The sequence below is a fragment of the Pezoporus wallicus genome, unplaced genomic scaffold, assembly GCF_028554395.1.
Source record: "Pezoporus wallicus isolate ANWC-B61680 ecotype Strahan unplaced genomic scaffold, APGP_CSIRO_Pwel_v1 contig_8721, whole genome shotgun sequence".
Lineage (NCBI taxonomy): Eukaryota > Metazoa > Chordata > Aves > Psittaciformes > Psittacidae > Pezoporus > Pezoporus wallicus.
Genome location: NW_026635692.1, coordinates 1,755,955 through 1,883,710, shown reverse-complemented (window position 1 = coordinate 1,883,710; position 127,756 = coordinate 1,755,955). Strand labels below are relative to the sequence as shown.

The window sequence follows — 127,756 nt, the reverse complement described above, 5'->3', positions numbered from 1 at the left end:
TAGGTGTGTACATATACATGCATAAGCATGTGTACACACATATGCATTTCTTTCCATTCCAGTTCTCAGTGTCAGGCTCCCAGAGCAGCTCAGCTGTTTACATGCACAACTACTATAACGTTTATGTAAAATCTTGTCACTGTTATAATTTACTGCTTTGTCCACTCAGCAGCTTCCTTTCCCTGAGGGCAGAAAACACACTGGAGGAGAGACTGTGTTTATCTGTGGTTGCAAAGTGCCAGAGACAGAGCTAAAAATAAGCTGATAATAGGCAAGTCCTTTGTGTTCTCTCCCTGTACTAAATAAAGGTTCTGGGTTCATAGAGATGATGATAGGCAATACCTATTAAGCTCTTTTCAAGTGATCTCTTGAGAAATCATGAAGCTAAAGTATCTTTTAGTTACCTTTGTTTTCTTCAGAAGCAAGCTACCAAGCTATTCAATGGTACCTTTTCCCCCATCTCATGTTTACACATTTCCGAAAGCTGGAACACGCTAACATAGAATCATAGAATAGGGTTGGAAAGGACCTTAAGATCATCTAGTTTCAACCTCCCTGCCATCTGAACCTGCTTATGGAAGCTGATGTTCCCTCTCCCGAATCTAGAATGCAAATGCTGTGACACAGCGTTGCATTAGAAAGTGCTCACCATGAAACACTAAACAGAAGAGAGTGTAGCTAGGTTATCTCCACCAACCTCCTAGATTTCTCCTAGTGACTTTGTCATTAATTTAGGAATGCTTCTACTCTCTCACAGCTATTGACCGAGTCACATAGCAGTTAAATGATATGAAAAGACCGAACGCATTGCAGATCTTTAAATGGCCACTTGAAGTTATTTAAATCTTAACATCTGTTTCTCTTAGATAATGAAACAACTCTAAGCATTTTGAAAGCTCATCTTTCTTCTTTTGGGATATAAAAGGAGACCAGAACATAGTATTTAATGGGATCAGAGTAAAAGTTTCAATTGTGGGAAGTTCCTGCCTCCCATTACCAAACAAGAGATTGCAACAGGCTCAGAGGGGAATGTGCTGAGCCAGTAAGACTCTCCCTGCTTCAGTAGAAGGAAAAGGTGACTCAGGAATTTGTTCCCTGATTTTCATCATCAGCAGTCAATGGGAAACATTCCCATTTGAGATTGGGACTCAAGGTTTGAGATGGACTCAGGTCTTTTCAACCATTTTCCCAAAGCCGTCCTAAATCCCTTCCACATTTTTGTGGCACATTAGAATAAAAGGGTTAACAAAAGACAGTGGAGTCATAGTGAAACTTGAAGCAATGTATTGTTAAACAGCATAGGGCTGAGGGGTCTGTAGTGCTAAACTGACTGCACTTTCTTCCAGTTTCCCTGTTTTCCACATCTGAGTAGCACTGCAAAACAGTTTTGTCACACTGAAGTTTTAAGACACAACCTTAATTACGTGACATACTTCCTTTGCATCCGGGTAACAAGGACAGCAAGAGAGAACGTAGCATGATGTCCAGCATTAACATTGCTTGGGTGTGCCTTTGTTCAGATCATCAGGGTTTTGGCAAAGAAAAAGGAAACAACAAATTCAGAAGAGGGGATCTGTACGAAAAACTGGAGTAACAAGAGAGTTTGAGTTAATTCATCAAATCTGGCATTGCTTGCAACTGATCACCTCCATTTCTTCAGTACAATTTTCCTTAATTTACACCTGAGAGATGCATGTAAGAGGCATTTAAAAACATAGTTTTGATCAAAACCAGCAGCTGCTTAGTAATATTTGACTTGTTTTCTTTAGCTCAACAAAGTGCTGCTCAGGTCTACCAAGAGGGCTCAGACCCTTTGCTGTATCTCAGCCTTCACTTTTCACACTATCTGGGGCCAAAGTATGGGATGCCCATTTTGTCATGACTCCAAAGAGCTGTTGCAGGTGCTGTGCCTCAGAATTTGTGGGATCTTATGCTGGTTACGGCATGAGAAAGGAATCGCTTAAGACATTAAGCTACATATGTCCATATGCAAAAAGCCATTGCTCAAATATATTTGGGTAGGATTGCAAGTAAAAATGGTCTTCGTTAGCATAATGCTATTTTCGGGATACTGTTAGGGATTAGAAGTTTCTCTGGAGAACATGCAGACCACATGCATCACCAGAAAGAAACAGCAATTCTCACTTCAAGAAAAACGTCTCATTTATATAACTAGCCTTAAGTCATGATGCAGGTTTTATAAATGACTTTGTCAATCTAAAAGATGCTTGCTATTCAAATTATGAAGCCCCTGTGAGTACAGGCACATTACTTTGAATACAGAGGCCATAAAAACATCAGTAGCTCTGACATAAAACTGATGTATTATGTAATAACATTTCATGTAGAACCTGGAGCTTCATTTATCAGCTATGTCTGTAGCTGGGTTTTGTACAGGTTATGAATGAAACCCTGAATGCTTCAGTCATATCGCAGATGTTAATAAAATGGCATAATAGAGAGGCTGAGTGAGATGGATTCGGGATGAATGACTCTTTCAAGACAAATGCTCCCAAAGATTAGTGGAGGAGGATGGATGGGAACCTCGACTTTAGAATGATGCTGAGTGTCTTCCTACTGATGGCAAATTGAGGCATCTGCTACGGGAGCTGCTGAAGTAAATAGGTAAAAGGCAGGTTTCTTACTTAACTGTCAGCTTGCATAGTTCAGCTCATTCTAGCAGCTTTAATGTTTCACTAGTTGCTGTTCTTGACCATTAAATTTGCCTACATGTGGATCAAAATTATAATGGGGAAAGTGAGAAGTTAAAATGCAGCAGAACGCACGTTTGGAAGAAAAGGTGAAACAAGGTATAGAACTGGGTAGGAAAGAAAGGGTAGAAGAGCCAGGATTCAGAAAAGTCTAAGGAAGTTAAAGCTGAAATGCAAACTAATCCATACAACTGAAAGCTGCTCTTTTTCTCTTACAATAATCTCTGTGGGTATTAACTGATTCAGTGACTTAGAGAGTGAAGAGGTAATCCTTCTTGACCACAACCTGGAGCTGGAACCACTCTGACCAAGCACCTGAGCTTTAGTTTCACTTAAGAGCTCTTGGCCCCTGTCTGCAGCATGGGAATAACACTGCTTCCGGATAGCACGAACTTACGTCATGTGTGAGTAGTTAAGAGACTCCTGCACACAGTAGGTCAAGCCTATTTAGCTGCAAGCCAATACTGCAAGCCAGCTGAAGCCTGGCCACTATCCTAAGTAAATGTACCCTGCTTAGTACCTGGAAGCAGCTGAGGCAAAATTAAAGTAAGTAGTGCCTCCTGTGAAGCACACATGCCCTTTCCTTTATGTCTCTTTAAATATTCCTCTCCCTGCTCCTTCTTCCTTTCCAAATGCTCTGCACAGGGAAAGGATGAAGGCTTTCAGAGGTATCTGTTGTAGCAGCATGTCCCTACCTAGAACAGTATTTTATATCGGCTGTCATTTAGATTACATTCAGACACAGGAACATCAACAAGGCTGTAACAGGATTGTTAGGTAATGTACCTTTATTTCTTCAGTAGTTTGTATAAATGGATCTATGGGCTCTTTCTAGGTATGCTTCTCATTAACTAGAAGGCAGTGGGGCTTCTTATTATCTCGCTGTTCATAGAATAGTAGAATACTTAGGGTTGGAAAGGACCTAAGATCATCTAGTTCCAACCCCCTTGCCATTCAACTTGCTAGAAGCTATTTATTCTTATATTAATTAATTAATTTATTTTTTATTTATTCCCTTATCTTATTTCTTCCCTATAAAGGGAAGTAGCTACATTAACAGCGGAATTCTTGCAAATGTATCGGATACCTTTGGAATTGCTTCCGAGATAAAATGATAAATCTCAGCTGATGTTTTTGTCACTATCTAAGGAGAAAACTAGTTTTCCTTTTAACAAGAATGTAAAGAGCATACAGTTGCATTACTTCTTACATTGAAACCTGAGATTACAGTGAATCCTGTGCTGTTCAGACTTACGCTTTTGATTCCCACAGGACTACAAATCTGATCCTGAAAGCTTTTCTCTCCCGCCTCTCTCATCTAGATCCCACATGCTGTTTCTCAAGGTGACATGCTGCTCTTCAAACACAGGAGGAGGCGGGGAAGGAAGGGAGAGGGGAAATCATTCCATTATAAATTGGTGCAAAATGGAATAAGGCTTTAAAATGTTGCAAAGATAACATTTGATCTCCCAGAGGATTACAGGGGCAGTGCATCCCCACTTTCTGCATCCCCCTAATCCTATTAGATACCACCAGGAATAAGCAGCTGGCACCATAATAAATGCCAAACAAATGCTTTTGAACTGCTTGAATGTATGAGGGGGAAAAAAAGCCTTGAGGTGGATATAAAGCACTGGGAGCATGACAAGAAGCTGGGAGTATACAGCCTCTAATCTTCTTCATAATTGCCATCACTTACATGTGTCCAGTTTAGACGCGGGAAGATTGTCCCAGTGGTATTAATCCACTGGAGCCTTTTTGAACTGGGTATCATCTTGCGTGAAGGTTTTGATGAATTTCTGCTTTCTGTCGGTACTTTGATGATGTTTCTGTCTCAGCTAAGAGTGTTTATCTGGGCTTTACAATCTGAATGGGTTTTCAAATGATACGGTCATGTGAGTGCACAGCTCTGTTTTCTAACGTGCCCTGTAATTCACTAGGCAAGAATGAGGAGGTTGTTGAGGTGCTGCTGTTACCTGGTGCCCCTGTTCCTTGGAAAACACCCTTTGCAGCAGAATGCTCTGGTGAGTGTCCTGGGAATTGCTGGGATTTTGTTTTCCTTTTAAATCTAATGCCTTTCCATTCAAAGTATTTGCAGTGCTGTCATTTCTGCCTCTCGGAGGAAGCTGAGGCAGAGAAGAGAGGAATGAATTGAGACAATGCAGGAAAATGGTTTACATTTCAGTCCCTGTCTTTTCTCATCCTAGAATTGTTCCTGTCCTCCCTTCTCCAGTGGAATAGGGTTAGTCGCTCCCTAACATAGGGAAGCCTGCTGAGGCCATAAAATGTTCCTTTCAGATGCAAACTCTAAAAGGCTTTTAAGGCATCTAATCCCAACAGCTAACCTATAAGTGTAAATCACACCTCTCTTAACACAGATTAATTCGTAACACATCTGAACTTTGAAAAAGCAGATGTGACTGAAGATCTCCTACTTCCTTATTCCCTGTCTATATAGATAAAACCAGGTGTTTCACAAATTTCTCAATGAGGTCCCGCATTTAAAGGTGAGTTAAGACCTTGGATGGGGTTCTTTTTTAAGACCTTTTGGGTTTTTTGCACCCCTTTACCCCTTTCAAATAAGGAGAAAATTCACTGCAAACAGAATCTTGTTGTGTTTGCAAACAAGATGGGTATATTTCCTATGAGGAAAACAAGATTTATTGCTTCTTCCCTTTCTAATCAGTACATTTCTCCAAATAGTTGGCATCATAATTAATCTAAAAGCTGTATGGAATATCAAATGTAAACTTTTACTGCATAAATTAATTACAAATGCCATGCTTCCATTTCTTTCCATTCCTTTTTATTTATAAGGTTCTGCAAACCACTTTAATGGCTTTTCAATTATTTTTTCAATTAATTGGGTTTGGCTTCTGTGCTCCGTTATAGACGTCTGCAAATGACTTTGTGGATGAGTGAGGAGGAGTGGTACAGAAGGTTCTGCTTCCATTCCTTTTCCTGAGAGCTGCTGCAATGGAGTCAAGCACTCAGCATAAATTAAAAGCTCACACACATGAAATCTGTTAAGTATTTTGTAACTATTATTCTAGCTGTTATAATAGGACTGAATCAATGCTGTAGAAACAATATACTTGGTGAGTACTTGAAGTTCATAGGAATTGCCTTGCTGCCAGAATGGCTCAAAGTATAGGGGTTCAGATTTAGCCCAAGAATCCCACCCAGCTCCTGGACTCTCACGGTTTAAAATGGAATGTGTTCTATTCTAGCTATTAGAAGACACACAACCAAACCAAACCATACCAACAACAACGAAAACACATCACCGAAAACCAAAATAGAATGGAAAGTTTGAAGACATCTGGGGCAAAAATTCAGACGGGGTAAAATGCCTTCATTCACCCCAGCTCTCAAGTGGCTTCCCAGAAAAGGTATGGCCTGTCACAGCAGCTAGGATACAGTATGCAGTCACACAGTAGAAGTTGCTTGTGATGCCACACTGCCTTTTGAACTGCTGATTGAAGTTTTTAATTGCCGAAGTGCTGTGTCTGAAGACAGCCAATATTTGATGTTCCAAGAGCTGATAAACATTGCCTGTGACCCATAAAACTGTGGGTTTTCTCTTGCAAACAGCCTGCAAGAAAAGGAGAGGGAAAAGAAAGCTACTATTTCTTTTCTTAGGGGATGAGAAAGAATCTTGTAAATCATTTGCTTTGGTTATTTCTGGTGTTTGGCTTCCTCTATTGCACTGCATAAGTCCTACATGGCCTAACGATGCTCTTGTGAACGAAAGAGCAGTGCATGGTAGGTGGGAACCTGCTCAACACTGCAAAATGTCTATGGAAAGGATAAAAGTTCTTGAAACCCATTATTGTTTTCTGAGCTAGCTGGAGGTTCACTCAGCAGAACTACCAGCCACAAGCAGCGGCCTGAAGAAGGCACATTCAGTTTTAGCTGAGAGTGTGCTCTGCTTCAGAGGCAGGCAGACCGAAAGCTTAGCTGATTGTAATTAAGTGAACTCCAAAGGCAAGAAGAAGGCTTGTTATGGCATGTAAAACTATGGAAGGGTTACCAGGCTTCACATTTCTTCCACAAAACCAAACAGAACATGAGCTTTTTGCATAAAACCGGGACAAATGCAGGCGCCCATCAAGAGTTTCAGAAGTTTAAATGCCCTTCATCCTCAGAACATAAAAGGTATCAATATTGCAGTTGTTTTTATAAAGAAATGCCAGTATTTCATATTATAAATAGAAACTTTAATGTCTTTTCCCCTCAGATCTGGAAATGAAGCACAGACTCCTAGCGGTATAGAAGGAAAAAGGTGAAGGCTCCCTGCAGACTGAAATGCAGAGTCTCAGACTACATTTGAGGTCATAAAAGGTGTTACCAAAACCTTGGATTTTTAACAACACAAGGCTAATGCAGACATTTCCAATTCAGGTGAGATCAATTTGCTGTCATTTTGTATGCACGTTAAGTAGTAAAGCACTTGGAAGGGGAGGTAGGAACAAGCGAATTCATATTCAGTTGAAGACTAATACATCCCATGTTTCACCACAGCAAGGAGAAAAAGGGGCAAGCTGGTATGGGCTTTGCGCATTGCCTGCCTACAGCAGATAGGCAAGCTGCTCAGGGGAAGCCTTGCATGTTTCCTGCTTTGCTTATAATACTTTCATATAAACTGCTAGGAAAATATGACTTCATGACTAGAAATGGGGCCTGTCCCTGAAATCTGAAAGTGACTGAGATGGTTCAGAACCAGGCGTGGAGCTGCTATTGAGACTGGGTAAAAAGGACAGGTTGCAGTCCATGCATGCAGCGAGTCCTATGGTTTTATATACACCAAGGACTGTGTTTGGTCTCTTTCATTGCAGCATCCAGGTGTCAAAGTGCATATACAGATGTAATATTCTTATGCTACAGAGAAGAGCCAGCATCTCTGTTTTATAGATAGAAACTGAAATGCAGAATAGTTTTCTGCACACTCCACCACTAACAAATGCTTTCGGAGCCTAAGTTCAACCCTGCTGTACCTCAGACCTCAAGAGAAGCATTTCTGCGTCCGAAGGTTGAATTTTAGGTTTTTCAGGAAATACAGCAGAATTTCCAGATCTTAATAAAGTCAGTGAGATATGAGAGGATGTTTTGAGGACTGCAGTCTTAGAGTATCAACTGAAAGTAATTCCTGTGTCTAAAGATGAATGTGATACAGAGTGTGTTCCTCTACCGCAGCCCCCTGAGGATCTGATGTAATAAGTGTGTCCTGGCAGCAGTCATTCCCATGACTTCTATTACAGTTAAGCAAACCTGACATTCACCCTATCCATCAGAGCAAATGGCCAGCTGCTCTGCTATCAGTACTGTTAGCTTCTGAGATATTAAACATATGATTCCTCTAGCCTCTGTCTGTTTAGTTGACTGTTGCTTGGGCTAACATTAGTGTAGGACACCAGAAGGAAATGCTACTGATTCCATTTAAGCAGCTCCTAAATAACCATGAATACTTCCATCTTGGTAAGCCTATTGGAAGCAAACTTCAGTGGTCAGTGCTCAAGGCCTTTCACGTGCTACAGCCTGTGCTGGGTGATTCCATCAGTATAAAGTATTGAAGGGAAATAAATACCCACCTATTTACTTCATTCAGAGAGGAAAACTGTCTAAAGTAGGTGGTATGAAATCCTCTTTTCCACAGAGTACAATTTGTTTAGTTAGTGAGGAAGTGAGAACTGCTATGAAGTATTAACTGGTATGAATGCTTCGAGGTATCATCTTGTTGATTATCTCCTAGAAGCAGCAGGGTTTTAAAAAGTTAATTTCCTGGCTGGCTAGCATGCAGTTCTTGGCTGAAAGAAAGCATGCCTGGAACCAAGCAGCATGTACCCTGTTGCATCTCGCTGCTTCATTACATCTTAATTCCTGTCTCTTCCCACCAATCCCAAGATACTTCAGGCTGCTTCACCAAGTAGCTTTGGCTTTTCTTTCTCACTAGCAAACTGCTCCCATGCCCAGGAAAATATGAAAGAGAAAATTGGCAGCTGAGGTGCCAAGTCATTGCAAAAGCAAGATAAATGAATTCACTGAAACCCCAATCATGTTTCAGTAAGTGAGCAGAAAAAAAGGCTTGAGTGTTCCCATGGTAAGTTAAGCTCATTTACCAGTTTGTTCTCTCTTGCCAAAATCCCTAGATCATCTTTAACTGTGGAAGAAGGATAAAGGGAAGAACAGGGGATGTAAGGTACTGGCGGATGGAAATGTGAAGCGTTCCCTTTGCTAAGGGCATCTTTCCCCAGTTTGTCTTGCTGAGAGACTGGAAGGCCTCTAAAGCCTCTTCTCCAACATAAGTGCTATTCCACTTAGGACTCAGGATGGCCACCTCACTCAGGACAGGAGCCTGTCTCTGTGGCAGCCCAATTTGAGTGGAGCCAGACATCCTTGTTAAATGCATGATTCAGTCAAGCTACTTCTAGCTGGAAGTAAATTCTAAAGACAGAGTAGGCTGGGCTGTGGGGAGTTTAAGGCTCTGCAAAAGCTGCATCGATGAAAAGTCCCATTTATCCCTCCTCTACTTGCACTTCCTCTCTTTCCTGCCTAAAATCTTGCTCAGTCTTTTCCTACCTGCCCCAACTGATGATTTCTCTTCTGCACTCCTGCAAAAACCTGGAATTGAGAAGGAAAAGGCAGTGTACAAGCAGCAAAGGCCCTCACAGCATGTAAGGGATGGTAAAGGTATCAGAAAATGGGGGGACAGCCCGCGCCAAACAAACCTCTCCTATTTACTAGACTAACAGCAGAATCTCTGAAGGCTGCTGCTACCCTACAGCTGAATAGGAAACTATATCCTGGCTTCCACCGAGACACACAGAAGACCACAAGCAGGGCTTGTGCTAATAGAAATGGCTCTGCAAATAGTTGCACAAGTGAAAACACTTCACATCACTGAGGTAGTTGTAATCATGCTTTTTGCCTTCCAAGCTGAGCCATGAAAAGTACTACAGATTAAAGCCCACCCTGGACTGTAGCTATGGGGATTGAGTCAGTCTCACAGATTCAGAGATAGGCTGTTTGTGGGGAATTCACTTATTCCAGCTGCAGAGGAGGTGATGTGTGAGCCTGGTGAAGGTCTTGTCTTTCGCCCTATGTCTTTCATAGAATCTTAACATCCTTTTCTCTTTGGGTCACTGACCATTTCTGTCACTACTGTACTGGAAAAGTCTGAAGTGGAAGAGTCTAAAGGAGGCTGGGCAGGTTCCTACCCACTATGGCATTTTTTGCAGTTTTAAAGTTGTGAGTACCAGAAGAAGAAAGAACAGTATCCAGCTGAATGTAAAACCAATATTCTGTCTGGGCTTCCTGTTCTGTGTGTGTGTTCCCTAATAGGCAAACACGGAATATACAGTTTGACATTTCAAATCGCTTGTTTTCTTAGACTAAATTGTTGTACTTTGCATCCTGTAATAGCCTTAAAAGTGACGTTCCCATAAATATCAGCATGAGTAGTAAGGACAATGGAAATAAGCACTGTGTGATGTGATCCTGCAGGTTTTGTGCGTTCTGGTCATGATTCAGCAAAGCATGTTTTCGTCTTACATGCACATATTGAACTCAGCAGGAGTATTTGCATAGTTAAAGGTAAAGCAGTCTACTGGATTAGATCCAGGGCAATTCTCACCTGTTAAGATCCTGTTTACTGCAAGTAACAGGAGCAGACTGTGCAAGAGAGAAACACTCATTTGCACTGAAAAGCACTGCTTTACTCTTCAGAAACCACCAAAGGAACTACCTACATATAACCACAGCTCAGTTAAGAGGGTTCCTCCCAGGCTATAAATACACAACTAACTACTTAAGTTCTCAGTCAGAAACTCTTTCTGACTGTTCCCTCTTTAGGAGCGGGGAATAGTGTTTGATCAGGCAAATCAGATCTCAGAAGTCTTGAAGTAAAGGCCAGGGAGTAATAAAAGCCCTTTCAAAGGGGTTATTTGGAAGTGGGTGTTAGCTATGTCTCACAACATCTTTGTGCTTTGGTCCGAGGGTGCAAAAGAGTTGCTCTGAGCTGAGCTTTGAAAACAAAGGCAAATCTTACATGCAAATGATAGGTCAGCCAAACCTCCAGGGGATGGAGGTGCAAGCTTAGTGCTTGGGCTGGGCTGAGAGCCCAGCTCTCCTCCCACACTTGCCCTGGTTCCCATTGAACCCCCAAGGCTGAAACAGCCTGCAGAGGTTTCAAGCCTGCCCAAGCAGGGAAGTGGTATAGGTGTTGCTGTTGTCTGTCTGTCTGGGATGGAACAGAGTTTCTCTTTTGGGGGTTTAGTGGTTAGATGCCGCAGCGTATGCCTTGCAGTTAGATGTACAAATGAGAGGCAAGCTAGCTGGCAGGAATGAGTGCATACAGCTGCCTGTGCAATGGAGGTTATCATTTCTCTGTTTTCCCTTTTTTCACTTTCTAGAAAGGCAAGGTAAGATCTGAGCCACAGTACAACAGAACTGCAAGAAGGGCTCCTTACAAGCTCTGCTCACTCCATGAGAGAGTTGTCATCTAATCCAAGGGCCTGCTTCTGGTTTGGGAAATTGATTACTGAGGTCCCCTGTAAGTACAGTGAATTAAATCTCTGCCATGGCAACATGACCTGTAGTCTAGTCCCTCTTACAGGTGAAAGGATTATTCCTATATCCCACCTGGGGATTACACTTGCGATGTGATTACTGTATCTGCTAGTGTTAGGCCTGCGATGGGAAGCAGGCAGGACTCTTGTCACCCACCAGGAGTACACATACCCAGTGCAGGAAGCAAGAGCCACATCCAGCCACATGTAATCTGGATGTGGCCTTCAGTAGAGTGAAGTTCACACATGTAATACCAGAGTGTGAAGGAGCTGACATCAAACGCAGCCATGCCTGCTGTACAGCAAGACTAAAAAGTAACATTTAAGCAACAAAATGCCAGACAGCTCTAAGATAACAGCAATCAGCTGATAGAAAAGACATTATCACAGCAATTTCAAGTGGTACTAGAGCTCTAGTTTCGAGAAGCTGGACTTGCACAAACGCATTCTGATCCCGTTTTATGCTGTCCTGTGAGAAACATCACGGTGCTAATGGCTTGGGTGTTTTGTTTTTTGAAAATGAATAACTCTAAGATCTATATTAAGAAAGTAAACAAGCAAAGGTGAGCCTTGTTTCATCTGTGAACACCTGCAAAAGAGACAAAAGGATTGCTGTAAAATGAAGCACAAAACACATCAGAAGCAGGAGAGTAACATCACGGAAGCTGAAGCAGCTGCTGAAGGAGGCGTAGCAAAAGACTTTAGTGATTCAATACCACTCAATCCAGTAAGTCTGTAATTTTGTACTAGCACAGTATCTCTTACGGATAAACAAGGAGACACTTGGACAGGAAAAGAACCAAGAACAATAGCTGAGGCTCTCGGGGCATGGTAAATAGGCTGGACACCCAGAGAAGCTGTTGCTTTTCTGGGAATACCTGCACTCAACCGACCCCACCACATCCTAAGCAAAGCAAACCAGAGTTCAATTCAAGTAAAAGCCAGGAAAAGTTCCAAGTTAAAATGCTGAGAACTTGTAATGATTCCTTCAATTCAAAAGGTTTCACACAGCTCCAGCAAAGCCTAGGCCTGGGAAGGGTGTCCTGACAAAACAGAATCAAATGCGGGTTTTTCCTTCAGGGAAAAAGAAAATAATCAATTGCTTTCATTTATAGCATGTTTAGTTGTAACAAGTCTCAGTAACTGCAATCTGAACTATCAGAAAAGGGAGGAAAACATTCCGGCCCCGTGTTCAGAGGCATGGGAGTGCTTGGTTAGATGGCTGAGTCAAATGTTAACAGTCCTCCACTGCCAGTTAGGAGGGATCACTGTGCCTCTATCCAAATGCTCTCAACTGGTGCACAAGGGCTGCTCTCTGTAATGTCCCCCAGTCTCGTTTTGCATGTAGAAACCTAACTTAACTTTTCCAGGGCAGTCAGGCACAAAGAGGCATGATTTGTAATATCGGATAGATAGCAGAGGAGCTTCCCAAAGAAGGTATTCAACAATTTCCTCCTCTCTGTGCCTGGGGTGTGCGGTGGGGCAGGTGCTCTGGGAGCAGAGCCACAAGATACCTCAGCCCTGCGATATCTGCCAAAACCCACACATCACCAGCACAAGAACAAAGTGGCTGCTCGCTGCTTCTGCAGGCTGTTACACACCGGCCCTCAGTGTGCAGGCAAGCAACAGTTTCTTATGCTTCATTGAAGATGGCAGCATCCTGGTTGGTACAGGTGGTACAACCAGGGGAAGCTCTGCTTAGGAGAATGCTCACCAGAAAATGTCAGCTAGCAAGGAGGACCATAGCTAAACCAGCTGCTGAAGAATTCATAGAATCATAGAACAGTTAGGGTTGGAAAGGACCTTAAGATCACACAGTTCCAACCCCCCTGCCATGGGCAGGGACACCTCACACTAAACCATTCCACCCAAGGGTTCATCCAGCCTGGCCTTGAACACTGCCAGGGATGGAGCATTCACAGCTTCCCTGGGCAACCCATTCCAGTGCCTCACCACCCTTACAGGAAAGAATTAGTCCTGAGGATCCTGAAAAAACAGCTGACCATGGCCTCTCCAAGCTCAAAACCATGGCGTAGCTGTTCTCTGATGCGAGTTCCCGTTACACACCTCCCAGTCTTTGTTTGTTATTCCTTCACTTACTTACAGAGGGAAGTTACACCGTAACTGTGAGGTCTCTGTTGATGCTGAGTTTTTGTTCTGTCATCTACTTAACTGAAGAACACATCAGTCCTCCTTGCTTTAACTGGAGAACATTTTTCTCAGTAGAATCATAGAATAGTTAGGGTTGGAAAGGACCTTAAGATCATCTAGTTCCAACTAATTGCTTAATAAGTTCAAACAGATTTTGTTTAACCAGATGGAGGAAAATCACAGCACGTATCTGGACCCTGGCTCAATGAATTTCCAGCAAAACAAGGCTAAATGCTAAGGTCGAGGGACCTTGCTTTTTTAAAATGTTATTGCTACTTATGTGATTTAAAGCTTCTCATCCCTTAATCCCTTCAGAAATACCCTCATTATAGCATAGAGTTGGTGTATCTCTTTTTTCCCACTGCAATCTGAAACATCAAATTATGAGTTGGCAGTATTTAGTTATCATATTTGTACGGATTATCCTTATACCATAAAGGTCTCTGGTCCCTTTTGGGTATTGTGAAAAAAACCTAGCTACATGGAGAGATTTGTCTAGGACTGAATGGAATTCAGTTAGGATCATTTATTTCTCCGGTCCTCTTACTGTCTTGCTTGCCAACTGTGCTAAGAAATCACTATCACCAAGTCTGAACACAACCTGCATCCCTGCTTTGGCTGACAGACACTGAACTGACTGGCTCAGGTGTGGCACCATGGGCTTTTCTTAGGCTTCTCCTTGGTTTCATAGCACTGAAATCATCCTTGTGCAAATTGGAGACATTTGACTTGAAGTAAGCAAAGACGCATAGCCATGCAGGAGCACAGTGAGTGAGTGGCACAGCAGTTTAGGCTTGGTATGCGACCACAGAGAACTTTGTCATTTTTATGTGATGACTTTATTCCTACTGTTGTCTTCATTATGACATTTGTCTGTAGCTCCTGTTGAAGCACAGTGTGCTCACATAATGAAAAGACATACCCCTGTTTAAAAGTATCCATTAAAAATGAAAGATGGTTATATAATGCACTGGTTATCTCTGCGGGTCGGAACAGATTTAAGCTTCTCTGTAGAAAACTCTGTTCTCTCATCTTAATTCTTTAATGTTCTTAGAGCTGATATCCAACCGCAGCCCAAACACACAGAATAATTATCCAGGATGCTAAGCCTGATCTTTCATCATGACAGCTATCATGCTGCTTTCCATTAAGGAAATGTTAGAGGCTTTTATCAATATAAATCAGGAGGTGCCTAAATCCCAATCTCTCTGATAATACAGATCCCTGTGATCTTGAACTTGCCTTGGTTTCTGCATCACCCACCACCTACATTAGTGTTTCTGCAAGTATCGGTTCTGATTAGTAATGTAGATTGGAAAGTTGATTTACATTTTAACACTTAAAAGATGTTCACTTCTGCTCTGGAAGCAGAAGAAATATTACCTCTACTGACTTAAGGCACTGGATAATATAGCTGTCCGTGCCTTTAGCACAATGATGGCTAGGAATGAAACAGTGGTTGATCACAACACTGATCTATTCACACTGATTCTAATCTGACATAACAACCTGGCTATACATATTACATCCTGAGAGTACAGGGACTGAATGGTAGTCCCTAAGGAGCTAATTTACTTTACTTAGGAAAGAACATATAACTGTACCCAGCTGGCTGGATTTCAGTATTAACTGTGGAACAACTGAAGAGGGTATCTTGCAAAGTACAAGCTTGTGTTGTGACCCAAGAAGTAAAGCACCATATATACAGCTATTATTACACATCTGATATATAAAGAACTGGAAACTAGTCACTTGGCAGCTGTGAATTCTTATCCAATTGGCGACGCAAACACTTCGTTAAGGTTGCTCGCTTTAGATTAGCTGTTATACAGAGTCACAGTGCCATCTACAGACCACATACGGATTTGAACAGCTTTCAGGTCCTGGAGAACAGAGAAGTCTTTGTTGTCATACTTAACGTTTCACACATTACTCCTTGAGAACACTGCTTTTCACTGAAACAATGCCTTGCTTTGTGGTTATTATGATACAGTTTTGAACACGGGCCTATCATTTGCTTTTATGGGGTTTTTTAAAACCCGATTTTTTCTTTTTCCCCCTGAAACCTGAATATGAGAAAGCAAAGTAGGCTGGGGACTGGTGCAAGCAGGCTTAAACAAAACTAACCTGACAGTCGAATCCTATCCCTGAAGGACTTGCAACCTGAACTGCAGCTGTGATGTTACACACCAGAAGGCATGCAAGGTAATCCTGGTGAACTTCCAAGCCAATGCAGGTGGCATATCCTCTCCCTTGCTGTCTTTAGCAGGGAGGGGGGTAGGAATCAGGTAGGAAGCCCTTTGCATTTCCAGCCTTCGTAGCAGGAGTTGTGTTGGGAAGCCTGTCTGCTCAGTGCTGGCTAACGTGCTCTTTCCAAGCAGGCAGCTTCACAGCTATTACAAGGAGGGGAATGCTGCAGGCACAGTGAAGCGAGTGTCTGGGGAGTGCTGCTTCTGCTCCTCTAAGTAATCTGTGCGGAACAAATGCTTGCCCAAAAACCCTATACCAGAAGGACCAAGGTTAACAATCTGGGATGAGCAATGGAGAGAAGGAACGTGGTTTGGGGTTGGTTTGGGGGGTTTTAGTTAAATCCAAGAGGTTTCATTAATGGCTAGTCGGAATTTCTGAGACCTGTAATGTGTGCAGAGATCTGCCCCTATGAACAACCACCTGTGGCTGTCAGAAAGCTTGGAATTCCAGTGGCCTCAGGGTGAAGAGCCAGCACCAGGAGCTAGGCAACATGGTCATAGGTAGGTCATCCATGGCCATAGTTTGTGTAATTCCATCAGGCATCCAAAATCAGTTTGGTTATGTCTCTGTGGAGAAGATAGAAACATTCAATCCCCAAAAGAGCACTCGGGACCACAGAGGTGCTGTTATTTGTGCTTACACTTCATATTCTCCGTGCTTTGAAGAAGGGGAAGGAAGGTTTGGAGCCCTGGGAGGAATTATAGATTACATAGGGAAGCCCAGCAATTCCACTGTACTAGCAATCCAACATCCAGCTCTTCTCAGTGTCTGTAAAGCTACCTTAAAGTTGAGATGACGATTGTCCCCATCCCTCCCAATTTGTTACTTTACACTAGGTGCTTGAATACATGTGTCGTCTTTTCATACCATGTAAGTTTAACAGCTATTTTTTCTTCCCTTTTCAACAGTATAAATGGAGATGGGGTAACTGCATGATAACAATGACAAAGTGGGTTGAAGGAAAACCACTGGCAGGCAACACTGGGCCTATCTGGACCCTCATGTCTCTCAAAAGTAAGTCTCTACATCTTCCTGAAGAAGTTGCTCTTCTCCTGGCAAAGGGAGACCATGCGGTTTTGTTGCTCCGGGCATGAGCATGTGAAGGTGTTTAGCTATCATATCCTGCTCTCACTCTGTTGGTTTTGTCTCATGAAAGGGTTCTTTCCCTTCTGGAAATGAAGGCAGGACAGTGAGAGGAGCTTGACGACTGCCACAGCCAGCCCAGGATCACCCTTCTCCAGGAAGAGCAATTGTGCATATCTGCATCCCTGGGTTTGCCAGGTGATCACCACGCAGAGTAAGTCTCTACCCTTCCTGAAATGGCTGAGCAAATGTCTGTGTTGGGAGCATTCCAGGATCGTGGAGCCAAAGGAAATCTGTGATAAAGAGCATACCACTGCTTTTTGTTCATGCAGTTGCTGTGCAAGCCCAATGGCAGCCCTGCTCCTCCTGCACTGTCACAGTGATGGCTCTGGAGGAACCGTGCTGAGGTGGGTGTGCAAAACCCTGCTTTGCTGCCTTGTTCCTGTTCTTTCACAGGTAAGAATCTGTTTGGGGTTTCTTTTCACTTTATACAAGAATAGAATTGTTCCATGAAAATGGGACATACTGAAACTGCAGGGCTGGCCTCAGCATCCTGCTGCAGTCCTCAATCCAAGGAATAAAGTCCAAGCAAAAGGGATGCAGTGCAGTTGGGGTTATCAGTCACCACCAGACACTGAGTGCCATGTACCCAATAACTCGACTCTTTCCCATGATGATAAGAAAGAGCCTTCCTTTTTTCTCATTTAACTCAGCTGAGTGAAATGGAAAAAGGGGAAACAAAATGACAGCATGACCCAGTCAAAAGAATTTATGCAAGGGAGCCCTGAGTAAGTATCTTGAGCTCAATCTCAATTACGGATCATGTCCCTTCGTATGCCTTCATAGGGCAAGCCTTAGAATGGCAGTAAAAAACACTCTCTGCCTTTCGATAGATATGTAGAGGGATGTGCATTGCTTAATTATAATGCACTAACATAGGCAGGAGATCTGTTTTGTTGTTTTATACCAGTTACCTTGTTGGTTCCTTCTTAGTTTTTATGCATAATTTAGTCACAGTTCAAAAACAAATAAGTGGCCAAATTCCATAACATTATCCAGAGATACAGTTTCTTTCCCATTATGAAAGGAATCTCTCCTGTGTTTTGGGGGCCTAAAGTTTAGCGGTTGAGTACCTTTCTAAAGCCAAAGTCTACCTGCTGTTTGCCCAATATGAAACGTAAGCACTGAATATTTGCCTGTAAGAAGCTGAGCAAGGTGTTATTTTATGGAAGTTTTTGAGGAAAACTACCGAGCTCCTTTCAGTTTGACAGAGCAATTCAATGTGGCAAATCAGCATGAGACACCTTCTGTATTCTTCAGTAGTCAAGAAATAACTCCATGCTACAACAAAATGCCCAGCATGTAGTAAAGAGCAAGGGCTGTGGAGCAGAAGAGTCGAATTGGGCTCTCTTGGGGAGAGCACAGGAAACCAGATCTACCTGATAGTTTGCTGATAGGTCTGTTAAAAATCACTTTTCAGTTTGAGATGAATAATACTCAAATTGGGTAAAACCTGGTTTTGGTGTAAATCCAGATGTTCCCCTCGTATGGTTTTACAATGCTGTTCAAGAGTTGCTGCATGGCGATGGGGACAGGCTCGGACCAGGCAGGTCCTGCTGGGACCAGTGTGTCCTGATGGGCCTCGACTGAAAACAGCCCTGTGGTGCTGGCTGCTCTCCCCTAGGGGCACCCAGGGCCCCTGACAGCCGTGCCAGCCACACCACGTCAGGGCTGCTCTTGGGGCTCTTGCAGTTTGTAACTGGAGAGTTTCTGCAGTGCATTTCCTTTTGCTTGGTCCTTACTCCAGTTAGTGAGCATTTGGGGGATTTTGCATCTATTTTCAGTGGTGTCTTACACTTTTTTTCCTCATAGGTGAGAACCAAGGTCCTTGTGAATTCATACCCAAACAGATGTCTTCTCTACATCACAGAAGTGAGGCAGTGAGCTGCGAGTAGGACAGACTCAACAAAACACACCAGGAAGGGCTTGCCAAGCATACTACCAGCATGTCAGGTTGAAGAGCAAAGAGCTGAGACACTGGGAAACTTGCATGGTAAGATTTATTTTGCTACTTTTTAATGGAGCACATCTATATACATAGATTATAACAGTCTTTATGTGATCACATTTTCTTATCCTTCTCTCCTCTACAGGAGTTAAGTGAGCTTTGCTGATAAACTCCCTAATTTCCAAAGAAAAACTCAAGTTTTCATACTGCTAATTTTCATTCTAGCTTTGTTCTTAATGATTAATTTAAGCAGTGTGGTGGAGTTATTTTTGGAGACACCAAGTCAGAGAATCATTTCACACAGCTTTCATGCTGTGAGATGGAGCATTTGGGTTTGAATATGAATTTGATAGTAGCAACACTAGCAGTGGGAAGCTTTTTCTGCCAAAGGGAGTCAAAATGAAATAGAACTGAGAACTCCATCAGCAAGAGTTAGTCAGGTACAGCTGTGCTGCCATAGTTCAAGTCCTTTCTTCTTCCCCTCTTAATCAAGTGATGGAAAGAGTTCCTGCCTGGCTCAGCAGTTCAAATCCAAGTCTGCTGTAAAAACCTAAAGCCCTTGATAAATGTTGGCCTCTACTAATTTATGTCAAGAGAACAGAGGCTGGCTAACTAACCTGGTGATCTAGAAGAGCTAATTTTGGCTCAAGAGCTACATTCTAATCTAGTTTCTTAAATCTCAGTCTAATTCTTTGCAAAATAATGAAAACTAGTAGAAGACCAGCTAGGGGTTAGGGAGAATGTTTCTCACCGAGACAAGGGGGTGCCTTCACAGGTTAATAGTAAGCTGCCAACATGATGCTCTTAGGCTCAATAGAAGAGGTGGGCATTCTCACATGGACACCCCAGTCAGAGTCTTGTCAAATAGTAAGACAAAAACTACCAAAGACAGTTTTAGAGGGGAGTTACATTTGATGTAGCACGCAGCAGAAATATATAGATGTGATTAAGGGTAAGTGGGGTTTGTCATCTCTCACAGCTTTATTTGCACATTTCTTAATAGAAAGGCAGAATTTTGGGGATATTGTGAACTGACTTCTTACTGCATTTCATTAATTATGTGGTATTTGAGATCAGTGCTGTCACAGGAGCTGAATTATCAGGGTGTATAATGGTTTACGTGCATCGTGACTGTTAAACAGGGGTAGGGAGCTGCTTCTGTGGAAACAAATGTGCTTTCTATGTCTTGAAGACAATGTTATCACAGTAGTGTAGGCCTGTTACAAGAATGTCGAAGTGTTCTGCTCCCAAAGATCTATGCCATTTAGGATGGATTGAATGAACTTCAAGTAAATCATTTTCCTGGCGGAACTGGTGTTTCACTGAGGCCTACAGCGGGATTTCGGTGGCATCTAGCACCTGGAATGTGTTTCCAGTCAGCCTGAATTGTTCCTCTGCATCTGCACAGTAGCTAAAGAGTCCAATGCCAGTGGGATTCCACACCCCTCAAGCATCTCTTCCCCCTGGCTGATCAAAGTCTTTCAGGAGGCGCCAAGGTCTCTTTGAGGGGCCACTTTACGCCACCAGTTTCTTCAGTTTAAAAACGCTGAAAACACTTCTGAAAGCAAGGGAACCATTTTTTTTGTTCGGTTTTCAGGTTTTAGATCATTTTTTTCCCCAAGCAGTGTATTAATTTAAATACAAAATTGGAACTCCTATAAGCCCAAGGAGTGATCAAATACAGATCAGACATCCCTGACAACAGGGCTGCTGGTGAGAAGGAAAATGTTATTTTGGGACTTTTATCTTGCAAGTCAATTTTTTTAGGTAAATCCTAGGCAATTTCAAGACCAAACCCCACTATTACACATACTCATGTTTTTTATAACCTTTTGTAATTGTTTGCTTCTATGAATTTTTAATCCTGTTTTTAGCACAGAGAAGTTTACATTTGGAAGGCTCGTTTTCAATTTACCTGTATTTATAAAAGCAGACACTATGTTGAGAGGGTTACAAATCATTCTTTTCCTCTTAGGTTCACATTTGATTAGAAAGCTAACAGCAGAGCTCTGGAGCCTTGGGGAATTGTTCTGGCACTGCGCCGACAGCTCTAGCAGCAATCAGTGAGTAATAGACACGCAAAGTTTCTTCCTGCATTTACATAATGCTTTTTCTTTTAGTCTAAAGTAAATCTTGCCATCAACAAGTATCAAACCCCCTTTTCACCCAGGTACAATACGCTGCAAAAGTACAAACGGGTGTAGATATTATGCTACAGTTGTGATTCTTTCACAATTAAGCCTCTTTTGTTACTGTAACTGTACTTGTGCAAAACCCTCTGTTGGTTCCATTTGTATAGTAAGCCAAAGTATTGTAACTGCCTAGTGACACAGCTCAATGAGAACTCGAATTTTCAGGAAGGAGACTTAGCTAGTACTTGGGTTGCTTCCTGTTTTCTTATCTTGTCTATCTTGTTACATGGTCAGAACACAAATGACCCTTCAGCTTCCTATTTTATGCACTATAGTTTTCACGCACACCGGCTTTGCTTTTAGCTGCTTCTGATGACAGCTTTCAGTCGAACCCTGATCTCCCACACCCTCCTCAGTTATTCACTGAACACTTAACCCTCAGTACTGTCAAGCAACCCAGGTCTTCCTCCAAAGGGCACGCTTGAGAGCTTTGCCGTGCTACAGCTGCAGCAAGGACAGGTTATAGAACCAGAGCTCCAGATGTGCATGCTAATATGAGGTGTCGCAATGAAAAGGCCCCACAAAGTCCCTTAACAGGAGGCAAAACTGAAACTGGGTAAAGGTAGCAGTATGGCAGATACACGGTCAACCAGGGCTTGGCCCTGCTGCCAAAACGTTGCAGGTCTTCTGTAACAGCGAGAGTAACTAACCTGCTCTTCTAATCGAAAGGTTTCATTCTCTTTGAGGCAGGAGGCTATCCTAGGAACTGTGACCTCCTGCAGTGGATGAGGAGGAAAAAAACCAACCTGATCCTACTTTGGAGCAGAGTAAAATGATTTTAAGATCAGATTCACAACAGCAACAGTTTGGATTAGTGTAGCTAGGATATGCCTGGTAATTCCCAGAGGTTCAGCCTGGTGTGACTGGCTCAACATCTCAAGCCCCACTGTCTCGGGGCATCACTGCCATTCTGCCTTCCCAGGCCTCTTATCAGAAGGTGAACAGAACTTGGAGCAGTTCTTGGTCTTTTTTTGCCTCTGCAGTGAAAAGCCCCTATTGTCACAAACCATCCACAGCGTGAATCTGAGTGGGTTCAAACTCTGTCACTGCTACAAACGTAGCCAACATGAGAACAAGCTGTAGGTGAGAAACAAGACCAAGCTCGCCTGCTGTGGTTTTCACCAGGCAGGTTTACAGCAGCTTGCAGGAAAGGGCTTCTTTGCACTGACTAGAAGCCCTATCTCTATTCCAGATGCACAAATGTTATTATGCCATGCAGTATCCCTGCATGGGATAATTCACCGAGAAAGACTCTGCTCCTAGCTGTCATGTAGGCAGCAACCCTGCTAGTTCTCTTCTATTCAAACAAGAGCCTCCCTTAACATCAGGCAGTCTAGAAGTCTCTATCAGTGAACAGTGGTGAGGAAATCCAGTGTTGCTGCCTCTCTCCATCTCCCTGGCCTATAAACTGAAATATACCCAGATTTCATTGCAGTTAATACCACCACCTCCTATTTCTGACCACTCCTCAGACGCAGGCTGGGTACGCAGGTTCCTGAAAGCCAAAAATACTCGCTAAATTTGTTAAGCCAGAAATACTTGTTAGGAAATGCTTGCTCAGAGTTTACAGCTAAAACTGGCCCACAGAGATACACTGTTATGTGATCCCAGCATACATGGTGAAGATTTGATACTGAGTGGTACAAGTCATGGTGAAGCGCATGGTACAGCTTTGTGGTGGTTGAAAGGGACATCTCCCAGAGCCTTCCAGGTATTTACACAGGTATGCCAGGCTGCAATCTGCAAGTCCTGTTTTGTCTTTGCCAGAGCTTTGCGTTTTTGCCCTGAACTAGCCCATAGTGCCAGAGCAAAGCATATATATGTAAATATATGTATGCATGCAAGACACAACGTGGAGTTCCTGTGCCTGGCCACCAAATTCATGTTTGTGGTTTAGTGACAGACCAGACCATATTTACAGCCTCTTTCTTGATTCTCTATCCATTTTGTCTCGCTCCTTGTTCTGTTTCTTCCAGTCCCCCCCAGTTGTTGCTCCTGCTGCCCCACACAGAATCCCCTCTTCATGCTTTGCTTGCCACTGGCATGGTTTCACCAGAGACCCTGCTCCCTGCTTCCCCATGCTTGATGCCCTTTGCCTGGGTCTCAGTATCATCTCAAACTTCACCATATCTTTCTTTCCCAGAGCTAGTTCCAAGTTAGTGAAGAGCACTGATGAAACAGAAGCCTGCTGACTTAAGGACTGGTGCCAACACTGCAGCTGCCGTTGAAAGGAAAAGGCCAGGCAAAACCAAACCTGGTGTTGCCTGAGGAGGAAGGGGGTCAACGCTATGGATGGTGACTGCTGCAGAAAGGAGCCCCCAACCCCCATTTCTGCTCAAGCACTTTCTCCCTCTCTAGGATTTTTTGCCATCAGAGGAGCACTCTACTGAGCAATCAGTGGGCAGAATGTTGCTGCTCTCTCCCTTAAAGTAACTTCTACTTTCAGACCTGCAAGATCTACTGAAATTACTGTCTTCTGTTTCAGCAATTGCCTAATGAGGTCTTTAGGGAAAACTGTGAAGAACGTGTAGTCATTACCTTCCTGAAAGAGGAATTTGAAGTTGTTGCCTATCTGCTTTACTTTCCAGGCAGAGGAGAGAGAACCTGCCTGAAGCAGGGCAGCACTGGGGCTGAGCAGTTGCTGCTCCTCCTGCTTTGCAGGGCTGGGCTTCTGGAAGAGTCATTCACATCACAATACCTCATGGAAATCTTTTGTTCATAAGATGAGTAGACAAAACCCACAGTTTTAACCTGTAGGAAAATAAAGGTGTGTTCGATAACAAGAAGAACCTTTGCCACATGCCTCTAAGAACACTTGCATGGTGAGAGAGGAATATTTCCCCCCACTCTTACTATCCCCTTGGGGATGGGGACTTGTTTTATTGGCAGCCTGTGGTCATTGCAGTACAGACCTCAGCTTTACCTTCACTCTGTAGTTGCCATTTCTAGACTTTTCTCTTAGGGGAGCCTTTTTTTCTAGCTCTCTAAATGTCTTTGACACAAAGATAAACCTTTTTGCTTTATACCTGAACTAAGATGCCATCTGGAAATGCTCTTAGTGTCATCCGTGATTAACTTTTGCAGTTAAACATGCTAATAATATAAGATTTTCGTATGTATAAAGTTGTCAGACTAAGAAACATGAAAGTCACAGCTGCACGTACAATATTGCTGCTCTTGCCTGCTAGTGTTGTGTCAGTATTTAGCTGACTCTGTGGTCAGGATGCCAGTGCTCACTGTATCTCACACTTTGTTTCTCTACTAAAATCCTTCTGCTGTTCTACAGCTTATTTTGGTCACCTCTGTTTAAACCTATGCATGAACAGAGGATTGCCAAGGCTTTCCTGGAGCTTTCCATGGCTTCCTGACTGAGATGATCAGGGGACAACAAACACTCATTTTCTTTTCTCAAATTCACTTAGTAATTGTGAACAAAAAGGACGAGAGTTCCTACAGTTAACTTCTCCCTTCCCTATACAGTCCTGAGTTATTCCTGTAGCATAGTCCAAGGTATGGCTTTAGTGAGGTATATGACACACAGACGAAATAAGTGTCATAAGACATCACTCCTACCATCACACCTAATCCTTTATCCTACTTCCTTTGCACAAAGGGAGGAGAACTGAGATTTTGCCAGCAGCGTGCTGTAGCTTGGCCATAACCTAACTGTTGAGTACTTCGCAAGGTTCTTGGAGTGTTGTGGAATGGGGGAGGATTTGTGAAAAAGAAGCAGGAAATATCACAATGTCATTTTTGGGCATTCCCTTGTCTTCTGTGTGGATCATCAGTAAGGTGGTTCCTGGAACTGCACTGCACGGGGACAATGTCACCAGTACTAATGGAGTACGTGGCAGCAGTGGTGCCAGATCTTGAACAGAAGTGATGGGGTCATTGCCTCTGGGCACAGCTTGGCAGCAGGGAAATCATGACATATCATGATACAGCTTCATAGCTCATAAAGAGGTGGCCCTAGGTGGGAGAGCTGGGAGGTGAATGTGCAAATAGCATGTTTTGAAATGAGGAAGATTCTTGCCAGTGCCAGCACTTGTGTATCTGGGCTCCATTTTGACCTCAAGGATGGGCTGTATTGCAGGGGCCGTATTTCTCCTCTGAGGATTCTCTCTCTCCTGCCATTCTTGCCCTCTGAACCACTGCTTCCCCCACATCTTTATGTCCTCTTTCAATTTGCTTTCCCTTACAAACACTGCTCAGCCTGGTCCTTGCCTCCTGCTTCTCCAGGTATGTGTGCTCCTCCCCTGGTCCATGGCTTCCACCAGGGAATTAACAAAATGCCTGGGAGAACATGTTCCATGGAGCTGGGCAGCATTTCCTCCCTCAGGGAGCAGCAGTTCTACATGTGGCTGTATCCTGTCCTTTTTGGCTTTGAGCCACTTTAAACCTAAAAGTTAACTTAAAAATATAAATCTACTTCTTAAAAATATACGTGTCAATTTAGCTATTACACGGGTTAGAAACGTGATAGACAACTCAAACATCTGCTGATATAATGTGACAAAAGACTCTTCCCTTCTCATGTGGACTGTGACCAGTGCACACAAACGATTTCCCATTTCCTGCCTTCACTGCATTCGTGATCTGTAAGCTCAGGCCAGTAACAGATTTCACTGGTCAGTGATAACAACACAGATGAACTCATGTATGTACCTCAAATGCTGGCTGCCTGCAGTCAGCTGCTTTTAGACTAAGGCTTCTTTTAATGCCAGGCTCCTGACTTTCTCTGGAGTTGCTTTGGAAGGCAAGAGAGCTTGTTTTCTTTTGACCATGGAGCTCTCATTTTTTCATGGAAAGATAACAAGAAGAACCTGTGAAGAACTGATGAGCAAGAAGGGAAAGAATGGTAGCTACTTAGTACGAGAGAGTTAAAGCATGGAGGGAGTCTTGTGTCTCTGTGTTTTGTAAGTACTCTAATATTGGTTTTTTCATGACTTTTCAGATAGATCCAAAGACAAGTGTTCACCTTCTCTAACATTAATAGTATTAAGAGAATATATGCTTCAAAGGAATTTTATCTGATGTAAGAGCACAAGCTGAGACAGAAAGTTATAATGCCCTGTTCAAACTCATATGACAGGTCCATGAACAAGATGGGCATAGAAAATAAATACCTACTTCTAGTCCCTAACTTTAATCAAGACAATTGAAATGCTGTTATTCCCTTTTCCCACAGGGAATAGCACTTTGATTTCCCTTTCAAGAAGCTTTTCTTACACTATTGATACATAATCGATCTGTTCCTAATGTGTTAAAAGTTAATAAATCAGACTGAGTGGTTTTGTTGTTTGACCCTATGAGGTTTTACACTCTTCTTGAGGGTTTGTTTGAGTATGACATGAAAAATTGCTAACATCCCATCTAATTAATTTGAAAATACAAGAAAATGTTTTCTCAAGAACCAGAAATGCATTTCTTTTGAAACAAATCAAAGGGGAAAGGAAAATGTGAGAGGGAAATGGAGCGCTATGGGGTTGGTGGGCAGAAGAAATGAGGTCCATGAATTGACAGAATAAGAAGAGAAATGACAAGCTGGGGGCAAACAGAACCTTTGGGGGGCTTCCAGTATGGTGTAGAAGCAGACAATGTAGGGGATGCAGAGGGGGCAAGGAGCATTGGAGGGAAAGGGCATGCATCCCATGCCAGAAGGGACAAACGGGAATCCTGGCACAGAGGAACATTTGCAATATTAGTCCCTGACATGGGAGGATGGCTGTTGAGGTCTCATGCAGTAGGGGTAGATGAGAAAGTGAAGGCTACTTAGGTGTGTGCGATGAGTTACAACAGAGGGCACATCTATAGAGTACATTGTGGGTAGATGCAAGCTGACATAAAGCTTAAGCTTGGTGCCACACAAGTTGCTTTCTTTTTCTCATGGATATGGAAAAGCATGTGACTTCCAGCCTCTGTGGGGATTTAGTGTTAAAACCCGACAGCTCAATTCATGTAGCTACAGCTGAAGTCCTGAGGAACGTGTGTACCAGTAAAAAGAACTTGGTTTCGGATACTTTTTCCCCCTGCTTATTTGTGATGTATATTTCTTTGCAACTTCACTGCCTTTTTTGATCATGGTCATGATCTCCAGTTCATCTTCTGAACAGCTGCCATTGACATAGTTGATAAAGCTTTTTACTTCTGTTAACAAAATATATCCAAAGCCAGCAGTAGCCTGAGTCTTCCAACACCTGCGTGTTATTAAAAATAAGTAAAACCCAGGGAAATGCAAAGGAAGAGTAATTTTCCTACAAGTAGGACCTCTGCATCCATTTTCTGGATGCTGGTGACCGGAGGCCATTTTCTGCTACCATCTCTTCAAGAATTCAACAGCCTTCTTGTTATCAACCTGTAAAATGAAGTCTAGGGAGGTATCACACAAGAGGAAGGTTAAGAAGATAGATGAGAGGATGGGATATCTGTGGAATAAAATTGCTCCTGTATAAAGATCTCTGTTAGATTTAGTTCATAAGTTCCTCAAAGCCTCTGGTAAGAGTAACTTTATATTTCAAGATATGAAATGTTATCTCATTTTGCAAACTCTAGGCTCCCTTCAGTTTTGCTTTTCTATCTCATTCAGTTTTACTGCAAACTTCTCATGTCTTTAATACTACCTGCTGTTTGCAGGCATTTCTAATATCAGCTTGGTTAACAATGTGGTGTCCCTTCCTTCCTCCACAGCATCTATTTCGGCAGCAGAGGTCAGAGACTCAGCCCACTGTCAAGTCCCTAATATCATACATGCTCTTTAGTATATGTCCAGTACCATATACATCTCCAGCTATACTCTGCTCAAATCGAACATGTTCTAGGTTGAAGGAGCCTGGTATGTGATCCCACCTGGAATACACGAAGGCTCAGACAGCTGAAGGGGTTACTGTGTGGGGCAGCACGAGCAAACTAACAGTTTGAATTTACAGTGCCACAATTACCTAAGGGCTCCCACAAGGAAAGCAGGTTACATGAAAAACAATTGTGCAGCTTCACTCGTGTGTATTCCATGGCACCCTCCTCACCTGAGGAAGAGCACCTCACTTTTGGGTTTGTAGCTAAGGAGATCTCTGTTATAGCTCTTGTGTCTTTATGCTATTGCAGTTTTCTTTCAGATACAAGCAAAACCAAAAGCTGGCTGCCAGGATAAGCTGTAGCAGACTAAGCAAGTTGCAGTGGTCTAAGAGTTGATAAAAAGCATAATGCATGCAACAATGTTTTTTCACAGATTTGAAAAATGCATCTACACTTACCGTATCTTCAGGGCACAGCAAGGATACTTTAAAATACAGGTGAGTAACTCTTATGTTGTTTGTAAAGACTGCACTAAATGGGATTTTCTTGATTTAAAGAATCAGGATACATGAACACATTTACCTTAGCAAGTTTTCTCAAGTTTGCTTTCTTCTCTATTCAATTCTTGACTTTTTAATGTTATGCTCATGATTGCATACGAGCCTAGAAGTAGAATTCCCTTACAATCTAAGTGGATCTGTTACTTGTTGACCAGCTGCTTTCTGATTTGACCATTTCTTTTTGATAGCATTGAAGAAAAATCAATCACTTTTGGTTCTTCCTCCTGTACCTAATTAGCTTTTGCTATTTGAAAACGCTGCCATTGCACCCAGCATCTTATACGGATTTGGAATATTGCAATGATCTTTTTGATTTAGAGGGACCTATCTGTAATTCTGTGTGATGCTGAGACTCCTGAAGGGATGACCACAGAAAATGCCACTCAAATGCGTAAGAGCAGGCTGCATCCATCAATTCCCTTGGCATGGTGAGAGAACACTTAAAAAGCTGGCTTACTCCTCGGCTTGTAGTAGGACAGCCAAGAGGAGTGCCAACAATTAAGCAGCATTTAAGTGGAATGAAGAACTCGCTCCATAAAGGATACACCAAGCTCTCATATGCTGGTAATTTCTTGCTTATTAGTGGTTTTGACTGAGTATGAAAGACACAATTTCCTATGAAGAATAGGCTTTGTCAACAAACAGATCTATTTGGACTGTAGCCACTCTGCTGCAGTTTGCTGTCATGCCTATCAGCAGATTAATAACTCAAACACTTCCAGTGTTTTCAACCCAAATTTTCCTGACAAGCTTTTACAAAGAATGTGAAAGAAGAGTTCTGTTCTTCAAGTTCTTAAGTCAGATTGGTTCACCTTACTAACACCATAGACCGAAATAATGTATTGATGGTGAAGGGGATATTGGTTGGGTTTTTAAAGGGTCAGATTCAGCTGTAAACTTCCTAGAGTATGGGGGTTTGAGCTGATCAGCAGCTAAGCACCCACACAGCTGCTTGCTCCCTCCCCAGCAGGACAGGGTGCGAGGAAGAGAACTCGAACAGCAAAGGTGAGGAAACTCCTTAAAGGTGAGGATCAAGATAAAAGACAGTTTTAATTGGTGAAGCAAAGTTGTGCATACAAACAAAGCAGAGGAGGAGTTTAGTCACTACTTCCTATGGGGAGCCAGATGTTTAGCCACCTCCTGGAAAGCCTCAGCATGCATAATGGTTACTTAGAAGACAAATGCCATAACCGCAAACATCCACACTTTTCCTAAGCCAAGTCTCTGCACGGATCACTGCAGGGCTGTGCTGCGGAAGCAGTTCAGTCCAGCTCTGTGAACCCACACATCCAAAAGCAGCTTGCGAGAACACTGTTCCCCCGCTCAGGAGTGCCACCCTTTGTGTTTGGCCTCAGGAGTCTGCAATGCAAGTATCAAAGCCAGACAGATAATAAATTACTGCCTAAAAGTGAAAGCTGGTGCCACGGCTTTTGCACGCTTCCTTTGCTTGACAATGCTGATGTTTTGTGAAATGTTTGGACATTCTTCTGCTTGCCAAATAGTTGTTTAAATACAATGTTATTTTAAGGGAGAACTAAATATGTTGCCCCTGAACCTGTGTTCAGAGACCAGAGAGGAGCCTGTAATGCCATCATTCTTTGACACTGCTGTAGTAGGTTGCTGCAGCACACACTGGAGACAGTATTTTAAACTGATCTTTGTTTCCATAAAATAAGAAAAAAGATGGTGAGGGATTAGACACTTAGTACCCTACATTAATAGGTGTTCCTAGTGTTTAAAGGACAGTGCAACATTCTGTCCCCAAATCGATGTGCAAAACAGCCCTTGGTAAACCAGAAACAACCTATCTTTCCTTTCACTTAGGTGTCTCCATGTGAAAGGGCACTTGCAAACAAGCTTTATTTTCCCTCTGCAGACTTCTGAAGGTGTACCAGAGAAGGTCTTCAGAACATTAAAGGATCTCATATACAATTATGAAAAGCCAAATCAAGGCCTAGTAATAAACCTCCGCTACCCAGTGAAGAAACTAGAGGCCTCGCGCAGAAGCCAGAGGTTCAATTCAGGAAAGGATGTAGTTTATGATGGTGAGAAATTTAGCTCTGCCTTTTTTGTTGTTTTGGGGGCGGGTTTGGTTTGTTTGGGGGGGTTTATTTAAGCTTTCCAGTATCTGAAGGGGGGCTATAAGGATGCTGTGGAGGGACTCTTCATTAGGGACTGTAGTGATAGGACAAGGGGTAACGGGTTCAAACTTAAACAGGGGAAGTTTAGATTGGATATAAGGGAAAAGTTCTTTCCTGTTAGGGTGGTGAGGCACTGGAATGGGTTGCCCAGGGAAGTTGTGAATGCTCCATCCCGGGCAGTGTTCAAGGCCAGGTTGGACAGAGCCTTGGGTGGCATGGTTTAGTGTGAGGTGTCCCTGCCCATGGCAGGGAGGTTGGAACTGGATGATCTTAAGGTCCTTTCCAACCCTAACTATTCTATGATTCTAAGATGATTCCATTGACAGGTTTGGGGTGAATAGTTGCAAAGTGTCCTCTGAGACCAGCTTTCATGGACAGAGAAGTTCAACATCCTTCCTCCTCACGTTCCCTGGAAAACATTTATTCCTAGCTTACAAGGGATCCCTGGTTACCCTCATTCCAAGGACCCGATTGCAATCACGTCTTTCATTTCACTGTTGTACAGAGATCGATGAGAGCGATTACATCACGGTCTTACCCTGACGGATCTTCGACCCAGCAGTTCTGGAAGCTGTTGCTCCAGGCTGCGCTGCAGCACAGGGGATCAGCTGAGGAGAGCTCCAGGCTGGGCATTCTCCACTGTGGATCCACACCTCTCGAGTTAATCTCCTCCTTTGCAGACTGTCGGAGCAGGCACAGCTGTGTTTTTCTCCAGCAGGTCCAGTACAAGCTATTTTTGTTCAGCAATAAAAGAATTAATAAGAGACACACGTTGGGGAAGGGTATCTGTGCGCATGGACGTGTACTTTGGCTTTTGAGTTAGCAAACTGTCCAAGATGTCTGTTGCCAAAATGAACAATCCGTCAGGAAGCAGCAATATAAATGCAACAAGCAAATGTGCATAAAGCAGAAGTGATACGTGTGGATAAAAAAAAAATACATGTCAAATACTCTCTTGGCACCATATTGATACACGGCTAGACTCCACAAGTCGTTGAAGTTGTAAAGTAGGTATGCTTTTACTCAGCGCTGAGGCGCATGGGGGATCGCTCCTCCAAAAACACGCACGCCTTTCCTTTGCCACTCACTTTGTTTATATTACATATAATGATTCCATAAACATGAGATTGCTTCACGCCTCATACATATGCAAAACCTATTCCTGTCTAGTATTATAATTAGTTTTCTGGCATTTGTCCCATTGGTGCGCCTGCACAGTGCCTCCTGGTGGTGGTCATTAGGGGGTCGTGAGGATGAAGGCTTGTAGTTCCTCTTCATCACCACGAGTAACCTCTTGCTTTCACACAGACTCAATGGGGTTTCAGCTCCTGTGCAAACCTCAGGTTCGGTACAAGCTGGTTTTATGTATCTTAAAGCAGAAACTTATCAGGTTTGCAGGTTTTGTTGCTCTGCTTATCTTTTGTTCCTTTTCTTTCTCTGGATCCTATTTAAACAAGAATGTCTTCGATGTTAAGTTATGAATCTTATCTACCACAATTCTGCCTTGCAGCTGTTAACTCCTACAATTCTGCTTCACCGTTCTAGCAACTTTGACTCCTATGGTTGTGCTTCACCAAGCACAATGACTGCTGAAGCAAGCAGGCACAACGTTTATTCCCTGCTATCAATATGATGCTTAAAACCCCCTCACGTCTCTTATTTTGTGCATGACTCATGTTACCACACTGTTGGACAAGTGGGTAGTATTGAAGTGTCAGGGAATACCGCTGTTATCCTGTACTTGAAACAAACAAAATTAAAGCCAAAAGGCCACATTGAATCCCTGCCGTGAAGAATCAGCGACATCAAAATGGTCTGAAGTACTTCTGATGTTGATGAACTGTGGTAGATTGCAAGAGGGGCGGCCGTTCTACACGCCTGTCCGCATGAAGACGTTGGTTTATTCACCAGGCACTGTACACACGAGCATCCCTACCACAGTACAGAAGCTACCGCCATTACCTCTGGGCGGCGCTCCCCGTCTCCCCGGAAGCAAGATGGCAGACGCCGCGTCCTCCCGTCATGCCCCGCGGGCCCGGCGGCCTCGCCCATTCCGTGGGTGGTGCCATCAAAATGGCGGCGGCGGCGGGAAATACGAGTTGCGTTGGTCGCTTGCGCCGCTGAGAGCGGAGCTGAGGCGCCATGGATGCTTCAGGCTGCATGAAGTCCCTGCTCCTGGCAGCCACGCAGTATCGGGCTGCCAAGACGGCTCCCAACGCGGCGCTCCTGCAGCGGAGCCTGGAGGTGAGGGCGGTGCTGGTCGGGGGCCGCGGTTGGAGCGGACCGGCGGGGGGGGGGTGTGTGTGTGTGTGTGATGGTGCGGACGGGAGTATGGCGGTGGCTGTGGTGTCTCTTAGGTTATGGGGGCTGTTTCGCTCTTCTCGGCTCCCGGCCTCGCTGGTCGGCCGCAGCCCGGGCTCCGGAGCTGCCGGGGCCTTGGCCGGCTTGTGGCGGCCGCTGCCTGCGGGCGCCGGTGCTTAGCGTGTGGAGAAAGGGAAGCTCCGTGCCATTGTGAGGGGAGCTGGTGGCCGGGGGAGGCCGTCGGACAGAGGAGCCGGTTCGGTTTCTAGCAGTGTTCCTGGGCCGTTGCTGTGTTATTTTTTATAGCGTTTTGGAGTGGTTTTGTTTGTGTCAGGATGCTTACATGGGCATGAGCTAAGCGTATAGCAGGCCTAATGAGTGACTTTCCTCCCGCCATCCCCTGTTGCTGACTCCCGAGGATCATTTATTTTCACACCTTAAAAAACGAGTTTGAAGGATGTCTTGTATCCGGGGTTTGCTGGTTTAACGGAGCATGTGCTCAAAAGTGTTTGTTGCTCAGGGGAGACCTGTCCATTTCCCGGACCTCCAGGTAAAGCCTTGCATGCAACCTTGCAGTGGGCACGCTTGGTATGGTGAGACATTGGCACACTGACTGAGTTGCTTAATCTGCAAGGTATCTTTGTCAAATATAGACTTATTGGTTTAATTGCTAAAGCGCAACTGTAAGAGTTAGTGTTCAGCCTAGATTTCTTCTTTGTATCCGTTTAAGAGATTTACACATGGGATATGCAAGAACAATATTACTGTTATTATTATTATTATTATCAATTACCTGATGTGCAGGGATATAATTTTCAGCATCTTCTTATATAGGCTTCCTTGAACTGCTGTTTTTTTGTCTCGAGCACTGAGTGGTCCCAAAGCAGCACTGCCTGTTACTGCTTATCCTTCCTGCTGAGCAGCACCTTTGGGTTCCTGTCTGCATCATTAGAAAGCAGGTTGTTGGGCTGAGCTGAGGGCTGGTTACAAAATGTCTGCAATCTGTTTGGTTGTTCTTTCAAAACAAATAATCCCTGTATTCTATCTATGCTAAAACACGTGTAGGAAGAATAACCTGGCATTGATTCTGTTCAATGCGTGAAGATACACAGGTGTTGCTCTGCTACAGCTGTGAGATTGAAAAGGATGCTGTTACTATGAATGCTGTAAGCAAGCAAACAAAAGAAGCCCCAATGTGTTATGAATGATCTCAATGAAAACTTGCTATTTTCCAAAAGTAAAGGGAGCACATCCACAACAATGAAAGCCAGGTTTTTTTCGGACTTCTTCCCTCCTTCTTCGTTGTTCCGTTAGAGTGCGTTTACATTCTCAGCCTGGCAAATGGGGCAGAGTGTATTTAATACAGCTCTGTGTTTTGGCTTTTGTGTTAAATACTTTGTTGCAGTTGAGTAATTAAGGTTGGTTTTCTCCTTTCATTTCCAGGTTATCTCTGGACTGAAGCTTACACGATTGTTTGCTTCAAATCAGATTCTGCCAAGTGAATGTCTCAGTTGCCTAGTAGAACTCCTTGAGGATGCTAATATAAGCCCATCTCTAACCTTGTCTGTGGTTACTTTGCTGTCACAGCTAGGTAAGGTTTACCTCTCTCATTGGAGTGTTTGCTGGGCTTCAGTTTGGGCTCTCCAATGGCCTGGGCCTGTATGCATCAAGTTTCCCAATTACAAAATAGCTTCTGCTGCCTCTTGCTTGTTTCTGCTTAGCTTGGTAGCCAATGCACCTGTTGCTTTTGCTGTTAGATAGGTGATTTGTGTTGTTTTTAATAATTCTTAAATTCTAGCTTTAGACAATGAGACTAGAGAAACTCTTCAAGATACCTACAATCTGACCAGCGTGCTGGCAGGAGTGGTTCATCGAAGTTCTACTAGTCTTAGTGACCCAGTCTTATTACAGGTAATAAGAACTAATCCTTAATAATATTTGACTATAATTATGTAGAGTGCATTATACTGTATGCATATAAAAGCTCTTCTAAAGTGCTGTCTGAAATAATGTGTTGAGGGAGAGTTAATCTTAGCTGTGTGTTTTATTTGTTGTGTGAGGCTAGTATAACAGGATTATAATACTGCGTAGAGTTCTTTGTATTCTCTCTTTAATCCTGCTTGTGTTTCTCACCTGCTTAAATTAAAGGAAAACCAAAAACCAACAAACAAACGAAAACCAGCAACTGACCAAACAAAAGCTACCCTGTATTTTAAATTATTTCAAGAAATCACTGCTTGAGGGCTAGGAAGGTAACTTTCAGTTGAGGTATTTAGTTATTTCTCCTGATGTTCGTAACAAAAGCATGAACACTGATCATCTTTGTCATGTAATTGTGAAGGAATGAAAGAAGGTGTTCAAAGCCAGGTTGGATGGGGCCTTGAGCAAACTGATCTAGTTGAAGGTGTCCCCGCCTGTGGCGGGGGGTTAGAACTGGATGAACTTTAAGGTCCCTTCCAACCCAAGCCAGTCTACGATTCTCTATTATCTTAATGCAGTTATGGGCCCAAAGAATGCTGAAGGGAGGACTTTACTACTACTGGATCTGTTTGCAGTCTTTACAGCAAGCCTGTTTTCCTGTAAACATACTTTCTGTTAGAGGTTGCAAGGTACTTGTTGGATTTTGGTGTCACTTCTAGATCTTCCAATAGGGAAAAGCCCCTTTCTCACTGACAGAATGGAGAACTTGCTAATGAGGCAATGGGGAGAACTAAATGGATTAAAGGTAACTTCTCTGTCAAAATAAAATGGTATTAATCTGTTTGGGCTTTTACTGAGTGGATCGGTGTGGTAGGACATTACTCATTGTGCTTGCAGCAGTTTATGTAATTGTTATGTTAACATTAGAGAGTCTGAAAATTAATTTAGTGGTGGTGTCTTGTTATTTGTTCTTTCAGTTTCAGCTTTGTAACTTGTAACAGTCTTCAGTGATATGCTATAGGAAAGACATCTGTGAATATCTTTTTATTTCCTCAGAGTATTCAGTTGCTGCAGAAGCTAACCTACAATGTTCCTGTCTTTTCCGCTGGTGCCAACATTGATGAATTGATTTCATTTCTAACGCAGCATGTGTAAGCGTGTACTTGGTTGTCTTTTCTTATGGGAAATAGCTACGTTTCCAAACCTTTTTAAGGCCAGTAGCATATTACACTAACCTGGTCTCCAGAGTAAGATGTGGCTTTTTTGTTCTGAATTCTTTGAAAACCATGCTGTTACAGATTGCCAGCGGCAGTGATTATGAACCTTTGGGTGATTGAATATTAATTTGCCTCATAGGCCATCCCACACCTTTAGGAGCAGGGAGCTGACAAAGAGAAAAGCCAGAATAAAATTCATGCCTGTCATTAGGAGTAAACTTGTTAGATTAATACAAATTTTGTGCACATGTACTCATAAAAGGTCTAATGACTATTAAGCACGTGCAATAAATCATCTTTGATAGCATTGATCTTTGGTACTGGGGTTTGGGGTTTTTTTCAGATGTACTCCATTAAAAACTGCTCACGCTGTGGTGACTGCAGTTGGAGTTTTGCTTTGCTTAGTGGGATGGTATCTAATAAAAAAAACAAACAGAACCCCAAACCAAAACATCCTCCATACCCTCTGTCCCCCATGCTCCAACTTCTTGTAATTAAATTCTGGGTGCTTTAATGAAACCATACTTTCTTTTTTAAACTTCTGGACTTTGAAGTCAGCACACTGAAGATGAGTTAACGATACCGTGTTTGGGCCTCCTGGCAAATCTCTGTCGTCACAACTTGTCTATTCAAACTCGGATAAAATCTTTGGTAAGAGTTTCGCTTTTGTGGCGTGATCGTCTGGCTTGGGTGCAAAAGACTTGACTTCTTAGGCGCTATTTTTTTGTGGCAGTAATAACCCTGGCCTGCTTGTTCTGCAGTGCTGGTGTGTGATCCGCACATGTTTGAGTAAAAAACCAGTAGCTCAGGAAACTGGGTGTTCTGTTTCTTTCTCTACATTGCTGTGTTGTTGCACTAGTTTGTGTTATGCGTTGAGTGCCTGCAGCTGTTCTCTGCAAATGAAAGGTGAATTTAAAATTTGAGCATTCTTCCTTAGAAGAAATAAATGTTCTTAACATAGAAAGACTGTAGTTGGATTTTTTTTTTCCATAAGCTGGGTTGGTAATTCTGACCAAGAAAGGGATTTGCCTTTTAAAAGACATTAAAACACCACTGATCATGATAAGCAGAGATAATGAGCACTGCTCTCTGAGCAGAGGGGGGACAGGGCTCAATTTGCAGTGGTGATTTTCTATTGGAGATTTCAGTACAACTACTTAATTTCAGTAAAATTAAATTAAAATAATGTGGCATTTCTTCCTTGGATGGTTTTGTTGTTTTGCTTGGGTTTGGTTTTGGTTTGTTTTTTTGTTTGCTTATTTTCAGTATTGAAGTTCAAAAGATAATTTAGTCATTGACATCAACACCAGTATTGGGCAGTATAACGTTAAAACACATTTCATAGAGAACTGTTATGGTTCTAATATGTTTTTTGTATTGTTCATTATTTGCATGGCTTATTTGTAAGTATGTGCTATCTGCAAATTTGGTGGTTTTTATAGAACAGAATTAAGTTTGTAATGCCTGTGTTTCTCCTTCTTGCTTTAGAATAACGTGAAGAATTTTTATCGTACCTTAATAAGCTTCCTGGCCCATAGTAGTTTGACTATGGTTGTGTTTGCACTTTCACTATTATCAAGCCTTACTTTAAATGAAGAAGTAGGAGAAAAAGTAAGTAATGTTTTGAATCTGTTATATTCCCAATTTGTAGGTAAAGCTAATGCTCACTCTGGCCAAATAAACTTCTAATTCTATCTAGTTTTACTGAAAACCTAGGCAAAGTAAGTACGTACCCATAGATAACTTTCTTCTTCCTTTCAGCTCTTTCATGCTCGAAATATCCATCAGACGTTTCAGTTAATATTCAATATTGTTGTAAATGGAGATGGTACTTTAACAAGAAAATACTCTGTTGATCTATTCATGGATCTTCTGAAGAACCCTAAAGTTGCCGATTATCTTAGCAGGTATGGCTTCACTTCCTTAAAGTACAAGATACTTCTAAGTTCTTGTTCAGTTTCTTTGCTCTGTGCTATTTGTATTCTGAACCAAACACTGGAAAAAAAGTCCCTAGATGCTTTTTCAATGTTACTAGTTGATAATAATGGCTGTATATGAAACTGAAGGATTCTCGTGTTACTAGTTTCACATGCATGTGCCAATCAATGTATTTTTTTTTTAATTATCCCTTAAGGAATATTTAATAGTGTGTTCAGTAATTCTTTGTCTGGACAGTATTAGTGGTCAAATGACTTGGTGAATAGCTATTTTGCCTGTTACAGGTCTATATTATCTTGAAGTGGAATGGTATGGTTGAAGCTGTAATAATTTTACTGGAGGGTGTTAAAGCTGTAGAGAGCTTGACTAGTTTTGCAAATTCAGCTAGCAGATTTTTAAGTTACTGAATTTCAATCTAAATCTGATAGTAAAAATATCTGGAAAAATCTTGGCTTGTTTTAAGGAATTTTCTTTCATTCTTAAGTGTTTTTAAATCTATGTGTATTTTAAATAGAAGTTACATTATCAAAACTGTCACTGTAGTTTAAGTGTTTGGGAGTGAGAAGAGGAATAGGGCACTTGCATTCGTCACTTGGTACAAATGTCTGAGTGTAACAAAACTGCCTTTAATTTTTTTGCTTTCCTCCTCTATGCATGCTGTAGATATGAGCACTTTACCTCTTGCCTTGGTCAAGTATTAGATCTTCTTCATGGAAGGGATCCCAATTCATCATCTAAGGTATTTATACTTTTCCAATTTAAGGCTAAGAGGGTGCAACTCCTGATTGAGTTCCACTTCTGCCTACATAAGTAAGCTCCTTGTGTACAAGGATTGATAATGAAATATATTGACTTCAGGATTCCTAAATGACCTATAGTATACACCAGATTTCTATACTGTAGTTATTCACAAGGCTGTCAGGTTGGATTTGCAGTAGTTGGCTTTTTGCCAGTTGTGTCTGCTTTCAGGTAGCAGACCTAAAGGCAAAAAGCTAACATGAACACCTTTTGTGCTTTGGCTAGTAGGAAATCTTGGGATCTACCACAAATGCAGTGTGTACCTTACTTCACCGGCTAAAGCTTGAATTAATACTACTAGGACTCTTATCAGGGAACAGTGATGCTCACTTCCAAGACTTATTCATACATTCTCTCATATTAGTTGAACAAATTGATGCCACATTTGGTTAAACAGTTAACTGTTGTATTCAACTTTGACTCACTATCGCGTTCCATAAATGAAATATTGGCTATCTGTTGCTAAAGACTAAAATATTAAACGTTGTGAAAATATTTGGGCTAAATACATCTGTGAAACAACTCTTAAGCTTTTCCTATGAATGTGTTTCACATCATAGTAAATAATAAGTGATGAGGTTTCTATATATGTGATTTTCTTGTTGATTTAACAAGACATTGCCAAGGAGCCTTCCAGGGTGCTTTCCTCTTCATCCCCGAGTATGCACATAGAATCATAGAATAGTTAGGGTTGGAAAGGACCTTAAGATCATCCAGTTCCAACCCCCCTGCCATGGACAGGGACATCTCCCACTAAACCATGCCACCCAAGGCTCTGTCCAACCTGGCCTTGAACAGCGTCAGCGATGGAGCATTCACAGCTTCCCTGGGCAACTCATTCCAGTGCTTCACCACCCTAACAGGAAAGAATTTCTTCCTTATATCCAATCTAAACTTCCCCTGTTTAAGTTTGAACCCGTTACCCCTTGTCCTGTCACTACAGTCTCTAATGAATAGTCCCTCCCCAGCATACCTATAGACCCTCTTCAGATACTGGAAGGCTGCTATGAGGTCTCCACGCAGCCTTCTCTTCTCCAGGCTGAACAGCCCCAACTTTCTGTGCATTTGTTCATGTTTTAGAGTATTTTCACTTCCATAGTTATCTTCATTCTGAATGTATATGCATTTCTACTGCTTACTGGATACCCAGCAGTCATGCCTTTTAAAACGAAGGGAAAGCAATACCCTGAATGCTGTCACAAGCCTTCACCAGTCTAATGAGCTGTGTTTTGTTGCTGACTTGTCTTTAAGAGAAGGTGACTGTTCTTCAGGTAACTTTTAATGTGCTAAAAGGAGTTGCGTAGAATTAGTATATCTTTCTAGGCCTGTGCTATGGGAATTGCAATTTCTGTGTAAGTACTTGATTTAAAAGCGTTTGAACTCTCATTCACTTCACACAGATCTTAGAGCTCCTGCTTGCCTTCTGTTCCGTGATAGAACTGCGTCATATCCTGCGGCAGGCAATACTGGAACCATCTGGCTTGCCAGTCTCTGGAAATACCAGATTTGTGACTCGCTCAAAGACTTTTGAACCATCTGTTGCATTGGTGCACTTGTCAAACCAGCCATTGGAAGGCTTTGAAGACTCTTCTGTTCTAGCATTGCAACTATTCAAAGAGATTTTCGAGGTACCAAGACTGATAATTGAGTTTAAAGAGCTTGTTAGCAGCTATATTTTTAATTGATTTTTAAGCAACTGTTAGCATTTTACTTGAAAAATAGCATGTAAAAAAATATCCTAAATAAGATTCTTCCTGTTCTAGAATTCCATACTTGGTAAAACAACTTTTCTTTTACAGGCATGCTGTAGTTTAGAAATATGCCAGTGTTGAAAATTAAGTGGACAATGCAGTAGTTTGTGAAGTCATGAGGAAGATGCTAGCAAAGCTGTCAAACAGTTGCTTACTAAGGCTTGAAGCAGTGTGGAAGTTTCCGCTGTTTCTCACTGAAATCCCTCCTCAAGTATATTACTGATCTGCGATCATCTTATACCTGAAATAGCAAGAGGCTGGGAAAGCAAGAAGGCAGCCTGATGAAGGGGGTAGAGGAGGCTTGGCTTCCTTGCTTTGTAGTTTCAAAAAGTGCCATAAAATTTCTTTATTACAGGATGTTATTAATAGTGGGAACAGTGCCTCAGCCGAGCATTTTGTGGATCTTTTGCTGCCTGTTCTTCTTGATCATCTTCAGATGCCAGAACAGATTGTGGATGAGCTATTAGTGAAGAAGTGTGAAAGAATGGCCAAGGCTATTAATGTCCTGACAAATATCCTTTTTGTGTGCCTATTGGCTGTTAATTTATTCCTGCACCATAATCTGCTCTAAGATACTAGACAAAATGTCTATCTTGGGTGACTTTAATATCTTTTAATGACAATAACTGCCCTAATTTTACTTAGGACTGTCATCTTGAAAGACCTTAAGTAGCTTTCTAATTGCTAAGAAATTATTTTGTAATATACTGGTGCAGGATGAAATTTAGATCAGTGAAATAAGGAAAAATGATGTGAAATGACACAATTTTGCACTCCTCTTGGAGTCCTTGGTGTCACCTAGTAAGGTGAACATGACTGCATCTAATCTGAGTTGTGTGAAGAAATCTCTGCTAGTTCACTCCTAGATAACCTGTTGTCGTTTTGGGAACTGATTGCTGACTGCTTTTTGCTCATCTTTATGCCACTCATTTTACTGTTGTTTCCCTTAGCTGTTTGGGTCCAAGTGAGTGTTTTTAATTGACAGGTGGAGCTTACTTGGTTTGTCAGTTACCCAGTGGTTTATGTAGTTGGGTTATAAAAGCACTTTTGGAGGCTTTTGTGTCCTCTTTTTTATTAGGAAATATTGTCCTTTTGTGCCAATACCTAAGCATGAAATTTGTTCTTAACTCAGCCTACTGCTCTGTAGAGATGACATACTGAAAATGCATGCCTCGGAGGTACTGACTGCCAGCCAATGCACGTCTGTAATAGAACACCAGTTTACCTATAGTGGGATCGATACTGGTTTTGGGACAAAAGTAGGGGACTCTAAAATGTGGTGAGCATACAAATTTATATAAAATCTAACCTGCTAAGACTCTGTGATACTGTTTCAATGGACAGTATATTGTAGTTAGAGATACAATTTAAATGCATGTAAATCAGTACTGTTTTAAAATCCAATTTAGGATTTTTGCGGCAATAGAAATTAACGTTGCTGGTCAGTTTAATAGTTAAAAACTAATTTAAACATTCAGATATTGGTCTTTGGCGTGAGCTGGGGATCCACTTTTGTGGAACAAGACCTTAGGCCTCATGCAGTAGTTCTAAGATGAAGCTTACCAGAATTGCTTAATGCACCTAAGTTTTCATTTTGATTTTATGCAATATGGAATACACGTTCTTTCAGCTCAGTGTCATTAACCTCAATGTCAATATAACCAAAACTTATATGGCCAAAAATCAGAGAAATATAATTGGACCTACTATTAAACCCGTCTCAGTTTCAACTTGAAAGTGGTTTTTTTTTGGTCTTCACTGTTGCTAGCTTTGGCATGCTGGAGAAGCTCAGCAGCAGGTCAAAGGATTTCTCTTGATGATGGCATTGTTGCCTTGATAGACATACTTAATTTCTTTGTGAAGGTATTTATTTATCAGTGCTGATTTGACAGATCTCTCTCTTTCCCTCCTTCTTTCCCCTTTGCTTTTCCATTTGTATGTTTAAAAGCAAACTTGCTGCTGAAATTATTTTGAAAACACTTGACCTTATGAGCAGACTGAAACAGGATGTACCTGGTATGGAAGTCAGCTTCTACAAAATTTTGCAGGTATTTTGCAGTTTTAAAGTGTCACATGAAATGTATCTGTGAAGGGAAGCGTCAGTGCAGTGCTAGTTCTAGTTCTGTATGCTTATCTCTGAAGTGGTAAAACTTCAAGGACAATACAGTCCCCTGGGCACCTTTCTTAAAGGTTGTTTTGTTGTTAATTCTTCTAAAATAAGAGCAGTTGGCTTTTTACTGCAATTATTTATTTCAGTAATGCACATTTAATCATACTTCAGCTGCCTGGTAAGAATTATCCTTTTAAGTCTGCATTAAGACTGCAGTTTAAAGGTAGCAAACTAGGAAAAAAGCTATCACAACCATGTCATTATTCCTGTGGTTGGTTATTATTAAATGTACACATCTAATTTGTGTCTTTGCCTGGTCAAAACAGTTCTTGGTAACTATTTGTCAGATGGTATCTTAACAATTCACTTTGTAGATGGAAAAGTAATCGAGACGGTCAAACACTTCATGCTAGTTTTTCCTGTCAAGAATGGAAATTAAGTAATTTAATGGGTAACAATGGGAGTTTCAGTTCTCAGGAAATACTTATGAAACTTAAGCTTTGTGGTGGAAATCACTTGAAAACTTGAAGGGATTAGTCTCTTTACCTGTTGCATCAGCTTTAATGGGAAAACATGTTCCTAAATACTCTGAAGTGTAAGCTATTTTTAAAGTCGCTTCTCTTCCATAACTTCAGGCTCAGAAACTTAGAAGGGCAAACTTTAAGAAGGTAGCTTAAGTTTTGAATATAACTTTTCTGTGCTAATGGGCTGTGGGAACTGCAAGCTGTCCTGTTCCTGCTATGTGAATAACTGAAGAAGAATTGCTGATAGTGCACCTGGGTCTTGAGCAAGCCAGGGAGTGTTTGTGTGTATGGGTGCAAGGTCAGGCTCAGAAGCAGCCTGGGGAGTTTATAGAATGGAATTTATAGTGACTGAAGACAGTCGCTGTGACTGATGTTGTCTCTGTTTGGCTTCATAGCTCAGACCCGTATCTGTATACTATATATTGCCATGCTGTACCAAATAAAGACAAACAGAACACAAACTGAACTGGAACTAGTTGTGGAAGCTCTGCGTGCGTGTTTGTATGTGTGTTTAGCCTCATTCTCTACAGATGCCTCAATAGGCCTTGATACTGTGATGTCTGGGTGGTTTTGGGATTTTTTGTTGTTGACTGTTATATCTTGTTTTGACCACAGCAGTTTCTTTTTTAGGATCCACGCTTGATTACACCTTTGACGTTTGCTTTAACATCAGACCGCAGAGAGCAAGTCCAAGTGGGACTTGGAATATTGTTTGAGGCTGCACCCTTACCAGGTTTTCCTGCCATAGTGTAAGTTTCTTTTTATGACAGACTGGTAGGATTTGACATTTTTATGGGGTTAGTGATATTGATGTTTCTTGGCATGTTACTTGTCTTTATATGTAGTGAAGAAACTAGTGATCTCGGAGGGCAGAAGGGAAGAAATAGTTCAAATGCTGATGATGTTCAATTAACATGGATCCTAGAGAGAATAATGGTGTCTGACTTCTGTCCCTCAGAGTTTACTTGCTTGTAGTCCGTGCTTGGAACTTTCTACTTGGAGTGCGTCTAACATTCTGACTGTCAGATTGCTCTTTCTGCTGAACTTTGACAGGCATGTCACTCTTCAGTTCCTAAAGCTTTGTTTACTCTTTGTGTAGTAACTTCCAAGAAAGAACAGTCTAGGATAAGACACATGCAGATCAGGTAGTATTTAAGGTGGTCTAAATAGGGGGAAAAAATACTGAGAAACTCTATTTGATGGAGTCTCTCTTTGCAATCTCAAAAACCAATCTGAAACTTCTTCCCTTTTTGTTAGTCCAGCATTTAAAACAAAAAAGTAAAATAAAATAGGGATTTCTCGAAAGGACTTCCAGATCAGATTTCTTTTTGGCATTTCAGCTACTTTTTCGAGTGAAAGGTTTGTAATATAACTAAATTATCTTGGAATCGTGACTGTATTACTGCTTATATTGGAGAAAAAGAAGGTGACCTAACCTGATCATGGTGATTTGCCTCATTGTGGTTTTTTGGTTGTTTTTGAGAAAGCTTGTAAAGATAGTGGCGTTACAGGAACTTAAAAAACCCTGCTCTGCTCAGCCCAAGTGGGATCGCATCCGGAGTAGTGTGTCCAGATCTGGGCTCCCCAGTATTTGAGAGATACAGTCATACAGGGTGAGTCTAGTGAAGGGCCACTAAGATGTTGGAGGGATGAGCATATATTATTCAAGGTGAGAGTGCCGAGATTGGTTTTGAGGCGGCTTGGGGAGTATCTTATCAGTGTGTATAAATGTATGATGGAATGGAACGGAACAAAGAAGATGGAGCCAGAGCCTTTTCAGTGTGTCCATTGACAGGACAGGAGGTAGGCACAAACTGAAATACAAGGAAAAACAACTTTTAAATTTCTTTAGAAGGGCAGGGGGGAGGACACAATGAAACCAAAAAAATCCCAACAACTTTTACTGTAAGGGGAGTCAAACACTGGAAAAGGTTGTCCAGAGAAGTTATAGATATACTGACACAGTTATAGATATATTGATACAGTCAAAACTACTGGACATAGTCCTGCGCTACCTGCTTAGAGCAGGAGAGCTACGAGATGATCTGTAGAGGTCCCTTTCAATCTCAACCATTCTATTATCACATGGTTTTATGGATACAGGAAACATTTTTATAAAGGCCAGTAACAAATAGTCTGGCTGGAAGAATGAAGGATCCGTACAATACAATATGCCTGGAGTCACACAATGGAATAGCCAAATAACATGTCTATAAACGGAAGTTAAAAATAGGCTTTGTTCACTTACAAAGCAATTGAGACAGCACTTCACTGAAGTGGCTGGGATGACTTAGTAAGGAATTTATTAGTAGCAAAAGGTTTTTGACCGGTGCTTCAAAAATCAGCTCTTTTGATTTCTCTCCAATTTGAAACATGTCACGAGTAGCTGCCTCTAAAATACCAACCACGAGTTATGTGCATACACTGGAATACACTTAATGTAATTACTTCTGTCTAAGCTTTTGTGTTCTGTTCCCTGTACGGATTTTAACTGATGGCACTTTCTATTTAAATGTTTACATTTTTGCTAAAGTTTCCAAAATAAAATGTGCTGTACTCAATATCATATTGTAAAATAGCATCAGAGATAAGGAAAAACTATGATTTATCGGTAGCACTCTGCCTTTTCATGATTTGATCTTATTTTTGTGCCTAATAAGAGTTCTTGCCCTTCTCAATCTTCCTACTTACAAACAGTGGCCTAGTTAAGTTGAATAATGATATGTGAAATAACCTGTTTCTCAGGCTAATAGAGACAGGTGATCTCTTCTGCTCAAGAAGAGCTAAACACCATGCCCTTTCTGGCAGGGTACTGCATTTGTTTCTAAAGGTTACCTATGACAGGCTTTAATTTTTCTCTGCCTTACGTAGAAACAGTTTGGACATGTGTCTAATACCACATCGTAATGTGTGGTAATGCAAATGTGACTGTTGTGTAATCTCTTTTCAATGAAAGAGAAGGTAGGTTATGAAATGGTTCTCATCTTCAGTCCTTGCAATATTTGTAGCAGCTTGTTTCATTAATAGTCTTGGTGTTTATACAGGCTTGGTGAAAGCATTGCAGCAAATAATGCTTACAGAAAACAAGAAGCGGAGCATGCATCAAAAAGAATCCAGCTGCTTTCACCCGTGACCAGCGTTACTTCGGTGAGGTGTTCTTCATCCTGTCTCTCAAGTGATGAATCCACAACTTCAAATATTCAGGAATTAATACAAAAACTTCATTCTGGACTTGAGGTTAGTAGAATTGATATACCCTTTTTTAAATACTTGACACTTTTTACTGGGGGAACAGCGCAGACATCTGAGTGTTAGGCTGTAGCGCACGTATCAGTTGAGTCCAGTTTAGATTCCTGCCTGTTTGGAATGTGCTCCTTTTACTGAGCTCCTGAGCAGAATTCACTGATGATTTTTTGTGGTACATCAGAAGTAGTAGGGGCTCCTTATTGAGATCTCTTTCTCCAATAGGCTTACCCATGTGCTTCTTAGCTGTCAGATGTGGAGGCAGGTGTCGGATACAGTTGCAGCTGCCAAGGCTTGCTGCAACGCATGCAGGGAGCCTCTTCTTCCCACTTCCTAAGAAATAGCCTGTGATGAGAAAGAGATGATATGCTGCTTTAGAAGAGTATGGAGCATCTCTTCTATGCCTGAACACGGACACGAACATTTTCCTTCTTTCCTGTAGCTGACTCTTTAATGTTTCCAGTTAAATTTTTTGTGGCCTTCTTGGAAATGCACTATTATTACTTCAGAAAAAAGCTTTCTCTTCCCTCTGCAGCAACATGCATGGTGAATGAGGCACCAAAACAAGCCCCACATACAGTGTGCTGCTTTGCAGGCCGTGCTGTCAGATACTGAATGTATTTCCTCTTTCTCTTTTCTGAACAAAACAAGTTAGCAGCTTTGTAGCTACTTTAGACTGAGTGATGGATTGTTGCTTCTCTTTTCTTTTGGCTTAAAAGAACAGTATGCAGATGGGGAAAATGAACAACAGAAAGTGCCTGATAATGGCTTGATATTTGTATTAGTGGCATTGCCTCCAGCCTTAGCTTTGCAACTATCTTCTGTCTTATAATTGGTAAGAACGAAACTCAGCAATCTATTGATTCTAGTCAGAATCAGAATTAGAATAATAGTGAAAAAGATTAAGTGAGTCTTGGTTAGCTTACTTTGTACTCTGACACTGAATGCTCTCATTGATCATCCTTTTCAGGATAGCACATGACAGCCTGTAGGTACATTGCTGTGTATACATTAATGTCAGTTAAAGCAGCTGTGGGTGCCTGGCAGCACTAGTACAGCAGCTTCCAGGTGTGACAGGTTGTAAAGCTGCTTCAGTTTCTTTTAGAGGAGAAAGTTGTTGCTGAATTGTTGGGTGAATCTTTTCTTAAACCTTCTAATTAGTAGAACTTTCCTTTAAAAATCAGTATACACATTCACTTGAAATATGCACTGCTTCATCTCTGTGTGTTGTGTGAAGCTCAAATGTGTGAAAGAATGTAATTGAGAAGACTTTTAATAGTATTACTGTACAGAGTGAGGGGAGTGAAGGGAACTCACAGAAGCTTTTCTTAGAGTAGTAGTATCTAAAAGGACATAGAGATCACAAGTTTGCAAGCAGGCAAAGACACTACTTGTTTCCTACTTGAGGGCAGGAAAATGAGCTGAGAACTGGAGCTGCACGGGGCCTACTGTTAGTGTGCAAGAATCGTACTTTCTTGGTCAAGATAGTGCGAAGATAGTACCTTCTCAGTAGGTGTTTATTGTAAGAACCGCTGATGTAGCTTGCATTTGGTTATGCGTAAGCATGAGCATCTGCTCAAAACTGGTGTTATAGTAGCACTGCCTAAGAAAAAATATCTTGAAATCACCAAGTTGCTTTTTCACTTGACTTTGGGCGTATATTTTAATAAACACTTAAGACTTCTGTCATGTATGGTTAATTTCCTCTAGTAAGTGGGTAAACTTAGTTCTGTTCTGTTCTCAGAATGACTTTTCTCAGCATTTTCTGATAATCTGTATGTATTTCCACAGATGAAGGAGTCGTTCACTGATCTGAGGATATCTGACATAATGGATGTCTATGAGCAGAAGCTGTCTGCGTTAGCAGTGAGTACAGCCTGATGTGTATGGGTACATTGCTGTCTGTACATTCGGAAAACGTTAATGAAAAATGTTCTTCCTATGTACAGTCTAAAGAAACTAGGCTGCAAGACCTTTTGGAAGCAAAGGCAGTAGCTCAGGCTCAGACTGAGAGGCTGATGACTCAGTACCGATGTCAAAGAGCCCAGGCTGAGTCCGAGGTAAGTAGCATGCGACTTCCTTCTGGGACTCTGAGGTGGGACTGAGTAATAACTGTCTGGGTAGCTCTAATTGTGATCGCATGAATGGAAACTCTACAATGCTTAGTGTAGCTATGCTTGGAAGTTAAGGCAATCTTCATTTTTATTATGAACATCCCGTTTTCCTCTGGATTTTTCTTTGGAACAATTTTCTTTAATGTCCGTTTCCTTATAGGAAGGCAACAAAACTAACCTATTGTCCCGAGTATTATTCCTTAAGCATTAGCGTTAATTTAATAGTAGTAATCTTGAAAATGAGTATGGCCATGTACTAGAATTCGATGTAGAGTTTGCTGGTATACGAATAACTGTTTCTTGTTTGTGCCTTTTCATCACTTATCTGAGATGAACTTTCAAATAAAGCTTGCTTCCATGGAATATGTGTTTGAGGTGTGCATTGAAAACTTGGAATAATTTCTATTATTTAAAGGTTATAATAGAGATTGGACTGCAGATTGCTGAATATGAAGCATCATCTTCTACTTTCTTCCCTTTCTGCTCACACTATCTATAAAGGAAGCCAAAGAAAATCAGTGAGCAAATTAGCTTTTAAATAATAAGTGAGAGAAATAATTAATGTAGCTGATGGCATTTTAGTGTTAGATCTATGGTCTCAGATATGCCTAGTACAGAGTGACTTGTGAAACAGAATAGTTTGTAACTGTGGGGCTTTTTTTTGTTGGTGGGGTGTCCTTTCCACTTGAAGGCGAGAACTCTTGCTGCAATGTTGAAGGAGGCAGAACGAAAAAATGAAGAACTCGGTGATTTGCTGCAAGCTCAGCGGACCGAATCTGAAAGAGCCCAGACTGATATAGAACAGCTTTTCCAACACAACAGGAAGTTACAAACAGTTGCAGAAGAATATGAAACACTGAAAAAATCCTCTGCTGATCATCTTCAGAGGTAAGGCATGTAAGATCTCTAAGCAAATACTTGGTACTCAAAGGGTGAGGAAGCCCTTTACTGGGCTAAACACATTAGAAGGGCAAAGTACATGCTACTTAATGTTGTTTGGTGAAACATTCATTAGTTTTTCTTCTATATGCTTATCAATGAGACTAACTTGAGGCATTCAAGAAGTTACTATGTTAAATGGAATGAGAACCAAAGTTTAAGGTCCAGTTCAGGAAATAGCGTGACTTTTGTATAAAAGGGAGCATTGTTCTCTAAGAAACAAAATTAACAATGCTTAGTTTCTGTTAGTATTACACCATACTGTTGATGTCTTTCTTTGCCCTTATGCTGTCTTGACTACATGCTGTAAGTAGTCTGGAGAAGCAGCCAATAACAGTATGTCTGCATAAGGTAGAAGCTTGCATCTTTGATCACTTCTGTAGCAAATTTGATTGAACTTGGGTAAAAGTGAGGTAGAGAGGAAGGAGGCACCTTGTGTGTCCAAATTATTTATAAGCATAATTTCTTCAGGATTTTAAGCTGAAAAAAGACATGTGAAACACACAAAGTATCTAAAGATAAAAACTATTTATGAAAAGAGAGTGTGCTTTGGAAGAATAAAGGCTCAAAAGAGCTTTGGCTTTACAACTCACATGAGCCTGTCTCGTCACTAGGTGTCAGCAAGGCAAAGCAGCTGGTGAAATTGTCAGCAAGTTTCTTGCTTAGTAATGGGAGCAGCCATTATGTTTGACAGTTTTGAAGGTATATTGCTGCCAATAAGGGAGCCACTGAGGGAGGAAAAATGTATACAACTTTTGTCCATTATGGGGTGTCTTGAATAACTATCTGGTATGGCTGCTGTGGAAGTATCTCCTTCTTTGCTTGAACTGTATGCAGTCATACTCTGCAGACGTGTGCTTGACTGATTAATGTGAAATAAACCAGCCTCAATTTGGTATCTGACAGTTTTACGTTCTCCAAAGCAGGCATAAAATAACTTTCTGATCTTACAATGTGTTTATAAAGCAAAGATTTATGTTCTAAACAATCTGCACACTTTAAATATGCTGTTCCTTAAAACAAAGTGGATAACTGACATCAGGGGAGAAAATTTTCCTCTTGGTAGGAAAATGGGAAAACATTTGCTTAGAGCATGAGATCTACCTCATAAACTTGTATTAAAGGCATTCTGTATTTTTACAGTGTGTTCAGTTTTGATATCGCAAGACAACGGTCACAGACTTGACTCAAAAAGTCCTTTAGAAAGATGACTGCAAATAATTTATAGCAGTTTATGTTAGTCAGAGTTCTAAAGGCATCGGTATGTTTTGTCTGTTCTTAAGACTTTTCTGCTGGAGGAAAGTTGCTTCCTGATCCTTAATATTTAAGGATATGTAAGAGATCCAGTGTTGCTTGGCTTGTTGGGTTGGGGTATTTTAATTCCTCCAAGTATGTACATTAAAAAAAAAAACAAAATAAAAACAACATCCCAACTGCCACCAAAAAACCCTCAACTGCCACCACCCCCCCAAAACACCTTGCTTTTAGTTTGAGTGGGATGGTTGCACAGATGTTATCAAGTATTTTTATTTAATGAACTGTTATATTAAAGTAAAAGCTCTTGGAAAGCACTGAAACTCTTCAACCATAGCCCCCTAATTCATTTGTACATATGAAACCACTGAATGACAGCATAAAGACTTACAGATTATATGCTATTCACTAAATAAACAGAAGCAATGAAGAAATTAAATGAATCACTCTAGCAGCAGAATGATAGGTAAGTCAAATTTGCTCTTTTTAAAGCAAATTAAACAGTAAAACTAAGTAGCATTTTATCTCAATTTTTCAATTGAGCTTTAAGTAACGTCTGAGAAGTGGAGTTGGGGAAGCAAAAGATAATTCAGGGTTGGTTTTATATGTGTATTTTAGATGAATACACATGGTAGTGACTTTGGTTAATTTTGTTTGCTCCTGTATTGGGGTTGGGGAGGAATACCCAATATGCTGATAGGCAGGCTTCGTATTCAGTTGAGAAAGAAAATGCTGTTCTTGGCTTTCCTTTTAAAGTTCATTTCATCCTTCCAGGCTTTTGCCTTGTCACTAATCAGAGCAATCCAAATCACTGCCTTGAGTTCTGATCCATTTGGAAATATTTTCATACGGATACCTGAGTTTGCTACTGAATAAATTTGGACACTTAATTTCAGTGGTGCAATATCCAGCTCAGTGTAATTGGGAAGATATTCAGGTGACAGCTGCTCCTTTTTAAAGGCAGGCTGGGGGAGCAGTTGTTGTAGAGATACTCTTGAACTGTCATGGATAAAATGTAGACCATGGAAATTAACTCTGTACCTCTCTTGCTGCAGGCTGCAGCCTAGAAACTGGTAGATAGGAAGTGGATGAACAAGTCAGCAAGAGTGACAGCAGATGTCATCTAGGCAAAGCAAGGGGCAGATAGAGTATGCCTTAGAAATTAGGCCAACTAGTAATGGAAAAGGTAGATTAGCTTCACAAGTGACAACTGTAATGCTGATAGATGACAGTACCTTTATATTAAATTATTGTGGAAACTAAGTATTCTCCTATGTAATGAAGACTGAAATAGCCGTGTACGTGGATTTTGGCGATATGAAATCGTTGGGTTTACCTAGTGTTCTGTGACAATCTGGAATATAGTATTGGAAAATCTTTATACATAGATGTGCTTGCATGAAGCAGGCTTTATTAATGGTATTGTTGACTCAGGAGCATACTAAGGTAAAACCTCAGCATCCTTAATCACCAGTGGCAGTGAATTTTGACTTTGCTTGAATGATAATTTCAGTTCTGCCATTGTATTTTGGATGCTTTGTGGCTGTAGTCAAAAGCAACAGTTGCGGTATTTAAGCTCCAGACAGTAACTTTTTCAGTGGTTTCTACTGTGTCTCCCTGATCAGAGAAAGGAAATGACTGTTCCATGGGGGGAGAGGAAGTAAAATCTGTCTGTGCTCACACTCTGCAAATTCATAGGTTTGATTTGAAGCTCTTGACAGGAATTGGAAATGATACAAAAATCATTCTAGCTTCTTAGGATAGAGAAATGGTGGCAGATCTCCTTTTAATCATTAAAGTTTATTTCTCTGCAATTTTAGGATTGCTGCACAGTTGATAGAAAGCGAAGATCACAGAAAAGAATTACAGCAACAGCTACAGGAGAGAGATGGCAAAATAGCGAGTAAGTCACTTACCTAAACGTCACGGAGCCTAGAGAGCTAACTGGATTAACTGGATGATGTTGTTATGGGTTCTGGGTAAGAAGCTATGTCTTACTAAGTAACTTGTAAATCTTAGTTAGCCAGGGATAGCCAATTTAACAGTTGACTGAAATGAATACAGATTCATCTTGTTTAGGAAGGATACATAAACTTGATTTCCTAGACTACATGGAATTCACTGAATGCCTGCGCAGCATCATATTTCCCTTCGGGATCTTTTTACAGCATGTCCATTGAAACTGTTTTCTGCAGGGACTGCAAATTTTACAAGAGCTTAATTTAACTCTTCTGCAAGTATGACTGGAAGCAGTTACTACAGATTAGCAGTAGGTGGCACTACTCAGTAATTCAATTATTAGCAGCTGTGTTGAATCAAAAGAAAACAGGAGAAACAAGCCCCAGAACCTTGTTTCCCAGGCAATGCAGTGTATCTTTTGTAAGTTTGGCAGCCCATCTTTTAATGTGTTCGTTTTCTTAAGCTTTGCAACAGAAAATAAAAGTTCTGGAAGAAAAACTGAAAGCACATCAGAAAGAAAAAAAAGATATGGAACAAACTATAGATATCCTTAGGAAGGAATTAAGTAAAACAGAGCAAGCAAGGAAAGAGCTGAGTATCAAGGTAAGGCATTACTTGCACCTGCATTCTAGAGACCAGAATTCTAGATATCTATTTAACTGTTAGAATTGGTAAACCTGTATTTTGGTGGTAAAGTAGCTAAAGAAAGAGCAGGAAGACAGTCTCTCCACTTTAATTTTATACCTTTTGAGTTGTTGAGCTTGAATTTAAGAGAAGTCAGGATCAGGTTCTAATGGGCTATATAAGGCATGGTGTGTGACTACAGAATATGTTTGGAAGGAAGGAAAAAACCCCAAAGCAAACCTGTAGAACAGTATTAAGAGAAGGTACCGCACTCCTCTTTAATAGTTTTGACTGCTGTAAAATGTGGATTAGCTTACTTTTTCCCCTTGCTTGCATCCTGAATTAAGGTGCATGTGCTACATATGTGCACACCAAAATGCATCTGATGTTTTTTGGTCTTTGAAATTTTAATAACTGATTTTGTCTCTAAGAAAAATCCTGTCCTTTTTCAAAACAGAGACCTGTTTGGCTATACCAAGTTAACAAAATAGTATTTAAAAAAGGCAAAACTAAATCCCTCAAACTTCAGTGCAGCCTCTATGTCCTTGCCTGTAGGTAAGGCTCCCTGTAAACTCGCAAGGCAGCAATTCATTTTCATGCAAACTGATCAGCAAATGCAAAGTGTGCAGTCTGGCAAACATATTTGCTGTATTTCCGTTCCCTGGAAGCAAAGCCTAATCTCTGCAGGCAGTATTATCCAGCATATAGCAAATATTTCCCTTGTTCTTGGTAAATATTTGCTGGTGTGGGGCTTGAAATGACATGTGGATGGCTTAACTGTGAACACTTGTGCTGCTGAAACAGGACAATGATATGGGAATTGGTGGTTTCCCGTGGTATCATTGTGTGGCAGTTGCTGCAATCATTCATGTGCATCAAATATATAGCTGAGAGATTGCCAAAAGGAGCTTGTAAGTTTAAAACTACTTTTTAATTTACTTGCTTAAACTGACCACCAAGCCACTCAGCTCACACTGCATTATGCGTGCTTAGCAGTTGGTAATGGAGGAAATGATAACATTTTGTTTGCTTCTGCAGGCATCTTCTCTGGAAGTTCAAAAATCCCAGTTGGAAGGACGCTTGGAAGAAAAAGAAGCACTTGTAAAACTACAGAAGGAAGAATTGAACAAACATTCCAACATGATTGCAATGATTCACAGTCTAAGTGGTGGCAAGTTAAGTGCAGAAACAGTGAACCTCAGTTTATAGGGCTTTGTTTTTAAGACTTTAGTATTTTATACATATGTGCGAGTATATGTAAAGATGTTTAAACCTGAGGAGAGCACACTGTCTGACTTGAAAAAAAGAACCAAGCAAAAACCAGCTTTAGTATCAGTTAAAAAGAAAAAGTAGTAACTGTGGAAGCTTTGATCTGAAAAAAATGAGCTATTGTGTAGCAAATAGTTCTTGTGATGGTCTTCATAGAACTATGATCACCTGTATTGGGAGCTGCATGCACCTTTTGCTGGTGACTGTTTTTAAGTATATATAGGGAAATGAAAGCAAAATAGGAGTCACTACCAACTTTTCTACCTGTATATTCTTGTATTGGCTGCCTGGCAAGGAGAATGGTTCACAGGTTAAGCACTTCTATAACCTTATTTCAACTCTTCTGAATATCATATTTCAACTCGTCTGAGTATCATTATTTGTGCAGTGTTGCTTTCTAACGTTTAAGATAGAAACATAAAAATAAAATGGATTTTTTTTTTCAATTAGAATATGTTATGTTGAAAGCTGTATTTATCAGCGTATTGGTGCAAGTGCTTCATGCAGTAAATATAGAATCATAGAATAGTTCAGGTTGGAAAGGACTTTAAGGTCATCCAGTTTCAACCCCCCTGCCATGGGCAGGGACACCTCACACTAAACCAAGTCACCCAAGGCTCTTTCCAACCTGGCCTTGAGCACTGCCAGGGATGGAGCATTCACAACCTCCCTGGGCAACCCATTCCAGTGCCTCACCACCCTCACAGTAAAGAACTTCCTCCTTATATCCAATCTAAACTTCCCCTGTTTAAGTTTTAACCCGTTACCCCTTGTCCTGTCACTACAGTCCCTAATGAAGAGTCCCTCCCCAGCATCCCTATAGCCCCCCTTCAGATACTGGAAGGTTGCTATGAGGTCTCCATGCAGCCTTCTCTTCTCTAGGCTGAGCAGCCCCAACTTCCTCAGCCCGTCTTCATACGGGAGGTGCTCCAGTCCCCTGATCATCCTCGTGGCCCTTCTCTGGACTTGTTCCAACAGCTCCATGTCCTTTTTATGTTGAGGACACCAGAACTGCACACAATGCTCCAGGTGAGGTCTCACGAGAGCAGAGTAAAGGGGCAGGATCACCTCCTTCGACCTGCTGGTCATGCTCCTTGGGATGCAGCCCAGGATACTGTTGGTTTCTGGGCTGTGAGCTCCCACTGAAGCTGCCTCGTGTTCAGTTTCTGATTGACCAACACCCCCAAGCCCTCCACAGGGCTGCTCTGAATCTCTTCTCTGCTCAACCTGTAGCTGTGCCTGGGATTGCTCCGACCCAGGTGTGTAGGACCTTGCACTTGTCATGGCTAAACTTCATAAGGTTGGCATTGGCCCATGTGGAGACATTTCTTATTACAAGGAGATATGAAATGAAAACTGCATGTGAATGACTTTTCAGCAAGTGGCATCAATTAGGGAAACCGTGCTAAAATGAGAAATACATGAATGTACATATATTTCATAAATACTAGATAATACTTTCTTAATCCTCCAACACTTTGCATTCTTTAAAAAGATCTGCACTTTGTTGCCAATCTTCTCTGGCACATGCTAGCTGTTCTCAGCGTTTCTGCTCTACACCAACAGGATTTCATAAATTGTTCATAGTATAACTATTTAGGCAGTTTTGCTTTTTAAGAAATATACTTTCATATGAAAGGCTAGTACTAGAACCTGATGCACATTTTTGAGTAGCAGAACACTTTCCTGTCCTTAGTTTACATGTGACATGAATAACGTATCTTTTAGCAGTTGGCAGAGCTATTTTGTTAGTATCTATATTCTGGTAGAATTAACCAGAATTTTGAGCCATTTAATGTATATTTTTTTTCTGTAGCATTGCTGCCTTTACTTGTATCCTATTTGTAATGGCTAGATTTTAAAATACCTGAGATTCTTTGTTTTTCAGTTGTATGATCGAAGTGCCTTACTGGATCTGTTCAACTCATGTCTAAGTACAGCCTTGTACATTCTGTTGCAATTATACACATCTGATGAGTTGTATTGGTTTTAACCTGTTACTGAAACACGGTGTTTGTAAGTTAAGCACAGGTAAGAGACAGATGTTGTTCTGGTCTCCGTGAAGACCAGGGGAATAAAACAAAAATCACTTGTTCTATTTTCTGTGTCATGCATATTCTCTCAAGTAAGGTAAATTATAGGTATCACTGCCAATTTTGTGTACAGTGCCTGCAGGTTGGTTGTCTTTTTGCATAAAATGAGGTTTCTGCTTAGGGTCAAAGAGATGCTATCAGAATTGCCAAAGTGAGGAGTTTTGTTAGTTTTGCAAACTCAACTGGGAAGGAAAGCTTCATTAACCATAAATTATTACTTCAGTCTAATGGGTTAAGAAATTTGAATGTCAAAGTACATTTGCACATGTGGGTTCATTTCTGTTGAATAACAAAAAAGGAAAGGGTAAGTGAATGGATTTTATATATTTTATTTTATTTTTTCCCTCTTCTGACTGTACATGAACAGCAACTGTTCAGGGAAAGAAATTCAAGTAGGGAATGTCAAGTATGTTACTAATTAAACTGCTAAATGGTGGCCTGAGTTTATTCTCATGTGGCGGGATGAGAGGGCAGAAACGTCATGCAGCGATAAGGTTCTTGTCCCCAGAAAATGGTAAATGAATCTTTGAAGTTTGCATGATAGAATCCACAGTAATATGGAGGATGTATAAATATTGATTGCTTTTTCCCTCTGGAAAAATGTGCTGCTTCAGTATGCTGTTCTAAGCCAAGTGTTGCTGAACTCTGTGGGGTTGCATAGCAAATAAATGCACGGACACATCAAGCCACTTTGACAGCATTTTTGTGTGCTTTTCCAATTTGTAATGAATAGTGGCTGATGGAACTAGCAAATATAAATTGATGGCTGTTTAAAATGTTATTCAAAATGTAAAGCTCTTTTCACTAGAAAAACCTGTAGATTTTAATATTTATTTCATGCAAAGAAATAACTGTGTTCTGAGGGTTTGCTTTTAGGCATCCTGATATTATCAGTGTTCAAACTAGTTCTGTAATAAGGTTCCCTCCGCAGTTTTAATATTCTTGTACATGCTGTTTCCAATATGCTATTGGACTTTTCTTCTTTCCCCACAGGCTCCCTCAGTTAGTGAAGAGAATAGCTGGCACCGGCACAGTGAATAGCAATTCAATGAAGTCGATTTTTAATTATCTGTGTCACGTCAGGTTGTCAGTTGCCTGCTGTACAAGTGCAGGGACTCTTGAGTTGTCTTAGTGCAGAGTAACCTCACATCTCTATACCAGGCACACTAGTACTTACCTGAAAGTAGCTGCCCTCTATTCTTTATACGCTAGAGAGAGTTTTCCACTGGGCACATGGTTCTGCATGGCTTGGTATATTATTTCAATGCTGCTGTAAAACCAGTATTTTTTTCTGTACCGTGTTTTCTGTGCTCTCTGTTTATTTTTTTTGGTGCACATTTTGGGGGTGATGAGATAGTAAACAGTTTGGAGTTGATGCTCTTCAATTCATCATGTGTTGTATGTTGTCTTCACCTTACCACTCTTCCTGGTCTTGATTCTGCATTCTTTGATCTTTTTCTATTTCCACGCTAGTGGTTTATTTTAGGCTTTCACTTTCCCCCACTTCTCCATCTCTCTTTCACCCCTGATTCAGAGTGACAGTGCCTACCACTTGCTTTTCCCTGGTGGAGTCTGTCTTGTGTCGAAATTAGGAAGCTTTTCTCGTGTGCTGTTTGGATCTAGTAGTGGAGCCTTAACCACCTCTGGGATAAATCAGGCTGTGGAATGGAATTCTGACTTTTGAATTAAATTGAATTGGTTATCCTTGCCTCCACAGAAGATGGAATGTGAAGCTTTTCATGAACCAGTTCCCATGCTGTCATTGTCCTCCCCCTACACTTGTCTGTGTTACAAATAAGGCAGAGCGTTTATTTGTTTCTTAGTTATTGTGGTCAACAGGTTTATGCTATGGTATTTGTGCTAGCATGTGCAACTTAATGTAGGCAAAACCCCCCTTTCTTCCCAGGCTTGTGAAACTTTGACTGGCATTTCCATAACTTCAGAATGAAGTTAATATCCTACACACACGGTCGGACTTAGGAGCTGTACAATCTGAAAGCATGGCCTTGGTGTAGAAGGTGATCCTCAATGTAAGTGCTGGTGAGTAAGCCTGTTTAAAACAAGCAATATCATGAAGAGCTGATATGATTTCTTCATAGATTTTATTCAGGGATGAGTAGTAAGAATTATTTAGTGATGGTGTAAACCAGATACAAAATTCTGAGTAAAGAAGTGTAAAACCCACTTATGCTACCGTTTCAGCAGTGCTAAGTGCTGACTGCTGAATCTATGTCTTGTTTATGCTTATGCTTATGATTTTCTTGATCAAGAGGTACGTGCCTAGTTCTCCAGTTCTCTAGCAGTGCACTTTCCTGGTACAAATGCAGGCCAAAAATGGGTCAAACTCCACTAAAGCTGTGACTCCCAGCTTTATAGGCTTGGTTTAAGTGCTGTTGTGAAGAGAAGTTCTCTGCTCCTTTTTGTTAGAATTTATTGTTAGCAGCCAAAGATCGGGTATTTTTAGGCAAGTACTTATTTCACAGAAAATGCTTTCAACCTAGCAAAGTTGGTTTATATATAAATAAACTCCTCCATGCACTCCCATCTGGTTACTTTTGCAATCTTCAGATTTGTTCGCTGTCTGAAACATGCTTCCTTTCCAGCTTTTTCTCACCCGTTTCCCTTCTGCAGTGTGATGAAATTGAGAACAGTCTGCTAGCTTTAGATCCCCAGTGACACATTTGTATCTTTCTATCTACCCTGGTCCCATTTAAATTGGCTACTTTCCTTGGAGTACATAGAAAGGAGGGATAACTAGTTTGGCTAAATTATGCCACACTGGAAATGGTACAGCTATTGATGTAAATATCCTGCTAGTCCCAGACCATGCCAGACAACCAGGGCAAGGTGCTTCCCCACCTCTGGAGCTGCAGCCTGGATTGTTCCAGTCGCTGCTGGAAAAGTTGTGCACTTGTATCCCAGAGGGTGTCCGTTTCAGAACAGACAGAAATAACAAGGTAGTATGAGCCTCATTTTGCTGTCCAGCCTCTGTTTGGATCTGATGTACTTGAGGTCCTCATAGTTGCAGCATGTTAAACTCTTCCTTTCTGCCATGTTGCCCTTTGATGTGGGATTAACTGATGGTCTTGGCTGAAGAGCTGGTGGTCAGCAAAAATATCTTATTATGAACGATTCTTGTAAAGGGAAATTGGTAAGAAGAGCCAGCTGGATCCATGCATGTGTTTCATGCTTGGCATTAGTGTCGTCTATGTGATTAGAAAGTCTCCATGTCTCCTTTTATGCCTGTATGGTTTTCTAACTGAACTATAAATGCTACATTGAATCTGGAAGGGTGGTTTGGTTTGGGGTTTTTTATGGCCATTAGCTTTTGTCTGAAAATGGAAGCTCAGGAATAATGGGAGCCTTTATATGTTGCTACCGCTGATGTGTTTGCAGTTTGTCTTCCTGACTCACAATTGTCAGGTTGGGTTGGGTTGATCAAAAATTGCAGCCCCTTTGCTCATAACAACAGATTTATTGTATTTGTTATTGAGGATGTCTTTGGAAATGGTAATATACAAGTCTACTGGTGTAACCCTGTTAAAACTTCAGTGGTACTTGCCCCACAAGCCTGTCTTTACAGGAGAATATGCGGGACCATCAGTGCATGCACACAGCATATTCTCTGTGTCTGTGTGTATGTGACACAAACCTCTGGGACCCTTAAAGAAGGAGAGGCGAAACCAGGGGCAACACATGTTACTTGGAAGTAGGCGTTGTAGCTCTTGTTGCTTGGATGGGCTTTGAAAGCCGTGTTTGCTTTTGCAGGGCTTTAAAACATCTTTTCATTCTACAGCTCTGCATCAGAAATGAACTCTTCAGTGTCTGAGAAATGTGATGAAGGTGGCTTACACATTCCTCGTTGCAATGTGGGAAGCCTAGGGAGACAGCCAATGCAACTTTTTTTTCCTGTAGATGTTCCCAGCACTGCTTATGCTATGGGGTAAGGAAAGAAGAGAGTGCAGGGAGAAGGAAAAATTGTGTCACCAGATCCTGAAGAAATTGATAGGAGTGGAAAAATCCCACATTTCCTTGGCTAAGCTACGGGAGTATAATAGTTGGCTGCTTTTAATGTGGTTGGCTTGTGAGGCAGTCTCCAGCCTGTGGGTTGTCACTTAATATGTGCTGATTAAATTCTGTAGGATCCTGTTCGTTTGGGCCAAAGAACATCTTTGAAAAGGTTATCTCTGCATGGATAACAAGCACATCATACTGCTGGGATCTCCCACATAGCAGGGACAGCTAGCTCTTTATTATCCATACATAACTAAGTCCTTACACGCGAGAACAAATACTGTGTTATTTAAATGTTTCTTCACAGTAACTGAACTAACAATATGGTTTAGGGTTTTGCAGTGTATTAAGTTCTTACAAAATTGGTTTTTAATTAAGCAGCTGTTGTTTTGGCTCAGTTGTAATTCAGAATAATCTATCTGGGTGTATTATTTGCTTATATTGATACTCGAGTGTTGCATTTCAGTTGTGTTTTACAGTACAGCCAGAATGTCCTATAACCTTTGAAGGAAATATAAGGCTGTAGTAATTCAAAAATCCAGAGGCTTCTATAAAGTCCGGGGGGGGGGGGGGGGGGGAATCCACAGCTGCTCAATTACAATATACTTTGTTTAATCTTTGTTGGGGGGTGGGGGCCACAGGAGCTATTTCTGCTTCCTTGTATGTCATATAAAGTGCCTTAATTGTTTCTCTTTTATCTTTTGAGGATAAAGCTTAGAAAAATCTTTGGTTTATTTTTATCATGTATCCAGCAAGTGGAAGTGAATCTACTTTTAAAAGAAGCCTTTAATTTTCTTGCTTATATTCAGGATAAGGTGAATCAATACAACTCCTTTTGTTGTGGCTTTCTAAGGCAGCAGGAAATCTGAGAGCTATTGTGTTCGTTTCAGTATCAGTTTAATGGTTTCCTTCAACACTGAAAAGCTCCTCGGAATACACTTCAAGGTATTGTACTGTTGACTTGCTTGTGTTCTGTAAAGACCAAGTAAATACTTTTATGCCTTTCACTGGCAAAAGCAGAAGCTGTTTTTAGGGGGGGAGAGAGGGGTGGTGTTGATATGCTGGGGAACAGCATCCTCGCTGCATGCGAGGCTGTTGTCACTCCTTCACCTGTTTAGTGTCTGTGGCTGAAGTGCTGTATATTTTTAGGCATGGTGCGCTTAGAGAGCGCAATCTTTGGGCTGGCTGATGCACAATCCCCTCCAAGGTGACCTCTCCCCTAGAGAGGTTAATGGGCTACTCAGCTCTGTGGAGTGCCAGAACAGAGGTTGCTCCTGCCTCTCCCTACATGAGCAGAACACAGCTGCCGCTTGTAGCTGCTCAAACATGTGCTGTGAGTGTGCTTGCATACTTGTGTATGTGTGAAGAACCTTTGCCTATACGTGGCTATGAAATAGATGAAGATAAAATATCTAATGCATAGCCATTCCCATCCATTCATTTCTGTATGGTACTTATCGTTTGAGTATTTACATACAATTACCTTCATGTTACCAGCAGAGAATCAAGATGCAAATTGGAGGAAACTGCTAATTTGGGGCTCCTTATGTGAAAAGCTGAAAGCCTCTGTTTATAAGTACATCAACCCTTGAAGCATGCACGCACAGAGATATGCTTTCTGTAGCTCCAAAGAGTTGTTCTTAGTGTCTTTGGCTGCAGCCCTGGTATGCAGTATTTCCGTGCTTTTCCACTCAGCATTTCCATGCAAATCGGGGGGTTTCAGCTCTCAGTTGCGTGGAAAATAAAACCAGTTATGGTGATTGCCTGTCTAAACTGTGGAGTAAATGGTTTGCTTGCCATCACATAGGTACATTGTGGTGAAGCCTCCTGTCATACTAATGCAGCAAGCAATTACTCGAATCTTAAAATAGTGTTTTGTTTCCCATTTCTGACTCATACAGAAAGGCAGCTTCTGCAGCAGAGTGGAAAGGGGCATGCAGACAGCAGCATCTCCTTCACCACCTGACTTTGCCTTCCTCCCCACGCAGGCCTTTCTCATATGCAGAATGAGGCAGAGCCCCCAGGGGAAAAATAGCATCTAATCACATCACTGGAAGCAGAGCGCTTACACACGCGCAGGTGCTGAAGCGAGGTCGCACAACCTCCAATTTTAGTTCTATTTCTGAAGCCTGGAGTACTCAAATGACATTTTTTCCTTCCCCCTTTCCCTCCTGTTCCCAAGCCTTGTTTATTATAAATGTAACTACTCCAGGCCCGATGATAGTGTCATGTTTATTCATAACTTGGTGAGCAGAAAGGACGGAAGCTAGTCCCAAATTGCAGATAGAATTTTATTAGCTTACCAAATCCGCACACAAGGAGGACTGCAAGTGACCACTGCTAGAGGGTGAAAAGGCTTTTGGCCAAGTCCTGAGATATGATTCTGCAGGAGATGGTTTCACTGTTTGATGGGGGGTGTGGGGGGGTGATAGTTAATAAATCTCATCTATCTTTCCTTAATCCTCTGTTGAGATAAAACTGGTATTTTATGTCATTAAGCCTCAGGTTAGAGGGACCATGTTTAACACGTCACTGTTCAAATTCTGTAAGAATCTTAGCATCATGCGTGCAGTTTAAAAAGCTCCTACAAACAGCCACGGATAGCCAGGACAGAGGAATGTTATTACCCCCACAAGCTAAGAAGCAAGGGGTGGCATTACAGAAACTGGATTGTCCCTTTCCCCTCCCCAGAATTCTTCCATTTCTCAGAACTTGAGGTAGAAAGCGATTAGAGGGGAGATAGGAGGAGTGGTGCTAATCTTTGAGAAGTATTTTCCATTTGCTGCAGTGTCGAAGTGTGATAAAAATTTAAAGTCAGGTAGCTGAAGCCTGGCATTAGTCTCTGTCTGTTGTTCAGTGATAACGTTTCCCTGGATTTCTCCCAGACTCATTAAGCATCATCAGTCCCAGGCAAATCTAACAAGGACGTGTGTTTGGATGAGAGTTCTGCAGGCCTGAAATATGAAAGACCAATCGCACCACTGATACAAACCAGCAGGGTTTTGTTGGATAGTTACAATGGTGCCTCACAATTTAGGGATTCAGCTAAGGGATTTTGTGGGCTGCTGTGCCAGCTGGGCTCTGGTAACTTCAGCTCTTGTGTATAGCCCAAGGTGAAGTTAAACTCTGCAATTTAGGTCAAACCTGTTTCACTGCTGTCAAAAACAAGTTGCTTTCCATAGTTCATGCACATGGCCAGCTTCCCCTTCGATAAGGTACTGAAAAATCACAGTAGCTTTCAGCTGCTTCTTACTCTCTATGTTTTATTCCTCTATGCAAAGGTCTCTAATGTCTTTAGCATTTCCAGAGGAAGGAGGTGGGATTTTCCTTTCTTTCAGCAATAGGTCTGTACTCTAAGCTACCATCTGAATTATTCATTTTATATGTAAACACCACTATTTACTATAAAGAGTGCGATAGCTGAAGTAGTACTTGCTCCATGTCCTTTTGGAATAATCTTTGCTGCTTGGCTAAGTTCTTCACGATACACATGTATCTTCCTTCTTTGCAATGTTTTTGTCTCTGTAAAGGATAAGAAAGAATGTGTTTATTTTTACCCATTTAGAAAGGGATAAAGCTTAGATCAGATTTGGGACTTGAGTTCAGCATTCGGGTAGCAACACTTGCAAAGGCTGATCTAGGGAAGTGAAATTGGATTTTGTTATCTTGTGTTAAAGGCTCTGGTATGCTTGTGTCTTTAAAACATTAAAAGCTAAATGTCCTCAGATTCAACATCCTTCAGGCAGGAGAAACGCTAATGTGGATGCTGGCTACAAACCTACTTTGCTGTGAAACTCCATCAACTCATTAAAAACGGTTTTCCAACACCTTAAAGCTATTAATACCTTGACTGGAAAATTTGGTTTAGAGATATTACTGCACATCAATGTTGCATTTTTAATAACCCTGTTTAGCAAAGGGAATATTGGCTGGTTTATATAGACTCAAGTGGGTCGATAAGTGGGTAACAGGGCATGTGACATGCTGGAAAACCACTGACAGAACAATAACCAAGGTCACTCCATGTCATTTCTGCAGAACTGTGGAGCCAAGTCTCCCTTGCCTACTCTTCCAAGCAGGAGAAATGTAAACTCCTCGTTGTAGATCCATGCGTAAGTGGGTTGACTTCAGAAGAGAAGGAAGACTCAGTGGCGGGAGCTGGTTACTATGGCTATATGCATTACTCACTCTAAATGGCGAAATCAAGCCGACAGTCATTGTATACATTAACTATATTTGTATATGAAGGAAGCTCATTGCCAGCAGCTGTGTGAAGGTGTCATGCTAAAAATCCAACTTTGTTCATGCCAGTCAAGGACTTAGTGACTTTCATGCATTTAAAGCAGTGCATACTGAAAGCAGGAAAACTTATGCACTGTTGTATTGGGTCCTTAGTCCTCCTTAAGCCCGTGGTTTTCTGTATGGGAAAGTGACCTCAGTTTCCTCACCTCTGTGCTCCTAGTGATCTTATAACAGCCTGGGTTGGAAGAGACCTCAAAAGTTCATCTTGTCCAACATTCTGTGGGAAAGAGAGCCTAGATGAGATTATCCAACACCTTGTCCAATCACACCCTAAAACTTTCCAGTGATGGGGGCTTGACCATGTCCCTGGGGAGGTTTTTCCACTAGGATGGAAACAGCAAGTCATGACTGGAAATTACAGAGATGCTAGCTGGCCCAGGCTCTGGTGCACAGGGTATGAGAAAAACAGCTTCTGCCCATGCTGGCCTCAGAGTCCAGCTACTGACTTGTGCGACTGTCAGAGCCACTTTTCCCTTGCCAAATGTCATTGGAATCAGTTGGTGAGAACAAAAGTAACTGTTGATGGGGAGAGATCTACAGTGTAACCACAGCCCTATTTTTTTTTTGTTGCTGGCTACAAATTTAAAGTAAAATATTCCATCTTTCCTTTGGAAGTCGTCCACTGAGGCTAGTGTTCCTGTGGGGTATCTAGCAAATAGAGGCTGCCTTATTTTGTTGCAGGGTGATTGCCAGAGCTGGGTGTTGTTTCCTCCTTTATACAGTGCTGCACAAACAGGTGAGTGTTTAGTAAGTGTTGGGGGGGGTTAAACCAAGTCTATTGCCACCAAAGGTTCTGGCTAATGTTCTTGTCCCTGTCTCTAGTGCCCAGATTCCCATGTAAGTGGGAGCAGTGGACTTGGATATTCTCCAGTGATGGTTTGTCGCTTAGAGACCAAACTGATGGAGCACTTCTATTACCTGCTGTCAGCTGTGATTCCGCCTGTTATGGCTGAAGAGGTTTTTGCACTAAAAGTAGGTGCTGAATCTTTAATCCTAACAGAAAATAGAGTGTATTTGTTGTAGGCATTAAGGCTTGCCTTTTGAAAACGGACTGGATTGCTGCAATCTGCAAATCTTTTAATTAGCCTGAGTTCAAATTAATTAAAAACTGTCATTTAAAGAATTAGGCGTTTGTGGGTTTTACTGAGTTCTGAACAATCTTAATGGAATAAAATGCACTTTGAACTTCCCATATAATTAAAATAATTGAAATCATCTGCCTGCATGTATATGAAGAAATCAGCTAATAATTAAGACAAGTTATTAGTGATGGTTGTATTTAATGTTACATATAGAGTACAGCTAGGCTAAAAGAATCTTAAATAGGTCCACCGTGATCTCGGAGATAATGCCACTTACTGTCATCTTCTGCACTGGCTGAAATGCCACTCTTATTGGAGAGACAGCACATGCATAGACTTTCACCAGTGGATTAACTGTGTTATTTAGCTTCAGTCTTTAAAGGTTCAAATGCTCCATGGTTGAGTGGCTTGCATGTTTCTGCTTGAAACGTCCCCCATGCCCCTGAAACCTTGCCTGCTGGTGGGAATGAAGGAGAACCACAGAGAAAGCCAGAAGCTTGGTGCTGATAGGGCTCAGAGAGTGGGATCTCTGCACCATTCCTTTGTATGTGTTCGCCCTTTAGGAAAAGCCCTAAGCCAGTTCATCTATTGCAAATTAGGAGCCGAACCTGTGAGTGGAATGGGCTGTTTTGAGGCGCCAGTCATGCAAAATAGGTGCAAGCCTCTTTAGAAGACTGGCAACCACTGGTTTTCATGCCTCTCCAGTAGCCCTGCCCTTAAAATAGAGCTCTGCTGTTTGCTCTGCAGCTCCAGAAGGCCAGGAATCTTGTGCAGGAGCACCAGCTGGTTCTCCTCATTCTGTCTCCACGCAGCCCTTTTGAAACAGGAACTTCCTGAAGAGGAGAAAAGAAGAAAAAAAATAAAGCCTGACAAAATGAATGAGAGCTACTGATTACTGATGAGTCAAAAAGGTGGAATCGGAGCTTGTAGGAATACAAACACGTGGATACCTTAGTCATAGCTCGTCTCCACTACAAAGTGACATTAAGACTTTTGGAACTCCCTAACTATTTGCTGCTTAGTTTAGTTGGGTTTCTTTTTGTCTAATCTCTTGATTTCTGGATCAGTGTTTCTTGGTTGGAGGCTAATGGCAGCATCATTATCATATTCCTAACTGTAATTCTACCCTTCGTGTGTATTTTTCTTCAGGTTGAATACACAAATACTGGGCTAGATTTACTTAGACTGGCTCATCAGAAACACTGTTGATGTAGGAGGATGGTATATCTTAATAATCTGTTCCTATCATCAGTTCATGCAGAATTTTCAGCTTCTATTTTATTTAAGGGCCCTCCTCCTTTACGGATAGGAATATTCTCTCTTAGCAAGTGCTGGGTTCCTTTTCTGGTATCTCAGATCTCTAAAGAAATTCTGAGAGACACCACAAGTGCTGGATCTTGAGAATGAAGAGTTACATGTCAGTGCTTAATACATTTTTTCAGGTTGTAAAAACATCCAAGGTAGTGTGTCCATGCTGTTGTTTCAGTGGGGAGTTTATTTTGGGGGAGGAGGCGGTGTCTTTGGGGATAGTAATGAGTAAAGAAAGAGTAAGATTGAAACGATATCTGCTAATTATTCTTTTTTTCTCCATATATGGCTGTCTTGTAACTGCAGAGCCACAAGCAATGAACTCTCCTGGTGCTCTCCTTCCATGTGTTTCGTGGGAGTCCAAGAAGAGAGTGGTGAGGAGAGAAATGATGGGCCAGCTCCTAGATTATCTTGTGCTTAGGTAAGGGCAGGGAGAGAAAGGAGGTGATGCTGAGGAAAATGACCTCATAATATGGATAAGTTAAGGCATAGCTGAATGGTTGGTATTTGGCTTGCTTCTTGAATGCACACAGTTACAAGCAACCCTCACATCTGGCTGAGGTCCTTAAGTCCTTATGTGTGCCCTTGCACACATGCTCTCCTTGCTCAGCCCGTTGCTGCTGAGCTGGACAGTGGAAGTCAGACTTGAACCCTATCCAGTGAAAAAGCACTGTGCAAAAATATCTTTCCTTTGTTAATACCTTTTCACTTCTGGTTCTGATAATGGTGGTGGGAGGCACTTGTTCGAGATAGCTGGGTTAAAGCAGGCATTGCTGACTCCCAGAGAGCTTGGCAATTGTGAAGGCACTTGGGCAGCCCTTTATCAGTGGTGTAGTGTCAGAGGCCTGGAACTCAGCTTGGCAGAGCCCCGTGTGACATGTCACACGTTGTTACTGCTAACAAACAGGCTGTGGTATGGGGAATACAAAAAGAGTGGGAGATTTCATTAGTCTTTTCAGAGCCTCCTTCCCATAAGCTGTACAAAAACGCTCTTTCGTACTTTTTTGTTGTGTTTTCATGAGCATTAAAAGCCCCACCTTGAAGGTGTAGTCTGAAAGACCATGTCCTCTCCAGTTAAAATTATTTGGGTGTTCTTTTCTTTGAACTTGATGCATACTCCAATCAAGTTGGTAAGACCTGTCTGCATTGCATGGGTATGGGATAGATTTGGTGCCTGCTGTTGCATTCAGTTGTATACAGCATTTGGTTTATTATTTCTGGGGAATGGGTGTATAAGTCTGCTCTCTGATTCTCTCACTCATTGAAATAAATTCTACTGATGGACCTCACACTCCAATTTTCATGCTTTCTTTGCACCGAGACACAGACACTCTGTGTGGCAATAAAAAACTGTTAAGTAGTTCAGGTGCATTGAAGTGAGTTTTCTCATTGCTGCAAGTAGCTAAAATTCAAGTCTTTCTCCAGTGAAGAGTAAGCCAAATATTTCTGCGATGTAACTTGAGACATAGTGGGTATTGCTATTATATTTGAATGTGTCTACCTGCTCTGTTTTGAACACTAGTGTTATTGCTCCTTATACTTTCAGTATCTAAAATCTATCCTTCTTGTTCTTGATTCAGAATAAACTGGCCATTAGTATTTACCCAGGTAAACTTTCCTCATTTTAAACCAAATAAGGGTGAAAGAGGTGACATATCTGGTGAGAAGCCCATCCTCACACGGAGAGGAGCGAGTCTTGCCAAATTCTCACAGATCTATTGCCCTTCGATTTTACCTGGTCCAACATGACCATGAGCAGACTGCTTAGACCCTCTTTGAAGGTATCAGCTTTGTAACTCCACACAGAGAAAGCAGTGGGAATTAAATGCCTCATTGGTTATATACATGTAGCCCCTACCTTTGCTTCAGCCAGCTTCCCTTTCCCATTCAGTTATAGTTGAATGCAGGTATCCAGACCATGCTGGCAACACAGTGGATATAATCTGCACTTAAGCTCTGCAATTCCTTCTCTATGGTTCTGGTGCTCATTGGGGTGAGGATGTGAGGGGAGACTTTTCTGCTCTGGAAAATCCCTGTTCATCAATTGCAATACAATAAGAAGGACGAGAGTGTCTACCAGAATCAGTGTATCTTGACAGGCAAGTGGCAGAGTAAACCAATTTAAGAAATCAAGCTTCCTTTCCCCCAGCCTGCAGTTTATTTTCATACCCCAAAAGAACCTTTATTTTTTGTCAAAGTTCTGGGTTAAGTTTTGCAGCAAAGCCTTCTGCTCTAAATTTTGATTCTCTGAAAAACATTGGGGATGGTTTTTAATATATGTGTGTGTGTAGATGTATTTCTGTAGTTGCCCTACAAGTTATTGTTAGGATCCCATTCTCTCCTCTGGCAGAGGCAAGACACAGGCACCAGACCTGCAGAACAGCATCCAGAAAGGTGAGCAGAATGCTTTCTTGTGAATAGATTTGCATAGATAGAGGTTGCTGCTGGAGAGAAGTTTCTGTGGGCCAGGCTGGATGGATCAAAACTTGATGTTTTCTGTTGAGTGAGCTTTGATGCAAATCAAACGAGTTAGGCAGCTGCACTGGTGGTCCTGTCAAATGGGCTGTTCACTGGTTTCATGCTGCTGAGCTATTGGTATTTAAAGCAAAGCTTCAGAGGCCCCCGCTGCGGCAGGGCATATTTCCCATTCTTGCTCGGTGTTACTGCACCGGTCCAGCTTTACATCATCATACCAGATGTGCTATTTCTTTTCTTCTTTCCCTTTTCTTTTCTAGACCATTGTGTGAAACCGAAGTGCCTAAAACTCTGTATGTGGCAGGTACTTTGGCTCTGTGCAGTAAGCCTCAAGCATATCTTCTGGGTTTTTTCCCCTCCCTATCTCCTTTGGGTTTTTTTTTTCCCGTAAAGACGAAATATGTATTTCAATTACTTAAATAAATTAATTCTGTTACAACAGGATTAGCTGCTGCTGGGAAGTCAGTGGGACTCTAAGGGGAGTTATGCCTATAACCTCATTAGAAATCTCAGCTGCTGCTCGCTTGTGCAGCAGAGGCAATGCCCAGCTGACCTCGGCACTCATCTCTGCATGGGGTTTGGTCTAGACGTGTAGTGCAGCCTTTCTCCAAAGGGCTCTGGGTTTCTCTGGGTGGTCCAGCATGGCATTTTCTCTCACCCTTGCCTCCCTCTTGTAACTCCGACTTCCCAAACAGTGCTGAAGCAGTGGGACTTTGCAGGAGCCCAGTGTGCTGCAGCCCCCCCCCTTTCTGATCTCTCCCTGCTGTGCTTTTTCAGAAACGACTCTGTGGTTAGACAAGATGTGCTCCTCCAGCACAGCTGAAATGCCCTGTGCAAAAAAGAGGCTGAGTCTAAAGTGCTGCGGGGGCTTTGCCGGTGGCAGGATTTCAGCTCTAGCGTCAGCCTCTGTCTCACTGGTGCTGAGTCTGAGTAGCAGGAGTCTGGTGGAGTGAGAGTGAGGAGAACAGCAGTGGTAGAGGCTGCCATGGCTCAGCTGCCACGGATCCATTCAGTAGGTCTCCAAGGGAGAAGTTGTTTTTATACAGTATTAAGCTCTGAGTGTGGAGCATCATAGCTGGGAGGGGAGAGCTTAGAAAATCAACTTGTTTTCACACTTTTGATTCTATATATGTGTGTGTATATATGTTTAGATATACACACAGACATATAAATATATATGCATGTGTGTGTGTATATATACTTATATGCATACACCAGCAGTTGCTGCAGAACATTGCTGCTGGAGAGAAGGATGTCATGTCCATGTTTGGAAGTGTTTAAATTTGACTGATGAGAAGCACCGAGTCATTTGACCATGTGAGAAGCACAGACCTGTGCTTTTCTAAGCTTATGGCAGAAAATAATACCTCTGGAAATAGATTTTCTTTAGAAACTGGCCTTATTTTGTCAAGGAGCTTTGCTGCCTGAGCTTCCTGGGGGAAGTGACCAGCCCTTGGCTTACAGAATGTAAATGCTGAAAACCTCACCGTTTACTTCCTTCAGTACCTTCTTGCTATTTAGTGACACGCCAATCACATTGGGTTTAATCTGTCAGCACTGGCAATGTTAATAAAATATCCCCCCATGGTAATTATTTCACCAATTAAACTGTCTCTGCATTTCTTAGTAATAGTCTGCAGTCAGCATCAGGGAAATGCAGATCCTTGACAGAAAGCTGAGTTATAACTCATAAGGAAAAACAAGTTGGAAAATTGCTTGTGTCTAAAAAGGCATTAATGTTTTCCTTCTTTTCTTCCTTGCCTCCTGGGGAAAACAAACCTCCACAGCAGCAAACCCCGGGCGATCAGCCACGACTGGACCACCTCTGCACATACCTGAAAGGCAGGCTCTGAATCCTTGAGGATGAAATGGAAAGCAGGCAAAGAAAGGCAAGTTGTCTTGCAGGAGCTTGGCACTGTGAGCTAGAATATGTTGTGTCTGAAGACCTAGGAGTGTTTTAGGGCAGTGCTGCCTATTGAAATGGAAATGTGGTTTTCTGGCAGCTTGAGCAGAGAGCATGCATCATAGTTAAAGGCTGAAGTAGGGGTAATGAAGTACCTTGGTTTTGAAGCCAGTCTGTGTAATACAAACCCTAGAGAGATGTTTATGGATTATTCTTTTAAATTGTTATCCCCCCCCCCCCCCCCCCATTGATCAAGGCTAAAGTATTCTGACTGTTAGCTTCAGAAAGGCATAATAGAATTGGTGAATGGGCTATGGTAACTCTAATGACGTGCTGTGCAAATAAATGCTTGCTTGATGAGTGCTGAAAAGACTAACCTGAACTACTTACATACATGATTAGGGCTTTTAACTCCCTGCCTTCCTTCAGTGGTTATGGGTAATGCAGGGCTGTTTAAAGTGGAGGTGGGAAGCCAAAACTCACTAATGGCCATTAAGATAGGTGAGAGTTGGGAAAACTATGCACAGCAATTCTGAAAACATGCTGTTGCACACTCTTTGACCTGACAGGCATGGAGGGCTGCTCAATATTATTGGAGACTGAAGACTTTTCAGTCTTTTCAGACTGAAGCCTGAAGACGGGATGGGGGAACATCAGCTTTTGGAGAGAGAAGGGAGAGAAGGCACATGGCAAAATTCTTCTTTCCCTTTTCCGGTACATCTCCAGAGTGGAAGAGCTGAGGCCATTTATTCGGTTAGGCTCACTTTTTACTGTTTTCATCTTCCTACTTTCCTTAGGGTCGTGAGTCAGTTTGAGATTGATTTATCAGTGCTGCTAATCTGCTCTCAAAGCCCTGTCAGTCTTGCTCCCAGAAGCCGAGCTCTCCCATTAAAACCCTGACCTATTTAAACGTTCTTAAGATACCATAATGATCAAATGTCAGCAGGGGAGAGGCAGCAGTGACAGCTCTGAAATGTTTATTATCCTAGCCTGGGTTAGGAAGGGAGCATGCCGATGCAGTCCGGAGCTCGGCACTTGGCACAGGATGAGAGCTGGGGGCCGGCTGGCGCAGGGATGGATGCTGCTCTGCGCTACCAAGCTAATGGCATCGGCTACTTGCCTCTTGTGGTTTTGTGCATTAATTCTCCACAGTCACTGGTGGTTTCAAGCTGTTCAAAGTGGGAAGTGGTATTCTGTTTCAGGGGTCTGCATGCTAATAGCAGTAGATCATGGATTTCGGTGGCTTAAAAGGCGCTTAAAACATTTTTGATGACTTAGAAATTATTTCCCCAGGCATGCCTGAATGAGACAAGATGCTTTCCCATAGGGAAATTTAAACTTCCTTTATACTATACACCACATGGTTGCTATCAGCAAAGAATTAGTTGGAGGAAACTATTTAAAACGATGATTCTGAAAGGAGATTGAACACAAGCTCCCGCTGCCTCTTCAGGTTGCAAAGGCTTGTGTCCACTGCCTGGCCTGTGCACTGCAGCAGGGGGAGCACAACAGCTTGCAGAAACCTGAAAATCCCCACTTCTAATAATGTGAATCGAGCTGTCATAAACACACTTTAAATGTACTGTTCAGTGCCAATTTTCCTAGCCTTTAGAGATGTAGCGGAGTGCAACTATATTTAAAGCTAAGCTTCTCTCCCCCTCCAGTTTCTCTTTGGGGCCTCAAAGGCTTGAAGAACTAAAGCATAATTCTTCACAAGAGAAAATGCATCCCTTCATACAAAATGGCCCCAGGTTTGCTGCTGGGTATGATGTTCACATTTTTCTTCTGCTAAAACTATTCCCATATGGATAGCCTTTCTCTTTCAAAAAGCATCTGACGAGATCATTTTGGCTCTTTCCCTTTTCTCCTTTAAATGGAGACTGCAATAGCAGCAGGGACCAGTGATTAAAAACAAGCAACCACCACCTCAAGGTAAATAACAGGTTCTCAATCTCTTTAGGTGCACCTCATGGAGGGTTAGTCTGTCTGCTTGCTTATAAAGCAGTCCGAAGGATTCTGACTCAGAAGATGTTTTCTCTGAGCATCTGTATCTTGAACTAGCATCCTTTTATCTTGTTGATCTTGCTTTTCATGAGTGCCAGGTTATTGCAGCGCACATTTTATTAGTAGTCTAAAGGCCTCCTTTTGTCAAAACACACCTGGCTGGTCAATCTTTTTCCGAAGAAAATAGAGGGGGTTCATAACTGGGCTTTTACAGATCCCAGATGCCAAATTTTCTATATAAGACCACAATATTGACACTATCCATGTCTAGAGCTGATAAACGTTATTGCATTCCTTTCCAATATGTAATGTTATTAAAAATAGGTTGGTCACAAGGGCCTCTTATCGAAGTCCCTTGTTTCCCTAGAAACAGTGACCAGCATTAACCTTTCTAAAAGTAGCCCTTGTGAGAGACAAATGTCTTTAGTTGTCAGTGTCACCAATTTAATCTAGGGGAAATGTGCTGCAAATTTTGGTGCACATTGAAAGAAAGCAACTCAACCCCAGAAAGGCAGAAATAACATGTGCAGTCGCAATTCACATCAGGCTAGCAAGGAAAAATAGATTGATCATGTTTGAACCAGTGCTGGCTGTGTCCCTTTCTAAGTGACACCAGCACTGAAATTGCATTGGCATCAGCTACGAAACAGTTGTTTGCAGCCCCAAAAAAGAAAAGGGAGGCGTGGGAGTGAGATTTTGGTGTTCGTAAAGGACTGATGAAAGCTGAATATTTGCAGAACAGGAAAAATGTGATAGCAGCACATTTGTACAGAGATGCCTTCTTCTAAGCAAAGTACATGATAATAGGAATATTGTGTTCGGAAGTAAAGCTACTGGCAATGTGAGAGAGGAGCAGGAAGAGGGGTATCAGCATGCTATATCCTCGTGGCATTGAGATAATCATTTTCTTAGTCTTCGCATCAGATTAACAGCATCTATAAATCTTGGTGATGCATGCAATTTACCTTGTTTCAAATCAGGAGTGTCTGCTTGAGCGTTTCACCATCACTCACCATTCACCTCAGGAGCCTGAGATTACTAGCTCTGTTTTCTGTTTTGTCAGATATAAAGCAGAAAGGGGATGAGTTAGATCCTATATCAACATACATCCGTGTTGTGGGGCACAGAGCACCTCCAAAGGAGCAGGCTGGGAAGGGTGGGAAGTGATCTGGTTTAAGGAACCAAGGGAGAAGAGCGCAACAGCCATTCAAGTGCTGGAGTGTGACAAACAGCACTCATCTTCAGCTCAAGTGCATGTTCCTTTCACAGATATATCCAGATTAGGACTGAAAGCTTCACCCCCAGCTTTAGGAGAGGTCTCTCTCCTCAACTTAAGCCTGTCTTGAGATGTGCATGTCTCTAGTAAAGCCATAGTGATTCTTTGTCTCTTGGTTGCGTTCCCCAAATGCTAAAAATACCACGTTGCTAAAGCACCCAGGTCCTCAGACCTGCCACGTCCATCTGCTCCCATAAATTGCTCTGCTTCTTACAAACCTGCTTTGTCCGTGCAACCTGTCGCTGTCCAGTCATCAGGAAAATGACTTCCCAAATAGCAGACTCAATACGCAAACATTTTTCTTCTTGCCTGGTCACAAACCAAACCATTTGCTCTTGTGGGCATCAAAGAATTCAGTGAAGCTGTGGGTAAGCTCTCTCCTTGCCTCCCTTTTCTTCCTTGGAATTGAGCTTTATAAAGCCCTGATTCATTGTTCTCCTTTGTGGCTAACAAACATTATCCACAATACTTATTTTTCCTTGTGCTTTTATATTCAGCTTATGCTAGAACTGAAAGGAACCTATATATACCCATGGTGGTAAAAGCAGATCAATCTGCACATGTCAGTTGTTTGGCTATTTATGGGTTGAAGTGAAATGAAACCTGAGTTACTTATGGAGCTGGTTTTACAGGAAAAATGAGTTTACTATAACAAGGCCAGACATTGCCTAAACTCAGTCTTATAAATGAGTTTCCTGAAGCAAAGCAGTCACTAAAATTGATGCCTACTTTGTTCATTATCTGTGATTCACTTTCCAGGCAGAATCAATATACTTAATTTATTCACCGTCCTGCCTTGTTCATGAACTGGGGAATACCTGCGTATCCCAAACCTAAGCCTATAGGCTTGGCTTTTAAACCTCTGGGGCCCAGGAAGGGATTTAAAGCACTTGACTGGGATGTGAGAACCCACATCCTAGCTTTGTTGCTTGAAGGCAGTTTGGCTCATATAACCAAATTCCCTGTGTAACCACTTGTCCCTTGTGCAAGAAGCTTTGATTTTCAAATTCTAGGGGAGTTATATCTGAGAGTATGAGTTTCCACTCACTCAACTCCTCCCCCCCCCCCAAAGAAAAAAGCCCATGGTAATTAAGTTGTAAGGCACTTGGAAAAGCAACACTTGCCCCTGTGAAAACACAGAAGCAGGAAAAGCTTCTTCCATGAAGTCATGGAGCAAGAATGGAGTGGCAAGGAGCGTGCCGCTCCCCACTGACATTCCTGCCCCCCTCCCCTCACCAGGGCGCAGCCACACGTGTCCCCTCCCCAGGCATTGTCTCCTCACTCGGGATCCAGCAGACAAATATAGGCATGGAGGAAAACTGCAGATGCCTTTGAACAGTTATCACCAGTGACCTTGAGATAGGGGCATATAAAGTCTGGACCAGGCAGAGCCGTGACACTTTCTGTGTGCTCTCCAGGGTGAGTACCAACCTCTCTCACTTCTAAAGGCGGGTGGCCAGCTGTGCTCTAACACTGTACCGTGGGTTTGATGTGACTAAAGTTTTCATGTGGCTTAAGGCTTTAGTAGTAATATCACTAAACATATAATTTATGCTACTCACCCTAGGATGCTGCTTGAATGCTAGGATAGCAAATACATGTTTCCTCTCTAGCATTAGTGCATTCATTTAGCCAGCTAGAATAACCGCTCAGGCAAGTGTCAGGTCCCCTGTAATTATGCATTGATTAGCCAGTACCTGCAAATCATGTTTTCTGCCTTCTCTATCATCTGGAAGAGGTGATGGCTTATGCCTTTTGCAATTTTAAGCAGTCTCCTGGTCCAAGGAGTTTTTTAATCCAACCTGAGTTACAACTCTTGGAGAATTACTGGGCTCCCTTTCAAAGACAGGCGATTCCTGTTGTTGCTGTTGAAGATGAGCCCTTAGCACTACAGTAGCTCTTCAAACAGCCCAAGCAAAGAAAGACAAGGAGCTTCCTTTCCAAGTCTGAATGCACCACCAGATTATTGGTGGTCCTGGGTGTGCCACTTAACTTTGTGTAACAGTAGCGGCTTTCTACAAGGAGTTCGTGTTTTCAAGGATCTTCCAATGGTCATCTACAAGGGCTGACTCTTCTTGTTAGCTAGAACAGACTGAAAGGAAAGTAAATGTCTTTAGCTCTGTCTTGTTTTTCCCTACCACACTGCCTTTTAAAAATAATACTATGACCATAAACTAAACCTTTCCAATTCTCTTACCTGGCAATGGATTTGACTCACTGAGTTCTCTGCACCCACAAGAGATGCGCTGCCTGGGCTCTGACCTCTGTCATAACTCCAAGCACATGAGACTGCTGAAGATAAAAGGTTTCTCTCCCTGTAGTGCTGCTTTACACCATCACTTGCCCCTCAATATATGGTGGGGGGAAGAGAAGAGATAAGAAGGTGATAGCTGAGTAACTGTCCCTAAGAGGTCTGCAAATGGAGCTAGGTTCAACAGAGTAGCTTAGAGCACTTTAGTGTATATCAGGACTTGTGAGAATCTGTCCCGACTCCTAGAGATTAACTCTGGAGTGGCTCCTCTGGCACTGGCATGTTTAATGGGAAATGGCATTTACATGCTCTAACGCTGTTCTGCTTAAATGTATGAACTGATGTAATTCCATTGCTCCACTAGAGCCAAGGCACGCTCCCCACGGGAGCAGACTTTGCCATGCTACTTTGGAGTTGTGCCTTCCATTGGGAATGTTGGTCCGCTCAGATGATGTTACAATAATTGCAGCAGTTGTGCTTATGTAGGTCCCGCAACTTTAGAAAAGGAGAAAAGTTAAGGCTATGAGTGAGGAAGAAAGTTTTTGCTGTACAGCAACAAGACAGAAGGTCTCGAGCTTGTATTGCGGGAGAGGGCTGGATGTAAAATGTGTGGCAGTTCTGCTGTCTTAGGGCTTTGTGTTCCCAAAGAAGAAATGTATTGGAAAAAACCCTCAACAAAACTGCCTGGGTTGATGAAGAGATTTTATCCCTACCAGGATTTTGTTAGAAAGAAATGGATTTAGATTTTGAAAGACTACAGTGTCTGCCTTGATAGGGCTCTTGAAAATTCCTCCAGCTGCTCTGGATACTGCACAGTAAGTGAACTAAGGGACGAGGCAATATCTGAGGGTCACTTCTAAAGCTTCAAATAGCAGTCAAATGGTGTCTTGATTGTAGAGCAAACAGATCTGAAACTCTTAAATGGTGTGTACATTTTAGCAGTGGATCTTTCTTTATGTGTTCTCTTGACAGCACCCTGAGTATTTTACATAGCTCTGTGTAAATATTTATATGTGCATGTATATAGAATAATAGATAAGTAAAAACATATCTGTATGATCACTTTAGAGACTACACAATCAAATTAATTGCTTGGCAGTACAAACCCAGCAAACTGGTCTCACTTTTACACCCGTGTTTCCTGTCCTCTCATGGTAAAAGGCTCCTAAACACCATGGCCTTGTCATTCAAGACAACAAGTGTAGGTATTAAGCTGGACTAATCAATCTAAAAGAAATACAAAGCCCTTGCATCAGTACTGCAGACACACTTGCTCTCTGCTATGCCTTGCTGCAGGGCTGCTGAGTTTGGAGGTACCAGCAACTTGGGAAGCTGCACCGAGCTATGTCAGTCCTGGTTTTTCTAATGTGCTAATTCATGCAAGCAGAGGAGTGTGCTGCAGGTAGCAGAGCTGTTTCCAGCTCCAGTGCTGGCTTTCTCCAGCAGGAGCGTGGGCATACATCCCTGGAGCCACATCCAGGGTGTAGCTCACACCCTTGCAGCAGTTCTGAGTTTGCAGCAGGGAAGCCTTGCTCCATGATTCCCAGAAAATGCTTGCCTGAGACAATGCTTGAAGTGGCCCAGTGGCATGGCCCCAGAGAGATAAAGGGCCAGAACAGGCCCCTGCTAAGTGGTTTTTAAAATCAGAGCTTCAAATGTTCCTTCCTGCTCTTAGGCACCATTTGTGCCACAAGGAAGAGATTAAATTCTCCAGTGGAGATAACTGTGACCCATGTCAGTGTTTTGAACTCCCCAGGATCTGTCTGGCTTCAAGTAAGCTGAGCCAGAGAAGGATTTAACTAAGGGTGCAGCATAGCCCCAAATCTGTGTTAGGTATTTGCGTTTCAAATCAAACATCACTTTGATCAGCCTCCTGCCACATTGTGCTGTTTTGTGTTGCCTCCAATTGTCATGAAAGAGGTTTATTTTCCCCCCTCCCTTTCTTTGGCAGACCAGCTCCTTTGCTTTTTCCTCTTTGAGCTGTGCCACACTGAACCCTTGCCAAGATGATGGACATGTCGGAATTCGGGGAGGCTGCTCCCTACCTCCGGAAGAGCGAGAAGGAGCTGATGATGGCGCAGACCGTCGCCTTCGATGGTGAGTTGTGGTACCCTTTAGGCTGCCAGTGGCTGGTTGAAGTGGATAAGGGTTTCATCCAAGTGTAGTTCTGGGAGTGCAGACCAAAACAGGATGCAAAGCCTCTGTTGTCCTTGCTGTACTGCCTCTGCTTGTTTTGAGGTAAGTGGTTCAACCATGTTCTGGTTTCTTTATCCTGCAAAGTGATTAAAAAGCCCCAGGTAGTAGTGAATAGAAATAATCTATCAGTTTATGGTAAGTAATTAATTGACTGGATTTAGAAGCAAGGTGTATTTGTACTGATCTGCTAAAGTGGGGATTACGTCTTTGTCCATCTGAAAGAGAAGCACCACACATTGATGTTCCTGGAGTGAAAGAGATTCTGTGGCCTGACTAGATGTCTCATTATGTTGTACATCTGTTTGATTTGCAGGCTGCATGACAATCTGATGTTAGCTTTTGGTTTCCCATAATCAATTTTTTTATGCAATGGGTTTATATGTGCCCTAAGGTGTCGTAGTAAGTATATATACAGCAATAACCACAGCATTTTGCTATTCAGAATAGTTGCTGTAACTAAAAACCTAAAGCATAGTGCAGCTACTCCACACTGTAAAAAGCCACATACATAACTCAGTGTGAGTTATTAAGATTTCTGCTTTTCAAGGCAAACCTCTGCAGAATGTGCAGGAATAAGGTTAAATCTGATGGCTGGCAGGCAAATAGTGTGGGCTGAGTTCCTCGCTCAGATCACAATTTTCTGTGTGACTTCTTAGCAAACGCCTTAATTTGGGCTTGGATCTCAGTTCCTCCATCTGCACACTGGTGATGATGATTATGGATTTCCCGTGGAGGCTGAGGCTTAGCCAGCACTGATGAAATATTTTGACACCTTGTGCTGGAAGGATCTAGAGGAAACCAAGTGGCAGTTTCAAAGGGCAGAGAACATTTGGGAGCCCTACACCTCCTGCTTGGCTAAGCAGCTTCCCAACACTGTGGATCTGCTGCGGTCGCAGAGGTTTTGTGTTGCTTATGCAGAGAAGTAACCCAGCAGTACCACTTAGGCAGGCATGGTGTTACTGTTTGATGCAAGGCTGTGAAACCTCCATCTCCTTATTTTCACAGGGAAGAAGAAATGTTGGGTTCCTGATGACAAGAAAGCTTATGTTGAAGGTGAAATTACAGAAACCAGTGGTGGAAAAGTTACTGTGCAGACAGAAGATGGAAGGGTACAGAGCTGGTTTTGTCTGATCTGTGTCTAACCAGGCTGGAGCAGCAAGCTCCAGAAATTAGCTGTCCTGCTTGAAGCTCAGTTGCCTGTTTCATGAAATGGTCTGTGAATGGGAAGCCCCGGTAGCTGATGCCATGTCAGAATGACACTCAAAAAACCACCAACGTTAAAGCAGCAATGCGGTGGGGGGTAAACTCACATCAGCCACTGCACAGCAGCAGGAAGTCTGTGAGTGGAGGTATTCCACCCAGCTAGTTCTGGCTTGGCCCCAAGGGTAGAAGCCCAGGCTGTAGCTAAATGCCATGTCTCCTTTTGCAGCCATACCACCATCCTCCTTGCTTTTATCATCTTGGCCTTCCCCTGTTCTGATAGCAGTGAAAACAAAGAGTGTCACATTCATAGGCTGGGTTTGAGCTGAAGGACTTCCTTTTGTGGGGGAAAACCCAACATGTTCTCCTGTAAGGTGTGTGAAGCAACAGAAAATCCCAGTGTTTTCCAAGTGTGGCTGTACTCCTTTGTTTTTGCAGACCCTGACTATAAAAGAAGATGACGTGCAGTCCATGAACCCTCCCAAATTCGACATGATTGAGGACATGGCTATGCTGACCCATCTGAACGAAGCGTCTGTATTGTACAACCTGAGGAAGCGCTACCGCAACTGGATGATCTATGTAAGGTTCATTGCAAGGGCAGACTTCACCCTTTAACATGTTGTTGTGTTCTTCACATTCAGTTTACAGCTTCAATAAGTCGTAAAACTGAGGTCTTGCTCATCTTTTTTTTGCTTGGAGCTGGCTTGTGCCTGAATACAGACAAAACAATGAATAAGATGGTGTCTTGTTATTGGTTTTGCTTGCTTGCCTAGGAGACGGATGTCATGGGACATATTTCCAACAGTCAAGGCATTGGAGAGACCTAGTTTATTTTTACTCTCCTAATATTAATCCATGCCAATACCAGCCATGGAGATTTCTTTGTTAAGAAACAATGCCTCAAGCGTAGAGCACACACATAACTTTTTTTAAGTATGAGCCTATCTTTAGTTCAGTAATTTTATTCCCTTCATTTTCAGTGCTGACATCTGTCTTGTTTCGCTCTGGCATTTTCCCTTGCTCTGTATCTTCCTCATGACATCATTAACATAATTTCTGTCAGCACCAGAACAAGCTTCAATAACATCTAATTTCATGAGGCCAAACTTTTGCTCTCAGTTTGCTGCATTCTATTGTGTCTGAAATCAGTTAGGGGAATCTATAGGTTTTCTAGCCAATCCCTGTTCTGGCTTTTGGTGTTTATCGAAGGAGTGAATCCAACTTTTTCCCATTTAAATTCTGATGGTTAAACATTTTCTGCATTCCTCTAATAGCCCCTCTAGGACAAGTATGGCCTAAAGCACTGCTTTGCTTGCAGTTCAGTATAGGTAGAAAATTAAATTTGGCATCTTGCCTTAATCCATTTACCAGTTGGGGTTTTTCTTTTCCTTGTAGAAAATAAGACCATTCTGGAAGCAGGTCCTAATGCTATTCTTAGAGGAAGATACCTGGATTTCACCTGAGACTCCACTGAGCTCATCATTCTATGTGCACATACTGCTTATACCCATGTAATAACTGGGGCTACAACTGAAAACTCATTCTTCCTCAGAATGACCAGGCCCCAGCTAACTGATATAGACAGCCCAAAGAGCAACTGAAGATAGATTTTTACCAACTGTTTTTCTTCAAAAGCTGGAAAAAGCTCTATAGCTTTGGCAGAATAACGCTATGAAGTTGTTTTCTTTTTAAACACCCACCAGATATTGCCCCAGAGTGCTCACATCAAATCCATAATGGGAGATTCTCCTCCTAAGAATGGAATTCAACAGGAAAGCTGTAACTTTTGTTTGTAATGGCTGTTTTCAATAGGAAACAACTCTTGGGGGCTAGCAAGGCATGAAATCAGACACATGGCCTCTTTGATGGTCCCTTGTTTTGATGAAGGGGCTGTTTTGGTTTCTGGTGGTTATCTTGAAAATACTTTTTCCCCTTTAGAAAACTGTTTAATATCTGTAGTTTTGATATCAATTGCCAGTAAGAAGTCACTTAGCAGACCAGTAGCTTTAGAAATCCGGATCCAAGGCTGAAATTTAGTTCAGAGTTCGAACTCAAATCAGAAGCTGGCAACTCCAGGTCCTCCTTGGTTAACTAAGAGTTTGTTTTTTATTCCGTGAACAGTTTTTGTTACTTTTGTTTTGTGTTCCTCTCTAGACCTATTCCGGTTTGTTCTGTGTGACTATAAATCCTTACAAGTGGTTACCTGTCTACAAGTCGGAGGTGGTTGCTGCATACAAAGGCAAGAGGCGCACAGAGGCTCCTCCCCACATCTTCTCCATTGCTGATAACGCGTACCACGACATGCTGCGTAGTAAGTGGCACTCTTTGATTTCAGATTTGGGTTTGCTTTATTTAGTTGACATCTCTGGTACTGGATGGAAGTTTGTGAGAGCTTTTGCAGTGTCCAACAAATGTGCACGTATATAATATGTCTATATACTGATATATATATATATATAACTTTAAGCTCCCCTAACTGTCCCTGTGTAGTTTTGGTAACAGTGAACTCTGCCATATGGATTATCTGCAAGGTGCACCAATTTAGCTGTCTGAAGTAGGTAAATCCATTTGTAACAGCCATGCCCCAAACACCAGTGAGTATTTTCCCAACCTCAAAACCAAACTTACTGTCCGTTTATGCTCAGTATTCTAGCACTTACAAGACATAACGCTTGCAAAGATTAGTGAAGGCCAGCTACCTAGGGTTGCTGCGCACACACAGAATCACAGAATGGTTTGGGTTGGAAGGGACCTTAAAGCTCATCCAGTTCCAGCCCCTCTGCCATGGGCAGGGATACCTTCCACTAGACCAGGTCGCTCCAAGGCCCATACAACCTGGAATCCACATCGCTTGCATGAACTTGCCATGGTTCAGTGTTGCGCTGACTGCCGAGGGTCTGGGCACCAGCCCTGTGGCAACAAACTCCAGATTTTCCTTTGAAATTTTCTCTGACCTTCAAGTTAATGGAAAAAAAGGAGTTTATCAGCAGAGGGCAGCAGTGATGTGCTCACACCAGGTCCTGCGAGGCAGCAGGGTAAATCCCAAAGGGAATGTGATAGGAACGCATCCTGCTATTACCTGGCTTTAATAAAGCGTGAAGTGCCGCAGCTGCGAAGGGACAGAAAGCACTGGGCAGAGGGGATGTGTGTGTGTGGCTGTAAAGAGATACTCTTTTATCAAGTAAGGGTGAGAAATGGTCAGGCTGCCCTATGGGTAGTCTGTCATGCTAACTGGAATAATTAAAAAAGAAAAGACAAATTTGGGCTCAACAGCCTAAATTTCAGCTTGGAAAGTGGCTATGATGTAGCATTTGCTGAACTTGCTTAATAATATATTAAGGTTGCAAAGTGTTCTAATAAATGCTTATTTCTGGCTCGGCCACTAATAGCAGGGACACCATGAAACTATAAAGCACATGGCTAACTAAAGAAGCATACGTATGCGTAGTAAGGAATGGCCTGTGAACAAACAGCGAATTATTTGGGGTTTAGTGTTTAGTATTCAGGTGTTTTAATATTGGAGGAACAGAAGACATAGTCAGGAGTAATAAAAGGAAGATTTTGATGGCAGGAAATTACTTTCTTTATTATAGTTTCCCAGACACCGGAGGAACATGACTGACTGACAGGTCTTTAATACTGACTTGAACAAAACACGAGCGGAGGATTCAGGGCAGGGCTAGAACTTCCACTGCCGGAGGTCAGACTAGGTGATACTGGAGTTTATCTTTCCATCTTTGCTTTGTGTGATTCTCTCCTGTCCTTGAAGGACTGATTTTGGAATAGTTGATATACATTTGCAATTATAATAAGCAATTTGTACAGCCTCCTAAGCCTACTAAGTTTGTATGTTTTCTCTCCCCTCCACAGATCGGGAGAATCAGTCTATGCTGATCACGTAAGTGCTTCTTTTGTGACTGATCTGAGACTCTGTTGCTGTGAAGAACTTAGAAGAAATAAAATCCTACCAAAATACAAGTTGTCCCTTGAAAGCTCAGCTAAATTGCCCAGAACTTGATCCAAGTCAAGTAACTGGCAATTTGGCAATCAGGTGGCTGTCTTGAACCCCATGGGAAAGGAATAGCTAAGGGTTTTATGGAGGCTGGCTCATTTCTGATCCCCTCTCTGGTGCTCATTCCAAGGAGGTGTGAAAACAACTCAGCAGGAAGTTAAAGAAGCCTCTTCTAGGGTTAGCCTTGCTGTGGCTGCCCTCTTCATACATGGAAGACTCCTATTCAACGTGGTTGCTCTTGCTATGCTTAAGAATGCTTGATTATGCTATGTTTAAGAATGCCATGTTTAAGAATGCTTGCTGTGTTTAAGAATGTTGATTAGGCACATCTAAAGGGAGGGAGATGACCAAGGTGGGAAAGAAGAGGCATGTCATTTACTGGCAAGCATGAAAGATGGATAGTTCTGCACAGTCCACATGTGCTCGTGGCTAATGCCAGCAAATCACTGTGGCTTTTCTGTACCTTATCTAACTCATCAGCTGTATATATGTATACCTCAGATCATCAGTCTGGGCGTTTATAACAAAACTTCGTGCCCTTAAAGGAAGCTTAGTGTACTAGATGTCTGACGTTAAGTCACATTAAGAATTAGTTGCTGCTGTCGTAGGCATTTGCCTCTTTGTTCAGTCAGTTTAATGGGATTTCAATGGAAATGGACAAACAACAGGCTGCAGAAATCAGTCAGTGATACTGAGAACTGCCTGTGTACAGTTCTCAGGGGAGGAGATGGTAGGACAGGAGGGTGAAAGGATGAGTTACAGCTGTTTGAGCAAGTGCCTGTGTTATCTTCTTCCTTCCTTTAGCGGAGAATCCGGTGCTGGCAAGACTGTCAACACAAAACGTGTCATCCAGTACTTTGCAACAGTGGCAGCCCTGGGTGAACCTGGTAAAAAGAACGTAAGTCTGCTGCTGGCTGTTTCATTTGAGACTCCCAAGGGGTTTGTGTTACATACAACTAACATCACAACTCTGCATCTTGAACACTGGACCATGTGCACACCTCAGCAGGCATGGTTAAGAAAAGCAACTGCTGGGAAAAGATACTGATGCTTCCAAACAGCATTACTGAGAGCATGCTGTTCTGAAAGTAGAAAGGCAATGCTCACTTGAACTTGCCAGTTCCAAATGCAGCAATAAAACCACCCCTGGTTCTGAACAGCTGCTTGTTGCTACTGTTTTTTTCCAGGAGCTTTAGGTTTTGCATGTGTTCAGCATGTTTCTGATCATGTTAAATCTGGTCAAAAGATGGTGGAGCTGCAAAGATTAAGAGGTGTGATATTTTTTCACATGGAAAATAGTCTTTGAAAGGACCAGGATTATCATTTCTCATCAAAATATCTCTTTTGTCGAAAGCTTTTTTTGTCCACAAAAAGGAATGTTTTGACAAAGGATTTTTTTCCAATCGGCTTTCCCGTATTTCTCTTTGTGCAAGTGCTGTTCTGCTTATAAGTGCTCTCTAAGGTTCCAGCATGAATACAGTATTCACTGCTTTTCATCTTGTGTCGCTATGAGCTTATTAACTGTGAGCTTCATTGCACTTGAAGGCTCGTCGCTCTTTTGTGGCGAATTAGCTGGCTCCTATGAGCTGTATTCATAAGGCCAAAATTTCAGCCAGGCTTGGATTCTGTATGCATAACTCTCATCACCAAAATCTAATGTACATTCACCTGAGGCCTGCAAGACTCTCTTAACAAATGATTGACTGGTCCAGAACCAGCTTCCTGCATGCAGTGAGGTTAGGGCTCATAATGGTGTCTGAGACCTTGTGTGCTCATGGAGGAATTGTGCAAAGAACAGATATTACAGCTGGAAGGTATTCCATGTAATTTATCTGCTCAGTTCACGTTTTATTTTCATTATCATCACCCTCTTCTTTTAATTATTTTTTTCCCAAATAATCCAAGAGTTCAAGTGCAGCATCATCTGCATCTGGTCTGTTTGCATCCTTTCCTTCTTACCAACTGGCACCTGCTTCTTTTCTATGCCCAGTTAGTTAGCCTTTTGATTCATTGTGGAACATCTCCAGAACAAAATTAGGTAGATGGTTGGAGCAGGAGTTAAACCAACAACCTGGGTAGGAACTTGGAATAGCACTTGGCTATTTTGTGATGTATGGTGAACATGAAGTCAGAGCTGCATGTGCTTTTTGAAGGAAGGCTTCAATAAGTCCTGCTGGTGTTGTTGCCCACTAGACATGTAACCTCCCTAACGCTCGTCTCCTTATCTTCTGTGGTGTCCTTCATGTTGGTACTCACCTTCTCTCTCTTTTCTTTTTTTCCTCTCCATTGTGTTCCTCTTTTGACAGCAACCAGCTACGAAAACTGGGGTAAGTCATCAGCTTTGCTGTTTTACCTTTTCCACCTGAAAACAGTACTGGGCTCTGTCAGTTCGTGTCATAAACCTCAGTGTCTCACTTCACACAGTTCCCTAGCAAAGGATCCCTGAAGCCCAGGCAGTTAAAGTAAAGTAGCGTGCTTCAGCCAAATGAAGTTTGTGCGAGTGACAGTTAATGCTTTTCTCATCTTCAAACCCCTCAGATATTACAAGCTCTGAGTGCTTTCAAATCTAATGCATTTTAGTGCTTGTCACTGTCTTTAATAGCCCCTCTCCTACACACATTCCCTTGGATGTCCTCACATGCCTCACAGCACATGGGAGGATATGGTGATTTCTTTCGTGTGCAGATGGCATAAAACACAAAATCTGCAAAGCAAAACAGTAGAGAGCAGCAAAATGTTTGAGGTCTTTTAAACAATAATTGACTGGCAGTCTTGCTATTATGCCGTTCACACTGTACCCCTATGGTGGAGCTAAATCTGCTCCATCTCTAAGTGAATGCGTGGCTGACTTACTTACAATCGACAGCTGAGTTCGTGGCCTGCAGGTTTCTCAATAGTATTTCAACCCTGATTTCTAGGGAACCTTGGAGGATCAAATCATTCAAGCAAACCCAGCCCTAGAAGCTTTTGGAAATGCCAAAACTCTGAGAAATGACAACTCCTCACGTTTTGTAAGTCTGTCACGTGTGTCCTCTTCAACAATGGCCAGTTAATAACGTCTCTGGAATAATCCCTTTGTAAATTGCTTTTCATTTGTCTGCTCAAATGGTTGGTTTTCCACACAGTGTAAGAATAGCACGCTAGGATTTCATCAGGGAAAACTACTGGAAGAATTAAAGATAAAAAGAAATGTCCACCATGGATAAATGTTTAAACTGTACAAGATCAGGAGATAAGCAAAGCCTAGCTTTATGAAGTCCTTTGAACAGCAATGGCAGATCTTGCCCAGGACTGCCTCTGCTGCATAGCATTTTTTTTTCTACCATGGTTTCCATTAACCTAAATTATTCTGTCTCCCTATAATAGCTCGATGTTGTCACTAAGTAAAAATATACCACAGTCCCTGACCCTTCCAACATCTCACCTCTCTGCAGACTTACACCTGCAGTAGTACTCCTACCTTGATTCATGCTGTCTGCCTTTATAGCTGAGTAAGCTGCCCCTGCTTGTCCCCCAGTGCTGACACGACCTTGGGGCTGTCCTCATTTCCATTTGGCTTGTAGGAGAGCCATCCCCTCAGGAGCTCTGCCTCTGCCACATCTGGTTAACGTTGGCTCAGAGGTCCAAAAGGAATGGCACGAGGATGACAGCCTGAGTTTATAGCCCCTGCTTCCCTAACAGATCCAGGGGTGCAGAGGGTCAGAGTTTTTAAGCATCTGTGGAAAGCTACACAGTTGTATATGGAGTTTGTCAGCTGGAACAGAAATTAATTGGTTTAAAATCTGGTGTGATTGAATATGGGAAGTTAAAAGAAAACTGCTCATTTTTTATGAGTTTGGGGGGATGAATGTGCAAATTTAATGGACAGAGCAGAGTAAAATCACAGCACCTTTCTGATGTAAGTAGTTGCATGTAAGTTAGGACTGGAAATGAGGAGTCAAAAAAGGAGCCTGTGTGTCTTATGCCAAGGCTTATTGCTCTGAGTCCAGCACTACAGTAAACCTGCATCATGAAACTGCAAGCTTAGATGCATTCCTATATCTTACCCTGGCAGATAAGTACACTGTTATCCTTTCCCCACAAGCTGATTACATAGCTGTATGTACAGATTTAGGCTTGGAGAAGTGTAGTGTCATTGTTTGATATCTCTTGTTGAAAATCTGCCTGTGCAGAACCAAGGAGTTAGCATAAGCTGATTCTTTGGGCCAAATGATTGCCTTCAAGCAGCATCCTTTGTTTCCCTCTGTGTATACTATATGCACTAATTAGAATATTCTTCTGTCTGAATTAGGGTAAATTTATCCGAATCCATTTTGGAACCACAGGAAAGCTGTCATCTGCTGATATTGAGATCTGTAAGCAGCAAACTTTCTCCTTTTCAAAAATACAATTGCTCATCTGAAAGTTTGGAGGGCCTTACTCACTGAATTTTCATTTGTGCAACTAGATTTACTGGAGAAATCCCGAGTGATTTTCCAGCAGCCTGGTGAAAGAGACTATCACATCTTCTACCAGATCCTGTCAGGGAAGAAACCAGAGTTACTGGGTAAGCATTACATAGATCCACAGCTTGTAAGAACCAGTCTGCAGCTGAATAGACAGTGGCTGAGGAGGGGGCAAGCCCATCTGCAGAAAGGCTTTTATACATCTCCTTGAGGAAACAGAACTTCCACCCTCAAATATATTCTTTCAAAGATGCTGTTCCAATGGCAGCGAGAGAGACCTATTTTCTGTGATATACTGATGCAGGTACCCTATAAAGTGAAGTGTAGTGAAGGAAATGGTGTAGTTCAGTCTGGAGAAAAAGGGGCTGAGGGAGACCTCATCACTGTCTGCAACACCCTGACAGGAGGTTGTAGCAAGGTGTGTGTCCAGCTCTCCTCCAAGGGAATAAGTGATAGGACAAGGACGTGACCTCAGGTTGTGCCAGGGGAGGTTTAGATTGGATATTAGGAAAAATTCCTTCACTGAAAGGGTTGTCAAGCATTGGAACAGGCTGCCCAGGGAAGTGGGTGAGCCACCAGCCCTGGAGGTGTTTAAAAGACCATGTAGATGTGGTGCTTAGGAACATGGTTTAGTGGTGGACTTGGCAGTGCTGGGGTAACAGTTGGACTCTATGTTCTTAAAGGCTTTTTCCAACCTAAACGCTTCTCTAATGTGAGACTCAGGACTTTCAATAGGTAGCAACCTAAAGGGAAAAAACTATCACACTGAAGGTGTGTAATCCAAGGTCTCAGAACATCCAGAAAATGCTACACCTCCAAAAGCATTTGTGGTGATAAAACTTTAATGATCTGTTATTTTTTCACATATGAGGAGATTGCCTTACAGGTCCATGAAGAAAAGCTAGTTTCCTTTATCTGCCCCAAGTGCCAAAACTGGCATCCTAGCATGTTATGTAGCAAGAGAGAATATGCAAAGCTGGCTGCTGCTGATTACGTGGTGATTACCCATTTTAAGCTTCCCCTGGCTGAGTGCAGTACCATAGACCTGCTGGGGAAGAGCAGAGAGTAGATGAGGTCTCTGTTCCCATCTCCTAATGCTCTGACTAAAACCTTCAATAGTTATTTAAGTGATGTGGTTTGCTGACTTTAATTCGTGCTTTGATGGAACACATTTCATAAAATACCTTGAAGAGTCACTTTATTGCTCCGCTAAACTCCTACTAAGCCATAGCAATCATAATCTGTTTTGAAGTCTTATTATCCTGATAGTGTGCAGTTAAGTCCCTAACCCTCTTAGCTTTTATGTGGCCTAATTAATGACAATTATGGGAAATATTTCAAGGAAGCATTGTACTGGATTCCCATGTGAATCCCTGTGCTGGGAAAATATGCCCTTTCTCATAAGCTATCTGTATATTCTACAAGCACACACCTTTCTGGCCAACAGGAGCATGTCTGCAGGCTCTTGAAGAGGCTGAAACCAATGGGGCCTTCTGTTTTGTAGACAAGAAATATATGTGTTTGTGTCCAAACCCCATACAGATATAAAGGTAGATAAGTATAAATGTAGATAAATGAATACATAACATAATGACTACATAGCAAAGACAGATATAGATAATAAGATTTTATATACACATATATTGATAGATACATATTCACGTACCTACGTATTTAGACATACAGGTATGTGTGTATGTATAGAAAAGATTGAAATCTAGAGTAAACCTTGATGTGCTAAATGTGGATGAAACTTTCTGTTCCTTTAAGGAAGCAGGACTCTCCCTGTAGCTTTGGAGCCAGCTAGCTTTCTAGAAAAGGGCTTTACATATGGGGGTTTGATGTGAAGGAAAAGGAAAGAGCAGAGAACCACAGAACCATATTCAGTTTTGTTATTCCAGAGCCAAGTGTCTTCTGAAGGGAGTCCTCGATGTTGCTGTTTTGTGAGTCTGTTGTAAGAGGGGAACCATGCCCGTTGTGTCTGTCTTAGATCATACTAAAATCTTTTTCTCCTCTGCACGTAGATGGGGTTTTTACACCTACTGACATGCAAGGCAAAGTGAAGAGCTCTATGGGAAACTATAGATTCAGTATACTGCAAAACATACCTAATAGATATGTATGCAGTATTCCCATGGTCTTTTCATTCCTGTTTTCTCTGAATCTTTCTCTTCAGACTGGACAATAGAATGAAAGAGTTAGTTGTTGCCCTCCAGTTGTAAAATACCCCACTAAACCACCAACAAAACAGAAGACTTTATACACAGTTGTGCAGAGACAAATGTATGTCAGATCTTTCAATCTCAGTAATTTTGGGATATTCTGAATGGATGGAGGTTTTGACCTCAGTGGTTCTTTTACAGATATGCTACTGGTATCTACCAACCCATATGACTACCACTTTTGCTCACAAGGGGTAGTTACGGTGGACAACTTGGATGATGGAGAAGAATTGTTGGCAACGGATGTAAGCCTGTATTGATTTCACTTTCTGCTTCATAGATAAGGTGCACATGGAGAGGAAAAGTGCTGGTGGCAGCCTAACTTCTGTCACTGTAACTATTGGACTAAAGTAAAGGCAGCAATGGGTCTTAATTGCATTCATACTATGAAGCATGAGGCCTGATAAACTATTACACTTTTGAATCTGGCCATGTTCCATGTAATGCCCATATATAAGACTATTGTGTCTTATAATTCTGGTGTAGAAAATGCTAGATAGAAGGAGCTCTCCTCCTGCTCCCCAGCCACTGTCGGATCTTCAGGGCGTTCCAGTGGCTGCTTAGTGAGAATAACACCCCTTGGAAGGTTCATCATATCTGCCATGCAAAGATAGATTGCAGAGCTGCAAAATGCGATTGCTTTTGAACAGGGAAGTGACAAAATATCTGCATTTCCTTTTCACAGCAAGCCATGGATATTTTGGGATTTGTGCCTGATGAGAAGTCTGGTTCCTACAAGCTCACAGGTGCCATCATGCACTTTGGGAACATGAAATTCAAACAAAGACCCAGAGAAGAGCAGGCAGAGGCTGATGGCACTGAAAGTAAGAATAACACCTAAAATTACTCGTTGCCTTCAGAAGTCTGACATGTATCACGCACTGTCTGGAGGAAGTAGGAGCCTGTTTGCTTTGATCTTGCACAATGTATCTCCTGCTCAGCAGGAGTGCTGTGCTTCATTCGGAGCATTGACTTGCTCAGTGGAGGGTAACCTTACTTAGTAGAAGGGGAATAGACACAAGTCAGAGTAACCCAATTAAATTCCATTTTCGTGACCATTTGAGCAACATGCTTGTAAAAAGTCGTTGCCTTAGCTTTCTCTTTCATGTCTTCAGGTCTTGCTTCTTTACTTCCTCTTGCACTTAAAACTGCCTATAACCAGCATGGAGATAACGTTCTTTTCCCTATACCTGAGGAGTATCTCAAGTGTGATTCTTGCAGTAATTACGTCTAAAATAGCTAGATGATCTCCATCACAAGGGATAGTACAGGCACACCTGACATAAAGCATTAAAGAACAAGGCCTTTATCTGCTTTTTCTCTGAAGGTGGATATACTTACTGGTTTTTATCTTGGCTAGGCATGTTTCCACTTACAAGTTCAAAGCCAGTTGAAACCTTGTTTCTCTTGATCAGGTGCTGATAAAGCTGCCTACCTAATGGGAATCAACTCCTCCGATTTGATTAAGGGTTTGTTGCACCCTAGAGTGAAAGTTGGCAACGAGTACGTGACCAAAGGTCAAAGTGTTGAACAGGTAAGGAGACACTTTCCGGGTATTTGGATACCTGTCCCTCAAGCCTTGAGGGCTCATCTGTAGCATCGCAGAGAGGCAGGCAGCAGCAAGAAGCATTAACATGTGCCTCTGGTACCTGTTCTCATTTTATATCCCCCAACTTGGGGGAATAGACAGTGTAAGTGCAGGAAACTGTAAAGGGACTGACAAAGGAATAGTGGCTGGCACTGCCTTTGATAGAGTTGTTTTTCTGATGTGTTAGTAGCAGCAACTGAAGGAAACCAGGTGCAGTAAAACCGCATGAGAACTGACATCTAATTCTAGATGAGAACAGTAATCTGAAAGAGTTGAGCCATGGATTATTTATTCGCTCATCATTCATTCATTATTCCCATGATTTTAAACTCTTAGTGCCCTCTATCAGCTAAAGGCAATATCCACTTAAAGGTACCTCTTAATTTAGGAGACAAAAGTCATTGGTTGGTACTGCTGCAGCTGTAGCCATGTCATAGAAAATGCTGCAGCATTTTGGTTGCAACGAAAATTATTCAAAGACAGGCTGTGGTACAGGCTCAGAAACCAGAAAACTGCTATAGAGAGGTCTATCCTATTGGTGTAGTTGTTCATAAGCTAAAGAAGAGACTTCTGACAGACTTTCCCTATTGCCTGATTATGCCATAACATCCCTCAAAAATTAGAAGCACATGGCAATAAGCAACCTGAGCACAGATCTCCCCTATTTTGGCAGTAGTAATGGACAGCATGGCTGGTATCCAGCCTGTGAGCTTTCTGGTACCTAACTTCCATGGTAACGTAAGAGATGAAAACAGCTGCAACTTGCTTTCCAGCTGTTTCCCAAGAGTTACTTTACTACCACTTTATGTACATGTTAGTATACATACACATACTTAACAATGTGAAGAAAAGTCAGCATAGATAATAGGAGAAGCTGTCAATAGTATTAAGCATGCCTTGGTAATTGTAAGAACCACGGTGAGACTTCATTTAAACCGTAAGCAGGGATTGAAATAAGCTACTGCTCTGAAATCCTTGTGTTCCACAGTGAATTCTGTACCACTCAGTGATATTTTTTAAAACCTATTTTAGGTTTTGTATGCTGTTGGAGCCTTATCTAAGGCAGTATACGATCGAATGTTCAAATGGTTGGTGGTCCGTATCAACAAGACCCTGGACACTAAGCTGCCACGACAGTTCTTCATTGGAGTCCTGGATATTGCAGGGTTTGAAATCTTTGACGTGAGTATTAATGAGTGAGGACATGTTGGAAGGATGTAAAAGGTACCAAATGCTAGCTCTTGTGTGGGTATTTCTTTTTCTATATGAACAGAAGGCAAAATGGTGAGAAAGGCCTTAAAGCAAATAGTGTGTATGATTTTACAAGGGTTTTTCCATGAATAGATGGAGAAAACACTGAGCATTTAGCACAGCTGGACAGGGTGATGGTTTCTGGGGAGGAAGAGGGGGATAATCTTTAGCAAAGACAAAGCATATTGCATGCTTTGGGCTGTGTTTAGGAGAATGCATTGTTCCCTCTGTTTCTCTTTGAGAGAAAACACCTTTTATAAGGTGTGATATTTCTTCCTTTTTGTATCTCAATATGAGAGCTGTATCTTCACCCCAATATAAGAAATTACTGTTTTACAGTGAGAACAGTCATTCATTGGAACAACCATTCCAGAGATTTGGTAAAGTCCCCATCACTGGAATTTTCAAGATGTGATATTACAGGGTGCTATAAAATCTGATCTAGGCCCCCTTAACCACAAAAGGTTGGACCAGATGATCTTTCGAGGTCCCTTCCAACCTGGGCATTTCTGTGATTGCATCATCATTGTAAAGAACTGTATGTGAGAAAAACACATCACAACTTCTTTTTCTCAGAATCTATGCCTGAAGTGCTTCATGCTGTTGCTGCTGTGTGTTGCTCTCTGTATGCAGCAGAGCAAAGGCCGTGTTGACTGCGCTTTACAGGACTGGTGTGGCATGCTGCTGAAGGAAAGGCATGTGCATCCTTGAGAAACCTGAACAAACCTGGGCATCCTCACACTTTGGAGGACAGTATATGATGCAGCCATCAGCCTGCTACTGAACTCCCTCCTGCTTTACCTTTGGTGTTAGCCCAGTAGTTTCTCAACCAGTTACCGTTTAGCAGGTTTTAGATGTAAACAGATTTCTTCTTGCTGTTCCACCAAGCCTTTACTGTAGTTAACTGTGGTGCAAATGCTTCTTTTTTATCTCCTTCTGCAGTTTAACAGCTTTGAGCAGCTCTGCATCAATTACACTAACGAGAAACTGCAACAGTTTTTCAATCATCACATGTTTGTCCTGGAGCAAGAAGAGTATAAGAAGGAAGGCATTGATTGGGTATTTATTGATTTTGGCATGGACCTGCAGGCCTGCATTGATCTGATTGAGAAGGTATGTACAGGAGCACTAAGGTGTATTTACTGAATTGGTTTTCTTCATGATACTTCCCTTGGAAATGCCCTCAAGGCCTAGTGAACAGAGCAGAATAAACAGCAGGACAAGTTTCTTGCCTTTGTACATGCAGTAGAGAATTAAATTAAAATCAGTGTTTATGGCATTTGTGGCTACTTGGCTTTACCTCTGTAAGTTTGCCTTACAGAGCCAACAGTAACCACAAGCTTTAACTGTTAATTTGTATGGCTGCATAATCTTCCTTGGTTTTTACTTTTGCCTTTCTCTGTGCCTACTATCTTCCATTTACTTTGTTTCACATATCCTTAACATCAGACTTGCTTTTCGGGGCAAATGCTGTGTTTCAGTCACATGCCATGTCCCTCTCCCTGTGAGGTTCCCATTTCCTACGTTACGTGTTGATGTGTGAAGTCCTTTGTGCTCTTCCTAGCCTGGAACTATTGCTTCCTTCTCACTACTTCCCTGCTGTAGAATATGCCTTTCTTTTTCCCTTCTTTGTGAGTCTAATGTGGTCCTGGTGGGGACAGCTGTCCGTCGCTGTGCATCTTTCTGCCATGTCTTATGGCATGCATCTAACCTTGCTGATCCGTGAGGAAAAGTGGAATTCTAAGTCTTGCATTAGCAGGACATTTGGAATAGCTGGAGGAGAAAGGCTAATTATTAAGTGCCTTTTTTATCACCATCACTGGAGTAGGACACCTGCACGTGGTCCTAGTCCCTCAAACAACCTGTCCGGTGCTAGGAAGTTAGATAATCTTTTCCTCCAACATGGATGTTAAAATGCTAGTTAGTCCAACTGTCCTGGAAGGTAAATCAAACCCTTTCTGGAAGTCATCATAAAGCCTCCTAAGGCAAACATGGCATAAAGAATAGTGAAAGGTGTGGTTACTATTTTAACAGAACAGACAAAGGCCTCCTCCTCTGGTATAAGAAGAAATCTTGGAGGCTTAAAATTCCATCAGATCAAACCTAAAGGCTGCACTGCTGCTGAAAGCAGGCAGCCTTAGCATTTTCCAACAAAGATGTTCTTAAATCCACAGCCATTGGGAATCCTGTCTATCCTTGAAGAGGAATGCATGTTCCCGAAAGCTACAGATATGACGTTCAAAGCCAAACTCTATGACAATCATCTTGGCAAGTCACCTAACTTGCAGAAGCCCAGGCCCGATAAGAAAAGGAAATACGAAGCTCACTTTGAACTTGTTCATTATGCTGGTTCAGTAAGTTCCTCTGCTGCTGGGTAGACTTTGCATTAGAGGTCTTTCAGGTGGGGTTTGGCCCGTAGCACACAACAAGGGAGGGTGGGAATGATGAAGAGGGGAAAAGAGGAATAAAAGCAGACATCTACTCTCTCTGCACAAGTACTGCAACACAGTAAGATGCCACCAGACTCCAGGATACCTGGTCCTTGGATACACAAATAAAACAGACTGAGGAAGGCTAATAGCTGAAAATATGCCTGCTCTTGACTTTATCACTTTTCCTATAATCACATTAAGACTAGTGATTAAACAGCAGCAGCGTCTACTTTCCATCTTGGTTCCCTATACGAATGAACTGAGTGATTTCTGCCTAATTTCAGGGAGGGGTAGAAAAACAGGGAAGAAAAAAAAAAAAGAGGTTTGCTATCACTTTTTATTCACATTAGGACCAGTGTGTAAAAGTAGCAAAAGGAAACATGGTTAAGTCTGCTGGCAAGGTTTTATGGACAGGTCCAGTGATGATGGAGTAAATGGGAACACAATCCAGAACCAAACCTGAGCCAAACCCTGGCCAGTTTCAAAGCTCTGTTTGCAGAGCAGATGGGCTGAAAGATTTAGAGATGGATACAGGAAATTTTTTGTCCAGCTGGAGCTGAGATGAAGCCTGAGCAGAGCAGAGCTGGAGCTTTCCTGATGCCATTAACTTCAAATTACAATTTAACATGAAGCTAATTTTGTGTTTCATAAGCAAAATACCTGCCCACCTTGGTCTTTATCTGTAGTTGTTAATGTATTCAGTAAAGAAAATTAGGATTTCTATCCCCTTGTGACACTAATAATGGAACATATTTTCCCACTAAATGGAGCTGTGGCGGAGTCCTGAAGTTGGATTTTTAATCATTAAGTTCCTGTCAGAAAACCTTAATTATTCCACAGTAGCATGCTGCTGCAAAGTGGAATTATTGCTTGTGCATTTCACACTTCAGCACTTATTAGTAGGGATCCTGGGATGCTGATGACATGTATCTCTACAGCCAACTGCATGGAGTCCATGAGATGGAGGGACCATATAGTTATGAAGGGGTATGTGGGATTCAGATGGTAATTTTTAGGAAGAGAGGTTTGGGAATTAGGAAGCAAAGAACTGGAGGGGAAGTGAGGGAAAAATGGGTTGCTGGCACCGCTCTGAGTGCAGCACTTCAACAAGGCTCATCAGCTTCAAGGCAAACCATAAGGAACTACTGGCTGCTGTGAAGGGGAACATTTGCAACCTCTGGTTTCTTTCCGATTCGTTGTAGGTTCCCTATAACATCATCGGGTGGCTCGAGAAGAACAAAGACCCACTTAACGAAACTGTAGTAGGCATCTTCCAAAAATCATCTAACAAACTCCTGGCGAGCTTGTTTGAAAGCTATGTTGGCGCTGACAGCGGTAAGCAGAATCAACTCGTATGGGGCGTCTTTTGTTTCTGGGATGTGTGCTCAGGAATTAATTTCAGAAACAATTCTCTCCACTGCAATTGACTCGGTGCTCAATGAGGCAGTGACTAATTATTCAGATTCTCACAGCATCTGTAGGAGTTTGCCAGTTAGACCAAGGAGGCCATTAACTCAGCTAGTTTGAATGCGTAGTAGCTCAGAGCAGTATTGGCAAGGATCTCTGTGTGTTGTGAATGCTCCAGTGGGGGAGCTGGAGCATGCAAGTGTTCAGATACGCAGGCAAGTGTTGCACAAGATGTTTTGTACAGAAATGCCTATGAAGTAGACGAGCTCTGGTTTCCCACACTTGTGGTGCTCCTTGCTCTCCGCCCTGAATTGAAGATAAAATAAAAAACAAAAAAAAAACTTTGGAATATTTTGTTGGATTTTGTTAGATTAGTGGCAAGTACGCACTTGGAAGTACCCGAACACCACTCCATGCTGACCAAAGCAGATTTTGCTAATACAATCTTCTCTTTTGCCCCCTGTTGTTTGTTTGACGAGATTAATTTATGTCTAAGAATGTATTTAAGCTGTATGCATTACACAAAACTCTTTTATTTGTGAGAAGTCAAGTAGCTAGCATCCAGAAAATTGATCCTAAGTGAATAGGACTGCCATTCATTACAAAGATGTAGCTCTTAATGTCCTGAAGTTGCAATCACTTACAGCCTATTTATTAGTAATCTCATTTCTATAGATGTTGTTGTCATGAATCATAAGACACTTTCTGAGGAAGGAAGCAGGCTGCAGACCTTGTAATGTGAATAAGAGATGGAGCTGAATGCAAGTAACAAAACCCCTGCCACTAGCAAAGTCTTGCAACTTACTAGCTGCCTACTTGCCTGGGGATATTCCTGTCTGTCAGAATACTACCTTGCTTTTCTTCAGCATCAGGAGAAAAGAACAGCCTGTGCAGATTAGCCTCTTCCAGTCTCAGCAGTGTCACTTTCAAATGGGAGAAAGGCTGTGGATAATTGCATCAAGCACATTGCACTCTTCACTCCTTTTCTGTTGACTACTGTTGACAAGTGACAGAATGCCAGACCTCCTGGGAATGATCTAATAGTCCGGTGTTTAGAAAGCCACAGCAATCGCTGTACATTTCTGGGTCACGTTTGGCTCCCGTGAAACTTGGTAAATGTCATGTCAGGAGCTAGCGTTCTTTTAGAGGATCAGAGTGATTTTGACTCTGCAGCTGTAAGCAAAATTCAAGGGAGGTAAGGTTACTATATTTAATATTACAAATATTCATTTTCCTCTATTCTAGACAAATGTTACTTGTGCAAGTTCAGTGTCTGTATAGCAGACACGTGAGGATCGGTGTCTATACAGTACAATGTACAGTCTAGATTTTCCATGAGCATTGCTGTTCTTCAGCCTTTTCTCCATCACCTCACCCTACAGGCTGTTTCACAAACTCTGAATACCTTCACTTTGTTAAAAGTTGTTTTTCTGCCTTATTCATATTTATGGACTTCCTGCATGACAAGTGATGCTTTGTAGATCTGAGATGCAAATGCAAGCCAGAAAGCTTGCAGGGGTCTGAAAAAAATCCCAAGCATGGACAGAGAGCTGCAGACTTGGGCTATATCACATTTGATGTTCAGAATGTTTCGTATAGTACTTGAGCAATCAGAGCCACCAAGTCATTAGCTGTGCCTTGCATCCAAAGGGAATTGCACTATTAGAACAGTTTGTCTCCCATGCCCTGCCTGCCCCCCCTTACTGAGATGGAGACTGTGACTTTTTTAATCCCTTTTTCTTTCCCTCGTAGCTGACCAGGGAGGAGAAAAGAAACGCAAGAAAGGTGCTTCCTTCCAAACAGTGTCCTCATTGCACAAGGTTTGTTTGTCTCTCCCCACCTGGTGGTTTTTGTTAAGACAATACATTGGAGTGTTAAGGATTGTAATGGACCAAAAAATTTACATCCTACATCAGAATTTGATTCAGGGCCTGGGTTGTTTGCCTTGGCTAAGTGAATACGGTTATTAAAGCTCCATGTATTAGGGGTTGCTCCATTTTTATCTTCTTTGAGCATTCATGAGATTAAGTGGGGTTTATTCTACTAGAGAAAACATCACAAAATGTTGTGAACAAACTTTATCATTTATTCTGTGGCTTATATCTTCATGTATGTCTTTGGAATAGGAACTGATGACAAGTAATTTCCCAGTACCTATCTGGTTACTGATTGTAATTGGATCTTAGGGTTAGAGCAGTCATGGGAAATAAAAGTTGTTGAATGGAGTGGCACAAAGCCTCTTTTTTCCTAAGCAGTTCCCTTCTGCTGGGACTGGCACATGCTCCTAGGGGAAGCTGTTGCTAGGACCATGTGTGCAGAAAAATGGGGCCTGTAGTTTACCATTAGCACCATTTCTTACAGGTAACACTGAAGAAGCTGTAATGTAGGTAAATCTCAGGTAGGGAAGGAAGTAGTTACCTCCCACTAGTCATGCCATTCTATCTTGTTTGGAGGTACTCCTTCTGAAGGGAAATCACAGGAAATTGAGACCTGTCTCTTACCACTTGAAGAAGTGTAAAGATAACTAAGCATCACTCAGGCAGTCATTTAATACTCCCCAAATAGAAGAGCTGTTACTTTCCAGCACATGAGGAACTGCTAGCTGCTAAGCTCAGGTTGAATCATTTGTCATCCTTACTGAGTGGGGAAGTGAACAGGCAAAAATGCAGTTGGCTTTACAGAAATGCTCTGCAGGATGATACTGCATCTTGCTTGCTGTTCATCTGGTTTCTGACATTTCTGGGGTTATAAGCAGAACACGTCTTCTTAAGGCTCTGCTAAAGCTGATGTGGATTCCTATAATTAAGTCAATTCATACTTTGGTTTAATTGAACAGACTTATGTGTAATAATTTTGGTAAGCTTCTAATTTTGTTGGAAGATATTTAGAAATATGACTAACAAACTTAACAACCAATAAACCAAGGAAATAAGTGTTTGGAATCCCACTAAACCACCGAAGCTAATTGTGGTTTTCATATGTCTGTTCTAGGAAAATTTAAATAAGCTGATGACTAACCTAAAATCTACATCCCCTCACTTTGTACGATGCATTATCCCCAATGAATCAAAAACTCCAGGTATGGAAAACAAAACAGTCTTAAAACTTTGTATATTCTAACTATGTCATTCCACTACTTAGTACAAAGTCACCAGATTGTATTTACATACTGTCTGTGTTGTTCACCTTATGCAGTGGTGTTGCTTTTTCAGGAAGTGACACCTCACATTTTCCAGTTCCTTCAGTGAAATGGAGATCAAGCCCTGTGGAGAAGCTCCAGTAATTTAGCCTTGTTTTTTCCCTGTAGGTGAAATGGATGCTTTCCTTGTCTTGCATCAGCTCCGCTGTAATGGTGTCCTGGAAGGCATCCGTATTTGCCGTAAGGGTTTCCCAAATAGGGTGCTTTATGCTGACTTCAAACAAAGGTAACGCAGAGCTGTGTTGTCTCCTGTCCTAACCCATCAGTCAAAATAAGCAAAGCACGTCTTTGCATTTTTATCTTGAGGTATTTTATTCCATTCAAGGTTATTTTCTATTCAGCTTGCCTGAACATGGAAGGCAGAATTCTGCTCTTGCTTGTGTCTGTGTAGATGCAAAGTAGGAAATCATCCTGATTTTATGTTAATTTTAAATTACTGTTTTTTAGGTGGGTTTGTTGTTTTTTGGTTTTTTTTTTTTTTTAAATTTGGGCTAAGATTGGAGGTGGGCAAAGCATAATCTAGGCCAGTTTTTACTCATTGCTCATCTGTTCTAAACAGATACCGCATTCTGAATCCGGGCGCAATCCCAGAGGATACATTTGTGGATAGCAGAAAAGCTGCTGAAAAACTGCTGGCATCTTTAGATGTCGACCATAACCAGTATCGTTTTGGACACACCAAGGTAACCAGCAAAGACCATCATTGCTTATGTAAAGAGAAAAGTGGGAGACCTAGTATCCAATTTGCAGAATAGACATTATATAGTTTCTGGTGGTGACGATTAATGAAGAGTTAATAATACAAGAAACCAGCAATACAGCAGCAAAGTGATACTACTTTTAAGCTGTGATAGTGGAAATTCATTTCTTTGGCTCAAGCTTCCATGAAGCTTATATTACAGCAACACTAAAAGTAGATGCAGCAACAGCTGATGCTCCGTGCCTCACCCTGCATAAGACAATAGCTGATGTAATATATATAATATAATCTAGGTACAATCAAACAGAGATGGACCACAAAATGAGCTGCAGATTTTGAAATGAGGCCATGTGCAATTATGACACGATCCTATTAGCAGGGATCTCTGGAGTTGGGAGTTGTGGTTCGGCTGACCTGCTCTGAACCTTGCCACTGTTGAAAAGTACTGTGGCAATAAAATTGTAGCAATAAAACACTTTGGCCTATTCAAAGCTGGGGAGATGAGACCTGGTTTTAAAGTATCTTTGGACCTGTACATTGCAGTCTCCGGTGTAAGTAGTATTTGGCCCTCTCTACTCTTTGACTTTATATTGTGTCAATAAAAATACCATTCTTCTGAAGGATTTCAGTAAGGTCTGTGTAACTCAAGAACTCAGTCTCTAGCTATGGTGAAATGACATCTGTGTATGTACCAGGTGTTCTTCAAGGCTGGTCTCTTGGGCCACCTGGAAGAAATGAGGGATGAGAGACTGGCGAAAATCTTGACAATGATCCAGGCAAGAGCTCGTGGCAGACTGATGCGGATTGAGTATCAGAAGATAGTGGAGCGCAGGTATGAAGGCACCTCCTTAAATCTTAGTGGATGATAGTCATTACCATTTAATTATGTGTTGAATAAAGCCATTATTACAGTCCCTAAGGCTATAGCTAACCCTAAATTAAAGGTCTAAAGTGGATGTGTGATAAAAGTGATAGCAACTGTATGATAATTGCCTGCAATTCCAGTGAAAATCAAGAGAGATGGAGGAAGTTTCTTGTATAGCTTGGAACTCGGTACAAGTTTCTAATATTATTGAGAACAAAGCCGTAATACTGACTGAAAATGAAAAAAGATGAATCTCACTTTATCAAATCATGCTAAGCTTTAGGGAATTGTGTTTGTTTCCTTGAACCAGGGATGCCCTTCTTGTAATTCAGTGGAACATCCGCGCTTTTATGGCTGTGAAGAACTGGCCCTGGATGAAGCTTTTCTTTAAGATCAAGCCTCTTCTGAAGACTGCAGAAACTGAAAAGGAGATGGCCAATATGAAGGAAGAGTTCTTGAAGCTGAAGGAAGCCCTGGAAAAGTCAGAAGCCAGGAGAAAGGAACTTGAAGAAAAGCAAGTCTCTCTAGTACAGGAAAAAAATGATTTGCTTCTCCAGCTCCAAGCTGTGAGTAGACACATGCATTCATACATTTATGGTGTTCTTTGAAACTCAAAGGCTTACAGACCAAAGTGTTAGTGCAATCCAATTAAAATAAGCTGTTGCTCATTTGAAATGTTCTAGCATATAACCAGGTGGGTTAGCAATGCAGATCTTAAGAGGTTCTGTTCAAGATAATGTCCATGGCAGTTAGATACGGAAGAGTCTTATATGTCACTAGCCATGTTTACCGTTGTCTCATCCTGCTCCACTAATTACTTGTCAGCTTTGTCTCCTGAAATCAGGAGTACAAAATTTTCCTTATGCTTCTCTGTAGCATGGGATCAGACTCTTTGGATCAGACTCTCTGACCGCTTACAGGATAAGGGGACAAATGGGGCATTAAAAAGGCCAGGCAGTCACTGCTGTCCTCTTCCTTGTGCCACACCAGGAGCAAGACACTCTGGCAGATGCTGAGGAACGATGTGACTTGCTGATTAAATCCAAGATTCAGCTGGAGGCCAAAGTCAAGGAACTGACGGAGCGGGTTGAGGATGAGGAAGAGATGAATTCTGAGCTGACTTCTAAGAAGAGAAAATTGGAAGATGAGTGCTCTGAGCTCAAGAAGGATATTGATGATCTGGAAATAACACTTGCAAAAGTAGAGAAAGAGAAGCACGCTACTGAAAACAAGGTACCTTTAGGACTTCACCTTGTATTCAAAAGATGTTGGGTATAGATTCAAAAGAGGTTGGGTATGGATTACCTTTATAACGAGAGCTACCAGTCTTCTGATGGTTTTACACCGACTGTTACACAGGCCACACTGAAGGATCAGTATATGCACAGTTATTAGACCTTATAAGGGAAAAGGCATTAATTCTGAGCCCTAAGTTTCCCTTTTTCTGGAGTGAGTTTTGCTGCATTTCAGCTAAGGAATTATGTCTAGTTTGTGCATATAATTTTCTGCTGTAACAATGAGTTCTTCCAGTTCTTCTTCTCAGAGCCTGTAAATGTAAAGCTCATCTCCCACTTCTCCCAGAGAGAATCAGAGGCTGGACTCCAACACAATGAGGGTGACACTGAAAAGAATTTAGTATATTTGAAAGAATGTACTAAATCCACAAGAACTGGCACACATCGGCTCCCTGATGGCAATTTCACTCAAAAATCCACAGGGGGGCAAGGAGGGAGAGATCCCTTTCTTCCCATTGTCTTCCTGCATCCAAGTTCAGTACAGACAGTCATTTGAGCCAGGTTATAATAACCCCTTGCTTCAAAGGCCTACCAATACACCTTCCTTTCTCACAGGTCAAAAATCTGACAGAAGAAATGGCAACTCTTGATGAGAATATCAGCAAACTCACTAAGGAGAAAAAGTCCTTGCAGGAAGCTCATCAGCAGGTTCTGGATGACCTACAAGCAGAGGAGGACAAGGTCAACACGCTAAGCAAAGCTAAAGTGAAACTGGAACAGCAAGTGGATGATGTAGGTTGGCTCTACCTTCATGTTTTCCCAAGCTTGTTTGTCCAGCACTTAACAATTTTCCTGAGTCTGGAATGCTGCAGAACTTTGTCCTGTATTCCTGTCCTTTGAGAAATAATCGATTTAGAAATGCAGTCCATGTACTGTCTGTAAAAGGTATAATTACAGGAATGCTATAAGACATTATCTGTGTAGTTCAGCCTCTGAAGGGAGTGCAGTAACAAGGGGAAATCCACTCCGTTTGCATTAGCAGTGTAACTAGCGTGAAGTCAAACGGAACTTTGCTAGTAAGAGAATTGTAATGCTTGCTCAAATGTAAAGCATGGATAACCCTTATGTTATATTATTTCCATAGCCCATATGCCCACTGGCTGCTAGAAAACAAAAAATGCTAATTGGAATGCTTGTACTCAAGTACTTCTGCTTTGCAACTTGCTAGAGCTCAGCACAAAACCCAGCTCAGCATACATCTGACTGTTGTAAACCATCTGTGTTCAATATCCTTCATAAGTTACTTTGTTCCTAAAGCTTGAGGGCTCACTTGAACAAGAGAAGAAAGTGAGGATGGATCTAGAAAGGGCCAAACGCAAACTGGAAGGGGATTTGAAGCTGACCCAAGAGAGTGTCATGGACTTGGAGAACGATAAGCTGCAGATGGAAGAAAAGCTAAAAAAGTAAGAGACTGTTTCTGTTATACAAAATAAAGCAATGAAAGCAGTTTCAGAGCCTTCAGTGTCACCCTGCTCTGATGGTGGTAAAAGGAAATTCCACAACGAGTGTGGAGCCAAGGAGGGAGGGAAAAGTCATTCTTACTTGTGCGCGGTATGCCTGAAACATTCCAATTCATGAAGCTTTCCACCACTGGAAAGAAAAAGGTTACTTATGTTTTTCAGTCTCTAAGTAGGTGTTCACACTCACTAGCTATGTCAGTAAGACCTGATGGTTATATTTATGACACAAAGAATCAGAAATATATTGCCCAAATGCATGCAGAGTCTTGCCTTGGAAATCTCTGCTCAGAGGAAGATGTGCTTTCCTGCAAATCGGCAGGAAATACATGAGGTTTGCTTTAGTTTTCAGATGAGTTAAAAGTTTTATTGAGCAACTCCTTAAAAATTGCAGAAGCCTAACTTGAAACTACAGGGAGAACTGTCACTGTGGAATTTTCCTTTTCATGGCAGGAAAGAATTTGAAATGAGCCAGCTGAATTCCAAGATAGAAGACGAACAAGCTATTGTGATGCAGCTGCAGAAGAAGATCAAGGAACTTCAGGTTAGCTTGCTTCTTTCTCATATATCTTAGGATGTTTCTGTTTGTGCTTCACTGAAGGGCTTTGCAGAGATATTTTCATAGCTAGCTGCAGCTCAGCTTGGAGACTCAAAGTGCTGCAACTCCACAGCTTCCCAGACCACTCCTTTTCCCCTCAGGATGCTTGCTCTATAGTGGTTCTGTCCCAGTAGTAGACATATGACCACAGAATGCTAGAGGTTTTAAGCAAAGGCTGGAAGGCCCTGGTGTTGTGTTTTAAGCAAACAATGTTGTTCCAAACAATATTGTACCCTCATGGACCTGAGGGTAGATGCAGCAGTGATAAGCATGGCTTTGAAATTTAGGGGAAGAACTCAAATGCACAGGAAATTCTCAACTGAAATGACAAGGCCAAAGAAAGTCAGCACAGTCCAAACCTAATGTCTTGACCCAAAGCTCTGCTTGTTTGTCAATAAAGAACATTTGCATAAATTGGTCATAAAGTATGTCATATGGTCAAAATAAATGTCATAAAAAAAAAAGACTGCTGCCAATGAATATTCATTATTCAAGCAATTCTACACATTGCTGTATCTGAAATCCTGTCTCAATGCTCCTAAAGAGAAGTTATTTTGGTCACAGAACCCTTAAAAATGGGAACAACAAGTCCCTTTTAGTGACAATTTGTTGCTGCTACTCCTACTATCAATCAGCTTCTCTCCTGTACTTCAGCTAAATGTCAAATACCTGAGTGTAAAGTCAATGCACTTGACCTGTATGTCCTGAACTACATCCTGTAGAGCAATCTACTGTGAGAAAGATGTGACTCATCATCCTTAGTCTAGTTTAAGATCTGATTTCCAGGCACAAATGGCCAAGTCCTTTGCCTGCTGTACTCCTGTGTTGTAAAGCATGGGCTGGCAGAGGGTTTAACTTCAGGGGAAGTTTAGATTGGATATAAGGAGGAAATTCTTTCCTGTTAGGGTGCTGAGGCACTGGAATGGGTTGCCCAGGGAGGTTGTGAATGCTCCATCCCTGGCAGTGTTCAAGGCCAGGTTGGACGAGGCCTTGGGTGAGATGGTTTAGTGTGAGGTGTCCCTGTCCATGGCAGGGGGGTTGGAACTGGATGATCTTAAGGTTCTTTCCAACCCTAACTATTCTATGATTCTAATTTGTAAGGTTCTTCACGGTCTTATGGGAATCATCACGAAGGCCAGCAAAGGTGTTTGTGTCTCTTTTGTAGGCTCGCATAGAAGAACTAGAAGAGGAGCTGGAGGCAGAAAGAGCTGCTCGAGCCAAGGTGGAAAAGCAGAGATCGGATCTGGCCCGAGAGCTGGAGGAGCTAAGTGAGCGCCTTGAGGAGGCTGGTGGAGCCACGGCTGCCCAGCTGGAGATGAACAAGAAGCGTGAGGCAGAGTTCCTGAAGCTGCGGCGGGACCTCGAGGAGGCCACGCTGCACTACGAAGCCACGGCTGCCACCCTGAGGAAGAAGCACGCAGACAGTGTGGCTGAGATGGGGGAGCAACTGGACAACCTGCAGCGGGTCAAACAGAAGCTGGAAAAGGAGAAAAGCGAGCTGAAGATGGAAGTGGATGATCTGTCGTCTAACATGGAGCAGATGGTCAAGGGAAAAGTAAGGGTCCCGAGACTCCCCAAACCCCTAAAGGTCATGTGTAGCTGAGGTTGGTCTGAAGCTTTCCCAGGGTACCTGATAGGGCTTCTAATCACTGTAAATGCTCAGAGGAGGGATTTTAATCTGGGTCGGGGTCTTCCTGACCTGTGGGTGGGATTTTTAGTACTATAAAGAAGGCAGTTTACTTCAGGGCACCTTCAACTTGGCAGAAGTTGGTTCTTTTGCCAAGCTGATTAATCAAATGGTCACGTTGCCAAGCTGTCAAAGAACTCATCCTTGGTGCTACCAATCCTATGTGTTCTACTTTGAAACAGGACCAGGACCTGGTTTTACTCATGAATTCCTTATTGTTAGAGGTCATCTTGACCCAAGATGCAGTAACAGTGACTATGAACCGCAGGTGTACAATATAGATTATATCAAATCCTTCCTTTGGTTCACAGTTTCGACATGTTAGCAAGGAGTGCAAAGCAAGGCTCGCGTGACTACCATGTGTATTTTTACTTCCTATGGCTGAATTCTGGATTTTGTTTCCTGATTAGACAGTCTTGGTAGCTTTCAGAGCATTCTAAAGAGTTCTTTCAGTGCAAGTGGTGAAATTTCAGTATTCTGCGAGTTAGAAAGCTGTAATCAAACTCAATTTATGATAAATAGCAATTAAAGCAGAATCAGTAGAGCAATTTTCATTGGAGGTGATTTTCCCATCTAGCAATTATGAGGAGGCTATGCCCCAACCTCATAGCCACGTGATTGCTTCTGAAGTTCTTGCAGACTCATTTTACACTGCTGCTTCCATTCAGAACACACTTCAGGGAAAACAAAGGGGGAAAGGTGGTCTGATGGGGAGTCCCCTGGCCTGGGACTGTAGACACAGGGATCCTATTCCCTGCCCTACCGCTGTGGTGGTTTTGGTTTTGCTATCTGCCATTCCTCTGGAAAAAAAACCAAACAAACAAAACATGGATCCATTTGGAATGCTGCAGCTTCCAAATGGCTGCCTGGAGGCTACAGCTTTCATTGTCTTTTCTCCTGGTTCCCATCAGGCGAACGCAGAGAAGCTTTGTCGCACTTACGAAGATCATCTGAATGAGACAAAAACGAAACTGGAGGAAATGACTCGCCTCATGAACGACCTCACTACTCAGAAGACGAAGCTCCAGAGTGAGAATGGTATGTGCACAGTCAGGCCAGACTGTTTTCCAGTGATTTACCAGGTGTGCCTCAGCACTGCATTGGTGAGCTGTATTGTGCAATGGCATCTGCTCTGAAGATGGCTGGGTTAGGATTGCTGAATGGAGCAGTAGCTTTGTGTCTTTTGACACTCGTATCTTCAATATTTTTATCACCTTGGTGGGGAGACCTTGCCTCGGACTGCCTTTTAAAGCAAACCCATAACTGTATTTACCAGCATACTGTGATACCATCTCCTGAGCTGAAAGGGATGCACTGGCTAGGTACCCAGTTTGCGGAACAAGGACATGTACATCTACGTTGCAGTAGTAGAAGGAAGACAAAGGAGTCAGCATACTGCTTCTGTCTTTATGGATGCCATCGTCCTCAGTGTGACCTTGGGCACTGCACTCTAGAAGATGCTTACATCCGACCAAAAATGCCACATATCCTCTAAGTGTTTGCTACCTTTTTAGCCATAGTTCTACTATTTAATCACTGCATCCTCATCAGACAGCATGCTCTGTGTATTTACAAAGACATGTTTTTCATTTCCTGTGTATGTCCTAGTTAGTACTATGTAGTCCTAGTTAGTACTATGTATGCCTGTAAAGCTGCAGTTTCCACCTCGCAGTGATGCCCTCCATGTGATAAATCAGGTTTTCCTAACGTATCTCTCTGCTCTGTATGCTGGTCATTGGGAGGTTCTCAGTGTGCTTTGCAGCCCTCTGAAAAGAAGTCTGGAAAAGCATGTAAAGTAGTGGAGAAAAGTACAGACAAAACCAGCTACAACTGCACATGAAAGTAAGCATCAGCCTAGGCTGATCCATGAGCTGAACTAAAATTGATGAATTGGCAGCACAAAATAATAATAACAACAACAACAAAACACACACACACACACACCCCCCCTCAAAAAACCGTAACCCTAAGGAAAATATCCTGGTGAAGTGTCTGATGGTTACAGCTTCGGAAGAAGCTTCACAAACGGCCAGACACAATCACTGCTAGCTCTTATCCTCAGCAGAATTGGACAGGCAGGACTTTGATTTTTGTCTGGGCCTTTGTCATTTCATTATCTTACCTTTTCTTGGTTATATCCTATGGCAGGTGAATTTATAAGACAACTTGAAGAGAAGGAGTCATTGATAAGTCAGCTGTCCCGCGGAAAAACATCATTTACGCAACAGATTGAGGAGCTTAAGAGGCAGCTGGAAGAGGAAACCAAGGTAATTCTTCGACTGTGTCCCATTCATTGAATTGAAATGGGGAAAATTGTTCATTTGTAGCCTGGATAAAGTCTGAAATGAAACATAGGAGTGAGAATGCTTCCTGGTAATTGTACTGACAAATGCTCCTGCCACTGACTGAGGCAAGTCACAAAAGAAGAGCTTGGGAGAATAATCAGCATCTATAATTGTTACATAAATCTTATCCAGTAGGATAGCCAAAATCTCAGATCTAGTATGCTTCTTCAAAGATGTTAAATTATCTTCAGTCTTAATAGCTTCCTCAGCATGTCACCAGTTAGGGATGACTCCAAATGCCTCTTACCTCACTTGATCCAGACTGTCAAGCCTAGAGGCAAAAAGACAAAAAGGCTTAAGCCTCTGTTTGAGCTTCTAGGGCTGTTTGAGTTTTGCTGTAGGTAACCCTGCAGTGCTGTGACCTTTCTATCCCTGCAGTCCAAAAATGCCCTAGCTCATGCCCTGCAAGCAGCCAGGCATGACTGTGATCTCCTGCGGGAGCAGTATGAGGAGGAGCAAGAAGCCAAGGCAGAGCTGCAGCGGGCTCTCTCCAAGGGAAATGCAGAAGTGGCACAGTGGAGAACAAAGTATGAGACTGATGCCATTCAGAGGACTGAGGAGCTGGAGGATGCCAAGTAAGTGGATTACATGGGTTTCATTGTGCCCTTGGCTGGCAGGATTGTGCTCTCTGTTGTTATAGTGTTAAGGAAATAGGACAAACTGGTTGGAAAAATCCCTCTGGCTTATTGATGTCATTTGTGGCTGTCCTCCCTTTCAATTTCTTGAGCAGGTCAGTGTTTCTGCTAAGCCCTTGTCTGGGGTGATGGATGTGGATACTGGGGTTTGTTTAAGAACTAACGAGATTAGATTACCCAACTTGGTTATCTTGCACGCTCACTTGCTTCGTGTGGCCCAGTGCTATGCTCCCTTGGTCTTGACTTCCCCTCCCAGCAGGGAGATGATGGCTTCTCTGGAAAGGCAGGGTACAAAGTCATGTTGGCTTGTGCTGTGCAGCGCCACTCCCAGCTACCAGACTCAAGTGTTATTGCACAAGGTCTCTGAGCATCTCCAGCACCTCCCTCTGTGGGTCTCTGATCTGCAGCGTCTTCCCCACTTCCCACTTTCTTCACTTAGCATCTACATGCTCTTCTTTATGAGCACTCCTTTCTTTACAGAAGCTTTTCTTGCTGGGACTCCCAGTCTCCTGTTCTCCCAGTCTAAATACCCTATGAACAAAAGCCCAAGGCATGACTGGACTTCTGCCTCATATCTCTTAACCGGAGGAACAGGACACTTTCATTTAGACCAAGTCTGATCTGAATTTACAACCAGACTATAGTGGTTACAGCTCGCAAGTAGCAAGCTGCTGCTTGAGAGTTCAATCTTTCAGTTTCAAATATTCAAACACTTACACACATATGCACAAAATTATGTGCCACATGGCAGCATTCATCATTTGAACTGGGTTTTTTTGCCTATCACAATCCCTTCTCTCTAGAGGCCTAATTTCCCCTTCCCTCCTCCTTACCCCCCAGCTTTCCTTTTCAGAACTGATTTATTGAGACACTGCTTGGGATCAGTTTTTATTAGATACCATAGGAGTGGTGGCACTCAGCCATTTCACTGTCTCTTCCCACCTGTCAGGAAGAAGCTTGCTGCTCGCCTGCAAGAAGCTGAAGAAGCAATCGAGGCGGCCAATGCCAAGTGCTCGTCCCTGGAAAAGACAAAGCACAGGCTGCAGAACGAGCTGGAGGACATGATGATTGACCTGGAGAAGGCCAACTCAGCCGCTGCCTCCCTGGACAAGAAGCAGCGTGGGTTTGACAAGATCATCAATGACTGGAAGCAGAAGTACGAAGAGTCACAGGCTGAGCTGGAGGCTTCTCAGAAGGAGGCCCGTGGCCTCAGCACTGAGCTCTTCAAGCTGAAGAATGCCTACGAGGAGACACTGGACCATCTGGAGACATTGAAAAGGGAAAACAAAAACCTCCAAGGTAGGCTTCATTCCCGTCCCACGTCCAGTGTGAGAGCCACACCACAGCACAGCTGGAAGGATGCAGGTTTCCCGTAGCAGCTGTGGGGAAAGGCGTTCATCTCATCCTTGAGACTAGCTTTCTGTTATGTTTGGAGGCCCTGGCTGATGCTGGCAATGAAGGCTTTAAACATAGTAATGGGTACAGACAGAGGAGAGCAGGCTTCCCTTTGCTCACCTGTCCATGAAGCTCACTGGCAGTCTGGAGAGGAGCAAGAAAGATGAAGCCTAGACAGCTCCCAAAGCAGAGTGCAGTGCAGCTGGCCTACAGAACACAGATTAAAACTAAACCACTATAACCACCTCAAAAAGTGTGTACTTTCAGTTGGTCAAGTAAAAGAAGTTGCTGTAACTGAAAGTAAGGCAGCGCTTGTGTACAGACAAGCCCTTGAGGTAGCAGCTTGAGGCACAGGTCTGTGACTTGCAGTATGTTCGGGACACACTGATGGCTAAATCCATCCTTTTTTCGTTTCAGAGGAGATTTCTGATCTGACCAATCAGATCAGTGAAGGAAACAAGAGCCTCCATGAGATAGAAAAAATCAAGAAACAGGTTGAACAAGAAAAGTCAGAAGTTCAGCTGGCTCTGGAAGAAGCAGAGGTAAGGAAAGAAAGCTCAAAGGGAGAGGAAAGGGTGTCTTCCCTTTTCATCTTCTCAACAACATAGCCAGTGTTTTGACTATAAGCAAGCGTACCCTCTCTGCAGTCAGCTCCTCCAGCCTTGCTAGCCAGTAGAGAGACTGATGACTTTTGGAGGTGTCAGCTCTAAGACCATCAGTCTTAGACTATCAAAGGAGGTGCCTTGTAGGTTTTGGGGTTTTGTTGTTGTGTTGTGGGTTTTTTTTCCCCCCCTTTCAGGAAGCTCAGACATATTCTGCACACTTCCTGAAAATCCAGTTCTTGCTTACTTCAGCACAGGGTATTTCAGTCTTTCAGGAAGGAGGAACTGCTGAGAATTATGGTCTTATACTGTTTTATCAGATATTTTTAGTGTCTGGTTTCCAACAGCAAATTCACCATCTCCTGGTTTTAGAGAAGAAGAAACCAAACCTCCTGATGACTTTTAAGTTTTATAAGGTCATAAATATTGCATTGGGTACTGCAGCCTCCTTAAAAGAAATGGTGGCAGTCCCAAACCAAATGAAAACAGGCCACTTGGAAAATCTTTGACTCCCTGTAGGAGTTTCATAAAGACATGTAGCATCTCTGCATTAATTTCTACAGTGACAAGTCTGCACGTACCCAAGAGGGATGCCTCATCCCAGTTTTCAACAAGTAAACCACAATACAGGACAAGTCAACTGGCAATCCTGGTTATCCACCCGTCAGCTTTTTGGCAGTCTGCTACATTGCAAAGCTAAGAAGGGGAGTAGGTGTTGCAGGCTGGAAGCAACACAGCACACAGCAAGAGATTTTTAGTGAAGGCTGCATTTATCTGGAATTGTACTCTAAATAATATCTGCTAAAACAAGCATCACCCAGTGACAGGGATCCATTAATACCTTACATGCTGTGCAACCTCTTTTGTCTGTTACAGGATGCTTTATACTTTGCAGGAATTTCACAGCCAAATAAACAGGTCTCATGATCAGAGCAGAGGAAAAAGCTTGCCTTTCTTCCACAGCTCTGAGATGTGGAGAGTGTTTATATACTCTATCAATATCTTTTTCCAGGAAAGAACACATCAGTTCCTGAGGGATTGAAGTGGCACACTTTACTTTCCTGGGCTGTGTGGAATGGCTTCCTAAAGCTAGTGATATTAGGAACTAACAAAAGTAAAGTGGTGATGTATCTTATCTGAATTGTGAAAGAAAGGGTTTAATGCAGGTTTTCCCCCTTCCTTGTGGACTGGGGTCCCTGGCAGTCACCGCTGGTGACACAGTACTTCTGTGTGCTGTTCCCACTAACACGTTGTGGCTCCTAGGCATGAAGTGTGGGTTTGACTGACCTATAGCTGCTGCATGACGACTGGAGTTGGCAAGGGTTTTGTACAGCTTTGTCTTCAGAAGATCCATTCTGTTCCCTTCATCTCTTGAGGGAATCCTGTGCAATTCTGCCCTTCAGAGAGCACTTCCAAAATACATGGTGTTCAATTCTGTGCTTTCCTTCCCAGTTTGATGCGAGCAGTAAGGAGGCAGAATGCCACTGAGGCTGGTTATGTAAGACCTGGAAGTCAGAGGCTCTGTTATTTCACTAGGGGCTATTAGCTTAGTTCTTGAAATGTAGGAACAGAGATGTAGGAACAAGCCTCTCCTGTTTCATAGACTTGTCTTCATGTTAAATGGAAAGAGCAGACAGAGTATTTTTGCACTCTGTCACATAGAGCTGATGTCTGTTATTTCTTTCCTTCAAGTCACATTGCCCAATAAGATTGTATAACTGGGAGGCTTTCAACACTTCATGATTTGGAGAGAGCTTTGTGCTCTGGGGGATGTGTGGATCCCCTTCACCCTCCCAGCTACCATCTTGGTTTAGCTTTTGCCTGTCTCTTAGAGGCCCACGAGGGTGCCCGTACAGGGGTGTGAAACAGAGAACATCTGTTGATATCAAAACCATGTAGGCAGGGCCTAAGGTGGGTTTTGGTTTTGTTTCTGTGAACCATGGATTCTTTAACAATTTGTCCTCTGAGGAGCTTGCTGCTCAGTTTTCCAACTGCCAAGTTACATTAGAAAGCAAATAAATGCATTGTTTTGCCATGTAAGTCGTTCATGTCCTTCTCTAGAGAGAGGCAATGAAGAAATAGTGCTGTTGGGAACGGGAAGAAAAGTGCGAAGGGATCATCTTTGTGCAGCAGTTTGTCATTTGAAAAACAAAACCAACCAGAGCCCAACTCCTGGTGTGCAAGCTCTTGGTGCTTTCTATTTCAGGGAGCTTTGGAGCATGAAGAAAGTAAGACCCTTCGGTTTCAGCTTGAACTTTCTCAGCTTAAAGCAGAGTTTGAAAGGAAACTGACAGAAAAGGAGGAAGAAATGGAAAATATAAGGTACTGTGCAGGAAACAGCGTGGGCTTTAAGGGGAAAGTCTCAAAAGACCAGAAACAGTCTCAAGACCCGAACCATTCAAACGGACCATAGGTAGTTATGCCAGTGCAAGCAGCACTGCCTCAGCAATGCTCAAACCTGCTATCTGAACACAGTTAATTTATGCAGTTACAGCTACACTGATTGTGGGAGGACGTGAGGAGCTTGCCATTATGTGTACACCATTTAGGTAAGCAGGGAGAACTGCAGAGCTACAGAACGTATGAATTATAAAAGGAGAGGAGCTTGTGGGTGAAAGGGATAAACAGGAAAAATGGAAAGCAATTAGATGAGAGGAAGGCGATGTCTTTTGTCTCTCCCCTCCCACCCAGCACAAGTGGTAATCTGATTTTCAGCAGCGTATGTGCGCAGTCCCTCAGAAAACTCTGCTTTTGAATTAGTCAGTGTTGCAACGCTGTCAATCCAAGCAGCGTGTCACTGTAGACAGGTTAAAGGGTATGGAAAGGGGAAGTCCAAGACCCACCTTGGCCAGGGTATATACAAGGGTTGATATGTCAATTGCTTCAAAGCCAAGAATGTTTCATCCCTTTCAGAAGATACTATCCCCATCAGAAGATGCTATCTTCTGATGTCCTGCTGATGTCTGGATTACAGAGGTCTCAGGACAAGCTCTCCTAATAAGTGCTTTTTGCTTCAGTGTCGTTACAAGTTGTTTTGCTGCTAAGCTGTTCAGCAGCTGTGCTGTGTTGCTCCCTGGGAGTCTAGGGCACAGTTCAGTATCTTGCTGAAGCAATAAGGCCCTCAAGGTTTTCCTTGTTGCCTCTGTAATTTCCCAGAACTCCTACGCTTTCAGCACAACTTGGCTAGAGCGAGATAAATGTTTCCCTGTGTGAGTCATGTTCTGTGCTTTGAGTTCTCTCTGCTTGTAAGAAGCAAAACTTTCATCGTGGGACTTCACTGTCATAGAGTCAAGAAAATTAAGCACCTGTCTGTATTTGTTTTGCCATCTTAAAATTGACACTAAGCTGCCTTTCGCATGGGGACAAGCCTGTTAATTGGGTAGGCTTAATCTCTTCCAACTTTAGATGTCTGTAACACAGGTTTCTGTTCCTGAATTCTTCCCCTTATAAGTAACGTAAGAAATGGCTTTTTTCCCAAGCGTACTTTAAGACACAATAAATTGTAGCCTACACATGCCATTTACTATAAAGAGCACTCAGAGTAACTAGCTTAGAATGTAGCTGCCTACCTTCACTTTGATTAATCCCCTCCACTAATGCCTTCATAAAAAGGCTGAGATGCAAAACTTGATTCAGTAAACATCCATGCTTCAAGTGCTTCTTGCTATGGTCAAACCTCTGCTTGCCTGAGTTTAAAAGAGAGCTGAGAGAACTCCTTGCTCCCTTGTTGACAAAGGAAACATGGGAGAAGGATGATACAGGTGCTCACAGACCAGGAGCTAGCTGAGGTTGTGAAGCACACTAGCCAGTTAGAGAGCAGTGAGGCATTAGAAACCTATGCTACCTGAGACACTTTCAGCAAGTGCAGTACTGTTGCGTGTATGTAGTTCTACCTTCCTGCACAGAGAGGAAAATTGCTCCATTTGCCCTTCATGTCCTTTCCAGGAGAAACCAGCAACGCGCCATAGATTCCCTGCAGTCCACCCTTGATTCTGAGGCCAGGAGCAGAAATGAGGCCATCCGGCTCAAGAAGAAGATGGAAGGGGACCTCAACGAGATGGAAATCCAGCTCAGCCATGCTAACAGGCATGCTGCAGAAGCAACAAAGTCAGCCCGTGGCTTGCAGACACAAATAAAGGTACTCTGACAACTACCAGTCCCAAGTAGTAAATGGCAGGTGTAGGCCAGGTTTCGTTAGCACAGAGCAAACAGCAACGGTGATGGTAATTAAGAGAGAAACTACTCCCAAGGATGTGCAGGGGAAGTCCTTATTGATTATGTCTGGCATAAGGGAATAGGGAAAATAGGATTTCTTCCAAGAGTTGCATACAAGCTGGATGAGATCCATTTACAAAACCATTGCTGGCTACAGCCTCCTGCAGAGACAGAAAGCTACACCACGAGGAACTGAAAATCTGTGATTTTTCTTGTGAGCCTTCAAGTCCTTTAGAAGTGGAGCGTGTCAGTTGGCTGCAGTACAGGGAGGGTGCGTATTCAGCTTTGGTGTTTGCTTCAGCTTTGTAATAGCTTAAGAAAATGCTTTGCTAAGGCACCTCCTCTGTCATCGCCTCTCCCACACCGAAGCAGCTAGCACTGCCTCGGGCAGAACTGCGAGCTCTGATGGGTTTGAGCACACTGGCTTTTTCCCACCTTGCCCCACATATCACAGATGCTATCCAGCTTCCAGTGTGGAGGAAGCCCTTCTCCAATTAAGCAGCACTGAAATTCTCAAGGTGTGCCCTGTGCAACCTCTGCAAGCTGGGGTCTTCCTATGTAAGCACAGCGGCTTGCAGTGGAAATGCGCTGGTAAGAAACCAAACATCTGCTTTGTTATAGGAGCTTCAGGTGCAGCTGGATGACTCGGGGCACGTGAATGAAGACCTGAAGGAGCAGCTGGCGGTCTCTGACAGAAGGAACAACCTTCTCCAGTCGGAGCTGGACGAGCTGAGGGCTTTGCTGGACCAGACTGAGCGCGCGAGGAAGCTGGCAGAGCACGAACTGCTGGAAGCCACTGAACGTGTGAACCTGCTTCACACTCAGGTTGGCTTTTTTCTGTGCTCACTGGGTTTGAACTGAGCCTTGTCAGCGAATCACTGACAGTTTGTCCAGGGCTGTCACAGGTCAGACATACCTTGCCCTCCTTCAGGCTGAGACTGAGGGAGAGGAGGTAAGTCACTCTGTAGATACGCCACCTCCCTCCCTTCAAGGTAGCTGGAATTGATGAATCAGCCAACTGCTTAAAATGGTTTCCAGAAAAAGCAGTGCTGGAAGATAACCAGAGTAAATTTTCTTCCTTCTTCCATGCTGTGAAACCAGCTTCCTGCTTTAGTCAAGCCATGCCTGGGACGGTGGGGTGTTCCTTTGAGGGAGTGACACAGGCACTGTGTTGGTGCAGTTGGGATCTGGCAATGAGGGACTGCAGAGGCTGGGTTCTAACAACAGTTGTATTGTGCAGGGCAAGAAACTACCCCCCCACACCCGTCTGTGTCCGAGGTCTTTGTTAAGAGGGGCCTTTGGGCTTGGATGGGTAGATCAAGATGGGCACTGCAGTTTTTACACGGCCATGCAGGGGAATGACAGGACAAGGGGTAATGGGTTAAAACTTAAACAGGGGAAGTTTAGATTGGATATAAGGAGGAAATTCTTTCCTGTGAGGGTGCTGAGGCACTGGAATGGGTTGCCCAGGGAGGTTGTGAATGCTCCATCCCTGGCGGTGTTCAGGGCTAAGTTGGATGAAGCCTTGGGTGCCATGGTTTAGTGTGAGATGTCCCTGCCCATGGCAGGGGGGTTGGAACTGGATGATCTTAAGGTCCGTTCCAACCCTAACTGTTCTATGACTTAACAACATTTTTTGCTACAAAACTAAAGCTTCTCTTCATCATGGTCAGAAAGAAACGAAAATGAGCTACAGGCTGGCAACCTTTTGCAATGTTTCCTCCAGCCCATTGATGACATGGGGCTTCTCTTTCAATCGCCTCATTGACTAACTGATTATGGATCATTAGTTTCCCCAAAAGAAACTGCCTTATTAATTCTTCTGTTTCAGCCCACGGCTTATTTATTTTATTTGAACCAAAACCTAAATATTTACAGCTTGGAGAGCATTTTTAACATTTCCTCAGTCTGAAACTACATATGCTCATCAAGGCCAGCCCTTGCCACATACCTGGGTCTCCCTTCCCAAGTACTGCTCTCTGTAATCCAGGAGTTGCAAAAATCAGTCAGCCTTGGTGTGCTATGGTATTTAGAGGAGTTACGTCTCTAATCATCACTTTTCCTCCTTTTCCACTGTTCCTTTGGGGAAAACCTAATAAAAGAACACAAGCCTGATCAATCAAAAGAAGAAGCTGGAGGGTGACATTTCCCAGATGCAGAATGAAGTGGAGGAATCGATCCAGGAGTGCAGGAACGCAGAGGAAAAAGCAAAGAAAGCGATCACAGATGTGAGTAGACTGATTCCTTGCTCACTTCTTTTCAGTCCTGCAAGGTCTTAGGACAGCCAAGAAAGTAATTCCCAGGTTGCCATTTCTGTGCTTGCTACAAAACTCGCATCCAAAGCACCCCACAGGTATCTGGAGGTAACTGATGAAACTACAGAATAGAGCTGCCAAGAGAGGATGTGCCTTTTCCTGATGTTTAGGTTTTGGTTTTCAGGTTGCTTTGGTTTGGGTTGGTTTGCTGTGTGTGCTTGTCATTGTTTTGGGCTTTTTTGAGGGAGCTGTTTTGGTTGGTTGGGTTTTATTTTCTCAGGAATGCAGTTTCCACTGATCCTCAGAGTCTCAGGGTCTTTGACTCGGGTAACTCATACACCCGGATGTGCTAAACCAGTTCAGTCTGGCCTAGCGCTGGTGTACACAGAATCTGATGCACGGAACAAAGCTACTAAATCCCAAAGAGGTATCTTAGAACTAGGTGTCTATTGGGAAAACATGAGGCCTACGGTCCCAGGAGAAAACACAGTGCATTCTTCCTCTAGGGAAGATATAATTTGGGCAGGTATTCTTTCATTTCCCACAGGCCTAGAGAAATCCATGTCCTGGGAGTTCAGCTGATGTATCACATCATACCAACAGATAAAAGCAAAGCTAAAACTGGAGGTTTCTGTGAGTTATGTGTCTGGAATTCCTGGACAAAGCCGTACCGTAGCCTTTATTGCTTGTCAGCTGAAGGCAATGTTACTGCCTGGCAGAGAAGATGCTGGTTGTCATTGATTCAGTTCCAGCTTGGATTGCAATGACTGCTGTCTTCTGCTGACTGCTCAGTGATGGGTACCAATCTGTAAACGGCTCTTGGTGGCAGGCACAAACATCAAAGCAGGAATGAGCTAATAGGCACCCTTGTTACCTGTCTCACAGAATGGTCAGGTACTATGCAAGATGTTGACACCGAGCTTTCTATCCCAGCACAGGCTGCAGAAACTGCGTTCTTGTTACAGCTGCTCAGGCAGCTCTCATCTATGGCTGTGCAGGGAAAGTTGTCTCACAGTTATTTTAAGCTACTACTTTTCAAGAGCTCCAAGTACCAAGATTTTGAGTAAGTTCTAGGAAAAACGTCTGCAGTGAATGGCACAAGCTTACTTGTAGCATTATAAATGAGGACACGATATAGCACACATACCAAAAGAAGCAGAGAAAAAGAAAGGGAGGGGGTAATCTTAAATCACAGCATATTCTAATGCTGGTAAAAAAAGGCCTCCAAGGCTGTCCTTGCATTTTCTCTGGCCAGGTAAGATATACACACACCACATATGCTCTGAGCTTTGGGTACAGTGAACGATCCAAATAGGAATAACCAAAGATGGATCTTCCATCATTTCTTCTGAGACATAATCCAGGAGCATAGGAAAGCTGCTGTAAAACGTGGTTGTTTTTCAGGCAGCAATGATGGCTGAGGAGCTTAAAAAGGAGCAGGATACTAGTGCTCACTTGGAGAGAATGAAGAAGAACATGGAGCAAACCATTAAAGACCTCCAGAAGCGACTGGATGAAGCAGAACAAATAGCCCTGAAAGGTGGCAAGAAGCAGATCCAGAAACTGGAATCCAGGGTAAGTTTGTGGTCCAACTTCAGATCACTTTCTCCTGCTTACAGACCTGGGACCAGTCAGGTACCCTGGGGCAGCCTGATTAAGTTCATAGAGGCCAAACTATGAATGGTTTCCTGTTCCCCAAAATTCAGGCGAGCAGTTCTTGGAGGCATGCTTCCCCTGCCTCATCCAGCCACATTAAACTGTTGTAGCAGAGCAGACGACCAAGCCCTTGATTAAAAACACCACCACCACCAAAAAAATCCCAGCATCAACAGCAAAAGCCTCTCCAGTACTTGCTTCATTTCAATTACTTTGGCCTTCACAAAGTCTACTCCTTTGGCTGCCGATGCAGCTTAAATGCATTTATAAAAGCAGAATGGAAAGCTGTTTTGATCTGTTACAGAAATTTGACTCTATGCCGATGCTGAGAAAATGAGCTTTTCTTGAACTGTGACCCAATATGTGCTCCTTTATATGTATACAGCAAAATGGCAAGGGGGTTTCTGGTTTGGCAGGTTCGTGAGCTGGAGAATGAACTGGAGACTGAGCTCCGTCGCAATTCGGATGCCCAAAAGGGAGCCCGCAAGTTTGAGAGACGCATCAAAGAGCTGACTTACCAGGTATGCCGGGAGCTGTAGTAACCACTAGGACACTGGAAACAAATGTGGTCTCCCAGGCAGTGTCTAAAGTTACCTCAGTGTTTCAGTGAAGGATGGAGGATAGCATTAGCAGAGCTTTCTGACTGCAGGAAGCTTCAGGGGTAGGAGCAACATCTCCCTAGGGCTACCATCATCTTGCCTGACTCATTCCTAATTCATTCATAATTCCTGATTCATTCATAGCTGGTGTTAGGAAGCCTCTATTGCTGGGATTTGGACAGTTTTAGCACAGTATTAATATGGAGCAGGCTTAGATGACTATTATTTTCACTGTGAGTGAAGAAAGAGCCCAGCTGTCTTTCAGCTGTGCTGATGTTGCTAAAAAGAGCCAGGAGGATTCAGCTGACTGTAATGCATCATTCAGTGTAGGGTTGCCCAGTCCCAGGGCTGTCACCTATGGCTGAGCAGCAAGGTCTAGTCTCCAGCCTCCTGCAGGTTTGCCAACAGCTGCTGTTGCTGCCTGCCTTTCGGAAAAGGTCTTCAGCACAGAGCACTGATCCTTTTGCTTTCAACAGCGTTCTTAAGAAGATAATCCCATCCATCTGCTGTAGGAGATTATTGAGCCTCCTAACTGTTGTTTGACTACCGTATGCAGAGGCTGACGGTTGTTCTCTTGGGATACAGTGCACGGGCAGAATTAGCCAGTCCTTCTGCTTATGGAGTGTGACAGCTTAAACCTGTCCCCTTTTGCCAGAAATGCCTCCAAAACGGACTTTAAAATATGCAAATTACACATTTTTGGGCCTGCCCATAAGTCTGTTTCATTAAATAATGACTTGCTTTACAGTGACAAGAGTGCTTCTCACTCCTGAGCGAGGAACTCTGCGCTTATGTATGTGTATACCTCTGAAAGAGCACGCACATATATACCTGTATTTATGTATCTATACTTACATACATATAAATGGAGAGGGCACTCTCTTTTGGCCCTGAGCTTTACTGACGTCTTCAATCGTCCTATAGAAATTTTTCTCTCACCTATACATAGGGTGATCAAACAATATGGCTTGTTTGTACTTTGAACTATACACTTCTAGAACAGTATGTACAGCACCCATACCTATTGCACTGTGGGAGATGCTTTAGGCCTTTTTACACTCTCAACCCCATGGTGTTTTGATACAGTCAGAAGAAGATAAGAAGAATCTGGCCAGGATGCAGGATCTGATTGACAAGCTCCAATTAAAAGTGAAGAGCTACAAGCACCAAGCAGAGGAAGCTGTAAGTAGCTATTTGGGCCTTTTTATCTGTGAGAAATCTGTTGTTCTAAATCCACAGTCTTCAATGCATAGAAGCTTTGAGTACAAATACACTTCTCACAAGTGTATTAATGTTTGTATTTATATCCATATAAACCCTGTCTGTACAAATGTATTTATAATATATATAAAAAATAAAGTATATAGCTTGTGTGTGGATTATATTTAAGAAACGGTATTCGATTTTATCTTAAAATTGCAGTATCGTTTGCAAGGGAAGGCAGGGAACAGGGAAGACTTTCTGCTCCTAGTCCCTCAGAAGGGATGTTGAGAGCCTCCCAGCTCACTTACCATGGAGAGTGCCATTGGAAACATGGGCTCTGTAAAACAACAATCTCGGCTCTCCAGGAGGCAAATGGTTCCCATAGGGCTGTTACCTCCTCACACTGAGCACTTCTCACCCACTTGAAATGAAAAGCTTTGTTTGGCATGGACAGGAGGAAATCAGCTGCACTGTTTTCTCTCACCAGGAAGCTCAAGCCAATCTGTACCTTTCCAAGTACAGAAAACAGCAACATGACCTGGATGATGCTGAAGAAAGGGCTGAAATAGCCGAATCTCAAGTTAATAAGCTGAGGAGCAAGTCACGAGATATCGGCATGAAAAAGGTATGGTTATGCTCTATGGGTATATGTGAGTGTTTAACACGCAAGAATGGATGCTAAGTATGCAGGAAGATCTGTTACATGGACTAGAATTAATTGTTGTTTGCTACGTTTTTGAGTGTCAGTCTACCTGTTGTTTTAACATGAAGGTAAGCCTAACATTTAGGACAGCAACCTGATGCTTAGGCAAAATGCTCTCTGCCCTCTTGATGTTGTCATTTAATCTCTGTGTTCAGCAACCAGAAGTTTTAAAACTGGTGATTTTGGTTTAGTTTGGGTGGTTTTCTCTTTTTTCTTTCTTTTTTTCTCCTTTTTCCCAAGGGATATTTAAAAGCTCCATCTCTTTCTCTCTCCGATGATGTGGCTTTCTATGTATGTGATACAGGCTGGGGATTACTGCGCTAGCAGATTGCCAGATATTTGAACATGGCTCTTTCACTGAACTTGTATTGATTTGAAGAGCTGGATGAGAAGAAAATATCAGTGATTAGTCACTTAGGTGCTGGGAAGTCATTAGTACTTAGAAATGCATTTGTGGTGTTTCGCACTTGAGCAGAATGGTAGTACAAAAATAGTGATGAGACTAAAAGGTGCCTAAGAACTTGGTCTGGAACTGAAAGCAAACCTTTGCTTATCTGTGCTTGCCTTGTGGGAGTGATAGAAAGTAAAGCTGGGTCAGTGCTTTACCTATTTCATTTGCAACTGAAGCAACCTGCCATGCTTAACGTCTTAAGTTTTATGGGGTTGACAGTTCCTGAGTCAAGGAAGAGGGGAAAAAAACCACCTTTTTGTATCATTTTTGTATTTTTATCCCACTTGATCCCAGCACCTTCCTCCTCTCTTCTGTACCCACTATTCTGTGGGAGGAAACGGTCCAGTTTCTGCTTTTATATTGGACTAATAAAGTCACCTTCGACTGATTTAAATGATTGTGGCTCCGCTGACTAGAGCAGAGGTACATTAACACTGCGTGAAGATCTGACCTCTCACACATCCATGCACGATGAAAGCCGTGCTGTCGTTGAAGCTCAAAAAGAAGTTTCACAGCTTTTAAGAGTAAAGAATTCCCACATATTCTTCTTTGTATGATTCCATATAAATAATATGGATACTGGAATAGGTGAACCATGACAGTAATTCATTTTTGTCTAATACTGCGTGCTGTTTAACACCGAGTACTTACTAGTACCCTCTTTCTGCCTCAGTTATGCAGAAGCTGTAGAAAGGTTTTTATTGCCTGCTTTTATTAGTCTGATGCTAGTAATGGCTGTAGCTGCCAGAAAACACTTCTGGGCAGTGAGTGCTGTCCCAAAAGTCATGACGCATCTCCACTGGGGAGAGAAAGGTGCTGGAGAGACTGCTTGAATTCTCTGGCATTAGAAATACCTTGGCTACTGCCACTAGAGCCCATGCTCCTGGAAACACTGGGAGGTGGGAGTGATTCGGAACAACCACCACCACCTATTGAAACAGAGCTGTATAGAAGTCATCTGCTATCAAAGGGATGTGTGCTCTAGCATGAGGACAAGAAACCAGTATTATTAGCTGAAGCACGATGGCAAAGGTTGGCTCGGTTGGTGCTAGTCTATTTCAGGTACAAACTCAGAAGAATTACTGAAGAGAAGCTTTTGTCATTTATTTGTGAACTTACTCTAACACCCCCTCAATGCTTCCATTTTTAACTGTTGTATGCTATCTCCATTTCATTTCAGGTTCATGAAGAGGAGTAAATGCAGTCCAAGCTGACAGATATGAGAAGATGCTCGATATAATCGGGCACAACTGAAAACAGATGTAGAGATAAATAAGCACTTACAGAAATAAACGTCAAGTGAAAATCCAAAGAGACTGCATAGTGTATTCCATTCATTTATTTATGTTTCTGTTTTGCCAAGCCCCAGGGATCAATAAAGGATTACATCTTGCCAACAGCCCACTTCATTATGTTGGAACAAATACTAATTGGCAGATCTCTGACAAAATCAAAACCAAGGGCAAATCCAGTCATGCTTCACAGCGCTTATGTATTTCGCATGCAGACTGTTAAAGCAGCACAGATTAAAGCTGGGCAGGGCAGGGCACAGCATTAAACCTGGGATAACCCAGCTTCCCTCTGTCCTGCCAGTCGCAGTCTGTACGAGTTTTGTAGGAGAGCAGAAAGTCACCTTTTGCTTATGAACAGTTTAGAGGCTTCCACGGCTTCCAAAGCACTTTTGTTCGCCAGCTGCAGGAGAGATAGACAGGAGATGCTGTGGAGAGACATGTTCCATCAGGACCGCCTGTGACTCAGGAACAGGGTGTTCTCTTAGATCTTTTGAACAGGTACGTTGTCTCTGCTTGACATTAAGATACTTAATGAAGTGCAAAACAGGAACCCTTCTCCTTCCCTCATACGGGGGGGAGAAAATCCCACAAAACTGATTCTTTTTCTATGGGAAGTTCTTTGCTGCCCCTTTAGGATACCCAAGTTCTCATGTTCCGTGCTGACTCCTCACATTCTAGTGTCAATTGACTTACATTTATTTCTTCTTTCTACCAGTTCAGTTGCTTGCTACCATTGCTCAGACAATCGCATTTCCGTGTGGCTTTGAGAGTAACAGGGAAGGTGAAGGAACTCTGTTCTTTTCAGCAGCATTTGTGTGTGCAGAGAGGGATTTTCTCCCACTATGTCAAGGTGCTCATAAGACTCCTTTTGTGTTTCTAGGAAGATAAAAAATGCTTGTAAGAACTACTAATGTGTAAACTGAATCCTGTATGGGAACAGAACAAGACACAGTCGCTATCCAGTCAGTATTTTCCATTTTAACATTATCTGAGTAAAACAAACACAGAACCATAGAATAGTCAGGGTTGGAAAGGACCTTAAGATCATCCAGTTCCAGCCCCCCTGCCATGGGCAGGGACATCTCCCACTAAACCATGCCACCCAAGGCTCTGTCCAACCTGGCCTTGAACACTGCCAGGGACGGAGCATTCACAACCTCCCTGGGCAACCCATTCCAGTGCCTCGGCACCCTTACAGGAAAGAATTTCCTCCTTATATCCAATCTAAACTTCCCCTGTTTAAGTTTTAACCCCCACATAACAGTGCAGAAACATTCCTGTTTCTTCCATGTAGTCCTCCATCAATGTAACTGGAGCCGAGTTAACCTGTAAACTGTTCTGCTTCCTCTGATTGTGATGTGTCAAAGGTCTCAACAGGTCCCAAGATAAATGAATCTTGTTTAAATTCCTTAAACAACTGCATCTCAAAAGTACATTATCATCTCCAATGCAAGATAGCATTAAAATGACTAATAAGAAGCGTGCAAGTGAACCTGTAAGTGAGAGAAAAATGAGAAAAGACTGAGACCTAGTACTTTTAGAGTTGTCTTTCTGGTGTGTTCTTATTGACCCTTATGATGGTAACCATCATAAAACATCTCCTGAAGCTTTAACAAACTCGGGCTGTGCCAAAATCTTCAGGCCCAGGGAGTTTGAAGGTGTATCTCCCCATGGATAGGACTATATTGTCAGACACAGAAAGATGGATCCTAAGGACTAAGAGCTAAGTTCATTTGTTAAGGATGCTCACCACAAATGCAGGAGACAGAACATTCTAAGACAGAGCCAGCCTGTTACAAATGCACAAGAATAAAATGCATCCACTTGAAGATGCTGTGCTCCAGTAAATTCAAGAGCTGCAAACAGTATTGAGATCAGGGACTATATGGTTGTAACAGTCTCCTTAGTTGTTATATTAGTATATATTATATATATAATTATATATTATATATAATATAAATTAGTATAACTTTTCACACTGAAGTTTTGGTGAGCTTTGCCATTGGATGTAATTGACACAGTAATCTGGGCCCTAATGAAGACTAGGTATGTGCATTGCTTGGGCACTTTCTGTTTTGGTTTGAAGGATTTTGTTTGGCTTATTCGGGGGTTCCTTTGTTTGATTAAACCAGCTTGGTTGTTTTAAAGCGAGTTATCAGAAAGTATTTGTGAAGAGTGACCAATTTTTAAGTCTATATAGAGCACAGGAGAGCACCTGGTCAAGGGAAGGGCACGTTAACATTGTTATAACCAACATACTATTGTGTTCAGGACCAAATGGGACCTTGTGGACACAGAAAATAACAAGAATGAGGACAGTTTATTTATGCTGAGACTCACAGTTCTACATTTTGATTCTTTCTTGTACGCTTTATCCCAGGAAAATCAAACTCATGTTTTAATTCAACAGTCAAGGTCTGGATTTAAGCTTCATAGTACCTCTAAACCTGAATCCCCTAGTGATTGTACACACCTTGTGCAAGAAGCAGACAAAGCCGATGATTACTGCCAGCAACATCACTGCAACAGTCACTCCTGTGACAAGGTCCCACGTGTTACCTGAATTCTCTTTAAAAATACAAATCCCAACAGTTTAACAGCAGTGCTCGGTATTGCAAATGAATGTCCACTACTGTTCAATCAGTGTATCAAAGGTATGGTTTTTCTCTTATTTATAGTCTAAAAGCTATGATTGAGGGAGAGTGTCTCAGTTTCTTTCCAATG

General features: G+C 42.3%; 3 protein-coding genes and 1 long non-coding RNA gene across 4 annotated transcripts; all 4 read left to right on the top strand.

The window, feature by feature from the left end:
- The first annotated feature begins 17,159 nt into the window (after window positions 1–17,159).
- Window positions 17,160–19,508, top strand: LOC130592773 (uncharacterized). The gene is made up of 3 exons (XR_008970659.1): window positions 17,160–17,218; window positions 18,635–18,815; window positions 18,916–19,508. It is a non-coding gene; the product is annotated as an uncharacterized LOC130592773 (long non-coding RNA).
- A 6,123-nt stretch (window positions 19,509–25,631) lies between these two features.
- SH2D1B (SH2 domain containing 1B) lies at window positions 25,632–30,998 on the top strand. Its single transcript, XM_057397300.1, is given in 4 exon segments — window positions 25,632–25,878; window positions 28,188–28,251; window positions 30,191–30,359; window positions 30,961–30,998. Coding segments are annotated over 4 exon segments (405 nt in total). The 5' UTR covers window positions 25,632–25,744.
- A 1,491-nt stretch (window positions 30,999–32,489) lies between these two features.
- CIP2A (cellular inhibitor of PP2A) lies at window positions 32,490–54,454 on the top strand. The gene is made up of 20 exons (XM_057397323.1): window positions 32,490–32,699; window positions 34,200–34,347; window positions 34,555–34,667; window positions 35,733–35,827; window positions 36,448–36,544; window positions 37,382–37,504; window positions 37,655–37,800; window positions 38,495–38,570; window positions 40,030–40,257; window positions 40,736–40,892; window positions 41,518–41,659; window positions 42,329–42,428; window positions 43,645–43,763; window positions 46,059–46,251; window positions 48,049–48,123; window positions 48,207–48,317; window positions 49,063–49,259; window positions 52,385–52,467; window positions 52,987–53,126; window positions 54,186–54,454. Exons 1-20 carry the CDS (start codon window positions 32,598–32,600, stop codon window positions 54,354–54,356), a joined length of 2,616 nt encoding a protein of 871 aa, XP_057253306.1. The 5' UTR covers window positions 32,490–32,597; the 3' UTR covers window positions 54,357–54,454.
- A 21,736-nt stretch (window positions 54,455–76,190) lies between these two features.
- Window positions 76,191–125,056, top strand: MYH15 (myosin heavy chain 15). Its single transcript, XM_057397333.1, has 43 exons — window positions 76,191–76,292; window positions 79,076–79,221; window positions 80,326–80,429; window positions 80,959–81,102; window positions 82,678–82,834; window positions 84,394–84,421; window positions 85,340–85,433; window positions 86,842–86,862; window positions 87,454–87,546; window positions 88,827–88,890; window positions 88,983–89,081; window positions 91,344–91,447; window positions 91,888–92,026; window positions 92,618–92,736; window positions 93,823–93,972; window positions 94,984–95,154; window positions 96,216–96,395; window positions 97,676–97,808; window positions 99,633–99,700; window positions 100,872–100,959; window positions 101,188–101,305; window positions 101,639–101,762; window positions 102,475–102,611; window positions 102,955–103,210; window positions 103,635–103,877; window positions 104,495–104,671; window positions 105,197–105,342; window positions 105,850–105,940; window positions 107,160–107,549; window positions 108,593–108,719; window positions 109,830–109,948; window positions 110,405–110,601; window positions 111,611–111,960; window positions 112,474–112,598; window positions 114,865–114,980; window positions 116,604–116,796; window positions 117,495–117,698; window positions 118,976–119,101; window positions 120,533–120,703; window positions 121,201–121,305; window positions 122,470–122,565; window positions 123,074–123,211; window positions 124,921–125,056. Exons 2-43 carry the CDS (start codon window positions 79,131–79,133, stop codon window positions 124,936–124,938), a joined length of 5,814 nt encoding a protein of 1,937 aa, XP_057253316.1. The 5' UTR covers window positions 76,191–76,292; window positions 79,076–79,130; the 3' UTR covers window positions 124,939–125,056.
- The last annotated feature ends 2,700 nt before the right edge of the window (window positions 125,057–127,756 follow it).

Excerpts from the sequence above, each read along its gene's own strand:
- CIP2A (XM_057397323.1), top strand. The coding sequence starts at position 32,598 with ATGGATGCTTCAGGCTGCATGAAGTCCCTGCTCCTGGCAGCCACGCAG. Across the intron at positions 38,571-40,029 it reads ATCCCAATTCATCATCTAAG|ATCTTAGAGCTCCTGCTTGC; the intron begins GTATTTATACTT and ends CACTTCACACAG. Across the intron at positions 40,258-40,735 it reads TATTCAAAGAGATTTTCGAG|GATGTTATTAATAGTGGGAA; the intron begins GTACCAAGACTG and ends TCTTTATTACAG.
- MYH15 (XM_057397333.1), top strand. The coding sequence starts at position 79,131 with ATGATGGACATGTCGGAATTCGGGGAGGCTGCTCCCTACCTCCGGAAG. Across the intron at positions 92,737-93,822 it reads AAGGTCAAAGTGTTGAACAG|GTTTTGTATGCTGTTGGAGC; the intron begins GTAAGGAGACAC and ends AACCTATTTTAG. Across the intron at positions 114,981-116,603 it reads GAAGAAATGGAAAATATAAG|GAGAAACCAGCAACGCGCCA; the intron begins GTACTGTGCAGG and ends TGTCCTTTCCAG.